Source organism: Arvicanthis niloticus, chromosome 5 (genome assembly GCF_011762505.2).
Source record: "Arvicanthis niloticus isolate mArvNil1 chromosome 5, mArvNil1.pat.X, whole genome shotgun sequence".
In the NCBI taxonomy this organism is placed as follows: domain Eukaryota; kingdom Metazoa; phylum Chordata; class Mammalia; order Rodentia; family Muridae; genus Arvicanthis; species Arvicanthis niloticus.
Genome location: NC_047662.1, coordinates 4,127,070 through 4,263,467, shown reverse-complemented (window position 1 = coordinate 4,263,467; position 136,398 = coordinate 4,127,070). Strand labels below are relative to the sequence as shown.

General features: G+C 52.0%; 7 protein-coding genes and 1 long non-coding RNA gene across 27 annotated transcripts in view; 3 read left to right on the top strand and 5 right to left on the bottom strand.

Annotated features, from left to right (window-relative positions):
* The window catches only part of Zbtb48 (zinc finger and BTB domain containing 48), an 8,215-nt gene extending 1,643 nt beyond the window's left edge, over nt 1-6,572 (bottom strand). Inside the window, exons 1-6 of one of the 3 annotated variants that reach the window (XM_076933676.1) lie at nt 6,438-6,572; nt 5,298-5,969; nt 4,686-4,927; nt 1,162-1,273; nt 496-588; nt 1-98 (exon numbers count right to left, since the gene is read on the bottom strand). The exon at nt 1-98 is cut by the window's left edge and continues 239 nt beyond it. In XM_076933676.1, the coding sequence (XP_076789791.1) occupies nt 1-98; nt 496-588; nt 1,162-1,273; nt 4,686-4,927; nt 5,298-5,966 (1,214 nt within the window). In that variant the 5' untranslated portion in view covers nt 5,967-5,969; nt 6,438-6,572. The remainder of the gene's footprint in view (nt 99-495; nt 589-1,161; nt 1,274-4,685; nt 4,928-5,297; nt 5,970-6,437) is intronic. The other 2 variants (XM_034503970.2, XM_076933677.1) reach the window with 2 other exon arrangements.
* Nucleotides 6,573-6,717: 145 nt separating this feature from the next.
* Nucleotides 6,718-18,460, bottom strand: Tas1r1 (taste 1 receptor member 1). Its single transcript, XM_034503035.2, has 6 exons — nt 17,362-18,460; nt 13,454-13,760; nt 10,817-11,578; nt 10,218-10,430; nt 9,670-9,790; nt 6,718-7,889 (listed from the first exon to the last, which is right to left on the bottom strand). The coding sequence occupies exons 1-6, from the start codon at nt 17,646-17,648 to the stop codon at nt 6,958-6,960; spliced, it is 2,622 nt and encodes an 873-aa protein (XP_034358926.2). The 5' UTR covers nt 17,649-18,460; the 3' UTR covers nt 6,718-6,957.
* Nucleotides 18,461-18,534: 74 nt separating this feature from the next.
* Nucleotides 18,535-45,673, top strand: Nol9 (nucleolar protein 9). Of its 2 annotated transcripts, none has more exons than XM_034502765.2 (12): nt 18,535-19,026; nt 19,930-20,149; nt 20,444-20,571; nt 32,821-32,956; nt 33,071-33,161; nt 33,696-33,793; nt 35,860-36,021; nt 37,137-37,437; nt 39,682-39,793; nt 42,594-42,771; nt 43,641-43,774; nt 44,161-45,673. In XM_034502765.2, the coding sequence occupies exons 1-12, from the start codon at nt 18,574-18,576 to the stop codon at nt 44,293-44,295; spliced, it is 2,148 nt and encodes a 715-aa protein (XP_034358656.2). In that variant the 5' UTR covers nt 18,535-18,573; the 3' UTR covers nt 44,296-45,673. The 2 variants fall into 2 exon arrangements, with proteins under 2 accessions (XP_034358656.2, XP_034358657.2); XM_034502766.2 differs by having other exon boundaries at nt 18,537-19,026; nt 33,074-33,161.
* A 9,497-nt stretch (nt 45,674-55,170) lies between these two features.
* Nucleotides 55,171-98,086, top strand: Plekhg5 (pleckstrin homology and RhoGEF domain containing G5). 8 transcript variants are annotated; one of them, XM_076933661.1, is made up of 22 exons: nt 55,171-55,397; nt 69,494-69,570; nt 84,779-84,908; nt 85,740-85,842; nt 86,161-86,221; nt 86,547-86,638; nt 87,010-87,146; nt 87,434-87,582; nt 88,911-89,129; nt 89,220-89,411; nt 89,649-89,744; nt 90,365-90,415; nt 90,596-90,745; nt 91,009-91,119; nt 91,217-91,366; nt 91,440-91,577; nt 91,699-91,818; nt 95,164-95,296; nt 95,380-95,495; nt 95,578-95,759; nt 96,515-97,282; nt 97,535-98,086. In XM_076933661.1, the coding sequence occupies exons 2-22, from the start codon at nt 69,547-69,549 to the stop codon at nt 97,542-97,544; spliced, it is 3,132 nt and encodes a 1,043-aa protein (XP_076789776.1). In that variant the 5' UTR covers nt 55,171-55,397; nt 69,494-69,546; the 3' UTR covers nt 97,545-98,086. The 8 variants fall into 8 exon arrangements, with proteins under 8 accessions (XP_076789776.1, XP_076789778.1, XP_076789772.1 ...); XM_076933663.1 differs by lacking the exons at nt 55,171-55,397; nt 97,535-98,086 and adding an exon at nt 59,094-59,361 and having other exon boundaries at nt 96,515-96,990; nt 97,209-97,277; XM_076933656.1 differs by lacking the exon at nt 55,171-55,397 and adding an exon at nt 59,095-59,361.
* Nucleotides 64,626-68,565, bottom strand: LOC143442267 (uncharacterized). Its single transcript, XR_013110296.1, has 3 exons — nt 65,842-68,565; nt 64,949-65,117; nt 64,626-64,811 (listed from the first exon to the last, which is right to left on the bottom strand). It is a non-coding gene; the product is annotated as an uncharacterized LOC143442267 (long non-coding RNA).
* Nucleotides 98,087-98,235: 149 nt separating the features above from the next.
* Nucleotides 98,236-102,579, top strand: Tnfrsf25 (TNF receptor superfamily member 25). Of its 6 annotated transcripts, none has more exons than XM_034501711.2 (9): nt 98,236-99,379; nt 99,586-99,720; nt 100,015-100,170; nt 100,264-100,318; nt 100,920-100,975; nt 101,067-101,165; nt 101,354-101,394; nt 101,636-101,819; nt 101,987-102,579. In XM_034501711.2, the coding sequence occupies exons 1-9, from the start codon at nt 99,172-99,174 to the stop codon at nt 102,310-102,312; spliced, it is 1,260 nt and encodes a 419-aa protein (XP_034357602.1). In that variant the 5' UTR covers nt 98,236-99,171; the 3' UTR covers nt 102,313-102,579. The 6 variants fall into 6 exon arrangements, with proteins under 6 accessions (XP_034357602.1, XP_076789787.1, XP_076789789.1 ...); XM_076933672.1 differs by having other exon boundaries at nt 100,015-100,318; nt 101,987-102,318; nt 102,430-102,579; XM_076933674.1 differs by lacking the exon at nt 100,264-100,318 and having other exon boundaries at nt 100,920-100,979.
* A 227-nt stretch (nt 102,580-102,806) lies between these two features.
* Espn (espin) lies at nt 102,807-135,766 on the bottom strand. Of its 5 annotated transcripts, XM_076933666.1 has the most exons (15): nt 135,292-135,766; nt 132,245-132,438; nt 120,959-121,145; nt 120,678-120,860; nt 120,371-120,502; nt 117,444-117,645; nt 116,371-116,699; nt 115,181-115,228; nt 113,301-113,552; nt 113,015-113,210; nt 110,747-110,892; nt 110,408-110,671; nt 105,995-106,074; nt 105,897-105,908; nt 102,807-103,750 (listed from the first exon to the last, which is right to left on the bottom strand). In XM_076933666.1, exons 1-15 carry the CDS (start codon nt 135,583-135,585, stop codon nt 103,606-103,608), a joined length of 2,664 nt encoding a protein of 887 aa, XP_076789781.1. In that variant the 5' UTR covers nt 135,586-135,766; the 3' UTR covers nt 102,807-103,605. The 5 variants fall into 5 exon arrangements, with proteins under 5 accessions (XP_076789781.1, XP_076789782.1, XP_076789779.1 ...); XM_076933667.1 differs by lacking the exon at nt 115,181-115,228; XM_076933664.1 differs by having other exon boundaries at nt 110,408-110,892; nt 135,292-135,753.
* LOC143442266 (espin-like protein) lies at nt 105,995-109,417 on the bottom strand. Its single transcript, XM_076933670.1, has one exon. It carries the CDS (start codon nt 108,755-108,757, stop codon nt 106,943-106,945), a length of 1,815 nt encoding a protein of 604 aa, XP_076789785.1. The 5' UTR covers nt 108,758-109,417; the 3' UTR covers nt 105,995-106,942.
* Nucleotides 135,767-136,398: the final 632 nt, after the last annotated feature.

Here is a 136,398-nt window from a genome sequence, read left to right as displayed (position 1 = left end):
CTGGCACTTACTGCGTGGGGTTTAGGGGCTCCGTGCAGCTTGATCATGTGGCTCTGCAAGTCCTTCTTCTGCATGAACTGCTGGGAGCAGGAGGAACACTGAAAAAACAGGCCCAGTCAGGTCCGGTGCAGCCGGCACCACCAGTGCCCTGCTCTCAGGATGTGAGGAAGGGCCAGTCCATACACAGGGGCTGTCCCTGATGGCTGAGGATTAGCTCCCAAAAGGGGGCAATATTCAGCCATCCAAACCATCCCCAGAAAAATGCTGAGCAAGTAAGGCTACAGATAGTGGCCCTATCTACAGAAGTAGTGTCACTGGAAGGGCAAGGAAGGCAGGCTTCAAGGGAGAGGTGCCAGGTACCACCTCAGACAAAGAGCTGCGACCCCCGCCGCCCAGCCTATGGCCCCAGAATAAGTGCCAGGTACTATCCCAGGCAGGGAGCTACATACCCCTGTGCCCCCAAAAGCCCATGGCCCTGGGACAAGTGGGCCTGACCTTGTAGGGCATCTCCCCTGTGTGAGACACCATGTGCACTCGCAGCTCCATCCTCCGGCGGAAGGTCTCCTGGCAGACGGAGCATGTGAAGACCTGGCAGTGTGAAGGGCAAGCAGGGCCAGCATCAGGGAGGGCCTCTGCCTGCGACTGCAGCCTCTGCAGGGGCTTCCAAACGCTGCTGGGAAGTGTCTGCCTGGGGTAGGGGATGCTGGGATAGGAGAGGGCAACATGTAACCTGCCTGCCTTGACCATCAGTACTGCACACTACCACATGCCAGACCCTTCTCAGCTCCAGACAGGCTAGAGACAGAGCCAGCTGCTACTGACCAGTCTCTGGGAAGAGAAGGATGGGGTTTAGCCAAACACTACCCACTTGGGGCAGGGGGGCTGACAAGGTGGACCTCCTCAGCAGCCATCTCCCACAAACACTTTCCTTGCTCCAAAGCATAAGGTGGACCTGGACCATAAGCAGGCAGACTCAAGCTGTCCCTTGTGCCCTCTGAACTCATGTGTCCCACATGGTCTAGGATGTGGGCGTGATGACATCAAGCCCTGCACTTCTTATTCTATAATCCCGGGGGGGTGGGGGGGGATCCTTCCCAGATGGCATGAAGACACAGGCCACTGTGCTGCTGCCCACAAATACTTGGACCAATTCCCAAGTACCTGTTCCGAGCGGTTCATGCAATTCCTGGCTTCATGCTCCAAGAGGTTCTCCTTGCGAAAGTAACACTTCCCACATTTGGGACACTCGAAGGGTTTCTCCCCAGTGTGCTTCCTGCCAGGAAGAGAGGCCACAGAGGTGTGGGGGCTAAGAGGGTTTCCTAGCTCTCTGGTCCTCAGGACCCCTCCAGCTCCTGCTCCAGACGCGCTGTGCCGCCCTGGAGGAAGAGGTGTCCTGAGGCTAGCCGGAGTTAACCATGGAGGTTTAGTGACACCTAGGTTGGTCATAAAAGGGAAGGCTAGAAATCCCCTCCAGTTTAGAGATCTCAGGAAGAAGAGAAACAGTAGCCATGCGGGCTGGAGAGACGGCTCAGTGGTTAGAGCACTGACTGCTCTGCCAGAGGTCCTGAGTTCAATTCCCAGCAACCACGTGGTAGCTCACAACCATCTGTAATGGGATCCGATGCCCTCTTCTGGGGTGTCTAAAGACAGCTACAGTGTACTCACGTAAATAAAAAAATAAATAAATCTTAAAAAACAAACAGTAGCCATAGGTCCGAATGGCCCCGTGCTGGAAGGACAGCCCGGAAACAGGAGGGGCCATCCCTACATCTGCCAGCCTCTGTAAATGGCTACCTCAAAACTTTCCTGGCACAAGCTAGTTGCCATCTTTCCCTCTGTGGGCCCCACCTCCAACATCATGGCAGAGGATAGGTGATATGGCTCACTGGACAGAACACTTGCTGCCAAGCCAGAGGACCCGAGTTCAATCCCTAATCCTGGTAGAAGAAAACAGCTCCCACAAGCTGTACTCTGATGTCTACACAAGAGTCGTCCCCGTCCCCCCCCCCAATAAAGGAATAGGTAAATGTGAATCTCCACGACCAGATCCCGCCCCACCTCATTCACTGGTACCAGCAAGCGTGGCTGTAGCAGGTCATGGGGGCTGAGGGTCCCCACTGATTCCTGGCTCCCTACCTATCTCTCCAGGAGGCTCCAGTAAGTCCAGAAGTCTTTGCAGACTTTGCAGGTAAAGAGCCCTCTTTATCTCTTGGCTCACAACCCCTCAGCGCTTCCTATTTCATACCGAGAGAGCCCAGGGGGCAGAGGGCATGGGTAACCAATGAACTAGCCTGCCCCTCACTGACCTTGCCCCATGCCCAACTCCAGGTCAGGCCTAACCACTCACAACGGCCAGGCTATTACTCCTAGCCCAGGAGTATTACTGCTAACTCTGTTCCCAACCAGAAGGCTCCATACCTCCTCCAAGTCTCATCTAGCCTAGATAGATGGCGGAGGCCTGTGATGTAATCTCAGGTCCTTGGTCTGGATCTTTTTTTTCTCCTGGCACTCCAGGGTCCCACATGTTAAGCAAGTAGATTAAGACTGAGCTACATTCCCAGCAGCTCCAAGCTGAGGCAGAGAGTCACAAGCTCCAAGTCAGCCTGGGTAATTTAGTAAGGCCTGCCTCACGTGAAAAAAGGGCTGGGGATGTAGCTCAGTGGCAGAGACGCTGGGCTTCAGTCCCGAGCACTGAAAGTCACAGGGCAGGGGGAAGTTCCCCTCCTTCTTAATAAATAAATATCATGCCCCAGGCCATAGTTATTGGGTACTAACCCTATCTCCACAGTAGACTCCAATCCCCAATTCCTGGGACTGTTCCCCTACTCCTCCCCAAACGGGTGCACACACTGTAGACCCAACTGTCCTGGAACCCCTAAAAAGAGCAAAAGTGCAGGCTCAGGTTGTCTGTGTCATTCTAAATCACTGCTTCCTTTCCTGAAAGACAGAGGCTTTCCGTATCTGTGTGGCACCCGAGCGTCATAAAGACTTTTACCTCCAAGGGCTACATCATCTTGTTGCAAATCTAGTAGCTTGTTGAATAAACTAAACAAACCTTGATCTCAGCACCATGGGTAGCACTGAGTCTCCTGTGTGTCCAGAAGCCAAACTTGCCCTCATCCTCTTCATTACAAGTGCCCTTGTCCCCGTAGTTCCTGCCACTGCAGGGACCGCATTTTCTATTTTCCTTTAGAGACACGGTCTCCCTATGTAGTCCTGACTGACCTGAAACTCACTACACAGACTCAAACTTGCAGCAATTCTCCTGCCTCTGCTTTCCAATTGCTATGATTACAGACAAGTGTGGTCACATCTAGATACAAAAATCTCTTGAAGCCATTTCTTCTCAGTTCTCAGGGACATCAGCAAACCACAGACCAAGGGAAGAATGAACAGAGCATGGAGAAACCTGTATAGCCTCATCCACCCCAAGGCCAAACCCCAGGGATGACAAACAGGTCGCACTCCTACACCAGGTGAGCACTAGTGGCTTGCCAGAGTGACACACTGACAACACAGTGTGGCTCAGTACAAAAGCAACTGCAGCAGACTAGCAGAGCTGCGTGTCTACTGAGCAGCTGAGATGGGACTTGTGTCTGCAGCGCTCACTTTTATTATTGTTTCTGGTGTGTTGGGACGGCATTGGTTTTTCGAGACAAGACTTCTCTGTGTATCCCTGGCTGTCCTGGAACTAAGCTGTAGACGAGGCTGGCCTCAAAACCCAGAGATCTGCCTATCTCTTCCTCCTAAGTGCTGAGATAAACAGTGTGTGTACACCACCACGCCTGGCATGTGGCACTGGATCTCAAGTAATTTGAACTCAAAACAAGCCAGGTATGATCGGACATGGCTTTTATCTTGGCACTTGGGAGACAGATGAAGGTGGATCTCTGAATTGGAGGCCAGCCTGGTATACAGAGTGAGAGTTTTAGGACACCCAGGACTAGAGAGACCCTGGGGGGGAGGGGGCTTTGTTGTTTTAAAGCAGTCCTAAGTCTGGTGGTGCACGTCTTTAATATCAACGCTCAGGAGGCAGAGACAGGTATATCTCTTAAGTTCTAGGACACCTTGGTCTACATAAGTTCCAAGTCAGCTTGGAAAAAAAGGAGGGGGCCAAATGGTAGTGGTACACACCTTTGACCTCAGCTCTGGAAGCAGAGGCAGGCTGATCTCACTCATTTTGAGGCCAGCCTGGTCTATAGAGTGAGTTCCAGGACAGCCAGGGTTACACAGAAAAATCCTGTCTCAAAAAACAAACAAGCAAACAAACAAAGAGCCCCATAAAGCTAACAAGAGGAAAACCCTCCAAGTCATATGGGGTCCCTGTTAGACAAATGGTCCCTTATACATCACTGACTTGCAAAGCTAACATCCCCAGAAACACAGGCAGCCTCTGTCCTTAAGATTAGCCTCTTGTCACATCCTACACTGCCTGTCAGACCTCAGCTCCAGCTCAGGAAGGGGCCAGAAGCCTGCCCACAGTCAAACTCCACAGTGGGTAAAATCTACTGCCCAGGTGTCCACAGACCCACAATCCACAGGAAGAGGATGCATGCTGACTAGGCACTCTCTGGGCCTGACCTAGAATCACCAGCCGCACAGAGCCCAGAGAGGGGAGCACAGGACCCCTCCCGCAACATGGAGGGGCAGAGAGGAAAGAGAAAGAGAAAAACCAGAGCATTTACCTGTTGTGGACTTTTAGGTAGTATTTGCTGAGGAACTTTTTATGACATGTGGGACATTCGACCGGAACTGCTGCACCCTTTCTGCTCTCGGAGGGCTCGGCTGGGAGGGAGCCTGCACCCAGGGCTGGCTCTGCCGAACAGGGCTTTCTAATCACTTTTGACTTCCTCCTGGTCAGCACAGTCTCGGGCTCAGATACGTAATCACCGTCCCTGTCGTCCTCAACTTGAACCACCACTTCCCACTAGAGCAGAGGAGGCAGCAGGAGGGAGGGGGTTGGGTCACCCAGGTATCAGCAGGGACCCACCTTTAGTTCATAAGCCCCAAACCCCAGAGTCCCTTCACCAGAGACAGCTCCCTGCAGGGCCCAGAGAAGACTGCAATCTTGGACTCGGAGCAGAGTGGTTACGTTAGCAGGGAGCTGGCCCGGTTCACTAACCTAAAGAAATACCTGTAACCCTGCTGCTCACTCCACCCCAAGGAAGCTGGCAACCATGGCACAAGTGTAGCTTGAAGAAGGTCAGCTGAGACCACTGGCTTCCTACAGTTGCTCCGGAAGGGTCGCTTTTACCCTTACGCTTGCCTCCCCAGTTCAGCACCCTGGAAACAGGTACCTCATTGCTCTTGCCCTGCAGCGGGGCACCTTCAGCCTCGAAGGGCCTTGGGGGCTCTTTGCAGTCCTCGGACTCTTTGTCCTCTGAGGGAGAAGGCTTCAAAGCCTGCTTGAGTTTCCCACAGAGGAAGGCCGGGCTGCTCTGAGCAGGTGTGTTGACCTGGGGCTGCTCGCTGTCTCTGGGCTCCTGATCCACAGAGGCCAGGCTCAGAGTCCTGAAAACTTCCTCCTCATCCAAGTCTGTCGGCTCCTTGAGGTGGCTTTTCACATCCTGGGACGCAGGCTGGCCCAGTCCACTCTGTGCCTGCCCCACTGAAGTTTGGGGCTGGAAGCTCTGACATAGCTCCACAGCCTCAGGCACCCGCAACTCTTTGGCTGCCAAGAGCACCTGATCCCTGTTCCCTGTAGTGAGGGCGAGGTGGCCAGTGTAGAAAAAGTCCAGCAGGAGGCCAAAGATTTCAGCAAAACCTGCAGGGAGGACAACGCTGCCCCCTGAGCCATCCCCGTAGATTCTCTGGAAGAAATGGCTGCAACAAGCCAGGACACTCCAGTGCGCCTTGAACACCAGGCCCCCCACGTCCAGCGTGGCGTCGCAATACTGGCCTTTCTCGCGCTGCTTGTTGAGTTCCTGCAGAACCCTCACGCTGTGCTGTACGAAGGAACCATCCATAATCTGGAAGGGAAGGCAAACATGACACTCTGGACAGCCCCAATCGGGAAAGCCCTTTTGGACCGAGAGTGAGATGGACACTTTAACATCCACCCATCGGGATGAAGGCTTGGGTCAAGGTTAGAAGGTGCACGCGGAGCACACAGCCAGAGTGGAGTGACAGCCTCTTGGGGGCGGGGAGCGGCATGGGTTGATCAGAGGGGAGAGATCGGGAGAGGAAGTGCATGGTGCGATCAGGACAGGGTCGGTCGGGATAGGGTGCCGGGGGAAAAAATGAAAACGAGAGTTTGGGGATAGACAAGCGAGGACCCCAACTGATCTGTAGCGCACCCAACGCACAGCCAGTAGGGCAGGGCGGCGGCTGCGCACAGGTGACCCAAGCCCACGCCGCGCCTGCAAGTCCGAAGGCGGCGGCCACACTCTCTTCACAGCCCTAGGCGGCACACTGCCTCCCTCCCGCTCCCTCCTCACCCTGCCGGTTCTCCCGGCTCGCACCGGCCTCACTGCTCCAGGCCAGACCACTTCCACCGCCCACAAGACTAACTACTGCACGGAGACGCCGCCGTCGCTGCGCCGGATATGACGTATAGGCGCGCTGGCCAGAACCGAAGGCCTCGGCGGCGCAAAGTCCTTAGGTCCCGCCTCCAAGGCGGATCCTCAGAGAGAGACCAATGGGCAGCATGGGGGGCGGGGCCAAGCGTAAATCCAATTGCGCCGAGCCGGGAGTCGCCTAGTAACCCCAAGCTGGGCGCTAGGGCTCAGACTTCAGCTAGGTGGTGTGCCGGCCCAAGCTTTCCCCAGACCGGAAGAGCAGCCAAGAAGCCACACACACTTCACGTCTTTATTGCACTGGATTCTTCTGTGTGCTTATACATCGCAAGTCCAGGCTGAGCTCTCCTAAACACCTCAAGCTCTCCGCCCCACTAGAACCGCCACCTCCAGCACAAGAAGAGAGGCTTCCCGTCTGCCCCTTCCCAAGAGTCCCTGCGGATCAGGTAGTGCCGTAGCGCCTCGTGTAGTCCTGGATGGAAGCCTGAAAGTGTTCTTTATTGTTGAGTTCTGGACGGCAGAGAATCACATAGCACTTGGGGAGGAAATAACCGCTGAAGCCGCCACTCAGAGTGGTCAGCCCTGCCAGCACATTGACTGCATGCAGGTAGCTGCCCTGGTAAATGCTGGACATGGTGAAGAAGGCGATCCAGGATACGAAGTTAAGGAGCAGGCTGAAGGTGACACATTTGGCTTCGTTATAGTTCTCTGGCAGTTCCTTACCCAAGTAGCTGCAGATAAAGGTACTGATGGAGAGGAGGGTATTGTGTGTGAAAGCCACGAGGAAGCCCACAGAGTTGATCTCTGTGCACTCAAGAATCACCAGATGGGGGAAGCGCTGGTATTCCCGGGTGGGCCGTGGGGTCCACATTGCAAGCCACGTGAGGCAGATGAGCAAATGGATCGTGGAGCTGACAATGACGAATAGTCCAGCACCATGGTTTTGGACCCAAGTGCGGTAGAATGTGGGCACCTTGGTCGAAAACTTGAAGATGACGACCAGTTGGAAGGAGCGTATTGTCAGGCAGGAGAAGAAGATGGAAACCCCGATAGAAAAGAGGGGTTGACGCAGCAAGCACTTGGGCACCGTGGGCTCCCCGAAGAAGCTATAGTGGCTGCAACTCCCGGCAACCAGGGAACCCAACATGAGGAAGCACAGCCTACCCCCAGCTGACCTCACAACAGGCGTGTGAAAATGCCAGGCAAACAGGCCAGCAGTCCCAAGCAGCAGCAGCAGCAATAGCGTGTTAGCCGCCAATAGCACCAAAGAGATGGGTTCCTGCCAAGCCAAGAACTCCAAGGTGCGTGAGAAGCAAGTTGCGCTCCCCTCGGGTGCCCATTCTTCTGTTCCACAAGGCTGGCAGGTGTGAAGCTCTGAAAGGAAAGACAAGGTTTCTGAGATCCAGGTGAGTAGAAGGAAGGGAGGTCCAGGTCTTTCGGGCCTGGAAGTTTCTGGGAGAGTCGCATCTTGGCCAGCAGGTTTTGGAGCCATAGTGAGAGGTGAACTTAGAACAGCCACAGGCTAAGTGTATCCTCAAAAGGGCTGTGCTTTGTATGGCTCAGGATCCCAAAGGGTGTTTGTAAACACAGAGAGCCTTATGTTAGTAGCTCTGCCTGCAGGCCAGTGACACTGTGAGTTCCTAAGAGTGACCAGCTTTTTTTGTTTTTGTTTTTAGAGGATTCATTTATCTATTATGTATATAGCATTCTGCCTACATGTACACCTGCATGCCAGAAAAGGGCATCAGATCCCATTACAGATGGTTGTGAGCCACCATGTGGTTGTTGGGAATTGAACTCAGGACATCCAGAGGAGCAGACAGTGCTCTTAACCCCTGAGCCATCTCTCCAGCCCCCATGAGTGACCAGCTTTAAAGATAAGACATTTTTGTCTCTCTCTGCAAGATTTCCACTAACCAGATCCACTTTCTGAGCTTGTCCTCCAAGACATCCGAGTCCTGACTCACTGGTGATGGACGACAGACACTCCCATCACTACAGAGATATTAAAAGGAAGGAATGTGTCCCCCTGCCATAAGCTCCAATCTGAGGTCATAGCCCCTACTGTGCTCTCTGCCCTCCACTTTGAGTCGATGAATGGGGCACACTGGCTTCTTTCTGTTAGATGTGCTAGCACGTGTGTTTAACTGAAACCATTCGAGTGCTTGACTCCTTGGCACAGGGAAGGGGCTTCATATAAACAGCACAGCACAGCAGAGCTGTGTCTGTCTGAATAAAGAGGCTGCATTTAGGACCAGACCTGTGGGAGCTGGTGGGTGAGCAAGCAGTGCTCTGACAGAGGACACACCAAGGTCTGAGACTTCCACACGCTTATTTCTGCCCAATCAGAGTTCAGCCTACTGGCAAGTGTCCCCTGACCTGTACCCAGCTGGCAGTTTGAATATGGGAAGGGGCAGTATTAGGAGGTGTGGCCCTGTTGGAGGAAGTGTGTCACTGTGTAGGCAGGCTTTGAGGTCTCCTCGTGCTCTTGTGTGGAAGAGAGACCCTCCTCTTGGCTGCCTTCCGATAAAGATGTAGACATCTCAGCTCCTTGTCCAGCACCGTGTCTGCCTGCAGGCTGCCATGCTTCCCGCCACACTGGACTGAACCTTAAGCTCCAGTGAAATGTTTGCCTTTGTAAGAGTTGCCTTAGCTCTCTCCTTCCTCTCTTCTCTCCCTCTCTCTTCGGGCTAGCTCTTTCTCTCTTTCTCTCTCACCTCTCTCTCCCTTCCCATGGCAACTTCCCTGGCCTCAGTCCTTGGGGCCAGTGAACTCACCCAAGAGCAGCTTCCTAATAAACCTGCATTTAATTGAAGAAAAAAAAAAGGAGTTGTCTTGATTTTTGGTGTCTCTTCACAGCAATGGAATTTTTGTTTTGTTTTGTTTTTGAGACAGGGTTTCTCTGTATAGCCCCGGCTGTCCTGGAACTCACTCTGTAGACCAGGCTGGCCTCGAACTCAGAAACCCGCCTGCCTCTGCCTCCCAAGTGCTGGGATTAAAGGCGTGCGCCACCTGCCCAGCTAATGGAAATCTTAATAAGGACACTAGCTGACAAGCCAGTGAGTTGGAGTCCTTGGTTCCTGGAGGACTCAGCTTGGTTGCTGGAGCACTTACTTTGGGTGCTAGAGCACCCACCCTCTTGCTGTTCACTCACCACTCTTGTTGAGAAAGGTCCCAGCTTCACAGGGCATGCACTCAAAGCAGCAGTGGTGGGAGCCCACAACCACCCTGTGGTGCCCTGCAAGACAGTCCCTGGTACACACTGACACAGGCACCTGAAAGAAGCCACAGTGATTTGTAATCACACAGAGGAGCCCACGTCAACAACTCACGGGAGGAACAGAGAAGAGGTATCCATGCCACTGTCCTCCAGGTTCACTCTCTTTTTTTTTTCTTTTTTTTCTTTTTTTTTTTTTGGTTTTTCGAGACAGCGTTTCTCTGTGTAGCCCTGGCTGTCCTGGAATTCACTCTGTAGACCAGGCTGGCCTCGAACCAGGTTCACTCTCAAAGCCCAGTCTGGGGTCAGATGTGCCTAGATCCCGCTGGGCATCTATTTGATGACACGTATGACTGGCATCCCTGGCAGGACTGCAGAGCTGAGGTAGCCTGACGTGTGGGCCCCTGTCCTGCTCTGGGTAGGCATCACTCCCCAGGTCCTGGTAACATAAAGCAGTCACCTGGTGAGCAACCATGCCCCATTACCTGATTGTTCTTCCCGTGCCACTGGATTTTTGTCTTATTTATATCTAGATGAACTGGAGACAGTGAGGCAGAGCCAATGACCTCAAAGGACCATTCAGGTCCATTCCAGTCCCAGGCAATGATGTCATAGTAACCTAGAGGGTCCCCGTTGTTGTCGAATGCCACAGTCGTCTTATGTAGAAGAAAATTCACCTTGTAGAGCTGCTGAAGAAGCTAGGACAGACAGATGTCATGAAGCCACCAAAGACCACACAGACCCAGGCACCCCAGGAAGCAAGCAGGGTTCTCCAGTGCTGGGTGGTTCCAACCCACCTATAAGGCCTGGTTCCTTCCTCAGCAAACTATTCTCACTCCTAGAGATTCCCTGAACCCGTGACCAGCCTCCTGAGAGGAGACCTCCAACAAAGGAGTCTTGTAAACATTCTTAGCCTTTGACCTCTCTGGGGCATGGTGCATGGGAGAAGACAAAGCTCAAAGAAGGGAAAGGTTTATATGAGAGCTGACCAGCCCGCTACACATTTTCTCCTTAGACACTCAGTGTACCCATACTGCCAGGTTTGGGTGTTCTGGATGCAGACACCCTGGCTGGAATTGCTTACCTGCCAGGGATAGACTGGGACTCTGGAACAGGACTCAGAGGTACATCCCAGCAGCTGGTGGAGGCCGTGGGCCACAGCATAGACGGCCATGTACACGCTGTAGGCAGCACTCATGGAGAAGGCTCCAAGCATGGGCATGTTTTGTGTCGTGAAAGCGTGACACTCCCGGCACAGCTGGTTATTGTTGCACCAGGACCCCTCTGAGCAAGCGCTGGGAGCACCCGTTATCGCCCTGACATAAGACACTTCAAACTCCTTCAGGCCAGGGACACGTCTCTGCTGAATGGCCACTCCCAGTACTGTCCCAATGCCTTGGATCCCAGGCACCTGGGTGATGTAAGTGGAGATGGCCCAGTCTTCTGAGGCGATCCACACTTTGCCAGTGAGGTTGGCCAGCACCACAGACCTGAAGAACACTCTAGCCAGGTGCCGGTTAGAGAAGACCACAACCACCGTGGTCCTGGCTTGAGCCAAGTACTGCATCATGTGCTGCATCCTTTGGTCACCTACCTGGGCAGAGAAAGGCACGATGTCCTTGAAGGCAACGCAGATGCCCCGTGATGTGGCCAGCTCCTCCAGCGCCTGTATGCCCAGCTGCCCGTAATAACCATAGCTGCCGATGAGCGAGATCCAGACCCACCCAAAACTCTGCAGCAACTGCACCAGGACTTCCACCTGGTGCTTATCGCTGGGGATGGTGCGGAGGAAAGATGGGAACTTCCGCTTTGTACCGAGTATCACGCTGCTTGCATCATAGCTGATCTGTTGGGAGGGGTTCCATCCAGTGGGGTCAGCAGCAGCAACCTTAACTGGTCTGCCCCTTCCCCACAGTGCCCACCCAGTATAGGGAGAATACAAAGAGGGCAGGCCTCTCTAGGGAGTTCCAGGGGGTGTGAGGATCTGCCTGATAGACAAGCAAAAGGGTCATGTGTTTAAACACGGAACAAGCCATGCTCTCTTGGCCATAGGTCCTCAGAATGAATGGGGTGGGGCTGAGGACTTTAACTCTCAAGCTGAGGGACTCACTTCCATTCTGCACACTGTGGGGAGCTAAGGTTCCCTCTCAGAAATGGCACATTCAGATCAAATTGGAGGAGTATATCTCTAATTCAAGTGAAGAATGCTCTCCAGAGGCTCACTGGAGCCAGGGGCCGATGAGATCACCTGTATCAGGTGTTTCCACACATTACTCTAAAAGGTGAAAGGTTTAACCAGGTGAGGCCAGAACATACGAGGGGGAGGGAAGGAGGAACCGGAGTTCAGAGCTGCTCTGGCCTGTGATGTGGGTATAGGGCCAATCTGGGCTACATAAGACCCTGTCTCAAAAAGTCAAAGGAGAAAAGATGAAAGATGGGCTCTTGGGGGGAAACCAGACTTTGATGGTGATGGAAAAGCTGGCAGTGAAGACCTAGGGGGGCCACATACGCCATGACAAGGCTGCAGAGGGGAGTGAGCTCAGCACAGAGCCATGGGTGGGGAGAGAGGGCGAGGAATACGTGCTCCCAAGTCAGAATGCCAGGTCTCCAGGGACTGCAGGAAAGAGGAGACCAGGGAAATACCAGATGCCTCAGGGGCAAAAGGCCGCTCCCTGGAGACTGATAGAGCAGCTGGACATAAAAATGAGTGAAGAGGCCATGAAGCCAAAGACAGCACCATGCAAGGAGTGGTTGGCTGGCGGGCACATCACAAAGAAACCACGTAAGATAAAGGACTGACAAGTGCCCATTGGGTTTGGAGCTCTGCACAGTACTCCTGCTACAGCTGGATCAAGTGAGGACAGAATCCAAGGCTGAGGCACAAATGGAAGAGCCAAGAAGCTACACTAGCCGCGCGGTGGTGGCGCACGCCTTTAATCCCAGCACTTGGGAGGCAGAGGCAGGCGGATTTCTGAGTTCGAGGCCAGCCTGGTCTACAGAGTGAGTTCCAGGACAGCCAGGGCTACACAGAGAAACCCTGTCTCGAAAAACAAAAACAAACAAACAAACAAAAAAACCCAAAAACAAAAACAAAAAAAACAAAAAAAAAGAAGAAGAAGAAGCTACACTAGCGTATTCTAGGAAGTCCAATGGCACGGGGCAGGGAGAGTCAGGCACATAAGCACAGGGGACCCAGAAGAGGGGCCCCTGTCTGCTTAGACTGCTGAGAACAGCAGGTCCTAGGTTTAGGACAGTACAGAACCACCAGCAGGTGATACAGTGTCTGATGTGGGAAGTAAAGGCTGTTTGGATAACAGGCTAAGGAGCCTTTGGATGGAGGGAAGGCACAGAGGGAGCAACTGGCTAGCAAAACTTCCAAAGGGAAGCCTGGGGGTCAAGTGTAGTGGTGTGTGCCTTTAATTCCAGCACTTGGGAGGCAGAAGCAGGGGATCTCTGTGAGTTTGAGGCCAGCCTGGTCTACATAGTGAGTTCCAGGACAGCCAGAGCTACATAGTAAGGCCCCGTCTCAAAACAAAACAAAAATTTAAAGGACAGGCTTTCCCCTTGATGGCTGAGGCAAAAGTCTGGAAGCAGCTCGGAGAGAGGCAGGCGGGAAGATTGGGCAGTGGCAATGGCGGGCAGGATGCCTGCAACGCTTTCTAGAGAGCGGGGACTGCCTGGAGATGAAGGAGCTGCCGAGCCTCAGAGAGTCTCAGCTTACCAGGGGCACCAGGAAAGGACTCAGCAGGGCAGCAGTAGTGATGGCGTGGTCAGTGTTGTCAGGCCCGATGAGTGCCACCACCTTGGAGGAGTGGTTGCGAAGATCTCTCTGCAGCTCTATGTGGCTGGTCCCCTGCTGGGCGAGCACCCTCAGGGCGGCGTAGACATTGGAGGACTCTGAGCACACGTCATACAGCTCGTACCCGAGGGTGACGTCGGGAAGCAGGACTGTGGAGTTGTTTATCTCCTCGATGGCGAACCTCATGGCTTGGAAGAGGTGGTAGCCATGGCCATTGAAGCTGTCGGGTCTGTAGGGAGAACCCAGGGAGAACTGAGAAGGTTAAAGCCCACCCCTCCCCCAGGCCCTCTGCCTCCTGCCTCCCAGGCTTTGGGAGCAGAAAAGAAAGCTGAGGTTTCTGTCCAAGCTAGCACCAGCCTGAAACACCTCAACTCAGGCTGTCAGAACTGAGACCAGCACACATTAACAGAGTGCAGGGTTTTTGTTGAATGAACAGAGTTTTCCCGCTCTCACAGGAACATGAAAAGAAAGAACTTTCCTTCAGGGCTGCTGCCGTTCTAGAGCACGTGAGCCTCAGATCAGTTTGTCTTCAGATTGGCTTGTACAGGAATGCTAGATTACCTAAATGTCTGTCCGAGCTGTTGGCCTACGTTTCTAACACATTGTGCAATGATTTTTGGCACGGCGTTGCTACAGAATTTCCAATAATTTCTGAAATAGCCCTAAACATACTTTTACGGTTTATACTACATATTTGAAGTAGTGTTCTCAGAAATCAACATACTAATTAACTCTAAAAAAAAATTCTGTGTCCAGAGGTGCCAAATATTCAGCTGAGATTTATGTAAAAATAAACAAATATATTCATACATTCATCTTGTTAGCATGCAGTATTCTTTCTTTTTTTCTTTTTGAGACACAATGTCACTGTATAGCCCTGGATGGATGGATGGATGGCCTGGGACTATGTAGATCGGGCTGGCCTAGAATTCACAGAGATCCATCTGTCTCTGCCTCCTGATTCTGGTATTAAAGGTATGTATGACCATGCCCAAATATCTACCTATTTTGTATACCTAAAGTCATGTTAAAAATTCTCAGGGGGGGGGGGGGGGCTGGAGAGATGGCTCAGCAGGTAAGAGCACTGACTTCTTTTCCAGACATCCTGAGTTCAATTCCCAGCAACCACATGGTGGCTCACAACCATCTGTAATGAGATCTGATGCCCTCTTCTGGTGTGTCTGAAGTCAGCAACAGTGGACTCATATAAATAAAATAAAGTAAATGATATTAAAAAAAAAAATCTCAGGGGGCTGGGGCTAGAGAGATGGTTCAGTAGTTAAGAGCACTGAATGCTCTTTCAGAGGTCCTGAGTTCAATTCCCAGAAACCACATGGTGGCTCACAACCATCTGTAATGGGGTCTGATGCCCTCTTCTGGTGTGTCTGAAGATAGCTACAGTGTACTCATATACATAAACTAAATAAATAAATCTTAAAAAAATAAAAATAAAAATAAAAAAAACCCTCAGGGGGTGCTGGAAAGGTATATCAGTGGTCAAGAACACTGGCTGCTCTGCCAGAGGTTCAGGGTTCAATTTTGAGCACCCACACGGTGGCTTGCACCATCTGTAACTCTAGCCCCAGAAGATGTGATGCCCTCTTTTGTCCTCTGTACAAGGCAGAGTACAAGGTATTCACATGACACTCGGATATATTTATAGGCAAAATACCCACACATACAAAAAAAAAAAAAAAAAAAAAAAAAAAAAAAACAACTTTAAAAACCTTCTCCAGATAAAAATTCCCATGAATGCAAAAATTTAAGAAGCCCTAAGGAAACAGGGTTAACACATACAGTCTCACCGGAAGGTGGTGGCACACACCTTTAATCCCAGCACTTGGAAGGCAGAGGCAGGCAGATTTCTGAGTTTGAGGCCACCCTGTTCTACAGAGTGAGTATCAGGACAGCCAGGGCTATACAGAGAAACCCTGTCTCGAAAAACGGAAAAAAAAAAAACCCAACCAAACAAAAACAAACAAACAAACAAACAAAAAACCCACATACAGTCTCCCCACTGTTAGTATTCTGTCTAAACTCCACCTCCACAGTTACCTGGCAACAGCCAGGTATGCTCCTCCCCACAGTTACCTGGCAACTGCCAGGTAGGCCTGGTCCACTATAAAAGGGGCTGCTTGCCCCCTCCTCTCTCTCTTAATCTCTTAGTCTCTTTCTCTTGTCTCTCTGTCCCCTCCCCCCTTCTCTTCCTCTCTCTCCACGTGGTCATGGCCTGCCCCTACTTCTCTCTCTCTCTCTCTCTCTCTCTCTCTCTCTCTCTCTCTGCCTCTACCACCCTCCTGGCTCCCCTCCCCATGCCCTCAATAAACTCTATTCTATACTATACCGGTGTGTAACAGGTCCCTCACTGGAAGAGATGCCTCTACATGGGCCCACTGAGACATCCCCTTCCCCATACCTCTCCACACACCCACAGAACATATTCTCTTTATCTCTTTATCTTTTTATAAACACTTCACCCACCCCCACCTCAAGCACATAGAAACATGCACACAGGAGGAGGATTACTTTACAGAGCTAGTTCACATGAAAGTAATGTTCAAAGATTGTAGGGCTGGACGGTCTGCTGAAGCTGAGGATGGAGGGATACTCTGATCCTTCCCAGGGCCTCAGTCTTGTCTCTGAAGGCCTTAAATGGGTTGTGTGAGGCCCATTTACTGCCCGTGGGAGAGCTCTTTCACGCAGCCTATCAATTCAAATGTTAACCACATCAAAAACACACTTTGACCGTAACATCTAAACTGACATTTGAGCAACTCTAGGCGCCATCTCTTGGTCAAACGGTGTAAAATTAACCATCACACCCACCTCACATGGCTCTGCCTAGGCTGAGTTTTGGTAACTGTTGTCACCAGGGACAGGACGCTGAGGATCTGACATTAAGAGCATGTCAATCTGCCCTGCTCCCCAGATCTCTGCCTTTTAAAAGCCACCCTCTTGCTTCTGTCACCTGTGTCCCCAGAGTAGACTGAGAGGCTCAGTACCTCTTCATAAGTCCTTCAGTTACCTGAAGCCAGTTTTCTTGTGTCCGTCTGGAAACCTGTCTCCCACGGCCAAGCCTTCTCCTCCAGACTCCCATCTGCCTCTTAGGTCTAGTCCTCATGAACCAGGGGTTCCAGAACCATCTGTCCTAGCCAACAGCCAGGTAAAGCCCAAATGTGAGGTTTGCATAGACTGCAAGCAGCCATCTTGAAAAGGAAACCCCTGGGGAACTCCACTTGCCCGCTAGAGAAAAGCCAGGAGACTTGGATGGAGTTACAACCCACTCAGACAGCAAAAACAAAAGAATAAATTGCAATTAAACAATAACACACAGGAGGCTGGAGAGACGGCTCAGTGGTTAAGAGCACTGACTGCTCTTCCAGAGATCCTGAGTTCAATTCCCAGCAACCACATGGTGGCTCACAACCATCTGTAATGGGATGTGATGCCTTCTTCTGGTGTGTCAGGGGCAGTGTACTTATAAATAACTAAATAGCACCACAACAAAAGAACCGATGGACTGACTCACTCAGCTCTCTGCTTCAGTCACTATAGACCCCTGGGGTGTGGCAAGCAGAGGAGCCCTTCCTTGTGTTCCCTTAAGGGAGAGTCTCTCTGACAGGATTTCCAGCCTCAGCCAGTTGTGAACTCGATATGTAGCAGAGTATGACCTTGAACTTGTGATTTTCCTGCCCCCATCTCCCTGTACAGAGATTATATGGATTGCATGCCTTAGCCGCCACATCCAGCTGATTCCGTGATGGAGCCTAAACCCAGAGCCTCACATAACCCTAATCCACTAAGTGACAGCTCTGCCGGTCCCTACTTACCTGTCACAACTTGTCACCACAGGTCTGTGTGTCACCTGCAGACAGTCAGCATGGAGGGAGAACAGGCCTGCAAGGAGGAAGTCCCCAGGGAGGCTGAAGCCTGGAGAGGACTCTGTCCTTTGGCAGCTGAAAGCCCAAGAGTAAGCAGCCGCGAGCTGCAGACTGAGCAGCAGGTGAGCTGCCCAGGAAGACATGCTGGCCAGATGTCCCTCTGTCCAGCATGGCTGAGCACACCCCTGACAAGGGCGACTTAAATACAGGGAATGGCAGCTGCCCAGACGCTTCATAACTTCATGCCCCTGAAAGGGGTGGGGACTGGAGCCCAGTTGTAGAAAGGCTGTTGGCCTTCCGGGCTGTGGTCTCTCTCAGGAACTGGGCATGGGCAGGGCCAGGACATGGATGGAAACCAGGTGGATCCCTGAGACCCCCTCCTCTGGACGGTTGTGGTTTCTGTCTTTGCTCTGCCTCACCTGTCTCAGGAAGGGAGCCCTGCTGGTTTTCAGGGAGGAGAGGGAGGGCTGGGGGAGGGGGGCATTGAAGGTCGTGGTTACTATCAGGGAGCTTGACTGTTCGTTCTGTTTTGTTTTCGTTTGTTTTTGAAGTGTTCTTTCGTTCCGTTGTCCCGGCTGGCTTTGAACTCCAGGGCTCAAGCGATCCTCCTACCTCATTCAGAGGGGTAACTGATAGGACTGCGGGCTCATGTCAGCAAGAGTTACGGACCATAGTAAACCTGAAACCAGGCTTTGCAGTGCTGACCCCAGTATTGGGACATTCAAAGTGTGAGCTAATCATCATGGTTTAACCTTGTCCAGGATCGTTCCCATCAGCCAGAAGACAAATGTATGCAAACACAGCATATCCAAATGGACCGGATTTGTTTAAAATGCCCATCCTGGAGGGTTTTTTTTTTTTTTTTTTTCTGCAGGAAGAAAAAAAAATCCCAGGTGGATTTCCTGAGAGGTGGCCTGGTGGTTAAATCCACGGGGGTGGCTTCCCAATCTCCAACCGGCCAGGGTGGGTTTTTGCATAATGTAAATGTGCCCCTGGGTGGGACCTCCAAGCCTCCTCGGCAGCTGAGGATTGAAGTCCCTGATGATGTGCTGCAGAAACCGGCCGGGAGGGGGCGCGAGCAGCCCCGCACCTCTTCCGCTGGGGGGGGCGGGGCGACGCGGTCTCGCGAGATCGTCCTGCCGGAGGGGTTCCGGGCCAAGCATGGCGGAGTCGGAGGTGATGCTCCGGCGGGTTCCGAGCCGCTCCTCCTGGCAGCGGGTCCGCAAAGCCCGGCCCCACCTCCTCCTCAGCCGTCGGGGCCGTCGCCGGTTTGGGGTTCTGACCCGGGGCGAGCTGCGACGCCTGCGACGGCGGCTGCTGCGGGCACACGCGTTGGGCGGGGAATGGAAGCAGGGTGTCCCCGCGGGCGCGCACGTGGCGGTAAAGTGCAAAATCCGGGCCCGCAGCCGACCGGCGCCCCGCAGCCAGCCCACGCCGAGCGGCCCGCCCGCGCCCTCCACCCAGCTCGGGACCTGCAGCCTGCTCAATCCCCGCAACCACTCCACGCCCCTGAACGAGTCCGAGATCTCTTTCCAAAGGGTGTCGCCGAACGTCACCCAGCCCGTACGGGACCTAGGCTCGGGCCGCGTGTTGCTGATGCTGCCGCCCGGAGAGGTGAGTCGCCCGCGGGACTCGGGATGCAGGTCCATCCTCATCCTCCTGCTCCGGAGCCTGGAGGCCTGCCAGCTACTAGCAAAGTAATGGGTCGGATTGACTGGCACTTAAGCCGCCAGCGTTCCAGGCGTTCGAAACCATTTAACACCCCCGTCTCTCACGGGAGTGACAGTTGCCATTTGTTTCCTGTGTTTATGGGCCGAAAGACAAAGTAACTAACTTGCAGGAGGTTAGACAGTAGCAAGGCAGGGCCAGGAGTCAAACGGAGGCAGTCCGACGTGGACTCTGGTCTGGGACATTGCCCCTCTCGTGTCCAGAAGTGAAGCCTCAGGAATTGGGCATGCTGTGAGCCTTTGTAAGCATCGGGTGTGAGCTGCAATGGAGGTATTGTGTTTAGGGTAAGGTTAAAAACCTGACAGATGTTTGTTACTTAGTACAGTGTAGTTGGTTTTGTTTTGTGTTGAATGTGCTCTGCCTCCGTTTCTGCACACAGCGCATGTGCAGTGCTTGAGGAGGCTATTACACACCACGGGAGCCTCTGAAACCGAAGTTGTAGAAGGTTGTGAGTTACCATATGGGTGTTGGGAAGCAAGGCCGGGTTCTCTGGTAGAGCAGCCGCTGCTTGTATCCAGTGAGCAGCCTTTGCCGGCCCCAGTGCTGGGTGGTTCCATACTTAGAAACAGAGTGGCCACACACACTCTGAATGCAGGGATGGTTGGATTTTAATGATTTGAAGAACAGCCTGTTCTACATTGTCAGTTCTAGGACAGTCAGGGCCTTGAGACCCTGACTCAAGAAAGAAAAGTCATTTTGATAGGTAACTAGCAAGTTAAGGTGTTAGAATTGTTCAGCTTTTAGTGTCAGTATCCATAATTTTTTTTTTTTTTTTTCTTTTCCTACTAGGGTTTTACTTTTAGTGGGATCTGCCGTGTGACTTGCATCTACGGCCAGTTGGAAATATATGGCTATATCATCAAACAAGGCCAGCCTCCCCAAGATGTCTTTTCTGTCTACACCCACTCTTACCTGACCATCAATGGGGTTCCGTACTCACAACCTCAGAAAAGTGAAAGGGGGATCAGAAGGGAGATCCGGGCCCTGCTCAAGCCTTACACGAAACTTGGTAATTGGTTTCATCTTCCTATATCTCGGCTAATGATCGATCGTAAGAGCTTAGTATGTTCTGGACGTTGTGCTCTTAGTCCTCACGGGTGTGTGTGTGTGTGTGTGTGTGTGTCTTAAGTGTTAAAGTTGACGCTAGTAGGTGGCACACTTGGATGGTGTGTCTCCTCCCAGATGTGGGGACATCCGCTTTACCTGTGAAGCTCCCGACAGCCTGAGCTTAGCAGTTCGGACGAAACCATGCAGGATCTAGAATTGTTGCTGCTGCTGAGGTGTCTTGCTCTTCTCTTTGCAGATGACAGAAACTGGGTAGTACGGTATTTCCCTTCTCTGGGCTCCATTCTGATTCTGGAACGGGTGCAGACTCGTTTTGTGGACTTCCTGAAGACCTATAAATGCTCCTCGTACGTGCTCCTGCAGGAGGTAAAGCCAGTGCTCCTTGATCCTTGGCATCAGAGCAGTCAGCCGAATGGCTGTGTAGGGACCTCTTTCAGAATGACCATCCCCTCTGTTCTGTGAGTGGGGTAGGTGTTCTGGAGAATCACATGTGTTAGCATGAGATAGTGGGGGGGGGGTCGGAGGGAGGGAGAGAGGGGTATTATGGGTAAGGCACTTGCTGAACAACCTGACTTACGTGGGTTCTGTCCTGGATACTCATGGCAGAAGGAGAGGAACATTCCTGGGTGTCATCCTCTGACCTCACATAATGTAGCGTGGCGGGCGCTTACAGGCACTTACAGAACGGTCATCCTGACCGTGTTCCCTGTTTCCTTGGTTTCATTGCCCAGTATAACTCACCTCTTTGTGAAGAAGGAAAGAGACGTCCAGTTGCACATGTCGAGTAGGCAGAGTGTGGCATGTGCTGTTAGGAGAAAGGGGGGGTGCTGTGCGTTTGGGGGGTGCAGCAGAGAGGGTGTCAAAGAAGACAAATGAGCCGAGAGAGGGAGGGAGAGAGAGCGAGCAACATATATGCACACTGGTGTAGCTCGAGAGGAGAGGATATAAGGTCGGGGCAGTGTCACTTCAGAGGAAGTTAGGTACAGAAGTCACAGAGGAGCCTGAAGAATGACCAGGGTTGGGGACATTGCCAGTCTAAGGTAGTCTGAGAAAGGATGAAGATCTGGACCAGACAGGTTTCAGTAGATTGCTGAGGGATGCCCTCATGATGAGGTCAGGAGGTAGGAAGAGAGAGGTAGACACTGAAGGGCTCAGAAGGAAAAGACTTATTCTGAAAGGATAAGAAGGAAGTGAAGCAGAGGCTGAGGGCGAAGCATGGTGGAGCCAGAGCTGGGCAGCACCTTTGTGAGGGAATTCCTGAACACAGCAGTGGGATGACAGGAGAGAAGAAGAGAGGGAGGGAGAGGTGAAAGTGTTGGGAGGAAGTCCCCCTGGACCGGCCCCTGAGACCCTGATGCCTTGGGAGGAACAGACAGTTCTGTATATGTGCTTGTATGTGTGTATGTTCAGGGGTGTGTGTGTTCATATGTGTGTAGTAGACAGAGGACACCTTACCATTTTGTTACTCAGGAGTTGTCTGTCTGTTGAGACAGAGTCTCTGGCTGGCCTGAAGCTTGCCAAGTAGGCTAGGCTGGATGGGCGACATTCACAGCCTGTTTCTATGCCTCCCAGGTCACGGGTTACCAGGCATTTGTTTTGTTTAAATGGTATTTTTGCCAGGCGGTGATGGCGTACGCCTTTAATCCCAGCACTTGGGAGGCGGAGGCAGGCGAATTTCTGAGTTCGAGGCCAGCCTGGTCTACAGAGTGAGCTCCAGGACAGCCAGGGCTACACAGAGAAACCCTGTCTCGAAAAAAAAAAAATGGTATTTTTATTCTTTTTTTTTCCCACTTTATTTATCAGTATTTGTATATACATATACACTTATACATGCATACATATATGAACAATAATTAAATAATAAGATGTATTTTAAAAGCATGGGGGTCGGGGAGAGTGGGAGGAAGGAGAGAAAGGGAAAATCATGCAAATACAGTGCTCATATATAAAACTCCCAAAAAGGAATCCAGTTCTCCAAAACGTTCAGCGGATTAACCGGCATCCCACAATACGAAAATAAACATAACCTATAATTACATTGAAGGACATTTTAACTCATTACAAACTTTGAAGTTTAAAATGAAATCAATAAAAATTATTTGACCTAGCATATTAACAAAAACCACAATAGCGTTTTATAATTCAAAGTATTTCTGAGAACAAGAAAATGGATTGTCAGGAGCTAAGTCGGCAGAGCCAGGGGGACACCCTGCGCCATTTCCTTTTTCTTTTTCTTTTTCTTTTCTTTCTTTCTTTCTTTCTTTTTTTTTTTTTTTCCCATCACATCACAATTTCCACCCTTTAACACAGGGACCATAAACACGAAAATGCAGGGTATGGGGAAGGGGATGACACAGGAGCATAGGCATTCAGGGGGGAGTACAGATATCTTTCAGAACAGGATATCAGCTGGATGAAGGTTCAGGGGTCAGGTCACTATGACTGTCTATGATTCACTTGTCCTTATCTAAGTTGATACTATCCCCGAAGGCTGCCTATTTACAAGACCTATACCTACTCAGGCTGGTAGATTTCCACAAAAGCTGCCTGTTTACAATAGCTTATAGCCATCTGTTTCAGTGTTTTTCCATAGAGACCCAAGACTTTGTGTTAGCAGGCATGAATGTCAGGCCTATTGCTGATTTTAGGCTTATGGTTGATTTTAGGCCTTCAGTGTATAAGCAGGGCTGCCCCTGACATCTCCTTCTTTCTCCAAGTATAGAAGGGCTGTGGCGATTTTAATCTTGCCAAGGCAGGGATAGAGGCCTGACCTCCAGTAATTAAAGGGGACCTTGTAATGGCTCCAGTCCTCCCGTCGTTGTTCAGTGAGGCATGAGGGCCATACCCGTCTTGATGTCTTTTTTCTGGAGAGGGGATACTTTTGACATCAACCCCTATGCAGTCAGGCTTGTCCCTCAGGGAACCCAGAAACATATTTTTAATTTTTATTTATATTCCCTTGCAATGCTTAGCCTCGCAGCCTAAGCAAGAATTCAGATCGCCAGACAGAGGGGGTTCTGGTGGCCCCTCTCTGCTTGGTCTAGGGGCGGAAGTCCCCTCTTTTAGGTTGGGTGGAGATGGGACTTGGGAGCACCCTGGATAGAGTAACATCCTCATCTAGAGTCTTATGGTCCTCCATAGCTAACTTATGATAATGTATCTGAATAGATTTTGCTATCAGATTATCTATCTGTTGTTTCACAAATTTAGTCAGCCTATCTAAGGCCTAGGGACCAAAGGAAATAAGCAAAAATAACCTAATTAATGGTCCCAAGATGGAAGGAAGTAGGGTTAACAATCATGGAGAGGTTGAAGACCAATTCTTATACAAGCTCTCATTTTTCTTTCTCTTTCTCTGTCTTTTCTCAAGACCTTCTCTGGCCTATTTCATGCTCTCTTTAATCATCCCTGTTTTGTGTATGTAAAAGCAGCATTCTTCTTTGAGGGCTGTACACAGTCTAGAGCTGTACACAATCTTTTCTATTGTAAAAGAGAATTCAATTCCAATAAAGTCCTTTGCAATTTGGGGGGATTGCATCAGACAGCAAAATGAGGGATTTCTTCAGATTAGTGATGTCAGTCTATAGCTGTTTGATGTCCTTGTCAAAGGCCCATTGGAGGTCTGAGTAGTATAAGTCCAGAAGCCAGCATCAGGATTAGAACTCCTAACAGCAGACATCACCAGTGATTAATTTTTTATCTGGGAAGGAAAAAAGAAGGGAATTCTCAGGGAAAATTTCTCTTCCCTGGATGTCAATTGTTATTCATCTTATTTATAATTGGGCCTGGTTTTGTGGGGTATCTATTTAATTCATCAATCTTTTTGGCGGCCATTTAGCTGTGCCTTCTGTGATATCAAACAGTCATATCAATCCTCGGCCCCATATATCCTGGCCCATTCAAGGGTAAGAGGGTCCTTCCACATAGTTGAGGCATAGTTTTTATTGGTCTCAGCGATGCCAGAGGCAGTCAGCGGCAGATTTGCCATGAGCTTTCAGTTTTAGAAAGTTAAGAGTAAACAAAGCATGCTCCTTCCACCCTCAGAGAGTCATGGAGACACTATTTAAAGAAATATAATTCTTTATTAATGATCTCTTTTATCAAATGACTATTATAAAACAGCCAACAATTATTCAATCTATATAATATATCAATTAATGAGAGCTTCTACTTTTTGTAAAATTGCTCCTCTTTTGTCAATTAATTGTTGAGGGAAATTAGGATTTACATCTCTCTTGAGAATATTAAACAGAGACATAAATTTTTTTTTTGTTTTTTTTTGTTTTTTGGTTTTCAAGGCAGGGTTTCTTTGTGTGGTCCTGGCTGTTCTGGAACTCACTCTGTAGACCAGGCTGGCCTCGAACTCAGAAATCCGCCTGCCTCTGCCTCCCAAGTGCTGGGATTAAAGGTGTGCACCACCACCGCCCGGCCATAAATTCTTTTGTGAAGAGCTTAAAATAAGATCTTAGCCAATAAGCATCTCCTGGAAACTTTTGAAAATTGTTTGAAATAAGTAAACTAATTTTTTTTTTGCCAGACCCATTATCTGTTTTGTTTTTTGGGGGGGGAGGGGGATATATTTTACATATTTACCTTTCACTGTTATCTCCTCTTCCTTTCTCCCCCAAAACCCCTTATCCCATACTCTCTCTTCCAATTTTATGAGGGTGAGCTCCCACCATTCTCCCAATCCCACCTCCCTGCTCTCACATTCCCCAACACTGGGGATCCAAACTTTTGTGGACCATGGTCCTCCACTTCCACTGTTGCCTAAGGAGGCCACCCTCAGTTACCTATACAAGTGGAGCCATGAGTCCCTTTCTGTTCTCAGACTAGAGGTTTAAACCCTGAGAGCTCTGGTTGAGTATTATACTACTCCTTTAAAAGAAAAAACAAAAAACAAAAAAACCCAAAGCACCCACACTTTGGTCTTCCTTCTTCCTCTTGAATTTCATGTGGTTTATGCATTGTGTCTTAGGTGTTGTGACTAATCAGTGTCACTAATCAGTGACTGTATGTCATATATGTTCTTTTGTAATTGGGTTACCTCACTCAGGATGATATCCTCAAGCTCCATCCATTTGCCTAAAAATTTCATGAACTCATTGTTTTTAATAGCTGAGTAGTGTTCGAGGCCAGCCTGGTCTACAGAGTTCCAGGACAGCCAGGGCTACACAGAGAAACCCTGTCTTGGGGGGGAAAAAAAATAGCTGAGTAGTACTCCATTGTGTAAATATACCACATTTTCTGTATCCATTCCTCTGTTGAAGGACATCTGGGTTCTTTCCAACTTCTGGCTATTATAAATAAGGCTGCTATGAACATAGTGGAGCATGTGTCCCTGCTGTATGTTGAAACATCTTTTGGGTATATGCCCAGGAGTGATATAGCTGGGTCCTCAGGTAATAAATACTATGTTCAATTTTCTGAGGAACCGCCAGACTGATTTCCAGAGTGGTTGTACCAGTTTACAATCCCACCAACAATGGAGGAGTGTTCCTCTTTCTCCACATCCTCACCAGCATCTGCTGTCACCTGTGTTTTCAATCTTAGCCATTCTGACTGGTGTGAGGTGGAATCTCTGTTGTTTTCATTTGCATTTCCCTGATGACTAGGGATGTAGAACACTTCTTTAGGTGCTTCTCAACCATTCGAGATTCCTCAGAATTCTTTGTTCAGCTCTGTACCCCATTTTTTAATAGGGTTATTTGATAGTCTAGAGTCTAATTTCTTGAGTTCTTTGTATACCTTGGATATTAGTCCTCTATCGGATGTAGGATTGGTAAAGATCTTTTCCCAAATCGTTAGTTGCTGCTTTATCCTATTGACGGTGTCCTTTGCTTTTCAGTAGCTTTGCAGTTTTATGAGGTCCCATTTGTCAATTCTTGATCTTAGAGCGTAAGCCATTGGTGTTCTGTTCAGGAACTTTTCCCCTGGGCCCAAGTGTTCGAGGCTTTTCCCCATTTTCTCTTCTATTAGTTTCAGTGTATCTGGTTTTATGTGGAGGTCCTTGATCCACTTGGAGTTGAGCTTTGTACAAGGAGGTAAGTATGGATCAATTTGCATTCTTCTACATGCTGACCTCCAGTTGGACCAGCACCATTTGTTGAAAATGTTGTCTTCTTTCCACTGGATGGTTTTAGCTCCTTTGTCAAAGATCAAGTGACCATAGGTGTGTGGGTTCATTTCTGGGTCTTCAATTCTATTCCATTGATCTTCCTGCCTGTCTCTGTTCCAATACCATGCAGGTTTTTGTTTTTTTTGTTTTTTTGTTTTGTTTTTCGAGACAGGGTTTCTCTGTGTAGCCCTGGCTGTCCTGGAACTCACTCTGTAGACCAGGCTGGCCTCAAACTCAGAAATCCACCTGCCTCTGCCTCCCAAGTGCTGGGATTAAAGGCGTGCGCCACCACTGCCCGGCTACCATGCAGTTTTTAACACTATTGCTTTGTAGTATAGCTTGAAATCAGGGATGGTGATTCCCCTAGAAGTTCTTTTATTGTTGAGAGTAGTTTTTGCTATCCTGGGTTTTTTGTTATTACAAATGAATTTTAAGATTGCTCTTTCTATCTCTGTGAAGAATTGAGTAGGAATTTTGATGGGGATTACATTAAATCTGTAGATTGCTTTCAGCAAGATGGCCATTTTTACTATATTAATCCTGCCAATCCATGAGCATGGGAGATCTTTCCATTTTCTGAGATCTTCGATTTCTTTCTTCAGAGGCTTGAAGTTTTTGTCATACAGGTCTTTTACTTGCTTGGTTAGATTCACACCAAGGTATTTTATATTATTTGAGACTATAGTGAAGGGCATCACTTCCATAATTTCTTTCTCAGCCAGTTTATCTTTTGAGTAGAGGAAGGCTACTGATTTGTTTGAATTAATTTTATATCCAGCCACTTTACTAAAGTTGTTTATCAGGTTTAGGAATTCTCTGGTGGAAGTTTTGGGGTCACTTAAGTATACTATCATATCATCTGCAAATAGTGAATTTTTTTTTTTTTTTTTTTTTTTTTTTTTTGAGGCAGGGTTTCTCTGTGTAGCCTTGGCTGTCCTGGAACTCACCCTGTAGACCAGGCTGGCCTTGAACTCAGAAATCCGCCTGCCTCTGCTTCCCAAGTGCTGGGATTAAAGGCGTGCGCCACCACCGCCCGGCGAAATAGTGAAATTTTGACTTCTTCCTTTCCAATTTGTATCCCTTTGACCTCCTTTTGTTACCTAATTGCTCTAGCTAGGACTTCCAGTACTATATTGAATAGGTAAGCTGAGAGTGGGCAGCCTTGTCTAGTCCCTGAATTTAGTGGAATTGCTTCAAGTTTCTCTCCATTTAGTTTGATGTTGGCTACTGGTTTTCTGTATATTGCTTTCACAATATTTAGATATGGACCTTGAATTCCTGATCTTTCCAAAACTTTTATCATGAAGGGGTGCTGAATTTTTTGTCAAATGCTTTCTCAGCATCTAGTGAGATGATCATGTGGTTTTTTTCTTTGAGTTTGTTTATATAGTGGATTACATTGATGGGCTTCCATATATTGAACCAACCCTGCATTCCTGGGATAAAGCCTACTTGATCATGATGGATGATTACTTTGATGTGTTCTTGGATTCTATTCACGAGAATTTTATTGAGTATTTTTGCATCAATATTCATTAGAGAGATTGGTCTGAAGTTCTCTTTCTTTGTTGGGTCTTTGTGTGGTTTAGGTATGAGCATGATTGTGGCTTCATAGAATGAATTGGGAAGTGTTCCTTCTGTTTCTACTTGGTGGAATAGTTTGAAAAGAATTGGTATTAGGTCTTCATTGAAGGTCTGGTAGAATTCTGCACTGAAACCATCTGGTCCCGGACTTTTTTTGGTGGGTAGACTTTTAATGACTGCTGCTATTTCTTTAGGAGTTACAGGACTGTTTAGATGGTTTATCTGCTCCTGATTTAACATTGATAACTGGTATTTGTCTAGAAAATTGTCCATTTCATCCAGATTTTCCAATTTTGTTGAATATAGGCTTTTGTAGTAGGATCTGATGATTTTTTTGGATTTTCTCGGGTTCTGTTGTTATGTCCCCCTTTTCAGTTCTGATTTTATTAATTTGGATACTGTCTCTCTGCCCTCTGATTAGTCTGGCCAAGGGTTTATCTATCTTGTTTAGTTTCTCAAAGAACCAGCCCCTGGTTTTATTGATTCTTTGTATAGTCCTTTTTGTTTCTATTTGGTTGATTTCAGCCCTAAGTTTAATTATTTCCTCCTGTCTACTCTTGGGTGTATTTGCTTCTTTTTGTTCTAGAGCTTTCAGGTGTGTTGTCAAACTGCTAGTGTATGCCCTCTCCAGTTTCTTTTTGTAAGCACTTAGAGCTATGAGTTTTCCTCTTAGCACCACTCTCATTGTGTCCCATAGGTTTTGGTATGATGTGTCTTCATTTTCATTAAATTCTAAAAAGTCTTTAGTTTCTTTCCTTATTTCTTCCCTGACCACATTATCATTGAGTAGAGTATTGTTCAATTTCCATGTGAGTGTGGGCTTTCCCTTGTCTTTGTCATTATTGAAAACCAGCCTTAGACCATGGTGATCTGATAGGATGCAGGGGATTATTTTGATTTTTTTTTTATATCTGTTAAGGCCTGTTTTGCGACCAGTTATATGATCTGTTTTGGAGAAGGTACCATGAGGTGCTGAAAAAAGGTATATTCTTTTGTTTTAGGGTGAAATGTTCTATAAATGTCTGTTAAGTCCATTTGGTTCATAACTTCTGTTAGTTTCACTGTATCTCTGTTTAGTTTCTGTTCCCTTGATCTGTCCATTGCTGAGAGTGGGGTGTTGAAGTCTCCCACTGTTATTGAGTGAAGGGCAATGTGTGCTTTGAGCTTTAGTAAGGTTTCTTTTATGAATGTGGGTGCTCTTGCATTTGCTGCATAGATGTTCAGTATTGAGAGTTCATGTTGGTTGACTTTTCCTTTGATGAGTATGAAATGTCCTTCCTTATCTTTTTTGATAGCTTTAAGTTGAAAGTTGATTTTATTCGATATTAGAATGGCTACTCCAATTTGTTTCTTAGGACCATTTGCTTGAAAAATTGTTTTCTAGCCTTTTACTCTAAGGTAGTGTCTGTCTTTGTTTCTGAGGTGGGTTTCCTGTATGCAGCAAAATGCTGGGTCCTGTTTGCATATCCAGTCTGTTAGCCTATGTCTTTTTACTGGGCAGTTGAGTCCATTGATATTAAGATGTGCACACCGCCCACCCCCCCACCCCCTAGATCAGCAAGGAAGACGCAACAAACCGGATCCTTCTCAACACAGCCTTTATTGGAAGTGCTCTTTTAGATTTCTGGGAGAGACTGCGAACGGGCTGCTTATATACCCCCAGCCCTGGGCGTGGCAAAGTGCATGGAGGTGTCCGATTGGTCCATTTGCAATGCCTCATTAGCATACTCCTTGGCATGCCCCGCCCGGGAGGGGGTGATTGGCCAGGTTCGTGGTACCCTAGTGGTACCTCATTTGCATGCCCCATTCGGGAGGGTCTGGAGTCAAATTCCTAAGTGCATGCGCAGTGCACTGGTAGTTCTACCTGAGCCTAAGCAGCCGCCATCTTGGATTGTGCCTCAGAGCAGCTGATGCGCAGCGCTGTCAGCAGCTTTGAGGGGGTGGGGTGGGGGGGCTGCTTCCTTCAGCTGGCAGCTGTTTTTCAAAGCAGGCAGCCGCTTTTAGTCAGCGTCACCGCTTTACCAAGCCGACAGACCTGCGGTGCCTTAGCCAGCCGTCAGGTCAACTGCTTACATCAAGAGATATTAAGGAGAGGAGATTGTTGCTTCCTGTTATTTTTGTTAACAGTGGAGGCATTGTTTGTGTTGTTATCTTCTTTTGGGTTTGTTGGAAGATGCTTACTTTCTTGCTCATGCTGGGGTATAATTGCCCTCCTTATATTGGTGTTTTCCTGCTATTATTCTTTGTAGTGCTGGGTTTGTGGAAAGATATTGTGTAAATTTGGTTTTGTTATGGAACATCTTGGTTTCTCCATCTATGGTAATTGAGAGTTTTGTTGGGTATAGTATTCTGAGCTGGCATTTATGTTCTCTTAGGGTCTGTATGACATTTGTCCAGGATCTTCTAGTTTTTATAGTCTCTGGTGAGAAGTCTGGTGTAATTCTGATAGGTCTGCCTTTATATGTTACTTGGCCTTTTTCCCTTACTGCTTTTAAAATTCTTTCTTTGTTTTGTGCATTTTGTGTTTTGATTATTATGTGACAGGAGGTATTTCTTTTCTGGTCTAGTCTATTTGGCGTTCTGTAGGCTTCTTGTATGGTTATGGGCATCTCATTCTTTAAATTTTGTCTATCTTATCTATCTATCTATCTATCTATCTCATTATCTATTTAGTTAGTTATTTTGAGACAAGGTTTCTCTGGGTAGCCCTGGCAATCCTAGAACTAGCTCTGTAGACCCGGCTGGCCTTGAACTCACAGAGACCCTCCTGCTTCTGTCTCCCAAATCCTGGGATTAAACATGTGCTCTACCACCAACTGGTTTTAAATGATTTTTAAAAATGTATTATTCTGTGTATATGTGAGTATTTATTATTCTGTGTATATGTGAGTATTTTGCCTGTATGTGTGCATGTGTGCCTGGTGTGAGCCTCCATGTGGTGCTAAGAGTCACCCAGTCCTTGAAAGAACAGCAGGCGCTCTCTTTTTCTCTTTTCCCTTTTTTCCTTCCCTCCCTCCCTCCCTCCCTCCCTCCCTCCCTTCCTTCCTTCCTTCCCTCCTTCCCTTCCTTCCTTCCTTCCTTCCTTCCTTCCTTCCTTCCTTTAATTTTTTTATTTGTTTTGTTTTTGTTTGAGACAGGATTTTCTCTGTGTAGCTTTGACTGTCCTGGAACTTCACTCTGTAGACCAGGCTAGCCTGGTCTGTCTCTGCCACCTGAGTGTTGGGATTAAATGCCTCCCAGGGTGGCCTTGTAGGAAGCTTCTCTTCCCTTTGTTTGTTTGTTTGTTGTTTGAGACAGGTTCTTCTCCAGGGACCCTTGTAGTCCCCAACCTTTTAAATGCTGATGTGAAGCATGGTGTGGTGGCACACACTTTTAATCCCAGTACTCAGGAGGCAGCGGTGGGAGGATCTGTTGTGAGTTCAAGGCCAGCCTGGTCTACTTGGGACAGCCAAGACTACAGAGAGACCTTGTCTCAAAAAACCAATCAATCAGTAGATGTATGTCTGCAAAGATTACAGCTGTGCAGCAACCTTCCCCCAGGCAGAGGACAGGAGGAGAGAGACAGGCCTACACTAGAATCCTCTCATGGTCCCCGAGCACTAAAGCATTGGTGGTGTGGAGCCGAGAGCAGCGGGCCAAGAGTTGCTGTGAGAGGGGAGTGAAGTGATTAGTGGAGGATGTGCTTCTGGAATTGTGGGCTTAGTATTTAATTACATGAGTGTGTGCAGATGAGTGCAGATCCTCTGTGGAGGACGGGGGTGGGATGGATCCCTCTGGAGCTAAAGTTACAGAAAGTTACAGGCCACTCAGCATGGATGCTGGGAACAGAGCTTCAGTGTTCCCGAAGCGCTAAAAGTCCCCCTAACCTCTGGACCGCCTCTACACACACACACACACACACACACACTTCTGTTGTTGTCTTGGAGACAGAGTGTTACTGTGTACCAGAGGCCTCATGTTGTATTCCTCTTGTCTCCTGGAGTTCTGGGATTATAGACATAGATTCTACTACAGTGGCTCATGTGGTTGAATTTTTACTTCTTTATTTGTGTGTGGGGTTGGATGTTTGTGTGAGGTGTGTGTGCATGAATGCGCGTGTGGAGGCCCGAACGTGATGTGGCGTGTGGTCCTCAGGCCATCCCCCACTTACTCGTGTACAAGGTCTGTTGCTGAACCTGGGACCCTCCAGTTACAGCTCTGATAGCTGACAGGCTTTTCCCATGGTTCCCATCTCTGCTTCCCAAGTGCTGGAGTTACAGGCAACCTCCACATCTCCTTAGGTCTTCATGGGCACTGGGGATTTGAACTCTGGTCCTAATGACTGTGCCATCTCCCTACCCCTTTGTGTGATTGTATTCTGAAGAGTTTTTTGTTTTCATTTTTATGTCTGTGAATGCCACATATTTCCAGGAGGCCCAGAAGATGGCATCAGATTCTCTGGAGTAGAGCACAGTTGATTGGGAACTGTCTGACAAGGGTGCTGGGGACCAAACTGTGGTCTTCTGCAAGATCAGTAATCACTCTTAGCCACGAAGCCATCTCTTCAACTCATGGTTACATTTTTATTCTCAGAAGAAGCAGCTCTAGTAGTGGGAGGCACCCAGAACAGGAACGCCCTCTTTGATTGCACTGTGCTGCAATCTGATTGCATGAGGTGTATTTGTGGGAGGTTCCTTCTTCTCATCTGCTTGGTGGAGATCTTTCACCCGCTCGTCCTTGTCAGCAAGCACGTGCCCTTTATAGTTTCTGTCTGCTCCCAGCAGGCCTCAGTGAAATACACACGGCCTTTACTCTCCAGCTGCAGTTGCTTCTGCCCTGGGTTCTGTTTTCTCTCTGGGAAGCTTTTAACTTAGAAGCAAACAAATGTATGTTCATTAAAAACTTTCCTTACAGTTTCAGTTGTTATATTTCAGAACATTCCTGCTCGGGTTAATGCTGAGTTTGTAGCTTTGAAGAAAATTGGCATCAGAAGACAGAAGAGGAAGCAAGGCATCTGCTTGAGTGAGAGCGGACTGTGTGCCCTGGAGGAGTTGATCAGCGTGTCCTTTGGTGAGTGCTGCCTCTTGTAAATGCCCGAGTCCCTGTGGTCTCAGTCACTGCTCAGACCTAGAGTCCTAAGGACTGGCTCACACCAGGGTTCACTGTTTGTTTTACCTGCAAAAGTAGATGGCTGCCCTGTCATCCTGTTGTGTGGCGCTTGTGACATTGGAAAATCAACGTTCAATAGAATACTGATTAACCAGTTATTGAATAGGTAAGCTTGCTTGTGTTTTCATTGGTCATCTGGGCATGAAGTGAGATTCAAATGGAGAAACTTGGTTTTGTTTGATCTTCTAAGGTGTGGCCTCACTCTCTAGACCAATCTGGCCTTGGCCATTCTCCTGCCTCAGCCTCCCTAGGGCTGTGATTACAGGCATAAGCCACTATGCCCAGCTTGATGGACAGACTTGAGTTGGGGATGTGTTTAGCTCTCTGTGCTGTCAGCTGGGCTATGCGCTCTGCAGTGCGGTAGCCTTCCCCCTCACTCCTGACTCTGATCTGCAGCAGAGGGATGCTTGGTCTCTGTCTGTGCTGGTCCAGGTGTTACCCCCAAGCTCAGGACTGAGCCCTGTGTTAGTTTGTGGAATCCCCGCGTGTCGTGAATGGCACGGGGCCGTGCCTACTGCAGCCCTCGCCTCGTTGAGTAGAAAGGCTACAAGGCCACACGGGATGATGATGCTTGGGTGTCACACATCCTCCCGGAGGAAGGCTGCCTCAGATATCACTCTCTCTCTCACACAATTTTCAGCATTCCCGCAGTTGACTATCTGGAATGTGACCTGGGGCAGACGGAGTTCACTCCTCCTGGCTGTATTTCTTTACTTAACATCACAGAACCACTTCTGGGTATGTATTAACATGCTACTCACAAAATTCTGTATAAAATGAAAAATGTGCAGAGTGACTCACTTTGCCTCTGGCCTCCGTGGCCTGGGCGTGTGTGCTTGAAGAGAGAGAAGCATTTTATGTAAAAGTAACTTGTGTGCATACCGTTTCACTTGCATGGAAGTGGGGGGGGGTGTTGGATCCCTTGGAACTGGAGTTGCACACAGATAAAACTGGGACAAAGAGCTGCTTCATGCTCTTCTGTGAGCCGACACGTAAATTACAAACACATGTCAACCTAATAGCATCCGAGGTGACCTGTGGTGACCTGTGTGTCTGCAATAAGAAACAAGCCCTGACCCAGTACCAGTCTACAGATGCTTTCTTCTGGATTCACCAGTTATCCTGTAATGTTCTTTCCTGTTTCAGAATGCAAGTAGAATTTCTATGTTTTTTTTTAGAATGTTAAAATATGCAGAGTAGAGAAACCCTGTCTCGAAAAACCAAAAAAAAAAAAAAAAAAAATGCAGAGTGAATGTAATAGCTTTAGCCTCTCCCAGGTGTATAGTTCAGGGCTGTTAAATTTCCAGATATCCATATGGCTAGCTGCCTGCCTGGCTGTCTCTCTAATTTATTATTTTTTAAAAATTTTCTGTACATTGGTATTTTTCCTGTATGTATGTCTTTAGGAGAGTGTTGGATCCTCTGTAACAGGAGTTAGAGACAGTTGTGAGCTGCCATGTGGGAATTGAACCCAGAACCTCTGGAGCAGCAACCAGTGCTCTCAACTGCTAAGCCATCTCCCCATCTCCCCTCCCCTTAGTTCCTGCTTAGACTAGTTCTGTCCCCAGGAATGTACCTATTTAGTCTTATACGTGAATCCCTCCATCTGGCTGTTTACTTGGGTCTAGGTTAGAGAATGTGTCAGACTCCATCCCCAGGGGGACAGCTTGATGGGTAAAAACAATCTTAGGTTCCTCCACATGGCTGAGTGTCCTTCTGTCACTCAGCACGTGTGGGCAGCCCGTGGTTTTGTCCATCCAGCTATTGGATGCTTGGGGATGAACCCGTGTACATGTTCCATGGTGCGTGTGTGGTGTGTACACGCACCATGGTGTGTGCATTTGGTGTAAGTGGTGCCCATGTGGTGTGTACACGCTCTGTGGTGTGCGTGTTTGATGTAAGTGGTGTGTGTGTGGTATGTGTATACTCCATGGTGCATCCATTTGATGTATGTGGTGTGTACACACTCCATGGTGTGTGCATGTGGTGTAAGTGGTATGTGGGTGGTGTGTGTACGCTCCGCTCCGTGGTGCATGTGTGGAGTTAGAGCCTTGAAGAGTTTTTACTTCCAGCTGAGGTGGCCAGTCTCCTGGTTTTCTGCTACTAGACCACTATCCTGGACTAGCTGGACTGCAAGGTTTTAGGCAGTGGTCAGCTCCCCATCCCCTTCTCCTGTAGTGCTGGGGTGCAGTTCATGGGCAGTGCCTTCCCCCGCTGACTCTGAAGCCACCATGGAAGGGCTTTCCTTTGGCTGCTGTCAACATCACTGCCTGCCTTAAGCACAGTGGACAAGCACACAGTGGAGACCCAGCTTTCATGGCCTAGAGTTGTGGTTGCTAGGTAACATGAGAATAACTAACTCTTGGTTCTTGCCAGTGGTGGTTATTTTGATTACAGACCCCACCCCACCCCAGGCAGGTGTGAAGCAGGGTTAGGGGTTTTGCTCTGTGTTCCCATGACTGTTAATACTGAGTGCTTCCCTCTTGAGTACTCATACGGACAGTGCCTATTGGCCACTTGCGTGTACTTGAACTCTGTTGACCAGTCTGGCCTTGAATTTAGAGATCTGCCTGAGTGCCTCCCGAGTGTTGGGATTAAAGGCCTGTGCCAACACAGCCTGGCTAAGTCCCTGGATTCTTTTATTCTTTTATGTTTTAACTGTTTTGAGGCAAGGTTTCTCTATGTGTGTACCTCTTGGCAGTCCTGGACCTCACAGAGACTCAGCTGCCTCCTGAGTGCCCTAGAGTATTAATAAGTCTTAGGCAAGTGCTTGGTTACTAACTGCCCTGTTCTCATTTTCCTAGGACCACCTTATACACACCCGAGGAAGCCACAGAAGATGGTGTATTTTGGGAAGATGAACTGTCACAATGACTATGAGAATTACATTGAGATAGTAAAATACGTGTTCAGAGATTACAAGAGAGAATTCCCACTTGTCATCAACACGATGGGTTGGGTGTCAGGTAAGCCGTGTACATGTTTGGTCATGCAGCCAGCGGCCATGAACACTGCACAGACTCACGATGACAGGGTGTGCCGTGTATTTCAGTACACATGGACCGTAGTGTTCGGATGAGAGTGAGCGTGGGCACCTTGTAGCTGAGAACATCCCTGAATGTCTAATCCTACTGCGAGCTCCCAGGGCAGAGGATGTAGGCATCTGTCATGGTTGCCCGTCTTATGTGATGCTGAGGATCAAACCCAGGACCTCCCGGCATGCAGAGCCACAGCTCCAACTGTGGGGCTTTTGAATTGTGGCTTATTCTGTAGAGAGTATCTCTTATAGATAAAAAAGCCAATGGCCAATGAGCTGAGGCAGGAAATAGGTGAGACACTGGCAGGAAGAGAGGGGATTCTGGGAAATAGTGAAAATTGCAAGAGATTCGTGGGAGATGCTGAGGAAGACACTAAGGAAGAAGCAGGCTGGGACTGAGAAGAAGTAAGAAAGAATAGTGTGAATGCATTAAGTAAGTTAGGAGCTAGTCGTTGAACGAGCCAAAGCTGTGGCCAAGGCGTTTGTTGATATGTAGTCTCAGAGCCGTTATTCCAGGAGCAGGGACTAGAAGGAAAAACCAATCGATAGTTTTACATATTTCACTTTGTTTGTTTGTTTGTTTGTTTGTTTGTTTTTGGTTTTTCAAGGCAGGCTTTCTCTGTGTAGTGCTGGATATCCCAGCACTTGCTCTGTAGACCAGGCTGGCCTCAAACTCAGATCCATCCTGCTTCTGGCATGAACTGTCACTGCTTGGCTCTTGGTTGTTGTTTGTTTGTTTTTTGAGACAGGGTTTCTCTGTATAGCCCTGGCTGTCCTGGAACTCACTCTGTAGACCAGGCTGGCCTCTAACTCAGAAATCCACCTGCCTCTGCCTCCCAAGTGCTGGGATTAAAGGCTTGAGCCACCACCGCCTGCTTGGCTCTTGGTTGTTTTTGAATTGATTTTTCTAGTCTGTCAAACACTGCATGCAGTGCTCGTGGAAGCCAGAAGAGGGCAGCAGATGGTGTCAGATGTGCACTTGCTGCCTGGCCATGGCTTCTCTATATTGTTTTAACTATGCCCGTGGCATCTCTTTCCTCACAGATGACGGGATGCTGCTGCTTGTTGACCTGATCCGAGTGCTGTCTCCCAACTATGTCGTTCAGTTGTCTTCTGGTCGGGATAAATTAATGCCGGTTCTCACCTCCGAGTTCGTAGACCTCACAGATGGCCTGTATACAAAAAGCAAGATCAGAAGATACCGAGGTTTTGAAATTCCAGAATTTGGAGACAATTTGGAGTTTACTGAAGAAGAGAAAGAGTCTAGTCCAGTTCCAGTCTTCACTGGACATACAGTGCTGTCTGTTTACTCTGAATTCTTAAGTAGTAAAAATGAAAAAAACAGGTGAGTACAGAGTCACTTGGAAGGAAGGCTCCCCTGCAGCGGCCAGCCGCTGTGCTCAGGTGTGAGCTCCGAGCTGGTCATGGTGGCTCTTGCAGATCATCCCAGCACTGGGGAGGCAGAGACGGGCATCATGGGTTCAAGGCCAACCTATAGTACACTGTGAAGCCCTATAAACAAAAAGGGAATAATCTTAACAGGGTTATCATTAATAGTAATAATAATAATAATTTATGTTAAATAATATAATATAATTTTATAAATAATATAATCTTCAGGTCTATTATTGCTATACCTTTAAAGGAGAGTGGTTCCTAGTGAGAGCATGGGGCGGGGCTTCTGGATCTGCTGCCCAGTGAGAGCATGGGGCGGGGCTTCTGGGGCTGCTGCCCAGTGAGAGCATGGGGCGGGGCTTCTGGGGCTGCTGCCCAGTGAGAGCATGGGGCGGGGCTTCTGGGGCTGCTGCCCAGTGAGAGCATGGAGGCCAGGCTTGTGGCCTACTGGCTAGTGCTAGGGGTCTTTAGGATTCCTTGTGGTCAGAGGACTGTGTCAAGGCAGGCTTTCCGATTGTGTGTGTGTGTGTGTGTGTGTGTGTGTGTGTGTGTGTGTGTGTGTGTGTAAGTAATATAGGCCATTTAACCAGGGTCTTGGCTATGTTGGCAGGCCCTCCAAACTAAACCATATCTCCAACCCTAGGGTTTGAGAATATCTTGAAAGAGGAAAATCTAGTGTTACCTGATGTGTGCTGTCACTGTGACACTGTTGGTGTGCAGTGCTGTCACTGTGCTGCTGTTGTGGGTGTGGTCGCTGTCACTGTGCTGCTGTTGTGGGTTGCTGTGCTGTCACTGTGCTGCTGTTGTGGGTGTGGTCGCTGTCACTGTGCTGCTGTTGTGGGTGTGGTCGCTGTCACTGAGCTGTTGTGGGTTGCTGTGCTGTCACTGAGCTGCTGTTGTGGGTGTGGTCGCTGTCACTGAGCTGCTGTTGTGGGTGTGGTCGCTGTCACTGAGCTGTTGTGGGTTGCTGTGCTGTCACTGAGCTGCTGTTGTGGGTGTGGTCGCTGTCACTGTGCTGCTGTTGTGGGTGTGGTCGCTGTCACTGTGCTGCTGTTGTGGATGTGGTCGCTGTCACTGTGCTGCTGTTGTGGGTGTGGTCGCTGTCACTGTGCTGCTGTTGTGGGTTGCTGTGCTGTCACTGAGCTGCTGTTGTGGGTGTGGTCACTGTCACTGAGCTGCTGTTGTGGGTGTGGTCACTGTCACTGAGCTGCTGTTGTGGGTGTGGTCGCTGTCACTGAGCTGCTGTTGTGGGTGTGGTCACTGTCACTGAGCTGCTGTTGTGGGTGTGGTCGCTGTCACTGAGCTGTTGTTGTGGGTGTGGTCACTGTCACTGAGCTGCTGTTGTGGGTGTGGTCACTGTCACTGAGCTGCTGTTGTGGGTGTGGTCACTGTCACTGAGCTGCTGTTGTGGGTGTGGTCACTGTCACTGAGCTGCTGTTGTGGGTGTGGTCGCTGTCACTGTGCTGCTGTTGTGGGTGTGGTCACTGTCACTGAGCTGCTGTTGTGGGTGTGGTCGCTGTCACTGAGCTGCTGTTGTGGGTGTGGTCACTGTCACTGAGCTGCTGTTGTGGGTGTGGTCACTGTCACTGAGCTGCTGTTGTGGGTGTGGTCACTGTCACTGAGCTGCTGTTGTGGGTGTGGTCACTGTCACTGAGCTGCTGTTGTGGGTGTGGTCGCTGTCACTGAGCTGCTGTTGTGGGTGTGGTCACTCACTGAGCTGCTGTTGTGGGTGTGGTCACTGTCACTGAGCTGCTGTTGTGGGTGTGGTCACTGTCACTGAGCTGCTGTTGTGGGTGTGGTCACTGTCACTGTGCTGCTGTTGTGGGTGTGGTCACTGTCACTGAGCTGCTGTTGTGGGTGTGGTCACTGTCACTGAGCTGTTGTTGTGGGTTGCTGTGCTGTCACTGAGCTGTTGTTGTGGGTGTGGTCACTGTCACTGTGCTGCTGTTGTGGGTGTGGTCGCTGTCACTGAGCTGTTGTTGTGGGTTGCTGTGCTGTCACTGAGCTGCTGTTGTGGGTGTGGTCACTGTCACTGAGCTGCTGTTGTGGGTGTGGTCACTGTCACTGTGCTGCTGTTGTGGGTGTGGTCACTGTCACTGAGCTGCTGTTGTGGGTGTGGTCACTGTCACTGAGCTGCTGTTGTGGATGTGGTCGCTGTGATTCTTTATTCACCATCCTCTGCTCTGCTTTTCAGGGCCAAATACAACAGGATTTTTCGAGATCTGGCAGTGTTGGGCTACCTGAGCCAGCTAATGCTTCCAGTGCCAGAGCCACTTAGGCCTTTGCACAGCCTGACACCCTATCAGGTAATTGGAGCTGGAGGGGATATCATCTGATACTGATAAGATGCTTGAGGCTTCCGAGTCCCGGTGTGTGCTTGTCGGCTCCTGTATAACTCTTTGCTTGCCTAATTCTCAAAACAGCCCTGTGGTGTGGCTTCTGATACTGTCCCCATTTTTCAGATGGGGAGACTAAGGAACAGTGAGGCTGGGTCGTCTAGAAGAAGATGCAGAGCTGGCATTTGGTCCTTGGCAGGCAAGCCTCAGTGTCTGTCATGTGCTGTAGTTTCATGACAGCTATAAGTTATCTGATCTTGTGGCTGCCCCACATTGGCACTTTCTAACTGCATGAGGGTAGTACATGATGCCTTGGGATGTCTCAGGTGCTGCCCTGCCACTTCCGGTACCTAGAGCAACTCCTGTGGACCTACTTATAGTCCTGTCAGGTTCCAGCAGCCAAGCATCTACAGTGCAGAATCCAGGCTGCTAGGAATTGGTTCGGGGGAAACGGCTATTGTGTTAGGATCTAGGGTGATGGAGATAGCCTCAGATAGCAGAAGTATGTGTTTGGTGATTGAACCCAGAGCCTTCCCCGATGTGGGGTGACACTCAGCCTAAGCTTCACATGCATGTGTGCACACTCACGTACACACACACACATAGTCTCAGGTTACTTTGTCGTTGCTGTGTTAGAACACTGTGGCCAAGGCGGCGTATACGAGGTTAACTGCTCCGGCTCACTGTTCAGAGGCTGACGACAGAGTAAGGTGCTCCCTGTTCACAGGCTGAGTCTGACAGGGGAGGGGGAGAAGCACTGAGACCTCACATCTGCATTTACATTCGCTGGGAAGTGTGCCAGTCTTGATGCCTCTGCCCATTGCGCAGGGACACACCTCATAATCCTTCTGAAACAGTTCCACCGTCTGGGGACCAAGCATTCACACTTAGGAGCTTGTGAGGCCATTCTCATCCAAACCATCAGACCCACACACGCGGCGGCGGCATTTTGTTTTTTAAACCAAGAAGCATTGCTTTGAAGACAAAGCAAGTAGTGTCCCCACACATCTCTACTGTAGAATAGTCCTGTAGAGTTCCCTGTGCTTCATACAAGGGAAGACTTGGGACATGATTACCAGGATATGTCAAAAAAGAAGTCACTTTGTGTTACGTCTATAGGAAGGGCGGAGGTGCCTGGTGACTGAGCCCTAGGCAGAGCCTGCCCTGCTCTCCTTCTGCTCTGGTCCTTCTGAGGGGCGGAGTGGCCTGCAGCTCCGCCTGGCTACTTTGTAGGGTCTCCCTTTCCTGCCGGTTTTACCTCCTATCATTAAATAGGAGAGAAAGAAGGATAAGGGCAGAGAGAGGGGGGGGGAGAGGGAGATCCTTGAATTTAAGTTTAATTTCTTGTTTCTTTGAGCAAGGCTACTAACATACCACAATTCCCCCTTCCCCCCAGGACCCTAGCATTCATACACCCTCTGAAAAGTTCCCAGAATTCCTAGAGTCACACAATCGCACTCACACAAACTGTCTGCAGCTGGCAAAACCACCCTTTGCAGGGCACGAGTCAAATCCTAGCCAGGCACGATATGGATAGTCCCAAGCCACCCCATGTCCCCACACCTGGGATTAAAACAAAAAACATACTCTTAAACTATTTCTGTAGTGTTTTGTTTTTGTTTTTTAAGACAGCAAAATTCCAGAATTGTCACTGACTCGTGGCACGTGTTCTAGATGATGAAGCATGACGGTGATGGGAGGTCGGCCTCTAAAACAAGGGAACAAGAAAGCAGGTTCATACTCGGGAACGCATAGCTAGTAAATGCTGCCCACATGCAGAAGAAAAGCTGAGCTGAGGCTGGCTGCCAAGAGCTGCTAGGACGTCCCTTTAGCCATAGCCTCCAGGCCCTGTGACCTCTTGACCTTTCTGACTCCCTTTTCCCGTCCTTGGATCTCCTTGATCTCCTTAGCTGTTCCTAAACAGCACAGCTTTCCCTAATCACCTACAGAGAGATGTCCTGCGAGCCTCCAGCTGACGCTCAGTGCTACCCATCTTACCCGTGGTTTGGGTTTGTTTGTAAGTTGGGAAGAGAAAGGAATGAAGCTCACACGGACAGAAGTGCAGGAAGAACGGAAGTGTAGCCCAGGCTGCCTTGAGCTACAGGTCGTCCTGCCTCTGTCTACCACGTGCCATGAGAATCATCATGTGCCACCACACCCAGGGCTTCCTGCATTGTCAGAGGCCAGGACTCCATCCACCGAGCCATTCCCTAATTGGTGCTTTCAAAACCCTAGGTTTTGTCTGGGTGTCCTGGCACGGGCCTACAACCTCAGCACAGGGGAAGATAGACACAAGATTGCTGAGGCTTGCTGGCCAGGGCTGGCCAGGCGGTCTAGCCAAATCAGCAAGCCTTAGGTTCAACGAGAGACTCTTTTTCTCAGAAGAAAATAAGGGGGAACCTGGTGTGGTGCTCTGTTGGATTTCTGTTTTGAGGCAGGCTTGTCTACATGTTGTTCCAGGCAAGCCTGGGCTACATTGTAAGACTCTGTCTGCAAAAGAACCCTGCGAATTCAGCCAACATGGAGAGTGGTGGAAGTGGTGATAACCTACACTAACTTCTGACTACACATGTATATACTCCAAGTATACACATGAGAGCACAAAATACGCCCACCATCATTAGAGTCTCTTAAGTCGGCCGTTGTAGTCCACGCCTCTTAACTCAGTGCAGGAGCCTAAGGCAGTGAACTGTCGGTCTGAGGCCTCGGGAAGACATGTCTCAAAGTAGAAGCTGAAGAGCAAGGTGCACACTGCCGGTTTCTTCTCCAGGTGCCCTTCAGTGCAGTCGCTGTCCGGGTCACACACGCGGATGTTGCTCCCACCCACATCCTGTACGCTGTGAATGCCAGCTGGGTTGGCCTGTGCAGGATCGTGGATGATATGAAAGGCTACACTCGGGGCCCCATCCTGCTTGCCCAGAACCCCATATGTGACTGTTTGGGCTTTGGTGAGTGAACAGTGAACGATGCTTCCTACCCTGTCCTCTTCACTGGAGACAACAGACCTTCTGCCTGTGCACTGTACTATTTGGTACCAGACATAGAAAATCACCTTTCGCTGGAGAAGTCAATGTCTCTCTGTGCTCCCAGGTGGCAGCGTTTTACCTACATCACATATTGTTACCTGTTTCAGCCCCTCATGGCTGACCATGGGACGGATGACCAGATTCTTTGAATGGCACTTTCTTAAAATTTATGTTTAGCTTGGCATCATGGTTCGCTTCAGGAGGCACAGGCAAGTGGGTCTCCTGTTTGAGGACAATCTTGTCAAGTTAGCAAGTTCTTGGACAACAAGGGCTATGTAGACCCTGTCTCAAAAAAAAATTTTTTTTTAATTATGTGGGTATGTTCATGTGAGTTCAGAAGCCTATAGAGAGCAGAGGTGTTGGGTGTTGGGTTCCTAGAACTGGCTTTACAGTTGGTTATGAGCTGCCTGGAGTTGGTGCTGGGAGCCGAGCTTGGGTCTCATGGAAGAATAGGAAGTGCCCTTCCTCTGTCGGGCCAGCCCGTCACTGCGGCTGCACTGTATCCTGAAAGCAAGACATGGAGGTGAAAACTCCTTCATTTATTCCTCATGTCTGTCTGCATCACATGCCTGGTGCCCAGAGGCCATAGATGGGCATCAGACCCTACGGGAGTCACCATATGGGTTCTATGTTCGTATGGAACCAGGGTCCTTTGGAGGAGCAACAAATGCTTTTAACTGCTGGGCCATATATTCACCCCCAAAATTCAAAATTAAAACTCTATGGTCAATTTTACCTTTACTTGAAAAGTGCAGCTTTGCAGATGGCTGACCCCACTCTGTATCCTACAGGTATCTGCAGAGGCATTGACATGGACAGGCGGGTCTACCACATCCTCACCCCTCTGCCTCCAGAGGAGCTAAAAACTGTGAACTGTCTGCTGGTTGGTTCCATTTCCATTCCACATTGTGTTTTCAAGAACCAGGTGAGTCCACATGGAACAGGCCTCCAGGAAACCCAGGCAGGCGAGACCAAGCTGACCTCGTCAGCGGTCAAGGCAATGGATGGGTCCAGGAGACATACACTTTTTTTTTTTTTTTCATTTTTCATTTCCATCTTATGTGCATTGGTGTTTTGCCTGCACATGTGTCTGTGTGAGGGTGTCATATTTTGGAGTTACAGACAGATAGTTGTGAGCTTCCATGTGCATGCTGGGAATTGAACCCTGGCCTCTGGAAGAGCAGTCAGTGCTCTTAACCACTGAGCCATCTCTCCAGCCCTCTGGAGACATACACTTACTTATGTGATTGGAATGACACACAGTTACTTGTGGACAGGTCTCCATGTTGCTTCTTTGTATTTTCATTTCAGCCTGGGCCCGAAGGGACAATTCCTTATGTCACCACCGATTATAATTTAAGTCTTCCTGGAGCATCTGAGAAAATTGGAGAGAGAGAGTATGGAAATGCAGTCCCTAGACACAAATTACGGCAAAGAAGGAAATAAAGCCTGGGCATGGAGAGAGACTTCTGCCTGGATACCTTGTCCCGGAGACTGAGTGGGCCATCGCTGTTGACCTGCTCGTGCCCAGTGTTCATGGACCTGGAGAATGTGCTGTAGTAAGAGGCATTCAAGCCTCCGGTTTCTTCCCTCTAAGACAGGGAGGGCCTCCTATAGCTCAGACTGGCCTCAAACTCTGGGCCCTCCTGTCTCCAGTGTCCAAGGGCTGCCTTTCAGGTCTGTGTTGTGGCACCAGCTCTCAGGCTTTTAAGCTGTTTGATCTCAAACTTGGCCCCAGACCTCTTGACAGCTGGTTGTCCTGGGTGTGGGGTGTTTCCTGAAGAGCTTGTGAAGGAAGCCATGGTGTTCTCAGAACAGGAAGAGGATGGCCTTTCAGTTCTCCAAGAAAGGGCCACAAAAGTATGTCTAGAAACCAGGCATCAGCCTGACCCACGGGTTCTCTGGTACAGCACACGGACTGCCTGGGCCCTGAGCAGGCTCAGTGGACTTGAGTGAGAGGCTGACCTGAACTATGTGGACCTTAGCAACCAGGTGTGGCGGACAACTCACTGCCCTGCTCCTTCGATGCCATCGGACCTCCCAGCACTGGAATCAAGTGTTAGATGATTGCATATCATCTGTTAATTTCTGCGTCTTTTTAATCATGAAGCTTTATGTTGAAAAACTTGCTCCGACATCCAGAAAGCCTCCAGGTTAAGTAAAAAAATCCATGATTCCTTAAATCTGGGTATGGTCTGGCTGACTCTGACTTTGAGGCTGTAGATGCTGCCATGGGACCCACCGGCCTTGAATGGACACGTGTGCCAAGCTTGGGCAAACCTTTGCTATCAGCGAATGATTTCTTGTAAGGACCCAGAGATCACTGCAGGTGGACATTGTCATCAGGGCGACTAGGTCGGGTCATTGTTGTGGTTGCAAAGCAGGACACTGAGGAGCTTCTCACTGGCATGATGGATCTGTCAAGACTCCACTTTGCAGCAGCAGGACCCTGAAAGACCAAGGCTGTGGAAGGCTTCCACCATTGATTAGCTCCATCTTGATTGTAACCATGGCAATGTGCCCAGTCTCAGTCTCCTTTGCTGGACACCGGTAGAGCACTGGCCTCACGAACTAGTCGTGCCTTCCCGCACCCCCCATCTGTGTCTCACTTGCTTGTGGTGAGCCTCTCTGGAGGGGAGGGGGCTCTTACCCTGCTGCCCAGGCAGGTCTCTGGGCCCCCTAGAATCTCCTGCCTCTGCTTCATGAGTGCCCAGATCACAGGCATGCGCCATCTTGGGCTTGCAGAGAGTTTTAAGACAGTCTTTACCATTGTCCCATTCCCCAGATCTTCCTGTCGTCACAGTAATAAAGATCCTGGATACAGCTCTTCTGTCTGCATTTCCTTAAAAGGGTGAAGTTTAGCTTTTAAAAGCTGATTTTAGCCGGGTGGTGGTGGCACACACCTTTAATCCCAGCACTTGGGAGGCAGAGGCAGGCGGATGTCCTAGTTCAAAGCCAGCCTGGTCTACAGAGTGAGTTCCAGGACAGCCAGGGCTACACAGAGAAACTCTGTCTCGAAAAATAACCAAAAAAAAAAAAAAAAAAGAGGTGTGATTCCCAGCACCCATATTCATTGGTGTTTTGTCTGCATGTCTGAGTTACGGGTGTGAGCTGCCATGTGAGTGCTGGGAATTGAACCCAGGTCACAGTGACAGTGAAACTCGTGTTTGCAAGAGATCCCTCAGAACACAGCCCAGGGCGGCTCTGGTTTTCCCTGACTTGGTGCATCCTAGCAAAGAGAACCAGGCTTTGCTGACGAGCCTAGGCTCCACAACAGCTAAAATAAATCAGGGGGCCATCTGTGCTGAGAGAGGAAAGGCATGTGACCTGTGGGGCCTCTTTGGAAAGGCCTCGAACAGTTAAATGCCCCCGAGGCTTTGCCAGGAAAGACCAGCTGGAGGGCGGGCCAGGGCACAAGCTGAAAGGAGATTCACCCAGGCACAGGGTGTCTGAATCGCACATGCCAGGGCTGAGTAAGCAAAGCCTTGGGGATCAGCAAACAGCTGAGCTGGACAGACCAGGGTCTACTCTGGGAAGTCAAGTTGCCATGGTTTCCAGCGCACTGTCATTAGGACAGCCAGCAGTCACTGGCTAGTTTTTCTAATGCTTTTGAACTTGCTTAGATTCTGGGGTGTGACCAGCTCTGCCAAGTAGAGAAGAGGCTAGTAACTCCCAGAGTTCTCACCAGGCAGCCCAGCAAGGTGTCTGCTGCTGGCCGTGGGGATCAGAGAGAAAAGGCTCTCCCTACTCTTGCTTTCTAGGAAAGGAGTGGGTGGCACCAAGGAAGCTGCTGGCCCACGAGTCTACGTAAAATTCTTAAAGTACACTGTGCTCAGGAGACCAGTGTTGGAAGGTACCATGTTGGCAGGTCCGAGAGTGCTGGTGTTTTTCTGTGCAGGCGGGTTTCTTCTGGAGAAGTTAAGGTTGGTGTTTGAGATAGAAGCCCTTCAGTGTTGAGATCACAGCTAGGCAGTAATGCCAAGTGGTTAGAGGACCCAGTAGGGCGTTAACTCAATCCCAGCAAAGTCTGGATTTTTACCTTGTAGCTGACTCTTGCCTTTATTCAGAAACTGGTGAGTCTGTTTCTTTGTCTAGAGAGAAGACTTGAGGGAGTGGAGTGAGGAGAAGCAGGTCCCAGAGGAGCCACTAAGATTCCCTGGTTGCCAAGTTCTAGACCTTGTCACATCCTGCAGAGGGCTGGAAAATTTTTGTAGTCAGTGGTGACTCAGTAAATCAAGAGCTTAGAAGTCAGCCGGATGTGGTGGCGCGCACACGCACGCACGACTTTAATCCCAAGACAGGTGGTTATCTGAGTTCCAGGCCAGCCTTGTCTGTAGATGGAGTTCTGGGGCAGCCAGAGCTCAGGACTACACATAGGGACAGACAGACCCTGTCTTTAAAAAATATATTTAAAAAGATAATAAAAATAATTTAAAAAAAAAGCTTGGAAACCAAAGGCTGCCAAACCTCTCATTAACAGTTGAAAAGAAAAATGTCCAATGGGCTGGCTAGATGGTTTAGGGTGTAAATAAGCTTACTATGCAAGCCTAGTGATCCGAGTTCAAGCCCCAGCAGCCCACCTAAAAATGGAAAGCTAGAATCAACCCCAGAAAGGCCTCCACATATGTCTTGGACATACACAAATACGATAATGTTTAAGACATTTTTAATGGCATCCAGCACCTCCATACAGACTGTCGAATCATGCATGTCAGAGTTGGGTCTCCGTTGCTGGGACAGTCTGAAACAGTCCCCACCCCTGCTTTTGTTCAGAAGGGCCACCAAACTCCTATACCCGGCAATTGTTTTTCTCCATTGTTTGGTGGTATGATTGAAGCCAGAGCCGCACACACCAGGCAAGCATCCTGCCACAAGCTATACCACCCTGCCAACCATTTTTTAGCTTCATGGCATTTATACTGTTGCTTTGATGTTCCTTTCATTTACAATGTAGATATGGATGCACACGTGCACGTGGAGGCCAGAGTCGATTTTCCGGAGTCCATTCTCCCTCCATCAAGGGTCCCGGTGAACCATGTCATCTCTCTCAAGGCTAATGCTTTTACCCACTGAGGCATCTCCAACCCCTTCACCTTGAAACCTGTCTTCCAAGATGGACATCTGGGTCACTCTTGTGAATGATGCCTTTGTGCATGCTCTGTGCCCGTATGTCTGCGCCTGTGAGAGAGTAACCACAGGGGGCGTGGCTACTCGCTGCTGCTCACTCCACCCCTGGCCACTTTCTAGGTTTGGTCACATAGGTGTGTTCCCAGTGTGTGAGGTAGGAGGCTGGGCAGGCCTTTCCTCATGTGTCCCCGGCCAATGTCTCTTCATCCACTCTCCTTACTCACATGCTGTGGCTCTTAGCAGAGATGTGTAGACCCTCAGGTAGAAGGACAGACCATGCATAGCCCTTTTTGGTTTTCCCGTGTTCAAAGACGCTTTACACAGGAAGTTTGTAAGACAGAGCCTTAAGGTAGCCCAGGCAGTCCTGGAACTCACTATGTAGCCCAGGTTGGCCTCCAACTTGCTGCAGTTTTGGAATTCTGCCTGATGTGATTAACAGGCCTGACCCAGCACTCTCAGTTATGGAGGAGGCTTGTAACAGCTTGGATAAGGTAGGCCAAGTACCTGTGTAAAGGAATGTCCCCATTTATCAGCTCTGGAGTATCAGCAGGTGACTCTGGGTATCTGAGCACCGTCACCCAGAATCTAGTTTCTGTCTGAGAATTTTAGAGACCCAAGGGGTTTGTTTGTTTGGTTGGTTGGTTTTGGTTTTTCGAGACAGGGTTTTTCTTGGAACTCACTTTGTAGACCAGGCTGGCCTTGAACTCACACAGATCTGCCAGTCTCTGCCTCCCAAGTGCTGGGTTTAAAGTGTACCTCCACTGCCTGCCTTTAATTTGTTGTTGTTGTTGTTTTGTGTTTGAAACAGGGTCTCATGTAGCCCAGGCTGGCTTTGAACTCACTATAAGTTAAGGCTGGTCTTGAATGCCTGATCCTCCAGCTTCCCCTTTCAAGTTGTGAACCCCCTAATGTGAGTGCTGGACACAGAACTTAGGGTCCCTGTCTTCAGCAGATGCTCCTCCATTGCTGAGCCTCCTCTCCAATCTCCCAGCTCCTGTCCTATTTAAGTGTTTATTAATGCGTATCTGCACGTACACCTGCATGCCAGAAGAGGGCACCAGACTCCAGTATAGGAGGTCGTTGTGAGCCACCATGTGGTTGCTGGGAATTGAACTCAGGACCTCTGGAAGAGCAGTGTTCTTAACCACTGAACCATCTATTCAGCCTCCCATACACACCCCTTTTCTTTGAGACAGAATTTCACTATAGAGTCCTGGTCAGCCTAGGACAACTCCAGATGTAGACTGGACTCCCTTCAATCTCCTACCCATCTGCCTCCCGTGTGCTAGTAGTAAAGGCTGGACCACCACACTCAGCTCAATATTACTATATTTTAACAATGATCTGCAGGGGCTGGCTTTCTGGGTGAGCAGGTAAGAGGGACGGACACCAAGCCTGATAGCCCAGAGTTCCATCTCTGGGACCCACATGGCAAGAGATAACTAACTTTTGAAAGTTGTCTTCTAGCTGGGAAGTAGTGGCACATGCCTTTGATCAATCCCAGCACTTGGGAGGCAGAGGCAGGCGGATTTCTGAGTTTGAGGCCAGCCTGGTCTACCGAGTGAGTTCCAGGACAGCCAAGGCTACACAGAGAAACCCTTTCTCAAAAAAAAAAAAAAAAAAAAAAAAAAAAAAAAAAAAGTTGTCTTCTAGCCTGATACATAAATATGCTGCTACATACGTGTACAGACACACACACACACACAAAGCAAAAAATATATATATTATAAGAAGAAGTCATTTTCAGGGCCAGGCATGGTAGCACACACCTTTAACCCCAACACATGAAGACAGAGGCAGATGGCTTCCTTGAGTTTAAGGCCAACCTGATCTACATAGTACTAGGTCAGCCAGGGCTACATAGTAAGACTTTGTCTCAAAAAAAAATTGTTTTAACTATTTGCAAGATGACTGTAGTCCATTTGCAAGGCTTGTGGTTCCGTAGAGCGTGTTCACCAATCCTGTGAGCCCAGCAGGAACGCCCCGCAGACTGTGGTGCACATCTGTAGGTCAACACTTGGAGACAGGCAGAAGGACCACAAGCTTAGAACCTACTTGCGTTATGCATTGTGACCCCAGCAAAATAAATGAAATAGCTGGTTATAGCGGCAGCACAGGACTTGGGGTTGGATGTGAGGGAAAAAGCAGGCAGAACTCTGAGTTCCAGGCCAGCCAGGGCTACACAGGGACACTCTGTCTCAAATAAGTCAGGAAACTAGGCAGCGGGCTAAGGATATAGCGTTAACAGTAGGCCATTCGTTTAGCACATACAAGGTCCTGGGTGGCTTTTCTGACACTAAATAAGCGAACAGTGTTTAAAATCTAAGGCTGATCAGGAACTAAGAAAAAATAGTAAATAATAATAAAACCTATGTCTGCATGTATCCCTCTTCTGGTCTCCATGGGGACATGACCACTGTTTCAGTTGGGATTTCCATTGCTGTGAAGACACCATGACCAAGGCAAGTCTTATAAAGGACATTTGATTGGGGCTGGCTTACAGGTTCAGAGAGTCAGTCCATTATCATCAAGGTGGGAGCATGGCAGCATCCAGGCAGGCATGGGGCTGGAGGAGCTGAGAGTTCTACATCTTCATCCACTAGGCAAAGACTGACTTCCAGCCAGTTAGGAGGAGGGTCTCAAAGCCTAGCTCACACAGTGTCACACAGTGACACAGTGTCATACAATGTTACCCAGTGATACACTGTTACAGTGTCACACAGTGACACATAGTGTCACATAGTGACAACTAGGCCACACACACTCTAACAAGGCCACTTCTCTTAGAAGTGCTACTCCCTGGGCCAAGCATATACAAACCACCACAACCACTCAGAACAAGAGTAAGGGTGACAATCCTTGGAGGCCTCAGGGGCAACGGGCCCTTCTCTGGCTTTACTGTTTCCTAGCCCCCTGCTTCAGGCCATGCATTCCCTTGAGGTTCCTACTGCAGTGACCAATGAATCCACTTAGGATTTGAAAGCCCTGTGTGTGAGACTGAGTTGGGGGGGGGGGCTGGAATGGCGGCCATTTTAGCTCAGCCACAGGACACATTACTGCCCCAGGGCCTTTGTGCTGGCTGTTTTCAGCCCAGGTGCATGGCCAGACCAGTCTCTCAGCATCCCAGGCTCTGCTTCAAATCTCTTCCTAGGAGGATGAATCTGGAATAATGCTCTATCCTTCCTCTTTCTCAAAGGGTGAGTGAGCATGGGAGAATCCTGAATGGGAGGCTCCCCTGGATAGACACTTACTGCAGCACCAAGGCAGTAACCTCTGTAGGTTCCACCTGTGGCCTGGGTTTGGGCAAAGAACAGGCTATGGCCTCTGTGACTAACAGAAAGACAGTCTGGGTCAGAGACAGCCTGGCCCGTGCTGGGCATGCCCACCAGACAGTGATGGTAATTTCCAACCACCAGGGCCAGTCTTCCAACAATGGAGTAGATGTTTTGAAATTCCAGCTGTCCTGGGAGTCCGACCTCTCTTTGTGGTCAGAGACTGGCCTAGAAGCCTTTGTTCCCTGGACAGACACAGCCTCCAGAGGGCTCAGCCTTTTAGTCTGTCTGGCCAGGTTTGAAAAGTCTGTGTGGCCAGCAGCCGGAATTCACTGGAATGTGGCCATTCTTTTGCTGCATAGGCCTCTGGAAACCTAGGCTTCTCCCCACCCTAGCTGAGAAGCTTCAGGCAACCAGCTGGCTGGACAACTGGAGCATAGGGTAGCTGCTGGCATTTAGCTTCCCCAGGAGTTGTCAGCTCTGTCCAACTGAGTGTCCAAGGTCCTGTGTTCCTTTGGAACTAGGAGAGTCTTGTCACCTCTGTCACCTCTACTCACAGAGGTGAGGAGGCAGTGCCCACTGGACCAGGCTTGGAGAGTGGGCTTTGGAAGAGTCAGTCCCTCCCTGACTAAGGACGTTAACTGTGAGTTGAGTAAAGTTCTGGTCAATGAAAACATCCCTGGCTCCTGCAGCTTTAGACCATTCTGGGCATGGATGGAGACTGGGGGTGGGGGTGGGGCTCCATGTCCAGAATGAACAAGCGTGTAAGGCCCATCATCTGAAGTAGGAACAACCCTCCACAGAGCAACTAGTGACTGGAAGAAGGAACCTGAAGGTCAGTCAGGTCCTGGAGTCTGGACACCTGTGGGTATGTGACCATGTCCCCAGGTAGTACAGAACAGGCTTTTAGTCAGAGAAGGGACAGGCTCAGGTCCTATCTGTGCAGTGTCTGTTGGTTGTTATTTATAAATCCTGCATAGTTAGGCTGGAGAGATGGCTCAGTGGTTAAGTGCACTCGAGTGCTCTCCTAGAGGTCCTGAGTTCAATTCCCAACAACCACATGGTGGCTCACAAGCATCTGTGATGGGATCTGATGCCCTCTTCTGGTGTGTCTGAGGACAGAGCACTCATGTACATAAAATGCATGAATAAATAAATCTTTTGTTTGCTTGTTTGTTTGTTTGTTTGTTTTTTCAAGACAGAGTTTCTCTGTGTAGTCCTGGCTATCCTGGAACTCACTCTGTAGACCAGGCTAGCCTCGAACTCAGAAATCCACCTGCCTCTGCCTCCCAAGTGCTGGGATTAAAGGCGTGCGCCACCACTGCCTGGCAATTAATCTTAAAAAAAAAAAAAAAAAAAAAAAAAAAAAAAAAAAAAAAAAAAAAAAAGAAAAGAAAAGAAAAGAAAAGAAAAAGAAAAAAGCCCTCCCTCCGTCATGTCACCCAGACACTAAGGTCAGTATTGTGAATTAACTCAATCCCAGAGCCCCGGAGGGCAATAATGCCCATATTACCAGCAAGGGTGAGACTGGAGTCTGTGACCCCCAACAGATGTGGCTTGAGCCTGAGCCAGGCTGTGACAGGGACTGAACACTGACAAATGCAAAGCGGAGAATGGTGTGGGCACCTGGTGTGGGGCCAGCCAGCCCCATCTGCACTTGTCCCGGGCTGTGGTGGGTGGATGGGTAAATGACAACAGTCAAGCCAGTGGTGGGACAATGACTGGACCTCCCATAGGAATAGGAAGCTGTGGGAGGCCCTGGGGAGCCCTGTCATCTGCACTGTCCCCATACTATTGAGGGTCCAGGGAAGACCCCATTTTTGAAGCCCATTACTAAGTGGCTAGAAAGGTCAGGGAGGGTTTCTGATGCCAGAAGTGTTCTCAGAGTGCAGGGCAAGATGCATATCCTGGAGAGAGAGCCTGCCTAAGCCCCTTGGCCTCTGGGCTCAGAGACTGAGGAGAGGAGCAGGGTGGGGACTGGCTAAGCCCAGAGTGGATGCCTGAAGGTGCATGTGGGGGTGTGGGTGTAAATCTACAGCACCCATTACAGGATCCCAGCCTCCTAGCTGTCCTAGGCAAATCTCTGTGCTCCCCAGCCCTTGGTTTTCCCTTCCATAAAATGGAGCCAACAGTAATAATAAGCAGCCCTCAGGCAAAGTGAAAGAAATTCCAAGCTCTCTGTCTGAGGCCTGACTCATAGAGGGGCCCAGGAAATGTTAGTGTCTGGCGTGTGTCATAGGGAGTCAGGGAAGGGACATGTAGGACGAAAGAGGGGACCAGTGAGGGGGGCCTTGCAGAAATGCATGGAGAAGCACTCTTGAGGACTATGGTCAGGCATCCTGCCGTGCCCTCTCCCAGGGTCAGGAGCAGCCTCTACACAGATCTTTCAGCTAGGCCGTGCACTCCATGTTTTGATCCCACTGGCCAGAAGCTCTAGTTTCCGTAGTCCCAGGATTAAGGAAAGAGCCATGTGGATAGCACAGGATGGGGGCAGGGCTCGCTCTACCCCTCCTGGAGTCCTCAGGCCTGGTCCTTCATCACAGACAGTTAAATCTCATTTGTCTGATCTAGACTTCTCTGGATGGGAGAAGAGAAACTGAGGCTTGAGGAGCCAGTGACATCACTTGCTTCCTCGGGGCCTGCTGAAGGGGGCAGGGCTGGGGTTGGGGCTGGAGCCGGGCTGCGGCTGCAGAGAAGAGCTGGCTAGGGGCCTGGTGGTTACTCACAGATAGGCTGAAGCCTCAGCCACACATCTGGCCTTCAGAATTAATACTGAGGGGAAGGGTCTATACCGCCTACACTGGGCTCTGCCATTCACCTCTCCTGCAGGAACCAGTACAGGGCACTCTGCCTCCTGTCAGGGGAATGGCATCCATCCCACCCAGGCCTTTGCCAAGGTCACTAGAGAACACTGGTCTCTTGACACGTGCCTGCAGAAGGTAGGATGATTCTTCTGTGCATCTGGAGCAGAAGTCTGGTTGGAAATTGTGGGGGCAACGCAGGAGAGAGCCAGAAGGCTGGGAAGCAGCTCATACCCATTTTCACCAGGTTATAAAACAGTACCTCCACCCCCCACATCTGCAGGCTCTGTGGCAGACCTGAGAGGGGCCACTTTGCATACAAGCTGGGCAGCTGGTACTCAGATGGTTCTACTCAGCTTTCCTGGCATGCAGATGGGCCTCAGACAAGGGGAGGCGAAGAAAGAAAACATTGGTCATCTGCCCCTGGGCATCTCAAGGAACCACAAGGCCTCATCTTGAGCCTTACCTGGTGAGTGGGAGGGATGGAGCCCCTTTGTGGGAGGTAAAAAAACCCACCCCTGGTGCTGGAGAGGCGGCTTAAAGGTTAACAGCACTTCTTGCAGAGAGGACCAGTGTTCTATTCCCAGCACCTACATGGCGGTTCATAGCTGTTCCAGTTCTAGGGGATCTGACACCCTCAGACATACATGTAGGTAAAACGCCAGTGTACAGAAAACTAACTTCTTTTTTTAGACAGGTTTTCTCTGTGTAGTGCTGGATGTCTTGGAACTCTGTAAACCAGGCCGGCCCCAAACTTATAGAAAGCCTCCTGTGAGTGTGTGGAGTGTGTGTGTGTGTGTGTGTGTGTGTGTGTGTGTGTGTGTGTGTGTGTGTGTGAGTGTGTGTGAGTGTGTGTGTTTGAGTGAATGACTGAAAGGAGAAGGCGTGCCCCGCTGCCTAGGACCATCAGGGTCACATGCAGGAAAGGCAGTCCAGAACCAAAGTCAGTGACAGCCACCACTTCCGTGGGGGCATTAGCCAGCTTTGGCCATCTGCTCGTCTTCCTCTTCTGACCCCTTACTCAGCAAGACCTTGCAGGGGTCCGGTCCCCTGGCCAGGCCCTCAGAAGACGCTCTCTGCCTGTCAGGAAACAGCTGTGGTTGGCAGAGGATTCTGCCTCTCCCCTGTCCAAGGCCATCGTTAGGCAATGGAACCTCCAGCTCCCTGTACTTCTGTCTGTCCTGTCCCTGGCTCCTAACCCAGCAGTTTCTCACTGGAACTCAGAAGGATCAAGAAGTCTAGACAAGACTCTGGAGTTCAAGGCTTTCAGCTCCAGGAGGCCCAAGGGGGGAGTGCTTGCGAGCCCGAGCCGAGCCGAGCTCCACCCCACAGGGAAACTGAAACCGAGGTAAGCCTGCGGTTGACAAATGAGTTTCCACTGGAGGGCCGCTCACCTGCCTTGCTCTGGCCCCTAGAGCTGTGATGACCAAGAGTGCTCTTGTGGGTGGGTAGGGTGGGCAACGAGAGCTGCCTCTGTGCCTCAGTGTGGCCCAACTGTGAGAACGTGGTGCTGGGGCTCTGCCAGTGTTCTCCTGGCACTGTGTGGCCTTTGGGTAGGTTACCCACTAGAGACTACAGCTTCTCCGTCCCTATCCTGGATGGAGGTGAAGAGCTCAGCATGATACCAGCCCCTCACCCCCACCTCACCCCCACCTCATCCCCACCCCACCCCACCCCCGTCCTACCCTCAGTGTAGCTGTCATTGCTCTTGCTCCAGCTGTCCACAGCAATGAAGACCCTCAGAAAAGGCACAAGTGTCCCTGGCAGCTCCTGACTGCAGCTCTTCCACAATCAGGCTGGCTGAGGCTATGGGGGTGGGGGTGGGGACTGCTTCTCTAGTCCCGATTTGATCCACTGATCCACTGAGGCTGCTTCCTGCTCTCCTGCATGGAGAGGTGAGGCAGGGGAGTGCATAGAGCCCGTGGAGCCTACAGCACCGGTGACAACTCCCAGTTCTACAGCTCTGGCCTCTACTGGAATGGACACTAGTGGCATTAGACAATCTCACTCCCGAATACTCAGCCCCTCCTTGTACCAAACATGAGCCAGGACACCCCTGGCATCCCAGAGCCTCATATTCAGTCCATGTGGATGCCTGTGATCAAGGCTCAGGGCGCCTGTGCATGTCCACTACAGTTCTGTGAGGCTAGAGGCAGGGAGAGCAAGCAGGCATGTGGTTCAAATTACTCCAGCTGCCTTTTGGCACCTTACCCCTCCGCTGGGGGTGTGTAGGCCGTCCAGATGGCCATCCCCACCACTCCCAGGCGCCCTGCAGCCTGCGGTGACCCTTCTGCCACCCCCTACAAAAGCAGCTAGTCCCACTTTGCCAATGCCCCTCAGCTGCAGGCATCTGATCTGGTTGGGGCTGGCTCTGCCACACCCAGGCCAGCTCCCGCAGACCTGGCAGGCCTAGGAGGCACAGGCAGGGTCATACAGAGAAGGCTGGGAGCACAGTGCCAGTGTCCTTTACTATACTGAAGTCTGAATTTCTTTCATTTTTTTTAAAAAGAATTATTCATTTATTAAATTATTTTAAAAATTATTCATTTATTTTATGTATATGAGAGTACACTGTAGCCATCTTCAGACATACAAGAAGAGGGCATCGGATCCTATTACAGGTGGTTGTGAGCCACCATGTGGTTGCTGGGATTTGAACTCAGGACCTCTGGGAAAGCAGTCAGTGCTCTAACCACTGAGCCATCTCTCCAGCACAATTTCTTTCATTTTTTTTACTCACTTTTGTGGCGCTAAGGACTAAACCCAAGGCCTCATGCATAGTAGTACATTACCTCTGGGCTATAACCTCAGCCTTTTGGGGGCCGGGGGTGGGGAGTGGGGTCTGGAATAGCCTTGAACTTGCTGTGTAACTGAAGGTGACATTAAACTTCTATTCCTCACACATGTACGTCCCAGGGCTGAGCCACCACGCCCAATTGGTACCATAATAAAGATCAGGGTTTTACACACACTGAGCAAAAGCTCGCTCCACCAACTGAACTGTATATATCTAACATTTGCATTTATTATTTTGTATTTATTATTTTGAAACTGGGACTCTCTACTACGTTGCCCAGGTTGGCCTGAATTTGGGGTCTTCCTCCTCAGTTTCCTCAAATAATTAGTGTTCCAGGCCTGGGCCTCCAGGCCACCTTGCTGCCCTGTCCCCTAGACTCCAGTTGGGGACAGGACCCTCTCTCTGGGGAAAGCTGCCGTGGGGCTGCTTTGACCTCTTGGTTGGGTTTTTGTCTTGTTTGTCTGCTTAACACTTTCTAGCGTAATTTTAAAAATTCATACGTATGGGTGTTTTGCTTACAGGTACTGTGCCCTCAACCTTTCACTTTGTATGTACCAATAGCAGCATGCTGCCTTCTTCTGGTAGACAATCTAGTGTGACCCATTCAGGAAAGGTGCTGTAGGTGTGGCTCAGCAGTTACCAGCACTGGCTGCTCTTCCAGAGAGGACTCAGGTTTGATTCCCAGCAACTAACTACCTGGCAGCTTACAACCCACTGTAACTTCAGTTCCAAGACTTCAGCGCCCTATTCTGGCCTCTGTGGGCACCAGGCGCATAAGTGGGGCCCAGGCACTCATGCAGACTAAACCTCCATACACGTAAGACAAAACAAGAGAGGTGTTTTAGCACACCTTAATGTGTCCTTTGAGGACTGATGGAGAGACATTGTTGTCGAATTTTCTGCCTGCATTTTGGGATACAACCTTGGTGGTTTGAGGAGCCATGACTGCAGAGAGAGATCCTGGGTCTAATTCTGGGGGGTGACCCAGAGAACCTGCTGGTAATCCATCTTGCTCTCAGCCCTCTAGGGAGGAAAGGTCTGCTTTGGCTTGTGCTGTTGTTTTGAGATTTATTTTTATTATGTGTGTCTGCGTGCCGATATCTGTAGATGCGTGCAGGTTCATGCAGAGGCCAGAGGCATGGGGTCCCCTGGAGCTGGAGCTATAGACACTTGCAACCTGCCTGGCATGGGGGTTGGAATCAAACTCAGGAGCTCTGGACGAGCAGCCAGAGCTCTTAACTGCTGAGCCATCTCTCCAGCTCCAGAATATATATATATAGCCAGGGTCTTGCCATATATATGCCCCAGTTGGCAAGGAGCCCTCCTGGCCCAGCCTCCACACTTCCAGGTCTCAGGCTTCAGTCACTTTGACCAGCTTTGTTGTTGCTGAGACAAGATCTGGCCTGGAACTTTCTATGTTCCAACCTATGCTGTTGGTCCTCCTTGGTTCTTGTCACCCGTGCCCCGGGTAGAGATGGAAGCCAGGGCGCACACGTGCCTGCCAGCTCCTCCTCCTGTGGCTGCTCCCCTTTTCCTTGGCTGCTCTGTATCCAGAACCCTCTTGTCCCTTCAGCCTTTCTCCTCAGGACTTGCCCTGGAGCCTGTGCTGCAGGGGACACTGTGGCTCCCCAATGATGCTGGAGGTCCTTGGCCCAGGCTCACCCACCCAGAACACAGCTGTTGCTGTGGGTTGCCGACTGAGGAAGGAGCTGGTCATTGGGCAGCCCAGTGAAGGGTGGAGAGAAAACGCTCAGAAAGAGTCCGGCCAGCAGAGCTGGGGCCTCATACGTAGGTGAAGGCCTGAGCCCAACAGAGGTGGGAGATACACCCGAGCTTCTGGAATTGCTCTCAGAGTACCCGCTGGCATTCCCACAGGTGCCTTCATCCCTCATTGAGAACCTGTGAGCTAGCTGGGGCTGTTCCGGGTCGTAGGTCGTAAGTCATGGTGGGGACCCGGGACTGCTCCTGGGGCAGCACATTTTTCTCCTCTGAAAACTTATCTTAGCAAAGAGACCAGGAAACAATTGCACTTTTTTTCCCGGGGCCTCTGCATCCCCAGACGGACAGCCCATCTCCTCGGTGGGGGCTCTGAGGGGGCTGGGAAGGCAAAATGTGTAAAATGTCTGTGGGAGGGGAAGAAAGGCGCTTTGTGTGGGGCAGGGGCCCTGGCCATTGGTCAGATGTAAGGCCCCTGGCCGCTCCCAGAATGCTCCTCTCCCTTCCTGAGAAGGGCCATGACTGCCGGCCCAAAGCCTGCCCCAGTGGTCTCTGCTGCTCATTTGCACCCGTGTACCACTGTGACCAGGCCTTGGAGACTGAGGTCCCTGGAGTCACCCAGCTTCTGAGGGTGCAGGCCAAGCAGGGGACACCCCAAGTCTCAACATGTTTCTCTACTGGAGGAAGAGGGGCACCTATGAGCTGGAGGCATTGCCTGGTGACCTGGGCCAGCTGGAGCTGGGGGCTGTAGAGCGCTTCTCCTGGAGCTCCACTCTGGACGTCATCGACGATTTGGGGGGTAGGTGTAGCCATTTCCCCAGAGGACTTTCGTGAGGCCTGGGCACCTGGTCTGACTGGCCACTCCTGCTGCCCAAAGCCTGCGGCCTGCTTGCTGTGCACATGATGCTAAGGTCACTTACTTGTGGTGGTGGTGTGGTCTTCCTGGCCCCTCTGGAGAGCCTCTGTAGGAGGGACAGGGGCCCTATCATGATGGTCAGGGGGTAATGTGCACCTCCAGGTAGTCTCATCCCTCCCCATGGCCAGTGGGCATGCCTGCCTGCCCCTCATCAGTCTTGGAACTGAAGGCCAATGACAATTGTGACCATCTCTCCTATTCCAGCCAAGATCTGGTTCTGCCCTATCCCTTCCTCCAAGATGAGGCAGGGGACTAAGCCTTTCCAGAGTGTTTCTCATCTCATCCTCCATTTTCTAAATGTGCAAACAGAACCATGACAAGATTGTGGCCCTCAAAGGGCAGACTATTGGGGTGTTCAGCTCTGAGGCCTGTGGCATAGTTGAGGACAACCTCTGGTGTTCTCATGAACACTGGTGACCCAGTGGGACACCTCCCACAGTGGCAGGCCGACAGGGTTCGGTTTGGGGAGGCTGTGACTGTTCTTGCTTGCTGGTCTTGGTTCAGCCGAGTCGATCGGCTCTGGACAGGCGCTCTGGGCCTGACCGGTGCTCTGCTCTGGTGAATGGCTGGAAAACAACCCTGATCCACAGAATCCAAGCCAAGTGCTGGTGACCAGTTTGCAGAATGGCCGGCTCTCAGCTCTCATTTGCCGGTTCCCAGCCTCACGCTCTGGGCTCTCCAGGCCCCCAGCAAAGAGAGTGGGAGTCTCACCAAGGACAGAAATTCCCCAGCCTGGCTTGAGTCCTCTCATGAGCCTGTCCTGTGGCCAGAAAGGCTAGAGAGGGCTGGTTAGGCCTGGGGTCTGCCATGAGAAGTTGGGGAAGCCCTTGGACCACATTGGGGGATAAGAAGAAAGAACAGGTGCTTTGGAAGCTTCAGGTATTGGCCGGCCCCCAATACTTAAATACTTAATACTTTAAGTATTGGCATCTCCAGCTGTGGTGCTCTTGAGACCCAGGTAGCTGCTAGGAGGAGGTGACCTGATAGCCTACTGTGTGTCCCCAGAGCTCTGGACCCCGTTAGAAGTGTGTATGTGCGTCTTGAGGAGGAACAGCCCTGCTGCCTGAGACATGGATCCGTGAGGGGCATGGAGAAATGGGAGAAGAGGAAGGAATCTGGCCCAGGGTAAAATGGCCCCTTCCCTCAGCCGGAGAACATCTGCCATCAGAGGGTGGGATGGAGTGGGCTGCAGGAGGCCTGTTTGTTGACTCCACTTGTGAGGTTCCTGTCAGCCCGAGGCTGTTACCCATGTTACACGCTATCCAGCTACAAGCCAGGAGGACTCAGCAGGAGAGGACTGAGCTCCATGGGCACAGGGGTGACAACTGCCATGTGCAGAGCCTCAACCCTCTCCAGGGTTTTCCTGTCTCTTTACCTGGGATGTTCTCTTGCCTCTGGGATTCCATAATGGCTGCAGCTTTGGGGTGCTGTGGTCTCACGCATGGGTTTTAAGTCTTAGACCTGAGTCTTCATGCCAACCCTCTAGACAGGGCTGGGTTTTGTGGCCTTTATTCTGGTGCGGCTCTGAGGTCATAAGTGGCAGCACTCAGACACCCACTTGCACCCAGGCCCCTCTCTCCTCAGGGTGGGCAGAAGTCCTGGTGAGGTACTTAGTAGCTGGGTAACAGCACTTGATCTCAGGAGGAGCTGAGGCGGCTGGGTGAGCCAGGGCACACAGCTGCCTGTGTGGGCTCAGTCCTTTGCTGCCAGCCAGCCCCTGGCCTGGACCCATGTGGGTGGGTGTTGGGCCCCAGAACCAGCCCAGCCTGGTGGGGGGTGGGGCCCCTGTATGGAACATGACTGTCCAGAATCGGAATCTCACACACCCTTTCCGTAGCCGCTACTTCTGTTCTTTTCTCGGTTCCTTCACGGAGCCTCCAGGAGGAAGGCCGCAGCCAGCAGATGGACAGATGAGCAGAAACCCAGGGGAGCCTCAGGCAGAGGAAGTGGCCAACTGGCCACAAGCTTATGTGCTGGAACAGTGTGGACAGTTTCTCTGGCCCCAGGAAGGAATTCTAGATGTGTCTTCCCACCCTCTGTGACTGAGCCTGAGGGGTGTGGAGGGTGGCAGGGTGTTGGTTAGAGTCCACACCAGGGATGATGCCGGCAATAAATCTGGGCTGTAGGCAGGAGCTGCACTAAGGGGCCGTGTGGCCAATGCTAATTCTTCCATGAGGTGCCTACTTAACTAACCCATATCCAAGATTCCCATAGCACGTTAGGAAGGGGGGCCTCAAGTCTTTTCTTGCTCTCTTCTTTTCTGACAGGGTTTCACATAGTGGCATTGGGCTCTGTCTTAGTGTTTCTACTGCTATGAGGAAACACCGTGGTCAAAAGCACCTTGGAAAAAAGGGTTTATTTGACTTTTGCAGCCTGCAGTCAGAGGAAGCCAAGGCAGGAGTCTGGAGGCGGACCTGAAGCGGAGGCCATGGGGGAGTGCTTCTACTGGTTTGCTCTCCATAGCTTGCTCAGTTAACTTTCTTACATAATCTAGGACCAATTACCCAGTGGTGGCCCCGCCCACTATGGGCCTCAGACCTATTGTTTTTAAAGATTTATCTATTTATTTATTTAATGTACATGAGTGCTCTATCTGCATATACGCCTACATGCCAGACGAAGGCATCAGATCACACTATAGATGGCTGTGAGCCACCATGTGGTTGCCGGGGGATTGAACTCAGGACCTCTGGAAGAACAGACAACACTCTTTAACTGCGAGCCATCTCTCCAGCCCCACACCTACTGTTAATGAATGAAACCCTGCACAGACTCTACAGTCTAATGCTCTACAGGCCAATCCGATGGAGGCGGCTCCTCAATTTAGATTCTGTCTATCCAGATACATCTAAGTTTCTGTTGTCAACAAAAACAACCAGCAGAGCCCCAAACTGCACGCCATCATGGCTGAGGATGTCTTTGTCTTCCTTCCTCCGCCTTAGAGTTCCAGGACAGGCCTGCAGTGCCACACCCCTTGTGCACTGCTGGGGATCAAACCCAGGACTTCTTGCAGGTCACATCCCTGACCCTGTGCCATTTCTTCCTCAGGTTTTCTAGAATGCTGTGGCCAGGGTCTACTGCCGGGAGTGGCAGATATGTCAGGACCAACAGTCTGTTGCCCAGGGCACAGCCCTCTGGCTTCAGGCCCCTTTTGAGCCAAATTTTGCCTTCTCCAGTCATCTCAGCATATGTGTGTGTCTGTGTGTGTGTGTGCGCACTCACACACACACACACACACACACACACACACGCACGCACGCACGCACGCACGCACGCACGCACGCACGCATGGGAGGGGGTGCTGCATCCCAACAAGGACTGGCACAGTTGCTCAAGCATGGACAGGCTCCCAGGAGGGCTGGGCTAGCGTGGGAGGGGGTATTCAAGGCCACAGCTGTTTCCTGGGAGGGACAGGCTTTTGGTGGCCTGGCCTGGCGCCGAGAGGTGGTGGGCAGAAGGCTTATCTGTATACCGGCCCCTCAACAGAGGGCTCTGGTGGAGAATCTGAGAACAGGTGCGTTTGTGTTAGCCTGAGGCCCACAGGGAGAGAAGGAAGTTGCAATGCTGGGAGGATCATTTATTTTTGCTTAACACCTGATTGTGCCAGGCATTATGGTGGCCGGGTAGGCTGATGGTTAGGGACATAGGCTTGGAGTTCTATAGACATGGACTCTGGTTCCAATGTCATCGCTGCCTGCCTTTGTAACCTTAGGGAACTTTGTTTGGAGTGATTCAGTTTTCTCATGTGAAAACAGAGGCAACGGTTATACTTCTTCTCTCAAGTTTATCTACTGGATAAAATTGTTGTCGACCAGGCTGGGCTGGAAATGGCCTGCCTCCATCTCCACAGCACCGGGACTAACGGTGTGTGCATCACCTCTGCCTGACTTCCTTTATTATTTTTATGTTTTGAATTGGTCATTACTGTTTGTTTTATTTTTTTCTTTTCAACTTAATTTCCTTTTTTTAAAAAAAGATTACACACACACACACACACACACACACACACTAGCTGTCTTCAGACACACCAGAAGAGGGCATCAGATCCCATTACAGATGGTTGTGAGCCACCATGTGGTTGCTGGGAACTGAACTCAGGACCTCTGGAAGAGCAGTCAGTGCTCTTAACTGCTGAGCCATCTCTCCTGCCCTCAGCTTAATTTCTTAAGTTATCTTTTAATTTTGTGTATCTGTGTGTTTGCCTCCATGTATGTTTGTGTGCTACTTGTGAGCTTGGTGTCCTTAGAACTGGATCATAGAGACTGTTTTGAGCCATTTGGTGCTCGGAATGAACCCAGGTCCCCAGGAATGCCCCACCCCCGTGTCCCCATCTCCTTCCTTAACTTCTTTTGTGTGTGGTATATGTACATGACTATGCATATATATGCATGTGGATGTTAGAAGTTGATGTACAGCATCTATTATTATTATTATTATTATTGTTATTATTAACTGTAATCAGAGACAGGATCTCTCTATTACATAGCCCTGACTCTCCTGGAACTGACTATTGTAGATCAGGCTGGCTTCGAACTTCCAAAGTCCTCGTGCCTCTGACTTCTGAGTGCTGGGATTAAAGCTCTGTGCCACCATGCCTGGTCCGTATTACTTTTTGAGACAGGGTGTCTCATTGAACTTGGGGTGATGCTAGACTGTCTGGCCAGCAAGCTGGCTGCAGGAAGGGGTCCAGTGGCCTCCACCTCCCCAGTATAGGAGTTACAGATATGGGCTGGATTTTTACATCAGTACTGGGGATCTGAACTCAGGTCCTCATACCTGAACCATCTCCCCAGTTCCTTAACTTTTTTTTTTTTTTTTTTTTAAAGAAAGACATTGTTTAGCCAGGCATAATGGAATTCCAGGACAGATGGAGCTAGACCATTGAGAGACCCTGTCTAAAAAAACAAAAAAAAACCCAAAAACAAACAAAAAAACAAAAGAAAACAAACAAACAGCCGGGCGGTGGTGGCACACGCCTTTAATCCCAGCACTTGGGAGGCAGAGGCGAGCAGATTTCTGAGTTCAAGGCCAGCCTGGTCTACAGAGTGAGTTCCAGCACAGCCAAGGCTATACAGAGAAACCCTGTCTCGAAAAACCAAACCAAAACAAAAACAAACAAACAAACAAACAGAAAACAAAGCCAAACCAAACCAACCAAAGAAAGGTCACTGAGATATCTTACCTCCTTCTCCACACAAGATCTGCAAGATTGAGGTTGAGGGACTGGAGAGGTGTGTCCATGGTAACAAGCATTCGCTCTTGCAGAGGATTTGAATTCAGTTCCCAGCACTCAAGCAGGGAGGGTCAGACCCTCTTCTGGCCTTCATAGATATCTACAGATATATGCATAAACATACACAAACATTTACATACATACATACATACATACATACGTATGTACATACGTACATACGAAATAAATAAACTATTACCTAAGAGGTCTGGTTTGGGTTTCATATACACAGCACACCTGAATATTGACTGCCTTCCCTTGAAGGTTCCATCTCTGAAGGGGCTGGTGGCTTCCCATCTGGGACCAGCAGATGCCACATAGGTTTTGACTGGGGAAATGAAACCTTCAACGGAGCAAACAGAATTCCCTACAGGTGCTCAGCATGTGAGGCTGCTCTGGAAGCCATCTGGAGAGGGTTTGGAGAAAATAATAGGTTACTTCAAAGGCGCAGCCCAGGACGGGGAGAGTCAAGCAGGAAGAACCACCTGGAATCTAGATGTGTTGTAACAGGGAAGAAAGCATCATCCCTGGGGCAAGAAGAGGAAGCCGTTGGTGGCCAGTGCTAGAGCAGGCATAAAGGAAGGGAACCCTGGAAAGGGCCTGAAGAGTCCAGGGAGGGGCTGGTGTGAGCCACAGGGTGTAACACCAGTTTGAACCAGTCTAAGATTGACTTAACTTGAGAACTGGAACATTCTGGAATATGGGTCTAGAGCTGCCAGGCTCCTCTGGTTTGTCAAGAGGAGCCAACAATCTGGATTTTTATGTAAAATCTACTGACTTTTCAAAGTTGGCAACCAACTGAGATTCTTTTGAAACACGTTGCTCAGCCAAACAAAACACGTCTGCCGCCTGGCTTTTGCCTAGTTCTGGTAGAGATCGTGCCGGGGGAGAAGCCAAAGCTGGGTGTCCTGTGACTAATGAGGGGGGTGAGGTGCTGACTAGCAAGTGGGCTTGCTTCCCAGGTGAGGGACCCTGCTTAGCAGGAGGCTGGCTAGCAGAAGCCAGAGGAGCAGGAGACCAGCTGGGCCATTTCAGACTTAGGGAGACAATCCTGTCCCCCCAACCAAGCCCACTCTTTCTGTCTGGGTTGCAAGGACAACAGATTGCCTGGAAAGGAGGCTCATACTTACCTTGGGCAGGGTTGAGGGGATTGTCTGTCTCTTTGCTTGCTCCCTCAGTCCAGGGACTGCTCCGGGCCCTGAGACATGCCGAGATCCTTCTCCCATGGGACTTCATGCTTTGAACATGAGCCCAGGGGTCAAAGGCCAGATCATTGCACTCAGAAGCATTGGAGGAAACACTACTCCAGAGATAACACATCTAGATGTATATCCTCAGGCTGTGGCCACCACAGGCCATCTGGGCTCGTGGTGGCTGTGTCCTGGAACAGGTGTACAGAACCTGAAGTGGTCTCCAGCGGCAGCGGCAGAGGAATAACCTGGAGTTGGCCGAGTAAGAAGCCAGATGAACAGGATGTCGGGGTGCACACCTGTGATCCCAGTGTTGAGGATGTAGGGGCAGAACAATCGGAAAGTCGAGGTGGCCTTCAGTCATTTCCTGAGTTCAAGACTGGGCTACATGAAACGCTGGGGGAGGGAGGAAATGAGAGAGAGAGAGAGACAGAGAGAGACAGAGACAGAGAAAAAGAGAGAGACACAGAGAGAGACAGAGGGAGACAGAGAGAGAACAATGAGTAAGTACTCTGAGATCTTGGGACCAAAGGGTGCTAGCTGTTGACTGGTATCTTGAGGCCTGGAATCTTCTGGGAGCAAGAGGAAACCCCTTGGGTGGGGTACATGGGAAACCCCCCAGGGTGAGAGTACGGATACCCATTCACTCTTGAGTCATCTACCTCCTGGAAGGCAAGACTGCTGGGGCCAGCAGGACTGGTGACCCCGACCCTGGTAGCCTGGTCAGGGCCTTCTAAGGGTAAGCTCCCACCCATGCGCCAGGACAGGCAGCCAGCCTATGGGACAGGGGAAGAGGCAGAGATTCTGAGAAGGTCATTGCTGTGGCGAGTGTGGCCGGACCACAGAACGCGAGCCACAGGAAGCCCCAAGCACAGCAATGGTCTCAGCGGCTCCCTAGAGAACAGCTGCCCAACACAGTAGGCTAGGGGATGCTGCAACCGTTTTCCAGACGCCCCAGGAAGCTGTCTGTGCTCCAAGTTCAGATACACTGTATCACATCCCCTTTCCTAGAGCCCTCTCCTTAGTACACTGAAGTGTAGCTGCTCCCCCAAAGCGCCCTCTGCCAGACCTACTGTGAGTTCCCCAAGGCTTATCAGGGTCATTTCAAGGTCTCTCATACCCAGCCCAGGGCTTGATGCTTGATTCATACTTCCTGATGGGACTCAGCACAAAACTCAAGACCCTTCCACTCTACTTACAGGGACTGGGGTCTCATAGACAGGGTCCAGTCCGGCATCGTTCTTCAGATGAGAGGCCTCCAGAGAAGGGGTCAGCGAACCTACTCTCTGACTTTGAAGGATTCTTCTCCAAACAAGCTCATTCTTCTATACCTAGGTCTTGGTATCCGAGAGCCTGGAGGCACCAGTGGACAAACAGGGGCTAGGGGCTAGAGGTTGACTCCGGAGCACCAAGTCCCTTGGTGGAGTCTGGTTCACCTCCTCTCTGTGTTTGTTTGTTTGTTTTGCTTTCAATTTTTATTTTTGTGTGTTTGCCTGTATATAGGTACACCACGTGTATGCCTGATGCTCTAAGAGGTCACTGTATCCCCTGGAACTGGAGTTATGGTTTTGAGTCACCATATGGGTGCTAGGAACTGAACTAGGGTCCTCTCTAAGAATAGCCAGTGCTCTTCACCACTGAACTGTCTCTCCAGCCCCCAATATTAATTTTATTGTGTGTGTGTGTGTGTGTAGGATGTTCATGAAGATATGTCAAAACATGCCTGTCAGAGGACAGTTGGACTTCTTCCATTTTGGGTTTGGCTTCAGAATGTCAGACTTGGGCAGCAAAAGCCTTTATCCCCAGACATCTTTATGTACCTCTTGCAAAAGAGTTGAAACCGATGTCCAGTGGGGGTGTAGGGGTGCATGCCTTTAAATCACATTACTTCTGAGGTGGAGGCAGGCGGATGGATCTCTGTGAGTTCAAGGTTAGTCAGGGCTACGCAGTGAGGCTCTGACTCAAAACCAACAAAAAAACCAAATCATCAGCACTGATAAAAAAGCTGTCTCCCTAGGGCTGGAGAAACAGCTCAGCGGCTAAGAGAGAGCAAGGACTGGGCTCAATTCCCAGCACCCGCACCTCAGCTTGCAACTGTAACTCCAGTTCCCGCAGGTGAAATGACACCCTCACTGGATATAAGCAGGCAGAACACTAATATCCTTTTTAAAAAGAAGAAGAAAAAAGCTGTCTCTCTATTGATAATCCCATTTCCATAAACGATTAGGGGAAATTCCTCAAAGCGTATTAACCTTGGTGCTCCTGAGGAAACCCAGTGGAGTCTCCAGGGCTGGGGGAGTCTCTGGGTGCTGGGCTGGTAATTTTGCGAAAGTTAAGTTTCTTGCGTGTGCTGAGCTGGGAACACTAAAACCCACAGCAGCAGCCGTTCAACGAGGCCACCCACCCTTGGTCCGCCCACCTCCGCCGCGTCCTCAACCAAGGATCCGCGGGTGGCAGCCATTCTGATCGAGTGGGGGCGCGGCCCGGAGCGGAGGGGTGCGTGTGCCGCCGACCCGCGTGTCTGGGTGCGGGAGGCGCCTGCTCCTTGGAGGCACTTCCGGCCGGGGCTGCAGCCGCGGCGGCGCGGTCACCGTGCAGGAGACCGCCCGGAACCGGGGCGCAGCAGGCGCGCGTGGCCATCCCCGGAGGGGCCTCGGGGGCCGGGGGCGGGGAGCGGGGCAGTGTGGGACCCACCTGGGACACGCCCCGTCTCCCGGGGAGGCGCCGTCGGGGACCGCCGGTTCCCCGCCCCCCGCGGCCGCCCGCGCTCCGCCCCCCGCCCACCTGCCCCGCCCCGCCTCGCGCGCCTGGCGGCTGCGGCGCTCGGTTCCTCCAGCTCCCGCGCTCGGTTCTCGGCTCCCGCGCTCGGTTCCCCGGCGGCTCGGCGCCATGGGTGAGTGCGGCCCCACGGACGGTCTGCTTCCCCCTCGCAGGCCGCCTGGCTGCCCCGGTAGCTCGGAGGGTGTCGCGCGCGGTGGGGGCCGGGCCTGCCCCGGGGAGGGCCTTGCTGGAGCCCGGTGGACGCCGGCCTCTGCACCCGGGACGAGCTGCAGCTGCCCGGTCCTCGCCCCCTGCCCCCTCGCTGCAGCGCTTAAGCCTCCGAGAAGAAAGGGCATCAGCTTGGAGGGGGCCAAACTCACGGTCAGAGACAGACAGAAGGGAACAGAGGTCGCTCCAGGCCTCGGGAAGGGAATGTCTGGCATCAGAGGGTCTGAGTTGGAGAACAGGGTTCGGGAGGGCATCTTGGACCCTTGGAGTCCTCCTCCTTCTCCTGGCCCGGATTGCTTAGAAAGTCTGGGAGGTTACTGAGCCGCAACTCCCGCTAGTGGGACTGAGGGAGAGAGTAGCTGATTTGCAAAGACTCCCCCCTGGAATCTGGACAATTTCCCTGGGGAACTGCACAGAAAAGGGCTCTGCAAACAGATCCCCCTGCAGATAAGTTGGCGTTTAAAAGAGAAAAGGACACTGACTTCCTTTGAAGGCAGGACTGAGGAGCCCGCCCCACCAGTCCCCTGGCCTGGAGGCCACAAGGGCCCAGGGGAGTGTGGGTACTCCCTCCATCCCTAAACTGATGCCCTCTGCTTCTCCACAGAAGACCAGAGCCCTGCAGAGGAGAAGGGACTGCGCTGCCAGAATCCAGCCTGCATGGACAAGGGCCGTGCTGCCAAGGTAGGGGACTGGATAGCTTGGGGCATGGGGGCAATAGGGGCTAAGTTCTCACTACCCAGGATGTCATGGAGCCCTTACCCAGACACAGTAATGCTCTCTTGATTCAGGGTGGCTGGTTTAGGTGGTGGCAAGCGTGTTCGTGGTTCAGTGGAGTGGGGAGACATACCAAAACAAGGAACAGCCCCATGGGGTCCTTGCCACTGCCTGAGGACATGGGAGCCACAGCTCCCTGTCACGGATGAGGAAGCAGAGGGTTGGGAAGGGAAGTGGTCTCATGGTTTGGTACCTGGCCACTCCGGTCCTGAGCATAGTTCTGTGACACCATGGCTCTTGAGCACCACTGTGACTGTAGAGATGACCAAGGGAGGGAAAAGGGGGCAACCAACATTAGGGTCTGAGGAATCAGAATAAATCGAAGAGACTGGAGCTGGGGAAAGCTGTACCAGCAAAAATATCACTTGGGCACTGCTGCCTATGACGCACTGGGCTCTGTGCCACAAGCTTTCTGTGCCTTACCCACGGCTGTGGCAGCTCAGCAGGGAAGGTATTGTCACCCTGCTTTCCAGATGAAGATACCAAAGTTCAGAGAGGTCCTGTGACTTGGATAAGGCCCCACAGTTCATAAGAGGCAGCTCCCTCCTGCACGCATTTGTGTGACAATGGCCATCCAATGCTGTCTCAGCTTTCTCCTCCCCTTCTGGGAGAGGTCCCAGGCTCTTTTGCCACTTACAGGTGAGGCTCAGAGAGATGAAGTGTTTGGACCTACTGGCTCATGGTTGGCAAGTGGTGGACTGAGGACCTAGGATTCAGATCTGTAAAGCCAGATCCCATGTTCCTAATTTCCACGCAGCTTGGCCCTGCCGGCTGCGGGAGATTTAAAATGCTGCCTCCCCACTATTCATCCGGCACAGGAGGCCCATGGTCAGAAGGAACATGAGGACTGTTCTGGGGGTGGGAAGAGGAGGGGGCGGCCTCCAGTTGCCGTGGTCACCAGGCAAGGGGGCGGCTGTGATGTCAGATACAATCTGCTTGGCTCGGATGGTGCCTGGCGTTGGGCTCTGGTGTTGGCTGTCTGCCTCTCCCCCAGATTGGCAAGCAGGCTGGCCCCAGCTCCCTCAACACATCTGCTGGGAGACTGAAGGATCTGTCTGACCTAAAGGGGTGACGAAGGACCGAGACATTGTCCCATCCCTCCCAGGGCCCCGAGGCTGGGACAAGTCTTGTGGGCCATGAGAAGAGGTCTGGTCTCTGAGCAGCGGCTGGCCCTCTGTGGCCTTCAGACCTGCCCTGGTCTGCATGGGACTCAGCTCAGCTCCACTGTAGTCATGGGAGTGTGAAGGCCAAGAGAAGAGGGACAGTGAAGGTTTGGTGAGGAGGAGTGACAGAAGTCCATCTGAGGTCCATCCTGTAGTGATGCATGAGGTGCTGTGGACAAGGAAACTCGCATAAATCACAGAGCCTGCCCCAGGGCGAGAGTCTCGGTTGGAGATGAAGGCATGTTCTTAATCCAGAGATGTTAGCAGCAAAGGCCGTCTGCACACGGGGCTGCACCTGATTCTGTGGGAGCTCCCTTGAGCGCCAGGACTTGTGAGATCTGCCTCACCCCATGTTCTGTCTCTGGACTTCACGAAGGCTGGGTTGCCATGATGGACTTTGTGAAGGAGGCAGCTGTGGTCCTGGGAATAGGAGATGAGGTGGAGAGTGGAGTGAGCAGCTGAGGGAGGATGTGGTGTGTGAGGTGGGAGGGGTCAGCAGAGGACAGACATTGTAGAGCAGGGAGGTTGAACTTGATCTTCATCTACCCTTCGAAGTCAGGACGGGATGCCGAAGTCAGGACGGGATGCCGGGGAGAGCTCATAATGGTTGAGTTCCAGGGTGGCGCCAACTTCTTTGCAGTTGTGTGGCCCTGAGCGGCCGCTGCACCCTTCTCCGTTGCCCTGAGGTTTAAAAGAAGCCATCTGTGTAGAATATTTAGCGCTGTCGTCCCCCCCCCCCCCCAGTGATCAGAGATACTAGCTGTGAATTCATTTGTGGAGCGTGGGAATGATCAAGCCGTCTCCTGGGCTCTGGATGGGCTGGCTCTGTGTGACCCCCTGAGAGTGAGACTTCGCAGGTGTCCACACCAGACTCTGCCCCACAAATGCAGTGCGTATGGTTCACTGGGAAGGAGGTCATGGGTGTCCTCTGCACTCCTACGGATTAGCCCTAGGGCAGTGGCTGACCACAGCTCCTAGCTGGGCCTCCTTGTATCAAGCATGCTGGTCAAAGTCTGCTCAGTACCTTGGGTCATGAGGGGACGTGGTGGGGAGTTGGTACTGAACCACAGGCTTCTATACCGGAGCATTTGGAAATCCTCAAACCAAGGAGCCAGTCCTAGCAGTTTGCTGAGAATACTGTGTGGGCCCTACTATGTGTCTCGAGCCGGCAGCCCACCCTAATTGGCAGAGCCAGCTCTGACCCAGTGGAATGACTGACACACTGAGCAGATGACTTGCTAAGACAGGACTTCCTGTTCTCAGGGCCCCCATTCCCAAGCCGGCCCCAGGAAGAAAGGGAGGTGATGCCTTCCGATTGGCTCTCAAGGGCCTGGATAGGGAGGCACGTTTTAATTCCATATAGAGACATTTTCGACATCGGAGCTAACCCTCCACCCTTCAGTCGTGAGCCCCTCATCCTTGGGCATATTCAAGTAGAAAGGGATCTCCAGGAGTGATTGGGTGGGTGGAGATTAGATATGCTAACCCCAGAGTTCTCCCAGTGTTGTGGAGGAGGGAGAGGAGGAGTCTGTGGTTGTGTCAGGATGAAGGCCAGCGGACTCAGGGACCCGAACTCTATTGTCCTTGAGCCAGGACCGGTAGGATGCCTGAGCACAGCGTCAAAACTGGCCCACGTTCTGGGGTGATGCTTTGGGAATAAGAGACAGGAAACCAGAGAACCTTTGGGAATGAGCGGCTTTGGGGGTCTTTGGAGGTGACTGGTCCCATCAGAGACTAGTCAGCTATAAACAGGTGTGTGTGGGGGCCTGCCTCCTGCTGAAGGGAGGGACCAGAGGAGCAGTGAGTGTGGATCACTGTGCTAAATAGTTTGGGGGAAAAATTGAAAACTTGGTGTACCTACCCCAAGATCAGAGGAGAGGAGCTGCCTAGTGGGGCCCAGCTCCACGGAGCCAGTGCTAGGAGTTGGAACCCTACCTCTACCCTTCTGGAGCAGGGAAAAGGGGTGGGATTGTTTGATTTGCTGTGGTCCCCATCCCCCTGGTCCTGAGTGCAGTTATGGGCTGCAGGGAGAGGAGAGTTACAAACTACCAAAAGGTGGCAGGCATGGTAGTACATGCCTGTAATTATAGTCCTCAAGAGGCTGAGGCAGGAGGATTATTGTGAGTTTGAGACTGCCCTAGGATGGATACATAGCAAGACAAAACAACAACAAAAAAAAAACCAGAAGAGGCAGAGAGGAAGGGGCAGTTGGAGAGATGGCTCAGGGGTTTACAGCGCTGGCTGCTCTTGAGCAGGACTGGAGGTTAGTTTCAATACTTAACATGGTGCCTTAAAATCACCTGTAAGCTCAATTCCAGGGGTCTAACACCCCCAAACTGACCTTCTCCAGCACTGGGCAAATGTGCGTGTGCACGCGCGCTGATAAAACATCCGTACACATTAAAAAAGAAAGGAAGGAAAGGCGGAAAGAAAAGAAATACCAGGCTTGGTGGCACATGCCTTTAATCCTAGCATTCAGGATATAAGGGAGAACTCTTGAGTTCAAAGCCACCCTAGTGTACACAGAGAGTTCCAGGTTAGCTGGGGTTACATAATGAACCCCCTTTAGAAAACAGGGAAGACTGGAGACTGGAGAGATGGGTTCAGCGGTTTGAGAGCACTGGCTGCTCTGGCAGAGGACCTGGATTCGGTTCCCAGCAACCACATGGTGCTCACAACTTCTGTAACTCCAGTTCTAAGGGAGCTGACCTGACACCTCGTCTGACCTCTGTGGGCACCGAGCACACCTGTGGTGCACATACACACACGCAAGTAAAAGCCTGATACACGTAAATACATCTTTATTTTCTAAGAGACCCAGAGAAAGGCAGGCAGCTTCAGAAGAGCAGACAGCCTGGTTTAGGGCTCAGGCTGCAGGCACCCCCTAGCTCTTCCCCTGGCTGCTCTACCAGTTTCCTGTCACCTCCCCTCCTTTGGACCTATCCTCTAACCCAGGTGAATGACCAGTGACTTTGAACACTCTGGATTGGTCGAATGCCAGCCAGCCCTTCCTATACAGTGAAGCCTACTGTGCACTCCCGAAAGCCACTGCTTGGCCTCACAGGCAGGACTTTTCCTGTGACACATTATGCTTCAGCCCAGTGGGTGGTGACACCTGGGACAGCCCCCATATCTGTTGTTCCCCCTTGCTCTGTGTACCTCTGGGGTCTGACATGTCGCTCACTCTGGGCTGTAAGGAGGAGACTTATGTCCCTAGGTAAGGTTGGGGACTGAGAGAATGGAATCCCTGAGTTAAAGGTCAGAATTCTTAGTTAGGGAGCCTTATAAGAAGGCCTACAGTCCCTTACTGGGGGTCACCGTTTATTTAGTGATGGCATTTACTTAAACACTACTGGGAGGCCATGAGGAGTCTGTGGTTGTGGTGTGGGGCCTTTGACTAGTGAGGGTGGGGACTCGGGGGAGGGGCCTAAGCCTATGGGGTACTTGGAGGCTGCTGTTCCAACCCTGCCATATCTAGAAATTCCAAAAAGGTCTCTGGGGGCCAGCAGAGGGCACAGGAAGCTGTGCCTCAGGCTGCCTGGGGAGAGGAGGGCCTCACGAGAGGCCCTGGCTGGTTTTGGTGGGAGACAGGGAGATAGAGCCAAAGGGCTCTTAGGCCCTACAAATGTCTGGTGACTTTCCTTGGGTGACCTTGCTCTTGGGTATTTGCTGTTCCTGGGTCCCACATCAAGGTCCATTGCCCACTAGGATACAGCAGCTGTCCTCAGATGGCACACTTTAGGAATGCCCAGGGCTTCCTTCACACAGGTGAGAAGATTTCCGCCATGGGGGAAGGGGTGGGGGCTTGGAGGGTGGAGAGCTTCCTCCCCATGAGTCTTCTGGGTACCCCTAGGGAAACAGGCACCTAGAGTCCAGGAGCCACCTTCAGGGGGCAAGATTTACACTGCAGCTCCTTCCTCCTGCCTAGCTTTGCATCCCAGCTGGGACCCTTGAGGGAAAGGGGCCTGTAGCCAGGCTTCTGGTCCTGTGCCATCTGTCCTAGGTCAGGTCTGGAGACCCACGGGACAAAAGGGTGAGGCCCAGGCCAAGGGAAAGGAGGAGGCCCGTGATCTGCCGGCAGCTCTGAGAGCCGCCTGGCAGAGCCACCCCACCCTGGCTGGCCTGCCCACGCATGCAGGCTCCACCCTTGGATATCTGAGGTGACGGGTAGAGCCCTGGGCCATCTCTCAGGGGAGCCCAGCCCTGCTAGAGAAGTCTAGGGCAAGTGTGCCTTTCAGACAAGAAGCCCCAGCTGCTACCTCAGGGCTGTCCATCGGCTGTGGGCCGGGCACTGAGCTGGCTCTGGATCTGGCCCCAGGTTTGTAGCTCCTACTGGACCCAGAGTTACTCTCAGTCCAGGTTGGCCCTGTGTGGACCTTGGGTGTCCACAGAATCCTCTAACTTTCCAGAGTTGGGAAAAAAGTCTAGGGGGGTCGGAAAGAGCCTGACTTGGCGGGGGAGTACCTGGAGACCCCGTTGTTCATCAGCTTCAGCGTCTAGTTTCTGGGTATCAGTTTCAACAAAGTAGCCCTGACTCACCCTGGATTGAGGCTAGGCTGGAGAGGACCCCCTCTTCAGAAGTGAGAGGCTAGGCCCTCAGGTCTGCTTCTTAGCTCCCTGCTGTTAGGTGGGAGCCTGTCCCCTCTGACAGGACTAGGCCTCCTTTCCTCACCTCTATTCTGTCACTTCCTTTACCTACATCCATGTCTGGGGCCACAGGGCCTTGGTCCTCTAAGTAGCGGCCTCTACCCCTGTTAGAATAGCCAATACATTGCCCAACCAGAGCCCAATCTCTCAGAAGTCCTTTTTAGGTAAACGCCCTGGCCCCGGTGATCTTGGCTTGCTGGGACTTAGTTACTCCATACCAGTAGGATTCCCTCCAAGCCGCCTTTGAGCTCCACTCTCTCCTCAAGGTGGTCTTCAAGACCCTGTTGTCTGCCACTTAGCATGTGCAAAGTCCCAGTGCTACCCCATCCATGCCTGAGCAATGGGCAGAGGTTCCAGCCAGATGTGTGTGTTTGCCTACCATGTACTGGTAACCTTGGGGCAACCTGCAGCCTCTTTAGGCCTTAGCTTCTTCCTGTTAAGTTGGTGGCAATCATGGTCGCCTCCTCTGCCTCTCTAAGGAGAATGGAGCCTGTTGCTCAAACTCCTGGGACAGGAAGTTGGGAGGACTCAGTTGGGAGGATTCAGTGGATAGTCATAGCTATCTTCTGAGTGTGGGACCTGGGCAGAGGCAGAGGTCCAGGGCAGGACCACATGAATCTGAATGGGCACTCACCTGCCTGGTCACACCCAGGTTCCAGGAAGAGGGGAAGGCTGTGCTGGCCCTTGGCTGCAGGTGAGATACCCTCCTGAAGAACTTCTCCTTCCCGAGTTCTTCCATGACTGAAGCCCCTTCCTTTGCCTTCCTTGCAAGTATCGATTGCTTCTGCACGTGGCTGTGTGCCAGGGCCATCCTGTATGCTGAGGACACAGAGTGAGCCAGACAGCAAGGCCACTGGCCTCTGGCAGGGAGGGATGATGAAGAGCAAGGAAGTCACGTGATTAGAAAGCTGAGAAGGAATTAATTCAACATTAGGGACTCTGGAGAATGAGGCTGAGGAGTTATTTTGAGAGCCCTTTGGGGAGGTAGGATTGGGGCCCAGTGCCAACCATTTGAAGGTTGAGCACATACAGTTCTGGATAGAGAATGAGGGGGTGAGGGCTCTGAGCTTGGGGAGCCACAGGGATATCAGCCAGAAGGCCAGAGGATGAACAATCACATGAGACCAGCCAGGAGATGAAGAGGGAACCAGGCTATGGTGGATATATATTTTTTAAAGATTTATTTATTTTATTTATATGAGTACACTGTCGCTGTCTTCAGACACACCAGAAAAGGGCATCGGATTCCATTACAGATGGTTGTGAGCCACCATGTAGTTTCTGGGAATTGAACTCAGGATCCCTGGAGGAGCAGTCAGTATTCTTAACCACTGAGCCATCTCTCCAGGCCGATATATATATAGATAAGAAATTTTAGTTTTCAAGGGAGTTACTTGTATTGTCAGTGGTGAGCGACCTGGGGTAGAGGTAGCCCTTGAAATCCTAGTTTAATTATTGCCCTAAGAGCCTTCTCAGAAGTCCCTGCTTTCTCCCTTCCCCCATGACATCAGATATGGGTGTCATCTCAGGGGTAGGTGACAGTGACAGTGTATGCCCCTTACAGTGTACCGGGGAATGTCCATGGAGGCTGTTCCCACAACCTGAGTCAGAGGCCATATTGAGGCCAGGCACTCACTCCTGTCATCCTAACACTTAGGAGGTTGAGGTAGGAGAATGGCCTAAAATTCAGGGCCAGCCTTGGCTATAGGCGTGGTCCCCTATCTCCAAAACAATATTACATTAACAAACAAGGCTTGGCTCTAGGCCCAAGAACCATGCAGAGCAGCAGTGGGGTGTTAGGGTTCTCTGGAGTAGAGTACAGTTTCTAGAACGAATTCCATTTTCTGTATATATAGAAAGGGGATTTATTGGGATGTTTTAAGAGCTGTTGTCCGGCAAATCCAACAATGGCTGCCTATAAACAGGAAGTCCAAGAATCCAGAAGTTGCTCAGTCCACAAGGCTGATATCTCTGATCTCCAGTAGACACTGGAATCCCAAAGAAGTAGACTCCACACCAGTGAAGGAAAGGACTTGCTAGAAAGCTGAGGGAGGGCAAGCAGGCAGAGAGCAGACACTTCCTTCTTCCATGTCTTTAGGCTGAAACAGAAGGTGTGGCCCAGGCAAAGGTGTGTCTTTTCCCTTTAAGATATGAATTAAATACCTGTGTCTTCCCACCCCAAGGTCTAGATCAAAGACCTGTGTCTTCTTACTGCGTCTTCCTGCCGAAAGGGTCTGGACTAGAAGTGGATTCAACCCCTTCAAACCAAGCCCCCCTCCCCCCCCCAAAAAAAAAAAAAAGAAAAAGAAAAGAAATCTCTCACAGGTGTGCCCTCCATTTCTGGATTGTAGCTCACTCCACATGTAGTCTGGTTGACAACCAAGAATAGCCATTACTGTGGTAATCACAGTTTAGTGGAGATACAGGCAGATCAGAAGTTTAAGGTCTTGAGACTGTCACAAAGCAGTCTGGGTTTAACCAGCATGGTTGTGCACTTGTCTCTGTGTGTCTGCATTAACTGTAGGAGATGGAAGGGGATAAGGTGCCTGCCCCACTTCCTTGGGGGTGAGTGTAGAAGCCCTTTGATAACCACACTGGAGACAGCCCCACCCAATCCGGACAGGGTGGCTTGTCTGGTAGTGCTGAGCGCCCTCTGGTGGCAGGGACCCAGCCTAGTGACCTGCAAAGGCCTGCCTGACTTAGGGGTTTGACTGGCCCAACTCCCAGGGGGTAGCCGGGGAATGCCCAAGTCCTCTACTTTTTCCCACCAACCTTCCCCCACCTCCCGAGTCTTTCCCAGGTCACGTGTTCTATTGGAGTCCCTACCTCTGCCTTTGGAACAGATCCCAGGGCTCTTACGTGGGGTATGGGGGGTGGTGTTTGTAGGGCTTTGCATGGGGCCCACGTGGGCCTTAACAACAGGATGCTGGAGAGCCAGTAAAGAGAGCTGTCCACGGGTGCTGGCAAGCAGCGTCCCAGGATCCCAAGGGAGTTGGCCCTTAAACCAACTGCACCCCTCCTGTGTGGCCTCTGAAGCCCCTGGGGTGGAGAAGCACGGGGTTGAGGCCCCAAAGCTGGGCTTCCAGTCTGTACTCTGGCCTGAGTAGGCCAGTTTGGGAGTGGCTGAGGTTCTGCGGGGTGTCACCAGCCCAGCCCCCCCCAGGCAGGACTGCACAATGGCAGGAAGCGGGGCTCCGTGCTTTGTCCCTAGCTCAGCAGACCGTAGCTTCCTCCAGCCACCATGGGGACAGGACCGGGCGTCTCTGGGCGCCGAGCGGCAGCCAGGCCCAGCTCCGAGCTGCCTTCCCCAGATTCCCAATCCCTTTGGGTCGGGGTTCATGTCCACAGCAGCGAGAACCAGGTAGGGGGACGTGGGTGGGTAAAGCCTTGCGGGTGGTGTGCATAACTTGATCCTCTCTGTCCCCCTCCACAGGGGCGCAGACTGGCTGAACCCCTGTCTAGACTGCAGCACACAGCTGCTAGAGTCGGGGTGAGACTTGAGGGGGGTCCCCACCTTGGGGCTAAGAAGCTGGGCGGCAGAGATGCCCCTCAACCTCTGGGCCTTTTGTGTGTATTGACTCCGGACACACCTGTAGGGCCCAAGCCACCCCTCCCCCTTTCCTTCCTCTGTCCCACACCCTCCTCAGCCACTCAGCCCTTGCTTCTCCGGCCTTTTAGTCTTAGCCTTGTGTGAGGGGAGAGCCTGTCTTTCAGCGCTCTGTTCCTTAGCCCCTGGGTAGGACAGAGGGGGATGGCTGTGTCCAAGTGTCCTCTGTATTAGTGAGGAACTTCCACTTTGACCTGTTGGGCTTCTTCCACAGAGTGGAGCCTCACTGCCTATAGAGGTGGGTTTGGTGGACGGTAAGGGAGTCGGGGGAGGGTTCACAAGTCTAAGAAGAAAGGCTCAGAGTAGCTATGTGAGTGAACGAGCCTGCTTCAGTGTTGGGGAGACCCTGGTGCTCGGCAGGGGAAGACATCCATCAGGCCTTTCCCAACCTCAGTTCAGCTTGCGGATTTTCTCTCTGGGGATTGCAGAATGTCATCCTTACTTCATGTGGGAACTCTGGTTCAGTTCCCGAGACTGACCCTTGTGGTCCCCTGAGCCTAAAAGTCAGAGGCAGGAAGGAGTCACAGCTGGTGCCACAGTAGGAGGGCTGGTAGTTGCCTCAAGACTGGAAAGGGAATCCCTTGAGGAGGCTAGTCTAATATCGAATGGGCGAGATGGAATGGAATGACCCCCCCAGCACACGTGCGTGCCCGTGTGTGTGTGCGCGCGCGCGCATACACACACACACACACACACACACACACACTCTATGTGGCTCTGGTTGTCCTGGAACTCACTGTATAGATCAGGCTGGCCTTGAACTCACAGAGATCTTCCTGTCTCTGCCCCTGTGGTGCTAGGATTAAAGGTGCTCGAGGTACTGGCTTTATGTTGACTAAATTAAAAAAGAAAATTGTGGCCCTTAATTACGAGCCCTTCTCCAGAACCTACCAGCGTCATACTGAGACCAGAACCTTGTGGCTGGAATGTAGCCACACCTGGCATTGATGCCTGAAGCTATCCTAGTCAGGGGGAGGGGGAGGGGGAGGGGACAGGGTGGGGCTCTGAAGCTGGGAGCCCTGGTCAGGTTGGTGGAGTAGGGTAAGGAGTGGCTGGAAAAAGGGATGAAGGGGAGCAGGTGCCTCCCTAGATCATTGTCAGAAGGAGGCCCCCCAGAATCAGCAAAGGCAGGTCATTCTCTACGTGCCCTGGGATTCTTGGCTGTAGGTAGGTAAATGTTTTCCTGTCTTTATCTGCAGTAGATTAAAACAGAACTGGAAGTATTTTCAAGTCTTGACCACCCGCTGTTAGGAATCTGGGTCTTAGCGTCTCCTCTGCCCTTGGCTCTCTCGGGACATGTGGGCCACCTGCTGACTGCTGTTTGTCCGGATCCTGCTCTCTCACTAGAGCCCAAACTGCAAGATTAGTTTCTTCCTGGAACGCGCCCCCCCCCCCAGGGTGACAGGGGTCTGCATTCCTTTGCACCTTTCCATTGTCTGATTAGGGGTAGCGGTGTGGACGTGAGTGGGTAGGGCTTTAGGCCCTGGCTCTACTGGGCGGGTAACCTTTGGCGGTTTACTTTTCTGAGCTTCACACACCTCTTATGGAAAATGAGGTTGAAGGGAGATGACACAGAAGTGACCTCAGTGTAGCCCCTGGCAGAGGAGGACCACTCTCAGTGTAGCTCAGACTTGCTGCTGCCTCTTCCTCCTTGCCCATCCCTCAGTCACAACTCTGCTGTCTAAACCTCTTGTCATCCTGGACATCTCTTTCCAGACTCTCTCAGCCGTTCTCCAGTGTCTCTCTACTTGCCTACTTAATAAATTCTGCAAATATTGAGCTGGCAATATGGCTCAGTGGGTAAAGGCACATGCCTCTAAAGCTGGCAGCCTGAATTTGTCCAGACTTGAAGACAGGGCTTTGAATCAGGTAGATTAAATTATTGGTCTTAGGCTGGAGAGATGGCTCAGCCATTAAGAGCACTGGCTGCTCTTCCAGAGGTCCTGAGTTCAATTCCCAGCAACCACATGGTGGCTCACAATCATCTGTAGTGGGGTCTGATGCCGTCTTCTGGTGTGTCTGAAGACAGCTACAGTGTACTCATATACATTAGATCTAAGGAAAGAAAGAAAGAAAGAGAGAGAGAAAGAAAGAAAGATAGATTGATTGGTCCAGCATGGAATATTCAGCAAAGGAAGGGAGCCAACTGAAAGGCTGGAGATGAGTTAAGAGGAGACTGTGGAGAAAAGACCTTCAGGGGTGTTAGCATTGCAGGCCAGTTACCAGCAAGTGTCCAGGCTCAGAGGTAGGGACCCTCCATTTTTACAGAGTGAGGTAGACTTGCTGGAGGCTCTGAGTGGGTAAAGTGTAAGTCCTCCTGCAACAGGGTTCCCTCTGACCGCTCTCAGATAGCTGACCAGATAGGGGCTGGGGAGACCAGTTAGTGGGGTACTGATGTCCCTTGTCTGGACAGCAGTGAGTGTTGAAGCTGCAGGCACTGGCTCAGCTGTTAGGAGCTGCGGCGGTTGCTCTTCCAAAGGACACAGGTTTCATTCCCAGGACTCATGTAGCAGCTTACAACCACCTGGAACTCCGTTTGCAAAGGAACATTACTTCTGGCCTCTGTACACTGCATGCTTGTGGTACACATGCATACATATATACATGCATACATACATACATACATGCATACATACATACATGCATGCAGGCAGAACAGGCATGTGTATGATAGTAAACGTGAAGTGAAGCAGAGACATAGTTCAAGACCATCCTCACCTCCCTTGTGAGTTGGAGGCCAGCGGGGGCTACACAAGGCCATCTTAAAACTCCCTTTCCTGCCCAGAAAGAAAAGAAAAAGGAAATCCATACACCCACTCCCAGTCATGGGCCTAATGAGTGATTGACTCAGGCACAAGAAGTCATTGTTTGTGGAAGCCCTCGAGGTGGATGGAGATGATGACAAATCAAGGCTTAGCCACTGAGTCTTCCTTAACTACTGGGAGGGGCTAGAGGGCTGATAGCTCACTGGGAGAGCGTTGACTGCTCGCAGTTTCCAGTACCCACACTGGGTGGCTTGAAACCGCCAACCTGAAACTCTTTTCTGGCCTCCGTTTGTGTCCACCCACCCGCGGACAGGCAGGCAGGCAGGCAGGCAGGCAGGCAGGCAAACAGAGACACACACACACACACACACACACACACACACACACACACACACACCACAGTGGGGTGGGGGTGTGCAGGTATAGCAGGTAAAAGTGCTTACAGAAACCGGCTGATGACCTGTTCCTGAAACTCACAGTAGGGATAGATAATTTATCCCTAAAGGTTGTTTGTTCTCTGATCTATACACACTCTTACACAGAGTAATTTAAAAAATAAAACTAGACCAGAGGGTCTAAGAGATGGCTCAGCAGTTAAGAGCACTGACTGCTCTTCCAGAGTTCCTGAGTTCAATTCCCAGCAACCACATGGTGGCTCGTAACCATCTGTAATGGGACCTGATGCCCTCTTCTGGTGTGTCTGAAGACAGCTACAGTGAGAGAGGGAAGAGAGAAGACAACGGGGAAGCAGGAGGTAGAAGGACAAACGCAGGGTCTGGAAAACCCTCAAGTTATAAGTGTTTCATAGCTGGGGAACAGAGTAGTGAATCTGCCCAATCTAGGCTTGCAGAATATATTCATAATTACTGAGTTGTGTTTTCTTTGACCAGTCTTATGTGGGTTGGAGATTTACCGCAACATACATATGTAAAATAAATAAATCTTTAAAAACACACACACACACACACACACACACACACACACACACACACACACGCGACCAGAAAGATGGCTCAGTGGTTAAAAGCACTCACTAGCTGTTCTTGTAGGGGCCCCAGGTTCAGTTCCCAGCATCCACGTGGTGGCTCCCAACCTGGAACTGGACGTTCCAGGGGCTACAAAGATGTTCTCTGGCCTCCTCAGGATGTACCCCTGGATGTGATATACATACATGCAGGCAGATAGGCATACACAAAATAAAATTTAAAATATTTTTGGGGGTGGGGGTTTTGAGACAGGATCTTTCTGTGTAGCCCTTGGCTGTCCTGGAACTCCCTGTACACCAGGCTGGCCTCTAACTCAGAGATCCACCTGCCTCTGAAGTGCTGGGATCCAACATGTGTGCCACCACTGCCCAGCAAACTTTATAAATCTAAAACAAACAAAATCTGGGCAGTGACAATACATGCCTTGAATCCCAGCACACGGGAGAAGGGGGGGTCGCAGGGGCAGGTGGATCTCTTTAAGTTCAAGGCCAGCTTGGTGGACAGATCGAGGGAATTTTAGGAGGTATGGCCCTGTAATCCTAGCTACTCTAGAGCCAGAGATAGGAGTATCACAAATTCAAGGCAAGTTAGTGAGCTTCTGACTGAGGCAAGGGGGAGGGATTGGTGGCTGCGTGCCTACTGAGCGCTGGTTGACTCAGGCTGTGTGGGATTTCTGCACCAGAGCAGAGACTCTGAGAGGAGGCAGATGTGAGGTGGCTTAGTCTCCGAATCCGGAAGGTTGCAGTATGTCAGCATGCTGTTCTTACACCTCTCTGAAGTATTTAAAGATGAAAACTGGGGGAAGGCAGGCATGGTGGCTCATGCCTGTGATACCAGCACTAGAGAGGCTGAAGCAGGAGAATTGCTTTAAGTTTGACGTCTGCCTGAATTATATAGTGTGAGATCCTGCCTGGCACCACCACCTCAAAACAGGAAATCTCTTGTAACCCCAGCTTGTAGAAGGCAGGGAGTGTGGAGAATTGTCTGGAAGCCTTGTGGAGGCTTTTCCCTGGGAGGGGAGGAGGGGAGCAGATGCCAAGGGCTGAGTGAGCCCAGGACTCTGTTATAAGGTGGAGGGGTTGCATGCCTCCTGCTCACTGAGGGAAACTTGACCCTACAGGAACTGGGAGAGTCAGGGGTGAGAGTGTGTGGGCAGATCTGGGAGGAAGAACTGGCTGCAGATTGGGTCAGGGCCAATCATGAGAAGCCCCAGCTGCCCTGGGTGTGTGGCGGACGGACGTGGAGGTGGGAGCCTATGGGCTTCTTGCTGGTTCTGGAATTTTTTTTTTTTTTTTTTTTTTAATGGAAAGAGCAGGAAGTGAAGTAGGTGCACTGGGGCCAGGCCGTTGTCAGCAAGGCAACTAGATGCCAAGAAGCTGACAGCCCTCTAGGAACGGGGAGGAACAGTTTCATTTAGATAAGTATGGTAAACACATGCACGAGTCGCCAGGCAGGAGTGGCCTGTGTGTCAGGGACAGACAGCCTGCTTTAGACTCCTCCTTAGCTCCATGCTGGGTCTAGCAATCCAGGTAGGGTCTACTAGTCTAGGCTCAGGCAGGCCGTAGACCTGAGAGCAGAGGGCCCAGGCGGCCAGCCTAGAATGCTTATCACAGTTCAGGGTGCTCCACTGCTGACTGAGAATCAGAATCAGGGCCTTTGGGGTGGGGGGATCTCTTCCTGTCAGAAAATCCCTGGTAGCCCTGATCTACTCTTGATTGAAGTCTCAGGACCAGGGTTTGTTTTTCTCTGTATTCCTTGGAAGCAGGTAGTGGGTACTTGGAGAAGGTTGTCCAAATAAATTGACTAAAGCAAGCAGAAGGTGAGAGAATTCAGTGGATGATGGATAGTAGCGGGTTGAGTGTGTGTGTGTGTGTGTGTGTGTGTCTGTCTGTCTGTCTGTCTGTCTGTCGCCCATCCTGACCCCATGTCTCCACCCTTCACCCACAGGTATGCCATCATGCCGACTGCCAGCAGCTGCACCACCGGGGGCCTCTCAACCTATGTGAGGCTTGTGACAGCAAGTTCCACAACACCATGCATTATGACGGGCATGTCCGATTTGACCTGCCCCCGCAGGGTAAGTCTGAGGGCCCAGCCCGGCCCTGGAACTCTCTAGGCAGCTCAGAACTCTACATCTGGGTGGTAGCAGTATTGAGGCGGTTATTGGAACCTTGGTGGGGTCACATGAGAAGCAGGAGAATGAAACAGAAATCTACAGGTATACATCCTCGCCCCCCACAGCTGTCCCTGCCTCTGGCCAGGGTCAGTGCAGAACCCCCTTTCTTCCCAATTCTGCCTATCCTTGGGGCCACTAGTAATTTCTGGGCCAACTCTGTTGGCCTAGGAGAACAGATATGGTAGCCACTGTGTTGTGTTTGTGGAGGGAGCTTGGAGGAGGGATTTAGAAGCCTTCCTACTGAATAGGGGCTAGCTCTAGCTATGAAAGACACCCGGACCTATTATTGTCTTTCTCTTCTGGTAAGAGAGACAGAGGGACTCTGCACTCCCCCAGGACTCCTGGGACTTTTAGGTGTGGCCAATGCAGGGGTGGGGTGGGGGAGGCCTTAAAGGAAGAGCAGTGGACTTGATCCCTGTCTTGGGACAACCCCTGAGGCATGGCCTTCTTACCCTCACACTATAGAAAGGTAACTGAGGTTACAGGTCTGTATTTGCGGTGGGGCATCACCTGTCTGTCCTCACAGAGCCTGTGGTCCTTTTGGGTCTGGGGGCCGGGGAGTGGGTCATAGATAATAATGATAGATCCTATTCTTGCCAGAACAGAAGGGCTTGAACCACTGGGGAGAGAGGAGACCCCGGCACTGTGCCTCTGCAGGAGGCACGTAATTAAGGGCTATGGATGGACCCTACAGGATAGCAGGGACATAACCCCAGCCCCCTTTCTCCAAAGGCTCTATCCTGGCCCGGAATGTTTCCACCCGGTCCTGTCCTCCACGCACCAGCCCTGCTGCAGACCTGGAGGAAGAGGAGGAAGGCTGTACTGACGGAAAAGGGTACATGGGCAGAGCCACCATCCTAGGAGTGAGCCCGGGGATGACGTATTTCAGTGTCCTCCTTCAGAGGACTGATGGTTAACCCTCTACACCCCCGAAACTATCCCAGCTTAGGCTAACAAGCCTGGTTGGCTCCTGTCTGAATTAGTTAACCACTGTGTGCGACTCCAGTCTTGGCCACCAGGGGGCGGACAGTCCCACACAGGCAGCAAGCAGAGTAGATTCCAATTGATAAGGGGTGGGGAGCCTAGCAGGACTCCCACTTCTATCCCACACTGGTGAGGACCCGCCAGCACCTCAGCATCTGCTTCCCTACAGGGACAGGAAGAGCGCGGGCCTAAGAATCTCTAAGAAGAAAGCAAGGAGGAGGTACACAGATGTAAGGAACCAGGAGGGTTAGCAGCCTTGGCTCCCCAAAGCCCCCAGCTCTCCCAGGCCTTTTCCTCTCCTGAGACTAGTCTCTCTGCTCTGAACTCTAGGGATGGGGTCTGGAGTGAGCATGCCCCTCCCTTACCTCCCTACCCTTCAGCTCAGAGCTGCCAACCTGGCCCAAGTCTGGAGGTGGGCAGGAACTTCCCAGGCAGGTAGAACACCAGAAGCCTCGTTAGGAGAATGGCTGGGGAGATCCCTGGCCTTCCCTTCCCAGTTGGGATTTTCACCTGGATGGTAACAGTGGAGAAGCTAATAGTCCAGTGTCCTCTCAGGACCCAAGCAAGGAGTGCTTCACCTTGAAATTTGACCTGAATGTGGACATCGAAACAGAAATTGTGCCAGCCATGAAGAAGAAGTCACTGGGGTAGGTCAAGCTTGAGGAGGAAGTGGGAAGGACAGATTCGGCTCTTCTGTCAGGGTTCCCAGTCTCTGTGGAGGTGTGTCTGTCTGTCTGTCCGTGTGTGTGTGTGTATGTCCACCCCCATGTATCTGTGCACCATTCCTAAGGGCAGGCCTTCGTGGATGTAACACCTTTACAAAGGTTCACCCGTGTTCTCTAATCCTGACTGTTAGAGCTATGCCCAAGAGGGACTTAGAAAGCTCTAGGTGTCTCTGTGTGTGTGTGTGTGTTATTGTACATGCTGTTTTTCTTAATAATCTGGGGGGGGGGGGCTGTGTCTGGATGGGCTGGGGAGCCACATGATTATCCTCCTAAAATTCCTTCCTGGGGTGCAGGGAGGTGTTGCTACCTGTTTTTGAGAGGAAGGGCATCGCACTGAGCAAAGTGGATATCTACCTGGATCAATCCAACACACCCCTGTCCCTCACCTTTGAGGCCTACAGGTTTGGAGGACACTACCTGCGGGTCAAAGGTGAGCAGAGCCACAGGCCCCATGGGCAGCTGTCTGGGTGGGATGTCTGGGGCCTCCTGCATAAGGAGGCCTTCCTGGGCTCAGGTTCTCATTGGCCTTGCTCCTGGGCAGGCTCATTAACATACAGGTGTCTCTCCTGGGCACTGGTGGTTGGTGTTGGCAGGGTGGGGCTCTTAGGGAGGGTAACTGGGCCTAGACTTGAATCCTCAGGAGAGAGAGGACGAGGGCCCTATGTCTCCCATACTTGGGCACTGAGGACTTCTTGTCCCCCCAACATGCCACCCTAGCCAAGCCAGGGGACGAGGGCAAGGTGGAGCAGGGACTAAAGGATTCCAAGTCCCTCAGTCTGCCAGTACTAAGGCCCAGTGGGGCTGGGCCCCCCGTGTCGGAGCGTGTGGACCCTCAGAGTCGCCGAGAGAGCAGTCTAGACATCTTGGTGAGCAGGGGTCCTGTTGGGCTGTGGGTAGGGCAGGGTCCCTCCTCAAGGAAAACTCATCCTGGATTCTTCCTCACATTGCTTCTGCAAGCTTGTAGTTGTCTGAGGCCCTCAGTCTCTCCGTGTGTAACTCTAAGCTGATAGGAGTTGGTCTCCTGTCATCTTGGGATTGGGGCTGGTCTAGTGCCCAGGGAATCGGCACATAGGGTATGTTTATCTGTGGGACAGGAAATTAACACATTTGTGTTGGGAAGTGAGAATGTGTCACCTGTAGGAGGGAGTGTTTCATGGATCTTGTCTCTTCTTTTCTGTTTTTGTTTTGTTTCTGAGACAACTCGTTATATAGAGGAGGCCGGTCTCAAAGCCCTGGTTCTGCTTCCCAAGAGCTGAGATTAAAGGCATGCCCCTCCACACCTGGGTTTGGGTTTTTGTTTGTTTGTTTTGTTTTTGTTTCGAAAGGTATGGTTGAGACAGAATGTTTTTTGTTTGTTTGTTTGTTTTGTTTTGTTTTTTTGGGATAGCCTTGGCTGTCCTGGAACTTCCTCTGTAGACCAGGCTGTTCTTGAATTCAGGTGTGTGCCTGGTGCCTGGTTCTTCTTTCTTTTTCTTTCTCTTCTTTTGTTTTTGGGCATTTAAATTCGCTTTTAAAAAATTTAATGTGGCCGGGCATGGTGGCGCACGCCTTTAATCCCAACACTTGGGAGGCAGAGGCAGGCGGATTTCTGAGTTCGAGGCCAGCCTGGTCTACAGAGTGAGTTCCAGGACGGCCAGGACTACACAGAGAAACCCTGTCTTGAAAAACAAAAAAAAACAAAAAAACAAAACAAAAAAAAAAATTTAATGTGTACGAGTGCTTTGCGTGCATGTATATATGTGTACCTTGTACATGCAGTGCCCTTGGGGGCTCTAACAGAACATCAGATCTGCAGCAGTTGGGTTATTACAGACAGTTGTGAGGTCCCATGGAGGTGATAGGAACCAAACCCTGGTCCTCTGCAAGAGCAGCCAGTGCTTTGTTCTCTTAACAGCTGAGCCATCTCTCCAGCCCCAGTGGGACCTTTTGAAGCTCTGTGTGTAGGTGCCACAGAGTGGGGTGTGTGTGTGTCTGTGTGTCTGTGTGTCTAAGTTTCTTCCAATTCCTGCTTTTGTAGCCAGGCGGTCTGGGGCAGTAGTGAACCTGTGTGACCATCTCAGGGGAGGTGGTACCCTAGGCCAAGGATGCAGAGATTCCCTTGCCTGCTTACCCAAGGTTATCTGAGGTTCTTGAAACCCTGGTATGGACCTGTGGGGCTTGTGGAAGCTTCACTTGGCCATTCCTCCCTGGTCAGGCCCCCGGCCGCCGTAGAAAGAACATGTCTGAGTTCCTGGGGGAGGCAAGCATCCCTGGGCAGGAGCCCCCTGCACCTTCCAGCTGTTCTCTGCCCGTTGGCAGCAGTGGGGGCACCAGCGGTGCCAGCAGTAGCAGCAACGAGAGCTGGAAGAACCGGGCGGCCAGTCGCTTCAGCGGCTTCTTCAGTTCTAGCCCTAGTACCGCAGCCTTTGGCCGGGTATGTAGCCCCGTGGGTTCGGTCGGGGCAGAGCAGCAAGCTAGCCCTGACCCTGACCCTGACCCTTGCCGTTCCCTGGGTCTCCTTCAGGAGGTAGACAAGATGGAACAGCTGGAGAGCAAGCTACATGCCTATAGCCTTTTCGGGCTACCCCGGATGCCCAGGAGGCTGCGCTTTGACCATGACTCCTGGGAGGAGGGAGAGGAAGATGATGAGGAAGATGAAGACAGTTCAGGCCTGAGGCTGGAGGACAGCTGGAGGGAGCTCATTGATGGGCATGAGGTCGGTGTAGCTAGGAGAACACACCACTTGGCTGGTTTAGTCGTAAAGGAGACCTACTCTGGTGGTGTTATCTTGGATATCTTGACAGTTACAATCCACGTGATCTGATTGGGAGGGTGGCCTTCACCTGTAGATCTCTGTGTTCCTCTCAAGAAGTTGCATGCGGGGCTGTGCACACTTCCTGACTGTCTCCACACACCCTCTGCTACCAGCTAACCCTTACTGCCCTCCCTCTAGAAGCTGACCCGGCGGCAGTGCCACCAACAGGAGGCTGTGTGGGAACTCCTACACACAGAAGTCTCCTATATCCGGAAATTACGTGTGATCACCAACGTGAGTGTGGGACCCTGGGGCCATGTTGCTCCTCACATGTGCACAGGCCAACTGCCTGAGCCCTTCAGCTAAGCCGGGCCTTCACTTGGCTGGCTGGGTTTGAAAGTAGGAAAGTTAGACAGGGTCGAGGAGGGGATTCCTTCAAGTGCCTGGGAGGGAGCTTTAGTTTGTTGGCCGGGTGAAGCTGGTTTAACCCAGCTGAGGCTGCTTCTGAACACCTGCTGTATATCAGGTTCCCAGGAGCGGCCACTGTGGGGCGACAGAATGGATAGCACTTAGGGGATTTCAGCTGGGGAGGGTAGTAGCACCTGGCCTTTGTTTCCTGGAAAGAACTTCCTGGACAGAGGCTGAACCAGGGCAGAGGGGACCCAGAGCATCCCAGGTGTGCTGGGGAGACATTTTCTCCAGCTCTCCTCCTGATGGGACAAGTCAGGGTGACCCCTCCCTCAGTCTGGCTATGGGGTGGGGGTTGGAGTTTCCGGGTGTAGAGGTTCAAACGCCCCCTATCTCTGGGTGCTTATGGGTCTTCCCGGGAAGGGGTGGCTAAGAGTCTGGGTAGGACTTCAGGGCTGGGACACCACCCCTACACGACCCTGCTGCAGTGTCCCCTCCCCCCACAGCTGTTCCTGTGTTGTCTTCTTAATCTGCAAGAGTCGGGGCTCCTGTGTGAGGTGCGACCTGGCCTGGGGCGGCGGCGGGGGAGGTACTAGGAAAGAGGCGGGGCCTAGCTGGGGGAGGGGGAGGGCGGGGTACTAGGTTGGGGGGGCCGGAAGGGGGTAGGTACGGGGCGGGGCTCACTGGGAGGAGTGGGTGGGGCGGGGTGGGGCCAACCCACACTTCTCTTGGCCCAGGTGGAGGCTGAACGCTTGTTCAGCAACATCCCTGAGATCGCAAGGCTGCACCGCGGGCTGTGGGGCAGCGTGATGGTGCCGGTGCTGGAGAAGGCGCGGCGGACGCGGGCGCTGCTGCAGCCCGGCGACTTTCTCAAAGGTTTCAAGATGGTATGGGCCAGGACGCCGGGAAAACTCCCAGGGCTGGATCCTGCCTGCCGGTCTAGTTCCCACTGACCTTAACCCCTCTGTGGTCAAGAGAAAGTAGAAGGTGTTGGTGGCCTGGGTTTGAGCCCTTGCCACCTGGCTATGGGGGTGTGTACTCTCTCTGAGGCTTAGAATCCTCCCCTGGAAAGGCTTCCTCGCTGGGTGGTATGGGAATCTCCTGGGACCCCTGGGATCCGGAGGTAACTGGTGCTGTTTGCCTCGGCCAGTTCGGCTCACTCTTCAAGCCATACATCCGATACTGTATGGAGGAGGAGGGCTGCATGGAGTACATGCGCGGCCTGCTGCGTGACAACGATCTGTTCCGCGCGTATGTCACGGTGAGGAGTTCCGGGGTGCAGGACCTTGGGCAGCACAACAGGGTAGGCGGGTCCTGAGTGGGCGAGGTTAGAACTGAGCTCCACCCCCTTCCCATAGTGGGCGGAGAAGCATCAGCAGTGCCAGCGGCTGAAGCTGAGCGACATGCTGGCCAAGCCCCACCAGCGGCTCACTAAGTACCCACTGCTGCTCAAGTCGGTGCTGAGGAAGACGGATGAGCCCCGGGCCAAGGAAGCCATCATCACCATGGTAACCTGAATGGGAACAGAATGTCCTAGGCGCCATCTCTCCCAGATTCCTAAACCTCATCACCTATCCTCAGATCAGCTCTGCGGAAAGTTTCATACACCACGTGAACGCGTGCATGCGGCAGCGGCAGGAGCGGCAGCGCCTGGCGGGGGTGGTGAGCCGGATTGATGCCTACGAGGTTGTGGAGGGCAGCAACGACGAGGTGGATAAGGTGAGCGAGCACAGAGTTGCTGGTGCCCTGAAGTACCGGGTTGTCGGGGGGGGAGTCGGGGGGGGGATGCTGCAGATTGCCTGGTTTTGTCCCTGACCTCTCTGATGCCTCCCGTTTAAAGCTCCTAAAGGAATTTCTACATCTGGACCTGACAGCACCCATGCCTGGCACCTCCCCTGAAGAGACGCGACAACTGCTGCTGGAAGGGAGCCTGAGGATGAAGGAGGGGAGAGATAGCAAGGTGACCCCAGGACACCCACCCTACAGCCTTGTTCCATTGCTCTTTGTAGGTTTTCTGTCCTCCCTGGGTTTCTCCTGGGCCTCTGTCAGTACTTCCTAAACTGCCTGCCTAATTATATGGTAACTGCTCTAGTTTGCTTCCCATCGATATGATAAAATCACCATGATCAAAGCCTTTTTGGGTAGGAAAGAATTTCTTTGGCTTAACATTTCATGCCACAGGCCATCCTTGAGGAGAGCCAGGGCAGGATCCGAGAGGCAGGAACTGAAGCAGAGGCCATAGTGAAAAGCTTCTTACTGGTTTGCTCCGCCTGCTTTCTTGCACAGTCCAGGGCCAGCTACCCAGACATGGCACTGCCCGTGGTGGGCTGGGCCCTCCCACATCAACCACTAATCACGCAAATGGCCCAAAGACTGGTCTACAGGCTAGTTTGACAGAAGTGTTTGTCTCAGTTGTGGGTGTCTGTTCCTAAATGACTCTAGCTTGTGTCAGATTGACAAACATGGTGACCTTAAGAACCCATGACTGAGGCCATAGGGAGGATGGGTGAATGCCCACTTAAAGTTTACAAAGTACAGTAGCAGGGTCACAGCTCTGGAAGGTGCAGAGAGCAGAATGTTCTGAAAAGCTGAGAGCCCAGAACCTTGCTGTTGAGAATCTTGCTACTATCTGGTAGGTAAATGCTCGGAAAATCGTGGTTTTAACATCATCTCCCTTTTTATTTATTTATCTTTTTAAAGATTTATTTATTTTATGTACGAGTACACTGTCACTATCTTCAGACACACCAGAAGAGGGCATCAGATCCCATTACAGATGGTTGTGAGCCACCATGTGGCTGCTGGGAATTGAACTCAGGACCTCTGGAAGAGCAGTCAGTGCTCGTAACTGCTGAGCCATCTCTCCAGCCCTATTTTTTCTCTTTTTTAAAAAAGGTTTATTTATGTATGTTTTATGTATATGAGTGTTCTCATTGCATGTGTACCTGAGGGCCAGAAGAGGGCATCGGGTTCCATTAAGGATGGTTGTGAGCTACCACGAGGTTGCTGGGAATTGAACTCAGGACCTCAGGATGAGCCAGTGCTCAGCTGAGCCATCTCTCCAGCCCTTGTCCTCTGTTTATGGTGGATTGAATCCAGATCCTCAGGAGTGCTAAACAAACCCTTTAGTGTGGTGGCATGCTCTTAGCAGGTTTTTTTTTTTCTTTTTCATTAAATAATAATTTAATATCTAATAATTTATCATATGTGATTATATATAGCCATAATATTTAATATTTAGTAAAAATTTTTTGTACTAGGGTCTCATATGACACTCAGAATCACTGTGTAGTTGAGGCTGGCCTTGAATTCATTTTGTTGATTTGAGGCAAGGTTTCACTGTGTAACTTTGGCTGGCATAGAACTCCCTGTGTATTCCAGGCTGATCTCAAACTCATAGAGATCTGCCTTCCTCTGCTTTCCATGTGCTGGGATTTGCTGTGTGAACCACCACATGGCTCCTGTCTCTGCCTCGCAAGTGCTTAGACTGCAGGTACAGGACACCATGCCTAACCACTTACTGTTTTGTTTTTTTCTGAGACAGAGTTTCTATGTGTAGCCCTGGCTATTTGGGAATTTTCCCTGTAGAGCAGGCTAGCTTTGAACTCAGAGACAGGCCTGCCTCTGCCTCCCATGTGCTGGGATTAAAGGTGTGCATTACCACTGACCACATCACTTACTGGTTTTTAAAATACATTATTGAGATAAATCGTAAATATGTATATCCTTGGCTCATTCATCTCTTTCTTTCTTTCCTTCCTTTTCTTTCTCAGACAAGGTCTCACCTTGAACTCACAGGCATCCGCCTGCCTCTGCCACTACGCTTAGCTCATAAATATAAATGTATGTCTCCGATAAAAAAAAAATCATCTTTTAATTTTGAGGCTCAAAGCTGGAGAGATGATGGCTCAGTGGGTAAGAGCACCACTGCTCTTCCAAAGCCCCTGAGTTCAGTTCCCAGGCCCCCATTATAGTGGTGAATTAAACCACTTTGGTTCCAGGTGGGTCAAGCTTCCAGCCACCTGCCAAAGCCCTCTGGGTTCACAAATGAAAGGCAGGCGCACGTGCATACGTGCACACACACACACACACACACACACACACACACACACACACACCCTGCTTAATTTCGATATGCCTTGACTAGCTCAGTGGTTGGGCACTTTTTAAATTCCCTGCAGCCAGCAAACACTCCCCTCTGGCATTACTGACTTAACACCTCCTAAATCTGTATTTTATCTTTGCTGCCCAGGCTCCTTCTGGGCAGCCCCCTATCTTTGCTGCCCAGGCTTCTGAGCAGCCCTTCCAGGGGCCACTTTCCTTCTTGTACCTACATTTTTGGCCATTACTCCCTCCTGTTCCTTCCCTGCATGGTCCTTTCTATCCCTCCTCATGGTGGACCCTCCCTCCTTTCTCCCCCCCCCCAATCTAAAAGTCCTGCCTCTTTTATCCTGTCCAGCCATTGGTTGTTGGTTTTTTATTGATCAATCAAAAACCAACTGGGGATGGGACCCTCAGCATTTGGACATGCAGATTCCCAATTTTGGGGTCCAGATTAAGACAAAGCATTAGGGCCAATTCCCAATACCCCATGGCACCTCACAACTGTGTAATGCTGTCTTCTGGTGTGCACATGTACATACAGACAAAGTACCCATATACATAAATAAGTAAATGAAATATACTTTTTAAAAAGACAGGTTTCACAAAAATCCTTTCGTGATAGGAAAGGGACGTGTTTGGCAAAACCTGAGCTCTCAGGGGCCATTGGGCTCGGTGGCACATGCTACCAAGTCTGTCAGTCTGAGTTTGGTCCCTGTACACATACTGCCAGCTGACATGCAAGGACTAGAGAGATTGCTCAGAGGTTACAAGCACTCCCTGGGGTCAGTTCCACATCCACATGGTAACTCTGGTTTTGTGGCACCAGAGGCGCACATGAAACACATATATGCAGGCAAACACCACGCATATAAAAATGAAGGCTAAGCTGGGCAGTGGTGGCACATGCCTTTAATCCCAGCACTTGGGAGGCAGAGGCAGGTGGATTTCTGAGTTTGAGGCCAGCCTGGTCTACAGAGTGAGTTCCAGGACAGCCAGAGCTACACAGAGAAACCCTGTCTCGAAAAAAAAAAAAAAAAATATATATATATATATATATATATATATATATATAGGCTAAAAACCGTTTTTAAGCAAATAAGTAAAATGCAAGTAACTCTTGATCAACAAAACAGCAAAGGCTTGCACCTAGCCCCAGGATCCTCCTGTTGGTGACTCTGTGACTCTGGCTTCCCCACCACAGATGGACGTGTACTGTTTCCTGTTCACTGACCTACTCTTGGTGACCAAGGCCGTGAAGAAGGCAGAGAGAACTAAGGTCATCAGGCCACCACTCCTGGTGGACAAGATCGTGTGCCGGGAGCTTCGGGACCCTGGTAAGGAATTCTGGCCCCCTGCTCCTGGTCACGGGGTCCGCCATGGGCAGGGGCCAATGCTAACTCGGCCTTTCCGTGCCCAGGTTCCTTCCTCCTCATCTACCTGAATGAATTCCACAGTGCCGTGGGGGCCTACACATTCCAGGCCAGCAGCCAGGCCTTGTGCCGGAGCTGGGTGGACACTATTTACAATGCACAGGTGAGAGGGCAGGGTGTCACACCGTCTAGGGGCAGATGGGTCTTTTGCTCACCGCTCCTGTGTGTGCTCCCTCAACCTGCAGAACCAACTGCAGCAGCTGCGTGCTCAGCTCTGTGCACAGGAGCATCCAGGCAGCCAGCACCTACAGAGCCTGGAAGAGGAGGAGGATGAGCAAGAGGAGGAGGGTGAAGAGAGTGGTACCTCAGCTGCCAGCTCTCCCACCATCCTTAGAAAGAGCAGCAACAGCCTCAGCTCTGAACACCGGTATGTTTGCCCAAGACGGCTTGGTAAGCTTAGTCCTGGGGCCTATAACCCCAGGACTTCAGAGTTGAGGCAGGAAGATTACCTCAAATTTATGCCAGCATGGGCAACAAAATAACAACTTGTTTCAACAAAGGAAAAAAAAAAAAAAAAAGAATGAAGGGAGGGACTTGTGGTGGGGGTGGGCCAGGAGGGGGGACAGTGATTGGGATGTAAAGTGAATAAATAAATTAGGTAGACAAATGGGGGGAGGCGGAGAGGAAGAAGAAAGACAAACAAGCAGACATATAACCTACCCAGCAAGGTATGTGGCTGTAATCTCATTCCAGAATTTGAGAGGCAGAGGCAGAAGGATTGCCAAATGTTTGAAGCCTGACTGGTCTCTGTAGTGAGCTCCATGACTACATACCCAGACCAGGCCACACACAGAAAATAAAAACATTCAGCAGAGCCCATCAGGACAAGTCCCATAGACCAGGGCATCCGGCTCAGGACACAGATAGGGATTGCTCTCTGAATGGTGGAATGGTGTGAACCCAGTGGGAGTGTCGGGATAGCTCTGTCTCCTGCTAGGGTCCTGTCATGGAGGGCTCCATTCCACTTGGCTGTCTGCAGACCGTGCACAGGTGTCACAGGTCAGGAAAGGGTACTGATGTCTGGCTACAGGGACTGGCAGGTCTGAGCTCTGAGCTGCTGGGGCTCCAGGCTGCTTTAGGCTTTTAGATCTGGTTTTCTGACTCTCCTTCTGTCCCCCACAGTGCCTCAGATGGCTCCACTGAGACGCTGGCCATGGTTGTGGTAGAGCCTGGGGAGACACTGTCTTCCCCCGAGTTTGACCGAGGTCCTTTCAGCTCCCAGTCAGACGAGACCTCTCTTAGCAACACGACTTCATCCATCACCCCCACCAGCGAGCTGCTGCCCCTGGGCCCTGTGGATGGCCGCTCTTGCTCCATGGACTCCGCCTATGGGACCCTGTCCCCCACTTCCCTTCAAGACTTTGTGGCTCCACACCCTGTGGTCGAGCCTGTGCCTGTGCCTCAGACCCCTTCACTCCCACCCTCACCCCGCCTCCGCCGCCGTACTCCAGTCCAGCTGCTCCCTCGCCTGCCCCACCTGCTCAAGTCCAAATCTGAGGCTAGCCTCCTGCAGTTACTGTCAGGAACTGCCACCTGTGTTGTGCCCCCGGCTCCTAGTCGCAGCCTGTCAGAACTGTGCCTGATCACTATGGCTCCTGGGGTTAGGACTCAGAGCTCCCTTCAGGAAGGTGGGCCTGGCTGGAATGGCTCAGGTGGGTGTGGCCCCTGCCATGGCCCACAGTTGTCAGAGTCTGAGAACAGACCCAGCCCCATGACTGGGGGACTTGTAGATTCTGCCAGAAGTAGGTGCAGAGAGATGCCTTCTGGGACTGTGCCCAGGGTGCAGCCTGAGCCTCCCTCAGGGATCTCCGCCCAACACAGGAAGCTGACCCTGGCCCAGCTCTACCGGATCAGGACCACCCTGCTGCTTAATTCCACGCTCACTGCCTCGTGAGTGGCCTGCCTGGGGGAGGGACAAATGACTCTGATGGCTTGGGTAGCAACAGCCATGTCTGCCAAGTATCATTCTTTGGAGGTTGGACTGGGAAAAAGAGCTTTAGACCCACTCTAGTGGTGGTGGTGGGGTATCTCTAGCACATCAAAGTGAAGGGGAGAGAGGACCATGGTGGAGGGGAGAGTTTAGCTAGAACCATCTTGCGACTGCCACCAGCCAAGGATGGACTTTCTCCCCACCCCTTGCAGGGAGGTGTGAGCAGGAGACCCCTAAGGGTGCCACTGATTAAGGGACAGCAGAGAGCCCTGCCTTCTGGGGATACAGGACCTGCTTCACTGCTGCCTCCTGTATGTGGGGACCAAGGAGACCCCCAAGGGTACCACGGCCTGAGGACAGCAGAGAGACTGCCTCCCCTCCCGGAGATCACAGCACCTGCTCTGCTGCCGCTTGTCCCTATGCGGGTATGCCAGGCAGGATGGTTACCAATCACCTCAAGGCCAATTTGCACTATGCTAGACTGGATGGAATGGAGAAGGGCCCCGGAGAGTTCCAGGCTTTGGCTGTAAATGCTCTGCCCCCTTGCTGAGGTGGCCACCTTTGTCCTCTGCTCTTGACATTGCCAGCCCTGATCCTCTGGGCTGGGCTCACAGACTCTCACTGCCACCCTCGTTTGGACTCATGAAATGAGTCCCTATCCCTCCTGGTCATGCTGGCCTCCGAGGCGCGGGCTGGGCTCTGTCAAGCTGCGTATTTATTGAGTTTGGCTCCTCTATAAAGACTTGTATATACTCTGGAAAGAGTCCTGTGCTTCTGGAACCCCCTCTGTTCCCGCGGGCTGGGCTGGGGGATGCGAGTCTTGCCAGCTGTAATGGGGCCCCTGGAAGATAAAGGCCGACATCTCAAGACCAGGCTTGCTTCCTGCCACAGACGGGAGGCTATTAATTGGAACCTCCAGGAAATAACTTCCTTGGCCGTGCCCTTGCTGAATCTAATAGACTCTTAGGATCTAGAGGGTATTCTTTAGAACTCAAAGCTCGTCCATCCTGGCACCGGTACCCAGCTATTCTGGAAGATGTGGGTCTCCTACCTAGATTGCCTTACCCTATCCCAAATACTTGAGGCCCAGAGAAAAGTCACTTGCTCTGGACTCTAAGCAGTGGTTCTCCGGGCTGGAGCTAGACCCAGGGTGGGATCAGGATGCAGCTTTGCAGGCTTCCAGTATGCAGTGTGCGCCACACCGACGACGAGGGTCTCCTAGTAGAAGGGCATATTCCCTCTGCTTCGGCACAGTGGCAGACCCAACCCTGGCCATCCCCTGAGAGGAGCTGTTCTGGATGGCGCGGGCGGGCGGACGGGCGGGCGGGCAGGCTCTAGGAACATAGGGGCTGGGCTAGTGGGGAAGCCCCGCGCTACACGACCAGAGCGGGAATCCCAGGGCCGAGGCGGTACAGACCGCAATGGAGCCACGGCCGCGGGGCTGTGTGGTGGAGGTGAGTGGGGTCGCGGGAGGCCAAGAAACAGTCCAGAACCTGACCTGTAGTCCTGGAGCCAAGCCTCGTGGGGAGGGTCTGGGGGAGCCTCCCTGCGGGCTGGGTTGCTTTCACCGGCGACCTAGTTAGAGGCTCGGGCGCGCCCTTCCGCTGAGAGGAAGCACAGGCTCCTGGGGTCTGGGGGCCTCACTTCTCAGAAGGCATGGCTGGGGGCAGGGTGGCCGAGTCTCACTAGGTGGAGGGGAAATGGGCAAAAGACTGGCAAGGGGCCTCCCCTGCTGTTCATAAGCTGGTTTTGAAGACAGGGAGAGGGAAGCTGGTCCCACTCCCCTAACCCTGTTCTGCCCAAGAGCCTGAGAAGTGGGTTTACTTGGGCAAATGCTAGGGCTTCAGGAATGGAGGAGGTGCCTAGGAGGGAGAGGTCACCTCCTGGGGCAGCCACACCAGAGTCAGCTGCACATGTTCTCCAGCCTCTGCTCCTACTGCTGCTGGTGCTGCTGCTGCTTGGTGGCCAGGGCCAGGGCGGCACATCTGGCAGGTGTGACTGTGTCAGTGAGTCACAGAAGAGGTATGGCCCGTTCTGTTGCAGGGGCTGCCCAAAGGGTAAGTGGCTGGAAGGGTAAAAGGGGGTGAGGCACGGAAAAGGAGGGTAGGCTGAGTGAGGGTCAGAGAGGGTGAGACAGGCTGGGGATGGGGGTCCAGGGAGGCTGGGTGAGAAGGAAGGGCCAGAGATAGGAATGGAGGAAAAGCAAAGTGCAGGCAGGAAGGTCCCAGAGTAGTTGACTCTAACCCTTACCTGTGTTCCATAGGACACTACATGAAGGCCCCCTGCACAGAACCCTGTGGGGACTCCACCTGCCTTCCCTGTCCCCCGGGCACCTTCTTGACCAGAGATGGCCACTTTAGGACTGACTGTACCCGCTGCCAAGTCTGTGATGAAGAGGGTAAGGGGATGGCTGCCCAGAGCTCAGGGGACAGGCTCTTGAAGACAGGCCATGGCCATGGCGTTTCAGGTTGTCTTGGATGGGCGGCCTCTGTGTTCAGTCCATCACATATTGAGCCCTCCTTTCCCCTGTGGCCTTCCTGTCTCCACGTGCCTTGGCCTCTGGTCACCCATGTGCAGCTTAAATAACCCATGGGGCTAGCCAGTGCTGCTCTCTCAGGGAGGTTGCCTCCTCCTTTGTGGCAGTCAGTAGCTCTGACACGTCCATGGTCCATGTTCCCACATTCCTGCACAGCCCTTCAAGTGACCCTTGGGAATTGCTCGGCAGAGTCAGACACCCACTGTGGCTGCCAGTCAGGCTGGTGTGTTGACTGCTCCACTGAGCCGTGTGGGAAAAGCTCACCTTTCTCTTGTGTCCAATGCCCAGACTATGAGGCTACAACGTCGCCCCGTGAGTACTCTATGCTGGGCTGTCTGCCTCTGAGGCTTTCTCTTTCAGCTCCTTTCTCTGCTGTCCTGACACAAACTGCCTTTTGGTCTGCAGGGCCCTGCCCGCCTGGCTTCTATATACATGGCAATGGCTGCACGTCCTGTCCCACGTAACTTACTGGCTTGTGCTGGACCGGAGGGAGGGGAGGCTGGGAGCAGGGTGGAGACTTGGGGAATGGGCGCCACAGGTTTAGAGGCAGGAAAGATGTGAGTGGGGCAGCTTGGCTCTGCCATGGAAAGGGCAGGGTGTTTCAGGCAAGCAGAATGGTAACGGGTTATTTGGATACGTAATGGGCCATATATTTTCTTACCCCTTCCACTCCCATATTTAGCGTAGGTTCTTTTATTTGCTTACGCTGATAGGGCTTTGAAACTTCGGCTAAGACTGAATTTGCTGCTAGCCCTTGGCAAGCTGAGAGATTTCAGGTTTACCCTCTGAATATGGGGGTGTTAGGATGTTCTTCCCAGGGCTTCAAGAAGGGGAAGGGATACCCCCAAGCCCTTGAGTACCTGCTGCTTCCCAGACACTGACTCTAGGTGCAAGGATGACTACCCAGGACCTAAAGACAGAATGGTGATGGTTATTAGTGACCCAAGTGACTTTTCAGCGATACTTAGGGAATGTTCTGGGGCAGGATAGAAGTCCACCCCTTACAAGATGGAGAAGGTATCAGGCAGAGGAGCCTTCAGCCTGGCCTTCCTCCTTTGCAGGAGCTTCAGCAGCCTTTGCCCTGAGGCCTGCACTGCTGTCTGTGGCTGGAAGCAGAGTAGGTGATGACACTGGGGGATAAGGCTGGGGTGAGCCAGTGTGGGGCGGGGTGGCCGCTAGCCTGCTCTCACCAGGTATTGTTTTGTCAGTGTTTTGGGTCCAGGTGCTTCTAGGGGCCTTGTTTCTTCTTGGGGCTATCTTGATCTGTGCATATTGTCGATGGCAGCCTTGTAAGCCTGTGGTCACTGGTAAGTCCATACATGTACTACATGTATGCATTACAAAGAGGCCTGGGGTAAGGATGGGTGCTCTAGAGCCCCCGTAACTTGATGCAGAAGGGGGAACTGAGGGAAGCAGCGTGAGGGGTAAAAGAAGTCAAGAGGTGCTGGACTAGCACTTGCCTGGGTGCTGACTGACCCCTCTCTGTCCCCATTAGCAGACACGGCTGGGACGGAGACCCTGGCTTCCTCGCCACAGGTAATTATCTCAGTCCTGGGAAGAATTCTGGCTCTCAGAAACGAGGAGAGTTACAATCTCCTGTGCTCAGCGTGATTGCTAGCACAGACAGGGTGTGTGTGTGTGTGCGCGTGCCTGTGGGAGATAATTCTGCTGCCTGAGCCAGGGAATGTTCAGCCAGGGAATGTCCACCCCTAGCCAAAGACCAGCAAAGGGGCCTTTCTAGACACACGTGACTGACTTGGTGCCTCCCATCTTCCAGATTAGCCATCTCTCAGCTTCTGACAGTGCCCACACCCTTCTGACACCCCTGAACAGTACTGGGAAAGTCTGCACCACCGTCCAGTTGGTAGGCAACAACTGGACCCCTGGTTTATCCCAGACTCAGGAGGTAGTCTGCCAGCAGGCCTCACAACCTTGGGATCAGCTGCCAAACAGAACTCTTGGTAAGGGAGCATAATGGTTTAGACTTGACCCTGTCTTTCCAAGTCTAAGGTGGGACACTGTTGTTTCACGGTCGACTTCTATCCTCATGGGTGGTAACTGTCCTGCCCAAAGAGATCCATTAGGTCCTCTGTTGGAAAGTATCCTCACATCTCTAACCCCACCTCAGGCCCTCTGGCATCTCCGCTCCCGCCAGCGCCCCCTGCAGGCTCTCCGGCTGCTGTGCTCCAGCCTGGCCCGCAGCTCTACGACGTGATGGATGCGGTCCCAGCACGACGGTGGAAGGAGTTCGTGCGCACGCTGGGGCTGCGGGAGGCAGAAATCGAGGCCGTGGAGGTGGAGATCTGCCGCTTCCGAGACCAGCAGTATGAGATGCTCAAGCGCTGGCGTCAGCAGCAGCCTGCAGGCCTGGGTGCCATCTATGCGGCCCTGGAGCGCATGGGGCTGGAAGGCTGTGCGGAGGACCTGCGCAGCCGCCTGCAGCGCGGCCCGTGATGTGAGGTCCGTCAGCCACTTTGACACTCTAGTGACCCTTGAAGGAACCTTAAGTATTGTTACTTATGCATGTAGACATTTTATGTCACTTACTAACCCTGTGGTCCTGCGTAGCAGGGCTGGCTGTCTCACCCTTGCTCACCTGCAGCACGGAACTCCAACTAAGGGAAGTGTCATGGAGAAATACCAGAAGGGGCCAAGTGATTGGTTGCTCAGCTGTAAAGTAGCCCAAGTTTGGACTTGGTATTAAATTTCGTAAGAAAAGCAGCTGTTTGGTGTTTCAGTTGGGGTTGGGGGTGTTAAGTGGCACACTGGTTCTCTTTGTTTCCCCAGGCTTTGAGTGGGTTGGGGGGTCCTGACGCCTCGGGAACTGAGGCACCACAGTGGAACTCGGTGTCCTCCTGGGCTCCCACACCAGCCCTTTCCGTGCCCGCCACTACACAGTGGCTTCAGGAGAAAGTCACTAGGACGGCGAGAGTGAATGAGAGCCACAGTTGGCGGATAGAGGTTTAATGGGGGAAGGAAGGGGGTGGGGGATAGGGTGAGGAGCGGGTACAGTTGCAGGCTCCCTGGCCCTCCACTTACACCACTGGGGCAGTGAAAGGGTCAGGGGAGCTAAGGTCCTGGCTGGGGACTCGGAAGGCTTAATTGGGGAAGGGGTGGGATGTAAAGGTGGGGCCCCTCAGGAGCGACAGCTCCGCCCCAACAGGCAAGTTTCATCCTTTCTGGTAAACAAATGACTGAGAGGAAACCCTCGCTGGGGATGAGAAACGCAGCGACTTTGGCCAGCACAGATCTGGGTCGTGGAGGGAGGAAAACCCCTTCCCCGAGCTCGGGGTCTGCCTCCACCCAGGATGCGCCGGCAATGTGGGTTCCGGGCTGCGGGGGAGGGGGCTGCAGCAGGGCATGCGCCCTGCAGGAAAAGTCACCACCCACGAGGCTGGGGCAGCTCAGGCTGGGTCAGTGAACATGCAAATATATGTAAGTGAGTATGCAAATGAGCAGCATATTTCTTTCTTTCTTTCTTTTTTTTTTTTTTTTTTTTTTCTTTTTGCGTCAGCAGCTTGGGCACTTTTTCCAGGCGACAGCAGGGGTTCGCGAGAGCACTCCAGCAGCAGGGTTGGGGATGTGGGGCCAGGGAGGGGAATAGGGAGGGTTCCGGCAGGCACCGAAGGGAAGGGCTGCAAGGCTCCCAGCCCTTCCGCACCAACCTGACAGGATGGGGCAGGGGCTGGGGGCCGCTCCCCATCTCTCAGAACTTAAAAGGCTACACACAAGAGGCCGAGACTCCTATTACTTAGGGATCTCCCCCTTCTTCAAGATGACCTGTCGCTGCCAGGGCGCGAGCTTGGCCTCGTCGTAGCCTAGTGTCCGCAGCTTCTCCGACTGTTCTTTCGCCTTCTGTATTTCCTCCAGCTTTTGCCGCTCCTCCTCTTTTCTGTTTATGGGCGGCAAAACTCAGAGATGCCTGGGCCAGATACTGGGGCAGCCCAGACCCCGGGATGGCAATGGGAAGGATGGAGGGCGGGAGCTAATGAGGATAGGGCCTACACTGTCTAGGACCCAGGGCTCCCATGTCATCATATTGGAGTTAGAGGGATACTCAGAGGAGGCTGAAATTGGATTATTTTCTACAAGAATGTTACTGGAAAGAGGTGCTGGTCATTAGGTGGCCCCGTGCGAGGATTGAATGTTACAGAGTTCACGGGATCCATGACAGGAGCCCTGTCATTGGAGACAGGACCTGAATTGTTAGGAAGCTGTCAATCTAAATGTCCAGGGAATAGGGTTGAGGTGCTGGGGGGGATCTCATTACTAGGGGACAGGCCATCGAGTAGCTAGGGACAGGTGCTCTGGACATAAGGCTAGGGACTGGGGGTGTAGCTCTGTGGCAGAGTGCTTGCCTACAATACTCAAGATTTGAGTCCCAGCTCTGAAAAAGCATAAGGGCAGATAGATAGATATGCTCCGTGCACGGGGTTGTCACTAATCCTATCTGGTTATGGAACAATCAAAATGTGCAAATTGGTGTGCACATGATATTCTGAAAACTAAATTTTTTTAAGGAAAGAAACACACACACCCTATATATATATATGAAGGGGTCTTGCTGTATTGCAGGCTAGCTTCAAGCTTGCCGTGTTGACAGGGCCAACTTTGAACTGATCCTCCTATGTGCTGGAATTACACACTGGGGCCACGACTGCAGGGGTTTGGTTTTGGTTCCTTTGTCTTCAATTTCATTTAGTTGAATGTGTGTGGGTGTCTTGCCTGCATGCACGTCTATACACCACATATGTGCCTGGTGCCTAAGGAGGCCAAGGAGGCTATTGAATCCTTGAGAGCTGGAGTTACAGATGGATGGGAGCCGCCTGTGGCTCCTGGGAGTTGAACCTTAGTCCTCTGGAAGAGCAGTGTGTGTTTAACCACAAAGCCAACTTTCTAGTCCCAGGACTCCACATTTTTGCAACAATGGAGACTGAACCCAGGGCTCCCAGCATGCCGGGTGAGCATCCTACAGACTGAGCTATATCCTTAGCGCTCATCAGTAACATTCACACTGCAATGCTGAAATAATAGTTTTCTTTTCCTTTCTTTTTTTGGTTTTTCGAGACAGGGTTTCTCTGTGTAGCCCTGGCTGTCCTGGAACTCACTCTGTAGACCAGGCTGGCCTCGAACTCAGAAATCCACCTGCCTCTGCCTCCCAAGTGCTGGGATTAAAGGCCTGCACCACCACCGCCCGGCGAAATAATAGTTTTCATACACAGGGTTAAAGGTATTAAGATTAAATTTACCTATATCTTTTCAAATTTTTTTCAGTGTGGCTATTACAAAATTTAAAATTACATATGTGGGCATGCTATATTTCTACCTATGACAGCACTAGGCTAGACTCATGTGTACAGAAATTAAGTTGAAAGGGACACATGGATGATGGAGCTTATTGGTCCTGAACTGTCCTTGGGGCTAGAGAGATGACTCGGCTGTGAAGATTGTGTATTACTCCTCCAGAAGACACAAGTTCGATTCCCAGCACCCACATTGGGTAGCTCATAACCATTTATAACTCAGCTCCAGGATCTGATACCTCTGACCTCCTCAGGCACCTACACTCATATGCTGCTGTACACACACACACACACACACACACACACACACACACACACAATTTAAAAAGGAAAAAAATTCCAGTACCGTAGGATAGAAAGGATAAGGGTTGTTTGTTTGTTTTGAGATGAGTTCACATGTAGGTCAGGTTAACTGTGAGGTGACTGTGAGCCAAGGATGATTTTGAACTCCTAATCCTCCTGCCTGTACCTACCAAGGGGACTTCTAAGGATGTGCTAACCAACTCGGTGAAATGCTAGGCTACGAGGACATGGGGTCTAGGTAACTTAAGAATGTAATCAGAGCATTACAGCTATGAAGGACGGGTGCTAAATAATTAAGGGTCTTGTGTCATTGGGAGCTGAAAGGTTATGGTACCAGGTCTGAAGTAATGGGCTGCTTGAAGAAGCAAGGGGACAAGCCTCTGGGGCTGGGTGTAGGAAGAGGTGGCAGGTTTGAACCAGGACCATACTTACCGCTTCTGTTCCCTGCAAAGAGAAAGACACAGTGTTAGATGGCCTCACACCCTCCGGAGAATGTCAAGACATGATGCCAAGCCTTCTCCACCACTCACTTCTCCTCCTCCAGCTTCTTCCGAAGAATGTCTCGTCTCCAGGCAGGCAGGCTGGCCAGCCGGGCCTCCTCCTCTTCCTCCTAAAATACAACCACAGCTTCAGGACCAGCTTGGCCAGAGATTCCCAGGTTGGAGGCAGGCAAATCCAACCCAGGGGATGTGGAGAATTCAGGGACAGACTATAGATGCATTTGCAAGAAAAGACCCTTTTTCATGGCCTCCTATGGTGCAATCTGATAATGGTGCTTGGTGAGGGCCTGTGTAGACAGGGCCTCCTGCTCCCCAGTGACCCCAACCAGTTTGTACAGGTGGAGCCACATAGATCAGAAGAGGTAAAAAGGAAGACAGAAAAGTAGCTGGATCCTGATTTCCCACAAGGCAGGTGCCTAGCTGGCCCCAGATCTGTCTCCCTGCATTTCTAGGCAGACTTGTGCCACATACTTGGGCAGCTCAGGAAGGCCCAGGCTGCCTCTGGCTCCCCTGTAGAGGACCTGCTGGCCCACACTTGCTCCTTTCTTAGTGGCACAGAGAGGTTTCACAACTATGGGTGCTATAATGACATGGGGAGAGGGGTACCAACACAGCCTATAACAGTGTTTTTATTCCTTCCACATTACAGAAGAGGAGGGGGGCTCTGTGCATATCCCACACCACACAGAACACTGCACAGGTGGCCACGGAAGTAGCAAAACCCAGAGATGGAGAGATAGAACCCCACTTCTTCAGGGAACCCAGCGTCCCTTAGCTCAGAATGCTTCTGCTGTCTGGCTTCACAGAGAGAAAGACCTAACTTGCCCCCTCCAGACTTACAAACGCCTTCCTCCCTCCTAAGGACCTCAAAGGTTCCAAAGAAGCAAACTTCTTGAAACCCTACTTCGTTCTGTCTGATTCTGGCCTCTAGATGCCAGACAGGCATCCTAGGCACAAAACTAAACTTTAAATTTGCTATCAGATGTCAAAGAGTTCTGCCTCCTTCTCCTTCCAAAAGGAGAAGCTTCGGTCAATATAACGGCAAATGGCCTCATTACTGAATTCGCCCATCTCAGACACCAGCTCCAGGGGCTCTTCAGTTGGGGGTTCTGAACTAGGCAGGTCTGAGGTTGGGGGAGGGGTAGCGGGAGGCAGTGGCGGCGGCGCAGGGGTTGGGTCCTCTGATTGGTCCTCCGGCGGGTCCTGTGATGGAGCGGATTCTTCGGTGGGCTCCTTCTCTGTTTCCTCTCTCTCCTCTTTTTCTTCTTCCTCCCCTTTCTTCTCCCTGTCTTTCTCTTCCTCTCTCTTCTCCTCTTCTTCCTCCAGTTTTTCCTTCTCTTCCTTCTCCTCTTCCTCCTCCTCTCCCTCCTGGTTTTGTTGCTTCGCCTCCTCTTCCTCCTCCTCTTGTGTCTCTTCTGGAGCCGGCTCAGACTCCGGGCTGTCTCCGAAGAATTGGCGCCTGAGGTCTTCAAAGCCATCGTCCCAGCTACGCGTGCCGGCCTCCACCTCCTCAAGCACTGCACGGTGGAACTGGCGGATAAGCTCCCACGGGTGGCTGCCCAGACGGTCGAACATCTCGTAGCACAGCAGGTGACGGAATTTCCGTTCCTCTCGGCTCAGACCCATCTCCAGCAGTTGGAAGTAGCCTAACATGAAAAGATCCAGGGTGAGACTGTCGTAACTCCGCGGAGCGCCACCTTCGAGTGGTGGCAGGAAGTGCTCGGGCCAGTACAGACCATGTGTAAGCTCTGCGCCCGGTGCCTGGCGCGCCGGCACCTGCCTTAGCAGGCTCCTCCAGTGGCCCAGCAGTTTGCCCACCACCTGTCGCTGCTTTAGCAGCTGTAGCAGCCGCTCTTCGGGGCCACTGTCCGAATCCTCATCTGTTGGTTGCTGCTGGAGAATGTCTTCTGCTTCTGGGAGGGGACCGGCGCCGGAGGCCACAACCCGGGGCAGCAGTCTGCGCAGGCGCGCTTGGGCATGACGCCCGGGTCCTTGGAAGGTCCACTTGCGCCAGTGCTCCAGGAAGAGGTAGACGATGCGCTCCTTGCGCATGTCGATGTAATCCTGGACGCCAGGCAGCTCTGTGGAGAGCGGCGGCCTGCTAGCTAATTGCTCAGGCTCCGGAAGAGCTTCCTCCTGGTGCCATGGCTCCGATGAGTCCCAAGTGTCCAGGGGCTCCTCTGTAGCCCAGAGGCCATTGGCGATAGCGGCTCTCGGCTCACTAGAACCGATTGTCACGTAGTCCTCCTCGAGAATAGGCTCCCGGTCCGGGGTGCTGGTGGGCTGAGGGAGATTGCGGCGCAGGCTCTGTGTGGGCGCTGAGCCCTGGGCGCGCCGTTCGTACGCGGCGCGGAGGTCCTGTACCGAGACGCCACATTCGAGGATCTCCCGTGCCACCGCTTCCCGGCACCAGCTGAGCGAATGAGAACGCCCCAAACAGAGTGGTCCAGGCCTTGAGGGTGCGTCTGGCAGCGGCGCCAGCGGTTGGCCAGTGTCTGCAGCTAGCAGCTCCGCCAGATGCGCGGGCCGGCCGCCCAGCGCGGCCAGCAGCGTGGCCATGCTCTTGAGCAGCGTGGAGATCTTGCTGCACCAGGCAGGCAGGTTGGGCGCGTGGCCGTGCATGCGGCGTGGGTCGACGGTGAAGCGCGGAGCCGACAAGGCGGCCGAAATCGGTAGCAGCTGCTCCAACTCCAGTTCTAGCTGTTCCAGGCGAGCCTCCAGTTTCTTTGCCTTGTGCAGCACCTGCAAGTTCTCAATTTGCTGTTCGATGCGGAGGATATCGGCCTCAGTCATGAGTTCGCCAAAAGGCCCCAGGATGGCGTTGTGTTCGCGGGAGTACCTCCAGCCCTCCGGGGGGTAGCAACAGGAGCTGGCAGCGGTTAGCTAATGCGGGGAAGACAAAAGAGGGGAGGGGGCGCGTCTCCCTCTGGCCCAGCTCCCGCAGCAGAGCCGGCGACCTTTTGCTAGTCCTGGGTGGTGTAATGGCTCCGTTGGGCGGCGTTAACAAGGATTGGCCGCCTGGCTGGCGGAGAGATTGTACTGCAGTAAGGCTTCGGCTCCCGACTTTGAGCAGTGGTCACTTTGGTTGCTGGTAGAGGGCACTGGATGGGGCTTCGGTGCTGCCTGAGGCAGGGAAAGCAGGCCTGCAGACCGGGTCTCCACGCCCCGCTTGGTCGCTCATTACACCACCCAAAGAACATGCGAAAGGCGTTGAAGCTGAGAGAGGCACAGATGCCTTCCCCTAACTGACCCACGGCCTGCTATTTCCAAGCTAGACCCCAGTGCTCCTCTCCTGTCACCAGATCACAGAGCCTTTTTCAGGCTTTCTGTGGTCCAGGTCCGCCCTAGTCCAGTGGTCAGTGTTTCACATGCCCAGATGAAAGTCCTCCCTTCCTCCCTCTTCCCCATCCCTCTCTTTCCTCCTCCTCCTCCTCCTCCTCCTCCTCCTCCTCCTCCTCCTCCTCCTCCTCTCGTAGAGACTGAAGTTACAGTTGACCACACTTTCCCAATGAACTACACCCAGCATGCTTAGGGGCCTAATCCCTTCCAGGCAGCTAGCCCAAACATGTATCCACTAGCCACCACGCTCTCCAGTGTCACCCCGAGACACATCCACTGTGACTTCCCGACTAACCCATCCTTCCCGCTGCAGCCGCCTCTCTCCTCACCCCACACTCTTCCTAATCCACTCCTGTGTGTCTCCCATTCCCATCTCACCCTGGGCTGCCACATCACCCCCCCCCCCCAACCCATAACTCAACTGGTTGGTTAATTGGTGCCTCAGTCTGCTGTGTTCCTGACTCACCCAGTGTCTTCTAAAGCTCAATTTTCTGTTTCCCCAAGTTGTCAGTGTCACATCGTAGGGACACTTACGTGTTCACACACACACACACACACACACACACACACACACCCTCCACAGCAACCTTGAGAGCAGGCTTTGGTACATGCATTGTGAACCCTCAGAGGAAACAACCTCAGTACACAGTACTTGGCAGTCGGGGAACATCCCTTGAATGACCAAATCATCTTACAGATGGAAATTAAGGCTGAGCAAGTCTCAGCAGCAGGACCAGACGGAGCTCAAGGAAGTCTGGATGCAAAGAAGGCTTCTTCTGGCCACTCGGTGTGGATCCACCCAGGAACTTATTAGAAACGTAGAGTCTCAACCTTTGACCCCGAAGCACAATATGCTCTTTAATAAGGCCCCTAGTGACCTGAAGGCACATTCGAGCTTGATAAACACTGACAGCTCACTCCAAGGGAACCACTAAAGGACTGAGACCAGTATAGGTAGGGTGGCCTATATTCCTGCTTTTCTCCAAGGTTAGTGGACTTTGCTAGAAGTCAAAGGGTCAACAGAGGCTGAGAGGTGACATGGGAAACAGGCTGCAGGCTCTAAGTGCAGACCCCAGGGCTGTCTAGGAAGCCCTGCCCACCCACCTTCCTCCGTTGCTCCTCCTCCTCCTGCATCTTCTGCTGCAGCTTTCGGACCATCACCTGGCGCTTCCACTCAGGGATGGGCCGGCCCTGCTCATCAAGTGTGGGGATGAGGGCCTCCACATCCAGATGTACTCCTGGTGCGGGGGTGGCAGGCGGTGCCGGCACTACGCTGCCATTGAGCAGTGGCTGAGGCCCAGAGGCTGGTGGGGTGGGGCTCCGAGCCCGAGATGGCGCAGGTGACACCGGAGGCTGCGGTGACTCAGGCTGCCGGGAGAAGCGGTAGTGCTGAGCACTGGGCAGGCACTGGGAGCCCGGGCGGGGCACCCGGCCAGTGCCTACCTGGGAGGCTGGCTGCCCACTGCCGGAGAACACTGTGGTCAGCCCCTTGCTCTGCGGTGTCGGCTTCAGGCTCTTGCCTGCCTTTATCTCAGCCAGCAGCTCTGAGTTATCACCCGTCGGGGACATCATGTTGAAAGATTTGGTGCCTGTCCACAGAAGAAGGTGTCCTCAGTTGCGGGAAGGGCACCATTCACGTTTCCCTCCTGCCCCCAAGGTCCCCTCTCCAAACCAGATGGGTGGGGCCCACCTTTGGGCCCAGAGGAAGCTCTCCAGATCCAGGGATACTGAAGGTAGCTTTCAGGGCACCCAAAGGTGGGCCATCAGCTCCCAGTCCATGGTGACCCCACCAAGTCTTACTCACTGGGCGTACGGCCTCCACTTAGAGGCCCCTGGGAGTTCATGGTGGCTCTTGGGCCAGCCCTGGGGACTCCAGCAGATGTCTGCCCACCATCAACTGTCCAGCTCCAAAGCACGGACCAGCTAGCCACCCAACCTTTGTCCCAGGTTTTCTGGCTCAGCCCCACTAGGGCGGAGTCTCTCTATGGCCCTCTCCCTTCATCAGCAAAGCCAGTGACCCTTGGACTGAGCCAGCTGGAGCCTCCAAGGCCATAAGACTCAGGACCCTGGCGTGCCACCCAGCTGGACCCTCCCTAGTCCCACACCCACAGACAGACAGCAGACATACTGACTGCAAGCGGAGTGTGCATTTATGGCAAAGCAACTGTGTGGCCCTGGGGGACCTTGGAAGGAGGAGCTTACTGAGGACATGGGAGGGAGCACAGGAAGAAGGGCCAGGCGAGGCATGCAAATACCTGGGCAGAGTTTGCATTTTTCAGCAGGGCTGGTGGAGGTGAATGGATGTCGGAGGAGCTCTTGGGGAGGACCATGGTGCCCCAGATCCGGGCAGGAATAAAGTTAGACTAAAGGCCCTTAGATACCAGGGCTGGTGATCCATAGCACATCCCAAAGAGGACAGTGTGCAGCGGCTCGTTAACTTAAGCAAAACTGGAAACCAGGCACTGGATGCTGTGATGCGTGGGTGGGTGCTCACGGTATTAGGTCCTCTCATCTGCTTGCCCCTAGCAAGCCCTTTCCTCAGTCCCAGGCCCATTCTGCCTCCTTTTCTGGGCAAGCCACCTCCCCCACCCCTCGCCTCAGCCTCAGCCGTGAGCCCGCAAGCCAGGGCAGCTACTCACTCTTCCTGTGTCTCAGGACTCTCACTTCTAGGAATGGAGAGGAGAGAATTGACAGAGAAGTTAGAGGAAGGGGGGGTTGGGGGTGAATCAGGGACAGCAAGAGGGCCAGGGAGGGCGGGAGGGGGAGAAGAGGGGTGGAGCTCTCCTGCCCTTGTGACCCTGGCTCAGGCCACTCTGGGGCCCCACAAGGGTGGTCCATCCAGAACTCTAAGGGAGGCCATTTTGACCCTGGGGTTGGCTGGAGCAGCCGGAATCTATTTTCCTTTTGTCCCTAGTATGGTCTGCAGAGGAAGGAGAATTCTGTCAAGCTGGGGTTGGACTGAGAAGAGCTTTCTAGAGGCTCAGCCAGGGTGGGCACGCTACCACAGGCTCCATAGGAGCTGCTCTTGGTCTGGTCAGAGAAACGAAGCTTAGGCTGGAACCTCGAGTTTGGATGGGAGAATCAGAACCTTCCAGGATCCCTGGCAGAAAGCACAGTGTCCAACACTCCAGCTCTCCAGTTTAACTTGTAAGCAAGGATGCGAAGCCCAGTAGTGGAGAGTGGGCCTAGCATGCTCGAGGGGCGCACCCACGCGCACACACTAAGAAAAGGAAGGTGTGATGAGTTGCTGGGACTTGGTCTTACTCTGCCAAGCACAGCTGACCAGTAAGAGTCCTGTCAAGGCTGAGAAAAGCTCAGGGGGTGTGCTTAGCTCGAAGGAAAAGGACTTGGAGGTTAGAAAAAGACTGAAGATACAGGGCACAGGAAAAAAGGAGCACTCAGTCCCTCCCGCAAGTTGCTCAGAAATACCAGCCACCAGAGGCGGGAGGCTCGCCCTAGTTAAAAAAAGAGAAGGCCCAGAGAGGACAGGTGCCTCGCCAAAAGCCACACTCAGACCAGTCCTGCCGTGGGACTGAAGCAACTCAAAACTTTCTTCCCCTTATCATCAACAGGGTATAGTCTGGAAAAAAAAAATAGCCCGGAAGAAGGAAGAAGGACCAGGGGCGTCGCAGCTGGGGAGGGGGCGGTCTCTAGTTTCCCTCCCCCTTTACAGCTGGCGCCGCCCCCACCCCGCATCCCGCCCCTACTCACTGCCAGTAGAAGACGAGGAACGACGCTGCCCGCAGGCTGCGCCCGCGCCCTCGCTGGGCAGGGGTGGGGCGGGTGGCGGCGAACTCAGGGCCTCGGGCAGCGGCGGCGGCGGCGGCGGTGGCGGCGGCAGCTCCCTGGATGCTTTGGAGTCCGCTGAGCAGCCGTTGTGCACGTGGTTCCCGGGGAGCAGCGCCGCCTGCGGGGGAGCAGAGGGGCCGGAGAGTGAGGAGCGTGAAACAGGGCTCGATCCCGAGCAGCCCGCTGGTGCGGGCTGGTGGACACGCACCTCCTCGCTGTGGGCCATGCCCGGGCGTCCGGCCAGCGGCTCCCCCGGGCTGCGGCCCAGCTGGCGGTAGTAGTCCCCCGTGCTGGGCTGTTTACTGAACGAGCGCTGTTTGCGGTCGGAGTCCTGCCTGCGCAGTCCCGTGTTGTGCCTGCGCAGCTCCGCGTCCTGCTTGAACAGCAGCTCCGAATCCTGCCTGTGTAGCCCCGAGTCCTCCTGCCTGTGTAACCCCGAGTGGCGGTCGCCGGAGCTCGGCTGAGGGAAGACAGTGGTGGATGATGCTCTGGGCCCGGGAGCCCCTTGCGCTTCCCTCCCTGCTCTTTGCCTGGGGGGCTCGCGGCCAGCGGTCGTCGGGGGGCCGCAGCTGGCCGCGTCCCTGGGGCCCTCAGTTCTCCGTGCAAGATGGGGCAGGGGGCGAGGGGGACCTTGGCGAAAGGGGCCGGCTCACAGGGAGGGGTCTGGGTTAGGGCCAAGGGCACCGGGGGCCCTACTGAGGCCAGAAGGGGCGGACCCAAGGGCGGGGTGGCCCAGCCTGGACGCCAGGGGGAGCCTGCGCTGGAACAGCTCCCACTTAGCCCGCCTCGAGGGCTCGGCTGCACCCTACTAGCTGCTCCCCAAGCGGCGTGTGAGCGCACGAGGCGTCTAGAAGCCTTTCTGGCGGGGGTCGTGGCCTGGAGGGGTCCCTGTCTAGAGCTGGTACCCAGGGACGCTTCTGTTTGCTCATGGGGCCCACAGCCTGGGGCAGCTCCTACCTGCGGCTGTTCCGGTGGCCCCCGCTGTGCACCTGGCGGCGGGGGCGGCACGGACCCGACACCTGCGTTACCTGATCCTTCCTCTCAGGTTACAGCCCGGCCCGCACGCTGCCCGCCTATGAGCTCAGTCGGCCTGACATCACCCAGGGTCCGCCAATCCCAGGCTTAACCCCCAAGCAGGCAGGGATGTCACGGAGCCCCACCGCTCTGCCACCGGCCAGGGGCGGCTCCGCCCCCTGCACTTCTTTTCCCACTCGTCCTGAGTACCCTACCTTCATCCTCCCCGCCCTCACTCCTTTGCCCAGACCGCAAGAGGGCCTGACCTCGGACAGTGAAACTGTTCATTTTTGTCCACCCACCCCTCCATCCAGGTCGCGCCCTGGCCTTTCCCTCCCGCATCTGGAACCCATCGCTAACCATGTAAACGACACCACACCCGGGCCCAGGCCTCAAGTTTCAAGTGTGGCCGGGTGGGCTCGGGTGACAAAACCACTTCTCGCTCCGTTGCTCCCCGCTAAGGCCTGCACTGGGCGAGGGAGAAGAGGGGTTGTGGCCAAAGACCAAATGACAGGTGGGGGCTGTCCCCTCACCCAGACCTACGCTCGTGCGTCTCTACTGTGGCCTCAGACCCTCTGTCCCCACTGGACAAGGTTCACGTGACAGGAAACATGACACGCCGGATTTGTTTTCTGGGTCAGCCAGCCCCCTCGGCACCCACTAGAGCAACAGAGGTGTACACCCCTCAACCCAGTTCTAACCGACAGTTTAGTCACCCACGCCTGAGGGGGGAAAGGGAAGGGACGAAACTGCACACAAAGGACCCTTTGTGGAGCCTATTAGTGCCTGTACTTCTGCATGAACACACCACAGAGGGGCATGGGGAAGTCCTGGCACTTGGGCCTAGTGGTGGGGAGTGGGCAGGACTTGGGCAAACCCCATAAGCCTCGAAAGCAGGGATGGTCTCTACCACTCCTACAATTTCGATCTGGCTTGCTTTCTCTCCTCCAGATTGGGGGAAAAAAATCTGGCAGAGCTTGATGCACGAAAGGGCAGTAAAAGGGTGGTGCAGAGTCCCGTGAAGGCTGTCCCTCCCATACCGCCTCCGCCTCGTGGCCTTGTGACCTGGCTCACCTGTGCAAACTGATCGCTCAGCTCCACCTTGGGGTGGCATTCCTTGGGCTGGGGAGAGAATTGCAAGGTCTGGCCTTTGGCAAGACTTTATGGGTTTGCCACCCTACACCTGTCCACCTGTGGTCCTGGGTTGTCCCCCCACACCTCTCCCTCTGAAGAGCCTTGCTTGGGTCTCCCTGCTATCACATCTGACCCTCCTCTGTTCCCCAGCTTTAGCCCAAAGTCCAAAGGCCTCAGATGTTCTAGTCCCTCACATTGGTCCACCCCTTCCAAAGGGTTTCCTCCTTCTTAGATGCAAGCTCCTTCCCCCCCCCCCCCCCCCCCCCCCCCCGGTTATGGAGAGAGAGGGGAGTTAGCATTGGAGAAAACCTTTTTTATATCCCAGGGAAAGGCGGGCCAGCCTCAGCCTCTCCCCCCCTAACTAGGGGGCCGACAGAGAGCAGCAACTCAATGTCTTCACTGCTGTCCGGTCCTCACATCAAGTCAAACTCCCAGAAAGCTTCACCTGAGGAAGACACCTCAGGTACCACTTTCCTTTCCTTTTGTTACTTGGTTTTGGAGAGGGTCTCTCCTCTGTGTAGCCCTGGCTGTCCTGGAACTCACTCTGTAGAGCAAGCTGGTTTTGCCTCTACCTCCCCAGATTAAGGGTGTGGGCCACCATGACCTGGCTCAAGCATCCTTCGTAGGGTGCTTTTCTCTACCCGAGTCCTGCACTGTAAGTATATCTGCATGCCTTTTCTGCTAACTCCACGATAGCCCTGACACTGCAGGATGTGCCACAGCTCCTCAGAAGCCTATCTGAGTCTGGGTTCCTTCAACCTCAACTCCTTAGAGCTGACTATAATGGTGACCTTGTCCCTACACCATCTCCAGTGGTCAGCGGACCTTGCTAGGGCCTTCAGTTCTCTATTTATTTTTTGAGACAGGGTTTCTCTGTGTAGCCCTGGCTGTCCTGGAACTCACTCTGTAGACCAGGCTGGCCTCGAACTCAGAAATCTGCCTGCCTCTGCCTCCCAAGTGCTGGGATTAAAGTCATGTGCCACCACTGCCTGGGACCTTCAGTTCTCAAACTTACCCTGGGCCCAGGAAGCCCCATTTATGACCACAAGTCAACCAGGCCAGTTCCTCATCAGCCCGGTCCCCAGTCAGCCCAGCCCACTGTTAGCCAACAGGGCGAGCTTTCTACCTACCTCCTTCTTGAATGAATCCACCTCCACGTGGCGAAGCTTGTTCTTGGTCTGCATGTAAATGTTATCCAAATGCAGCCCCACAGGGGGATTGGGAGCTGGGTAGCCTGGTGGAGGTGGGGGCTGCTGCGTGCTTGGGGGTGGTGGTGGCGGCGGCGGAGGAAAGCTTGGTGGTGGTGGTGGTGGCGGCGGCGGTGGCGGTGGAGGCTTCCCTAACTTGCCCCGAGGCAAGCTTGGCTCTGGGTTCAGCATGTCCATGTAACTCTGTAAGTCTGCAGCTCTTGCACCTGGAACACCTGGAACACCTGGAACCCCTGGAACCCCTGCGGGGGCTGGGGGTGGGGAGGCAGAAGAACAAACAGAATATTTAAGTTTGCTGACTGTACCCTAGATCCAAGCTGTCTCAACTGCTTATCCAGCAGGAAGGCAAACTGGGGCTACTGCTTGGTATGTCTTGCTGTGGCTTCCCCAGTAGACAGGAGGATGACACTCTCAGGTTTCAAGGGGACACTTTATGAAGTTTTGGTTTCCAGGGTCCTGGGGAGCAGGACCACCTGGCAGGGGCCAGGCAGGGCCGCAGTCTGGATGGCTACACTCAGGCAGCTCTGCACGCCCCCTGGTGGTGGGAAACAGACACTGCAGGTGGTTGGACTTGTGTTCAGGGTGTGGTCAGTGTGTGCACACATGCCTGGCTCTGTGTGCCGGCTTTTGTTATGTGTGTCTTTAACTCTGTCTGTGTTGGGTTGGGTGACTTTGGGTGTGGGTGTCCATGTTTGTAACAGGGGAATGAAGGGCTTCTGTTTGTGCAATATAGGTGTACGCATGCATACTACCTGCCTAAGTGTGTACGTGTGCTTGTGTATACTCTGTACACCTGTCCAGATGTGTGCACATCTTTGAGTTGGATAGCTTAGAACCGAGATCCCTGAATCATGTGCTGGGTATATGCGGGCTTTGTGGCAGGGAGCTTATTGGATTGGACAAGACATTGGTACAGACAGGCAGGCAGACAGACAGGCAGGCCCCGGCTCTGACTTGTCTCCCTTCTCTTCCTCCTCTTCCTACTGTCCACTCACCTCGAGTTAAGCGCTGACCCTTGCTGCTGGAATGGCTGGAGGAGCAGGAGTCATAGTTGGAGAGGGTGCTGGTAGGTGAGCCAAGGTCAAAATTCAGTGGCTGGACTGACATGGTGGTGTTGGGTGAGGACATGCCCGAGTCAGGTTGCTTTGTCTCCAGGTCCATGGATGGATCCCGGGACAGGACTCTGTGCTCCAAGCTCTGAGGGAAAAGGAAATACGTTTGGGCTCCAGGGTCCTGTGGGGTTAACCTCCAGACCGGGGTTCCTCCCTGAGCCACCTGCTGAGCCAGCCACTTCCTGATTTCTGCATCATTCCTGCTTCTTTTTAGAACAGGAGTCAAGAGCAGATCCTCCCAGTTACACTTCAGGCCTCAGAGAAATGCCCACCTGGTTCTCCCCATGCTCAGGAAAGTAGACACTTGGGAAGGAGGGTCTGGCCTGTACCCCAAATGGATTCAGTTCTGCACCTGCCTCTCCCTTCTAATCAGAGGGCATAAGGCCTTGTCTCCCATGCATCTGTGGGCAAAGGACCCCAGGGGCTGCTCCTGCAGGAAGAGGAAGGGTATACTCAACTTCCAATGCCTGGCTGCAACCTAACTTGCTTGTCCTGCCAGCTGCCTACCCAAGACCAGTGCACCTCATGATGGTGCTGGAGGGAAAGACTGGGCCCTAGATAGGATGTGGCAGCTGCCAAGCCCTGCATCCTCCCCCCACCAGCTGGGGCTCTGTGTGCAGGCCTGCCCCTTCTGCTGGGAGCAGGTCAGGGTGAGGGGCCAGACTTACATTGCCCATGCTGTCCCGGCTATCGGCAAGCCTGCTGCTCCTCCTCCTCCTCCGTAGCCTCCTGCCCACAGCTACTCCTCTCTGCCCCTTGCCCCTCCCTGCCTGAGAAGTGTCACAGGCCCCCTGGGAGAGGGAAGCAGGCTGGTACCAGGTAACGGGCTCAGCAGCCATGCTTATTGGCTCTGTAATTAGTGTTTGCCTTTTCTGGGCCAGCTACCTCGGTGGTTGGATCTGTCATTGCCACTGCTGGGCCTGCCTGGGTGAGGGGCCAGATCCTGCTGCCTACTCCACTCACTTCAAGGGGTTCAGGCTCTGTTGTCTACCCTGTGAAGGAAAGGGGAGCCCCAGAAGATAACTTGAGGTGGCAGGGAGAGACAACCTGCAGGCGCTCTTTTCTTGACTGGCACTAGGGGCCAGCATTGGGACCCAGCCCTGACTTCTGTAGACTATGGAAGCTGGAAGGAGAGGCACAGGCTTTGGAGCCTGGACTAATACCTTTAATTTCCCGTCCTCCACTATGCTGTGGGATTATGAGCATATTACGTACCAGTGTTTTCTGTGTCTGAGAGGCTTCATCTGTAAGTGGGAATAGCAGTGTTTGCAAAGGTGTTGCAAGTTGGTGACAGACCACTGCATGTCACCTAGTACATGACTTAATCATGAAGTGCCAATCATAGGCAAAGATGAACTAGTCACACCCGTGGAGCACAGGCCAGAGAGCCTAATAGTGTCAGAATTCAACAGTGGCTTATGGCTGAATCAGCATCAGGAACTGGAGATGGACAGACTCTCAGGAGGAACTTGAGGGCCCTGGGGCTACACACTTGCAGCCTGAGAACAGAAACACTCTTCTGGAAGGACCACACTCCTGGTCCAGATAGACACCTCTCAGCATCTGCTCCTGCTGTATGCCCTGTGATGGGATACCCATGACCTTACTCTGGGGGACCTTCTCTGGAAGTTCATCTCCTTACCTTTCAGTCTGATTGTCCTGAGGCTCTGCTGTACTGTTTAGATCCCCCACACGCTAGCAAACAGAGCAGGCCCATTGGCCTTCTTCCCTCCAGGCTTCCCCTGGAAGCCTTTCTCATGCTGGGCTAGACCCTGGAGATAGCATCCCTCTGAGGGGGGCTGTGAGACCTTTGTCTACTGCCCCAAAGTGAGTACTGGATTATCTGGAACAGGGCCCTGGACTTGGGGACACCCATACCTGAGCCTGAGTCTTACTGGGCCATCTCATGGCTTTGTAAAACATATAATAAAATAATTTGCAAGCATATATTGGGTTTGGTTATGAGTTAACTACAAAGTGAGCAGATGTGTACCAGTCAAGACAGGTAGCTCCTGTCAGGTGCTACAGTGGATGGCTGTAATCCTAACTACTTACAGGAGAAGAGATACAAGTTCGAGGCCAGTCTGGGCAACTTAGCAAGATCTTATCTCAAAGTCAATTTAAAAGGCAGATGGGGAGAAACCTGGAAGTGTAGCTTAATGGTACATCACTTGCCTAGCACTCTCAAGGCCCTAGGTTCAACCCTCAGAAAGAAAGAGAGAGAAAGAAAGAGAAAGAAAAAAGAAGGAAAGAGAGAAAGAGAAAGAAAGAAGGAAAAAAGAAAGAGAAAGAAAAGGAGAAAGAGAGAAGGAAAGAGAAAGGAGAGAGAAGAGAAAGAGGGAAAGAGAAAGAGAAGGAAAAAAGAAAGAGAAAGAAAAGGAGAAAGAAAAGGAAAGAGAAAGGAGAGAGAAGAGAAAGAGGGAAAGAGAAAGAGAAGGAAAAAAGAAAGAGAAAGAAAAGGAGAAAGAGAAGGAAAGAGAAAGGAGAGAGAAAGACAGAGAAAGAGAGAGGAGATTCAGATTATACCCATCTGTGAAATAGAACCACAACCATACCCTACAAGAGAGGTTCTGTTTAGATTTAAGTCAGATAATACATGTGGGTGGGTGAAAGATCAACGTGGCTAGCTCCATTGGTCTGTGTCTCCTGGCCTCTGGCTGTCCTCACCCGCCAAGGCAATTTTGAATCGCCTCAGGCAAGAGGCGTCATATCCCTGAACTTCAGTTTTCTTGATAAAAGGGCAACACACTTATTCTTAGGGTTAAATGGTGAGAAGGGATGACTCCACACCAGCTACTTCTGGGTCATACCAGGCTTTGCACCGTACGTAGGTAGCGGGAGCAGTGGGTGTGGCCATTGAACTCAGCCAGGTCGGCAGCGGTGTACCCATCGTGGTCGCGGACGTCCAGCCCCGCGCCGTTCACCGCGAGGATCTGGCAGCACTGTAGGGGGCGGAGCATGAGAAGGAGAGCTGGCTCCCTCCAGCTCCCTCCGGCACTAGAGAAGCTGCGAGGACAGCGCGCGGCCGCCAGAGGGCGACCGTGTTCCAGCCTCGGTCCCGCCCCAACCACGCCCTCTATCCACTTTCCAGCCCCGCCCCTCTCGGGCCGCCCAGACCTCCAGTTCCCCGTTCTCAGCAGCGTCATGCAGTGGGGTCCCGCCCCACAGGTCCTGCGAGATCTCTGCGCCGTGCAGCAGAAGCCAGCTGAGCACTTTGGTGTGGCCGCGACTGGCTGCAAAGTGCATGGCCGTGGCGCCGTCGTGGTCCTGCTCCGAAAAGCTAACGTCTGCAAAGCTCACCTGTAGGGAGGGGCGTGACAGAGGGCGGGGCTTGCGCTGGGCCCCCTCCTGGCCCCGCCCACTCCCAGCGCTGTCCCACCCTGTGGTCCTCAGCTCACCAACCACACCAATACTGGGTTGTGGCCCATCTGCGCCGCGGCATGCAGGGGTGTCATGCCATCTTGGGCGCGCAGGTGCGGATCTGCACTGCACTCCTGCACAAGGTACTTCGTCACTTCCAGATGGCCCTCCTGGCACGCCAGGTACAGGGGCGTGGCACCGTTGTTGGTTTGGGCATTCACCCCCCTGCAAATAGGCAACACCCAGTGTGGGCTCTAGATGCCCACTGCACTCTTGTCAAAAGCCTACTTCCCACCCTAGCCTGGCTCTCTGGAGTGCTGAAAGTGGGCAGGTGACAAAGAGGCTTTGTCATAGGTTGTCCCTGAGTTCTTTGGCTCAGTCCTACACTGCTGTCCTCAGACTGTTTTTCCACTCTCTGTCCCTTATTTATTTATTTATTTGTTTATTTAAATTTTTAGACAAGGTCTCTTTAGTGAAGGCTGTCCTTCACTATGTAGGCTGGCCTCGAACTCACAAAGATCTGCTTGCTTCTGACTCTTGAGTGTTGGTATTAAAGGCAGGCATCATCATACTCAGCAAAAATTTATTTTACATTACATTTACTTACCTTTGTATTGATTTTATTTCTTCCTTTTATTGAAAATGGACTCTTTTACCGTGTGTGTGTGTGTGTGTGTGTGTGTGTGTGTGTGTGTGTAGCATGGCACAAGGTAGTCAGAGGACAGCTTTGGGGAGTCAGTTGTTCTGTCCTTCAACCATGTTGTTCCTGGGGATGGAACTTAGGACACCACGATTAGCCACAAACAGAGCAAACACAGTTGTTACCCTTTGTACTATCTCACAAGCCTTAGACCCACCTTTTAGTTGGTGTCTATAAGGACATGATTACCTGGGTTCTTCTACCTTCTCAGCCACAGCAGCTATCACTGTGTTACCCCCACACTTGCTGTTTGAACTCAGTGTCTCCCCATTCGAAATGCCCGCTCCTTCCTCTTTAAGACTCCGACACACCCCTCCTCCCTGAAACCTCCCTGCCCTTTCTCCTCATACCCTCGGGAGGCTCCTCCCACCTTGGGCCAGTTCCTTTGGTAGCCTGGTATGCTTGGTTAGCTATAACTGCTACTGGCCTGGGCCTCCCCCAGGAAACTGATTTCCTAGAAGGCAGAGCTGGAGGTTTCCAGCTAAAATGCAGCATGCCCAGTTAAATCTGAACTTCAGATGACATTACGTGATATTCTAGCTTTTGCGAAGCACTGCATCCTGGGCAACCTGGGTTTCACAGTGGATGATGTTTTAATTGTGTGTATGTATCTGTGTGGGTCTGTGGATGTGAACATAGGTAGCTGCAGAAGCCAGAGGTGTAAGATTCCCATAGGGTGGAATCGCAGGTGATTTTGAAACTCAAACTTGGGTCCTCTGCAACAGCAGAAAACACTGTTAGCCACTGAGCTGTCTCTCCAACACCGAGTTTCGGTGTTAATCTGTCAGCCTCAGATTCACTCACTGTATATTGGACACTTAACTCGGAGTATGGTACTAGCAGGTATATCTCTCTTTCATTTTAATTAATTAATTAATTAATTCTTAGTTTTTTTTGTTTTTTGTTTTTTTGTTTTGTTTTGTTTTGTTTTTTGAAGCAAGGTTTCTCTTTGTAGCCCTGGCTGTCCTGGAACCTGTTTGTGGATGAGGCTGGCCTCAGACCCAGATATCCACATGCCTCTCTGCCTTCTGAGTGCTGGGGTTAAAGGCGTGTTCCGTCATGGCTCTTTTTTAATGTTTTAAAAGATTTATTTATTTTATTTTATTCGTATGAATGTTATGCCCATGTGTATGTGTGTGCACCACAGAGCTCAAAAGAGGGCATCCTATTTTCTGAAACTGGTCGTTACAGATCATTGCAAGCCTCTGGGTGCTTGGGAATCAAACTTGTGTCCTTCACAAGAGCATCCAGTTATCTTAACCACTGAGCCACCTCTCCAGCCTGGACAAGTCCAGGCTTCGGAGAATGGTAAGTGCATTAGGAACACACACGTATCTGTGGGATGCGTGCCTGTGATAGTGATGTGGAGGTGAGCAGGTGGGACTTGGGCTCAGTGGTCCCCATTATGGTCTACCTTTAGATTATTACCTTATCCTTGTTTCCCCAGCCCAGCCCTGGTACTCCAAGTGGGTACCAGGGATCCAGCCCCACAGTGGGAATGCAATTAGAGTCCTGAATCTGCCCTGGCTAGGAGGCTGGACTGTCCAGGGTGCAGTTACCAAAAAGGAACACTGGGTGGAGCCATAAGCGACTCCAGACCCATCACCTGCCCATTCAGGTCTATATACTCAAGCTGGGGGTCCATCCTGATATTCTGCGATCAGACCTCACATCACAGGGCTCTCCAGTCTTTCAGATTCTCACCCAAAATTATTCTCCCTAGCTAAAAATCCAGAGTGTCAATCGGGCCTGTTAAGCCCCTCCCTCATTTGTCCAATGGCCTGCATGTCCCTCCTCCTCTATCTGGCTATGCACTATCCCCTTGACACTGCAACATGATTTAGGTCCCCACTCCTACCAAGACAAGCATGCCTTCCTCTCCTTACCCGTCATCCTCTCAGAGGCCCTGCTCCTCTACCTACATCCCTGACCCCATGCCTCTCTCCCAGGTTGTATACCCCTCCCCCATCCCCTTGGTTCCCACTTGTTGTCTCTCCTGACTCCTTGGTGTGAGCATCGTTCCCTGACCCTGACACAAGGCTGTCACTTGCTGATCTCATGTTGAATCTGGCTCTTTAGATGTCTGGGGCAATTAGATACCACAGCAGGCTGTCCTTTAGCATGACACGCATGCCAAGAGCAAAGTGAGGTCTGGGGAAGTTCACTCAGCATTACAGTGCCTTCCCAGCATGCAAAATGTTCCAGACTCGGCAACATGCACATGCACGCTCACACACGCATGCACTCACACGCGTGTGCACACATGCACACACCGAGCATCCTGGCACACTTCTATCACCCCAGCACTTGGAGGATCACTGAGAATCTGGACTACATACTAAAACTCCATATCCAAAACCTTAAACTAAAATGAAGTGGAAAATAAAAACCAGGTCCTGCCTGGATGATACAGGGCAGGCAAAAGACCCAGCCATTAGCCACACACCCTTTTCAAGAACCCTGCTGGCTCATGGCTCCATCCTATAATCCCAGCGCCATCCTCGCCCCCACACACTGACTGGTGTGTCAGGAACAGCCTGCTGAATATTTCATGACCGACACTCAGCAGCCTGAATTATTCACCCCCCACCCCCTTGTAACCAAGGCACGATCAGTGCTGGGGTCCTGGAGATTAGAGGCTAAACAGGGTGACCCCCTAGGGCTTGCCGAGTTTTTAGGGTGGGAGAGGCAGTTGACACAAGAAAGAAAGCTGGACTCCCTGTGAGCCTTGCCCTTTCAGCACCTTCTAGTTGGCAGGTAGCCACCATCTAGAAGTATCCAGCTACCTAGAAGGAACTGGGTAGCACAAGGCATTGGTACCCACATCCTCCCGCAAGCTGCTGGCTGCCACTCCCAGCAGAGCCCTGGCAGAGAATAAAGGCCCCCATTATCACCAGCATGTCAACTTCTGCCCTCAAGACTCCTATTGAGGAGTGGGAGGCCCAGGGCATGGGGCAACTCTGCTGATGGGCCTGAGAAAGGGGCAGCCAGTTCTTGACTTGCTTTGTATAGAGGTAAGTAAACTGCAGGCTCCCTCAGACTCACTGAAGAAAAATCACAAAGCTATGGATAGACGTAAGGACAGAGCTTAGCCTGGTCTACATAGTGAACTCCGGGTCAGCCAAAGTTACATAGGGAGACCCCATCTTAATTTTTAAAAATGATTACTGGCTGATAACAGCTATTTTTAATTGAATAGTTACTCCCCAAGCCCAGCAATGACCAGTTTCACACCCTCTCTCATCAGATCTTTTTTTTGTTTCTGTTTTTGTTTTTTTTTTTGTTTTTTGTTTTTGTTTTGTTTTGTTTTGTTTTTTTTTGTTTTGTTTTTTTGAGACAGGGTTTCTCTGTGTAGTCCTGGCTGTCCTGGAACTCACTCTGTAGACCAGGCTGGCCTCGAACTCAGAAATCCGCCTGCCTCTGCCTCCCAAGTGCTGGGATTAAAGGCGTGAGCTACCACTGCCCGGCTCATCAGATCCTTTTTATGGTCTTGAGGGTGGATTTTAACACTGTTCCCCTTTCTCACAAAGGCAGGGAGAGCTAAGATCATTTGATACAAAATAGACAAAGCTATGATGTGAGCCTGAGTCAGAGAGAGAGAGAGAGAGAGAGAGAGAGAGAGAGAGAGAGCCTGAGTCAGAGAGAGAGAGAGAGAGAGAACAGTTGCAGCTGTGCTGTGTCCACACCTTTCTTGTTTTTGGTTTTTGTTTGTTTGTTTGTTTTTTGTTTTTTCGAGACAGGGTTTCTTTGTGTAAGCCCTGGCTATCCTGGAACTCACTCTGTAGACCAGGCTGGCCTCAAACTCAGAAATCTGCCTGCCTCTGCCTCCCAAGTGCTAGGATTAAAGGCATGTGCCACCACTGCTTGGCTGTCCACATCTTTCTTTGTCTGTCTGTCTGTCTGTCTGCCTGCCTGCCTGTCTGTCTCTGCACACAGTCCTCTATCCTCCTCTCAGGAACCCCTTTACTAGTAAGCTCAGGTATGCATGACAAGGCCTGAGGAGAGCCAGGTGCAAGTCCCACCTCCCTCAAGCTGGGTCACAGTGTCCCTTTCTGGATTCTCAAATCTATAGTTAAAATGCCTTTTCTTTGTCTGACAGGATGAGCCAGAACCTGTGGTCCTGCCAGACACATGGCAGGCTATTCTCTCTCTCTCTCTCTCTCTCTCTCTCTCTCTCTCTCTCTCTCTCTCTCTCTGTGTGTGTGTGTGTGTGTGTGTGTGTGTGTGCCAGGCACCCTGACCCCCTGACCAAAGAAGACAAAAAGGATTTCAGAGACCTTTGACCTCCAGACTCTTGCCTGGCTCTCCTTAGCTCCTAGACTCCACTTATTACGTCTCCCCCGTCACTGTGTAAGATCCCAGCACAGAGCCCTTTGCCCTCTCCAGCCTCAGTTTCCTCCTAGGTAAGCGGCTATCACTCCTCAACCTCTCATAAGCTTCTGTGCTCAACCTTAAAGCAGCTTGTGAAGCTGAAAGTGTCTTGGGGGTGTGTGTGTGTGTCAATCGTGGGTCCTCCTGACAGCCGCCCTCTCCTTGGCCTCACATCCCTGGTGCAGTCACTGTCTTAGAGCCATTGTTCAGTTACTACCTCACCTCACTAGCTGAACCCCACTCACCGGGGACCCCTTCCCAGCACCTGTTCCCTTGCTGACCACCTGTTCACTTGTGCACAGAACAGCTTCTGAAACTCTAAATGTTTCCATCCTGCCTCCATGTCAGCCACCTTGGGAAAGGACAAGCTCTTTCCTGTCTCTCCTGAGACAAGGTTTCATGCACTCCAGGTTAACCTAGAACTCAAAATGTAGTCAAGGATAGCCCTTGAACTTTTGATCCTGGGGTCACAAGCCTGTGTACCCTTCCCCCCACCATGAGCAGGCCTGAGAGACCTTGTTTACCACAAGACCAAGTGATAGATAGGATCTAGGTGGAGTTACCCACCTTGGCTGCCCAGAACACAGAAGCAGAACTGCCCCTGGACTTGCCTTAAGACATCTCCGGCCATGACCTGGAATGGACTATGGATTATCCCACCCATCTGAAACCAGGAGGGGTTGTGGGTTGGGTCTTCCCCTTTAAATTGAGAGCTGAACATTAAAGCTTGGGGCCTTGATCAGAGAACTTTGTCTTGGCCTCATCTCTTCTCGACCTCCTTCCCCCTTCAATTCCCAGCCCCCCTTTCAGGTGAACCCAGTTGACTTGTGGCCACAGGCGGCTACAAGCCTGGACCACCACTCCATTTATACGGTACTGGGGATGCAACCCAGGGCTTCATGCATTCAACCACTTCAACCACTGAGCCACACTAAGAAGATTCATATTCATATTCTCTCTCTCTCTCTCTCTCTCTCTCTCTCTCTCTCTCTCTCTGTCTCTCTCTCTCTCTGTGTATGTGTGTGTGTTTCTCTTTCTCTCTCAATGTTTATTTATTTATATGGGTACACTGTGGCTGTCTTCAGACACACCAGAAGAGGGCATCAGATCCCATTACAAATGGTTGTGAGCCACCATGTGGTTGCTGGGAATTGAACTCAGGACCTCTGGAACTTAAGTGCGGAGCCATCTCTCCAGCCCCTCCTTTTTCTATTTTTATGTTATGTGTATATATGCATATTATTTTTACTTTAAGGTTTCTTATTTTTATTTTATGCATATACGTGAGGGCCCAAATGTTTGTATGTGCACCACATGCATGCAGGTACTCACAGAGGGCAGGAGAGGGCACCAGATACACTGGAACTTGAATTATAGGTGGCTGTGAGCCACCATGTGGTTGCTGGGAACTGAACTCATGTCCTGCAAGAGCAGCCAGTGCTCTTAACCACTGAGCCATCTCTCCAGCTCCACTACCCTCCTTCTGGACCCTAACCTCTGGAGTTTGAAAACTCTGCTCCAAGATATCCTGCTGCTATGAGGTGCCCTAGCAATGATCTTAGCTCATAAGTAGTTTGTAGTTTTCCTCCTGGGGAATAAGAGATTTGAACAAAGAGACTATGAAAGCCGCTCTGTCAGCAAAAGGAATGTAATCTGTTTCTGAAGGCTTCTTAGAAATCTGTTCAAACTTATGCCAGCATACAGCTAGCACTGCCACAAAAAAACAAAACAAAACAAAAAACAAGGAGGGATCAGTCAGGCTGGTCAAGGGTAAAATTTCTTACTCTTCTGCTGCCAGGAACATCTGCCCTGAGAGAGGCCTCACACACAAGGCGTTTGTCCATCACAACTCCTATTGATGCTAAGAGCTTAGCCCAGGAAGGAAAAACCACAGCCTTGTTTTAAGGAAGGTACTAGACCAGTTAGCTCACTGGCATCCTGGTCCTGGTCCACCAGCAAGTCTGGCTCGCCTTCATTGTCAGGTTGACTGCATTTAGAATCACGTAGGAGACCCCTCCGGCAGACATAAGGATGGTTACAGAGAGGTTTAACTGAGGTGGGAAGTGACCCCATGGTTTGGGGTCCTGGGCTGTTGGAAATTGGAAGAAAGTGGGGAGCCGGCTTGAGTACCACATTCAACTCTCTGCTTCCTGACTGGACATGTCACCTCACGTTCCTACTGACTTGCCTGCCCCTCCCCTCCCCAGTAAGCGACTCTCGGTCAAATGGTTCTGCTAGTGGCTTTTGTTAGGTTGTCTGTCACAGGAACGGAAACAATGTATACACACCTCTGACATTTCCAGCACTTGTTCGTTCGCATCTCTCCCAACCTCCACCTGACTCTCAATGAAGCAGCCATGGCCACGCCCCAACAGCGTAGCTCTGCCGTGGCCACGCCCCCACCACAGAACTCTGCCATGGCCTGCCATGGCCACTGAGAAGCCTTTCCTGTCTCTCTCAACTTAAAGCACACCCCATGGCTTCCTACCAAACATTCCAGTTTTACTGCATAACACATATCTCCCTTGTATTCTTCTTTTGCTCATTTTAGTTCGTTCCAACACATATGCTTATGACAGACCTGCAAACCAATACGCCTGTGAATCGAAGGGTTTCTCCCAAGCTGGAAGAACTATATCCCCAGTGCTGGTGGGCTGGGCCTATTTGTGAGTGAGTGTATACGTGGAAAGAAGCAGACAGGCCAGGAGCTCTGTGCCCACCGTGGCCTTGGCCTCTCAGGTAGAGTGCGTGCACTTGCCAAATGGGTAGAGGGAGATGAAGAGAAGTTGCATCTAAAGTCACAGGCAGTAACCTGTCACCAGGCATAGACCCAGGATTCCAGACTCCCCATCAATCACCAAACAAAGGCGGAACTGCGTGGGAGGCACTGGGCACACATGGAGCGGAGATAAAGCCGGTAGCTTCATTAATCACAGGATCCAACAGCAAGAAAACACACACAGACATGTAGGACACTGTCCAAAGATGATAAGGGCCCAGGAGCCTGAGAGAAAGACCCCAGATCCTTCCCCTCTCTCCAGTCTCAAAGCTCAAAGTCAGGGTGAAACTCAGGCTCTGCTTCAGCAGCCCAAAGCAGACATGGCAAAGGCATGGGGGATGGGGTGGGGGTGGGGCACTTGGACTCAAGAACCCTGTTAGAAGCAAAGATGTCTGCCAGTCCCTTGAGCCTTTTCAGTTGCCCCAGGTGAGGCTGCAGACACTATATGTACCGTGAATTACTTGTGTCTCTGTCCAGGACTGTCAGCCCACCCGTCTCCCTCACTCCTAGGCAATAGCCCCCAGGACTCCCAGATTAGGGGTCTCCTTTCGGCAGGGTACTCAGAGGAAAAGCCCCTAGGGCTGGAGGGAGGTGTCCTATGGTAACTTCTGTTTCTGGAAAGATTCAGTCCAATGAACTGGGGTAGACTAGAGAAAAGAGTACAGTGTGTTCCTGCAACCTCAAGCTCTCTGCAGCGCCCCAGGCATATACCCGTGTTCACAAGGCCCTTCCCAAAGCTGCCCAGCCCTCCAGATTCTCTGTGACCTGTCAGCACCATGGCCCATGGTTACCCACAGTCTCCCCGGGCAGGATCGAGTTTCCCACGGGTAGGGATGGCACCCTTCCTCCCTTGCAGAGGCACCAGAGAGAGCTGAGCCCTTGTGAATAATTTACAATCCTCACAACAGGCCTGGAAGCCCAAGGAGAACAGGGAACCACCGCTTCAGGGCTGGGCTGTGGGGTCCTCTTATTGGACTCTGTGGCCCTGGAGAACCCCACTCCCAAGGACAGAGGTTACACGGGCACACCAGCCCCTGACCCCAATTCCTAGTATTCCATCTTGCCTGAGCTCAGCCTGGCAGCCATACAAAGGTCCCTTCTTATCAACCTGGTCACAAACCACGGCAGGATGGGAGCCCAGGTCCTCTGTCTAATTCCCCGAGATTCATGGTGACTCCTGGACAGTCTGGCAGTCCCTCAAAGAGGTCATTTGGCACAGAGTCAGCACCAGGGCCCAATCTTACTCAGCACCTGGCATGGCTTGGGAGGGGTCAGGGTATCCAAGAGCTTTAACTCACAGGGGTCACGGCGGTGCTGGCATCTTGCACGTGGGAATCTCAGCCCATGAAGGATTCTAGGCTTGTCACTAGTGGGCTTTTCACTAAGGTGGGGCCAAGGGGCTAGTGGTTTTCATTAGAACCCAAAGAGTAGGCTTGGTGCCCAGGACACTGCCACCAACCTGTACCTCTAGCTACACTGTGTTTGAAGGAGAGTGTCTACAGTACATGACCTGTCTGTCATCTTAGGAACTCAGTGTCCTGTGCTTCAAGTGAGGGAGTGTGACGGGCACATCAGAACCACAGCCTTGGGGCCAAGGACTTGTCACATGTATGGCTGGGCTCTAATCTGAAGTGTCTAACAGGAGCCTGGGCCAAAGCTTTCTAGGGTCGCCGCTGGATGGTGGCAGGTCAGAGCCCACACTCAAAGGTCTCTGGGGCCACTGACTTTCACATGCTCTTCAGCCCCGCCTTCCTGAATACAAAGCCTTCACCTCAGTGGCCACCAAATGGCTAGGCAGAAAAGCCACATCAGCAGAGTTCCTGTCGGCTCACCCACCCAATGTCAGTCAGGGAAACTCTTGCCAGAAGCCAAACAGGCTCGACCTGCCTGTCCAGAGCTAAGGAGACCACTGGTGCCTGCCCTTCTAGGTCAATGTCAACACCAGTCTGTCCTATGTCACATGGCCACACTGGCCTCCAGCATGCTCCCTCATGGACAGTGGGCCTGAGGCCACTTCAGAAGTGGATCGGTGATGGTTCTAACCCTCTCATCTTGCAGCTGTTTCCCTCCAGACGCTGATCCACCTACTTCTTGGCAGACACAGTCAGAGCCCTAACCCCCAGGTCCTGGTAGTAGCCGCTGGCAACCTAAACCTTTAGGAAAAATCCATGTTCTTTCCCTGTGACCCCTGTCCCCACGGCACACCTAAAACCTGGCTGTCTCCTTCCTCAGGCTGTCAAGGGTCACTCTGCTCTGCGGTGACTCTGTCTCCCACATGACATCCCCTCCAGCCCCGCATCCTTCCCCCCCCCCTTCCATCCCAGGAGCTCCCAGCCATTTTGACTGGGGTCCTAAGAAGGCTTAGAAGCTTCCCCATCAGTGGCAGGAATGGGTTGAGAGGCCACAGAACTGGACGATTCTCTAGAGGTGGCCTGCCCAGGGCTCTGGGGCTAGAGAGCAGCTTTCTCTCTCTCTTTACGTTCTTCTACCTCCCAAACTCAGGTCTAGGAGGCACTCCTGACTCCTCTCTCCACGTGCAGTAGTCTTAGAAATGAGCTCAGCTCGGAGCTGGGGATGGGCACCTGCTGCAGCCAAGCGAGTGACTTTGGCCTGCATGCCCGGGTACTAAACGCAACTATGAGCTGCCAAGGGAGCTGGTGTGAGGAGCAGAGGCCATGGTCCCAACGGACTGGGTGAAGGGAGGTGTTTGACTTTAGCTGGATCTGTCTTAGGCCTAGAGCTCTGAACCCCTGGCAGTCCCTGAAACAGGCACTGCTAGAGACTGCAGCGGCCTCCAGGTAGGCCTCAGAGTCTTGGCCTCAGTACCCAAGTTCTGTGGCCTCTTTTTTAGGAGAAAAGTCCTAAAGTCACATGTGGTGGCACAAGCCTGTAATGTCTGCCCTCGGGAAGCAGTAGGCAGACTACCACCCTGAGGCATGGTAGTCACTCAGGAGGCAGAGGCAGGCAGAGCTCTATGAGTTTGAGGCCACCCTGGTCTACACGGTAGGTTTCAGGCCAACCAAGGACGTGTCTCACCAGAACAAAAGAAACAAACAAACAAAAAAATAAAATAAAAGGAAGAAAAAATATATATAAAAGGAAGAAAAAGAAAAATATACAGATCAGGAATTCAAGGCCCAAATCCTTTACTCATTAACACGTTTGAGGCAGCCTGGGCTAGTTTTGTTTTTTTTTTTTCTCGAGACAGGGTTTCTCTGTGTAGCCCTGGCTGTCCTGGAACTCACTCTGTAGACCAGGCTGGCCTCGAACTCAGAAATCCGCCTGCCTCTGCCGCCCAGGTGCTGGGATTAAAGGCGTGCGCCACCACCGCCCGGCTGCAGCCTGAGCTAGTAAGATCCTGTTTAAAAATCCTGTCCTGGAAGTGAAGCTCCCACGGACTTTCTTGCATGGGCAAGGTCCCGGGTTTAATCCCCAGCACCGAAACAAAGCAATAATGTGAAAGAAAGCCCTTACTCAGGGTAATGCCCGACGAGAAGCTTCGTGGAGGGAAGATCTCCTTTGGCGGCAGCATAGTGGATAGGCAGGGCACCCGTGTCTGTGGTGATGGCAGAGTTTGCGCCACCCTGGTACAGCAACCAGTTTACCACGTCCGGGTGGCCAAAGCGGGCAGCCAGATGCAGGACTGTGGCACCAGAATTATCTTTTTCCTGTGGAAGAGAGCTAGTTAGAACCCTACAGTCCAAACCTGTTCTTGCCAGGCGCTCAGCCGACTGCCAGCCTCTTTCAGGCAGGCGGCTAGTCCATGTGCTTGAGCTAAGCCTAGCTTAGCAAGCTTTTGGGGTGAACTAGACCACAGGCCTGTGAATCCTGCCTCTGTCCTTACACAACTTCTGGTTGGCTTTGAACTCAGGGTATAGGCAGCAACACCATGCAGGTCTCTTGGAGGCTTTCAGGGCATGATGGAGAGTTGCCAGGACACAAGAGGCTCCCAAAACAGGAGTACCATAGCAGGAGTCTGGACACAGGCCTGGCACCCAGGAAACACCTGAGTGAATGGGAACACTGCAGGGCTGAGCAAGGCCAGGAGGGATGACTAGCCTAGGCTCTGTCAGGCTGGCAGTAGGACCTCCCTGCTCCCAACCCTTGTTCTTTCTCTTCCTCATCCCCAAGTGTCCCTTGGAAGGGACAAAGGCTTCCATCTCCGTACACCTCCATGACCCAACCCCCACACAAGAAGCTGCCCTCCAGGAGACTCCCATGCACATGGCTTCAGGAACAAGCTGTTTCCTTGTGCAGTGGAGGAGGAGGCTACTGGGCACTGGTGGGCAGGGCCTGGGGCAGCCAGCCAATGGTGTAGGTGTGCACTAGCAGCAGGCTCCTTGAGAGGCTAGGTGAACCCCCTACAGACACCCTCTGGGTTCAGACGTGTTTTTCATATATGCCTACTGTGTCTCTCTTTGGGGAAGGGGCTGTTCATGGGCAGGGAGAGAAGCTCCCAGCGCCCTAGATCTCTGGACTTGGGCTGCTGCATTTGAGATTGGCACTATTCCAGGATCTGACAATGTGTCTCTCAGCATCGAGCCCACAGACATCACAGACGGTCAGGATTAGAAGAAAGTCTGGAGCATCTGTGAGAGGTGACTAGGAAGTAAGGTCTCTCCTCCTCTCCCTGCAGGAAGAGGATACTCAGAGACACATGTGGCCAAGGCACAGAGACGGAAGAGAATCTCAGCAGGAAGACCCTAGAGCCTTCTGATAGGAGAAAAGGATGCAGGGGGCGGGCATGTCATCCATGAGGCTCTGGAGGCAGAGAGGATCATGGGACAGAAAGCAAATGGCAAGAAGGGGCTAAGGAAGAGGCCAGAGTTCCCTGCTGTGTGTGGCAGGTGCAGGCGTGTGTAGGCAGGCTTACTCAGTCAGTCTGTTCCCCAGAGCTCAGGCATGGGCAGCTAGAGGTGGCCTAAGCAAGAGCACAGTGATGAAGGGCTGGTACCTTAGTTCTTGAGAAAGACCTCTCTCCACTGGCCTTAGGGATATGAGCCTGAGGCCCTAGGGCATCTCTATTGCTCGAGGCTTCTGCATAATGATGGCAATATGAAGCCAGTGGCCTGAGATGAAGGTACTATCAGCTGGGTAGGCCTTGGGAGCCTTGTGTGCTGGGGCCCACCTCCTAAACTGTTTATCTCTGGGCCGGATAGAACCAGAGATTGAGGTCAACTCCCCAACCCGGTTCTGCCCCCCGGCTTCCTGGGAGTAGAGGACAGGACACTTGATAAACTGGGCACAAGGTTACTGGTTCCTTCCACCTCCTCCGTGATGATAAGGGTGGCTTCCGACCAGTGCTGGGCTAGGAATCGGGAGGCAGGCACCTCCCAAGAGAGACCATGTGGACCATGAGGAGGAGTGGTCCATGTGGCTGCGGGCCACATGGCCAGGAACTCCTGATAACAAGGCCAGGAGATAAGGGAAGGAGAGAATCTTTCAGAAAGATGGGGAGGTGGAGCTTGCCCCCCAAGGACAGCAGGTGGGAGCTGTGTTGGATTTTGCTAGGCCCCTGCTGACTAGATTGAAACTGGACCTCAGGCCTTCCAGGTGCAGTTAACCCCAGGGGTCTGTTTTTGGTTGGTTGGTTGATTTTGTCTTTTTAAAGACAGGTTCTCACTCTGTACCCCAAACTGACTTCAAACTAACAGCAACCCTTCTACCTCAGTCTCCCAAGTGCTGTGATTACAGATTGAGCCATTCAGTGGTCACTGTCAGCTGGAAATCAGATATGTGCTTCTTCTCTCAGCTGGTTGCTCAGGCGACAGGATCATCCCAATTCCTTACTTCAGCCCAGGAGACCCTCTAGCCTGGCCTGGTGGCCTTCCATCCCCACCCCCTCCATCACCCTGGTCTCCCCAGCCTTCTCCCCAGCACAACAATGTGCACACCACAGGGCACTTTCCTTCCTTTCTCTGTGCTGAGGGCTCTGATCCGCTCACCAGCCAGGACTCCCCCTGGCAGGTCACACTGCTCATCGTCACTAGGTGGTTATTCTAGGCACAAAGATGCCAGGTTGGGCTGAGAAGTGACTTAGAGCTGGAAGGGCCCAAAGTTGCTCATCTCCTTGGGTCCACTTATGCCCTGAGGAGAGCCCTCCCACTTCATGCCCTTTGTCCCTCCATCTTGGCCTGGGGTGATTTGTGAGACCCTGTTTATTCTCACTCTAGACCTGAGCCTGGTGCCCACGGGCTTCTAATTTGGCAGCCAAGGCCCATCATTGCCCTGCTTTCTCCCACTCTGGGCCACTCCCTCCAGGGAGTGCTTTGCCAGCCCTAGGAGATACCAGCCTAACAGAATTCAGGTCCCGCCCCCCCCCACCCAGGGTTCTCCTAATATCAAGCATCAGGAATCTACCCAAGTCCTCAATCTCAAAGGCCCACCTTATCTAAAGGCTTTTTGAAAGAGAAGAGCGCGGGGCTCAGTCTAACCACGATCACGTCTATTCCAACCATCTTTGAGCCGCGGGAGGGCTGGAGTCCTCTTTGGGACCAAATGGTCTCTTACTGTGGACTCACCTGCACCCTGCAGCCACCCTGTGTGAGCAGCCACTGCAGGCAAGAGAGGTAGCCTGTGGCGGCGGCGTCATGGGCTGGTGTGGCGCCGTTGCGCGCGCGGGACACGGCTGGGAGGGCAACCTCCTCCACCAGGTAGCGCAGACAGTGTAGCTTGCCCGAGCGGGCCGCATGGTGCACCAGCAGGGCATCTAGCGGATCGCGCAGAGAAGGCCCCAGCAGGCCGGCGGCGTGCAGGGACCTCAGCACGTCCAGGTCGCCCCGCCGTGCCGCCTGCAGCGCCTGCTCCAGGGCCATGGTGTCGCCCTCGGCGCCGCGCCCGGCACTCAGTGGGTTCCCCGGGGCGTCATGCGGGTGGCCCCGGGCTCGAGGAGCAGCCCCGCGGTGCAGCCGTCGGAGGAATGCGGACCCGGGAGGCAGAGCTGCTGCCAGCGGGCTCCAGCTCTGCGATCCTGGGGACTCAACTCCAGCTCTGCAGCGCTCTGGGGCGGGGACCCCAGAGTGCCCACTTAAGCCTGGGTCCCGCCCCCGCCACGCCTCCTCTCTACCCCGCCTCCCCTGCCCTGAGCCCTCCCCTATCCCCGGCGGGCAACAAGGGTTGGTGCGCACTTTATTAATTGGCTGCGCACAAAAACTGAATAGGATTCTAGTACCCTCCAGACACAGACCCGCTCATTCAGCTGCCCACTGACCACTATGTGTTGTTTCAGGTGCTGCTGGGGACACAAGCCAGCAAGTGACGGCAATTACAAATGTCACTAGAACCTGGCAAATGAGAGCTAGAAAATGTTTTGTCACAGGCATCAAGAAGGTGCCTGGTGCTTGGTCGGGTTGGTAAGAAGGGACGTTCCAAGTCAGAGAACTAGACGTCACTGCCCAGAAGCTTTTTTTAATATCTTTATTTATTTATTTATTTATTTATTTTATTTGTTTATTTTTTATTTTTATTTTTTTTGGTTTTTCCAAGACAGGGTTTCTCTGTGTAGCCCTGGCTGTCCTGGAACTCACTCTGTAGACCAGGCTGGCCTCAAACTCAGAAATAGACCTGCCTCTGTCTCCCAAGTGCTGGGATTAAAGGCGTGCGCCACCACCGCCCGGCTACTGCCCAGA

Bases quoted from the DNA above. Each gene is read 5' to 3' on its own strand.
- Tas1r1 (XM_034503035.2), bottom strand. From the start codon at position 17,648: ATGAAGCGTCTGGGCAGCTGCCATTCCCTGTATTTAAGTCGCCCTTGT. The intron at 11,579-13,453 runs GTAAGCTGAGAC...CCCTCCCAACAG, and splicing joins GTCCTTTCCTGGTGCCCCTG to ATCAGCTATGATGCAAGCAG. The intron at 9,791-10,217 runs GTAATGGGGCAT...GGCTTCTTTCAG, and splicing joins GGCACGGGAAGAACAATCAG to GTGCCTGTGTCAGTGTGTAC.
- Nol9 (XM_034502765.2), top strand. From the start codon at position 18,574: ATGGCGGAGTCGGAGGTGATGCTCCGGCGGGTTCCGAGCCGCTCCTCC. The intron at 32,957-33,070 runs GTGAGTGCTGCC...TACCTGCAAAAG, and splicing joins GTTGATCAGCGTGTCCTTTG to TAGATGGCTGCCCTGTCATC. The intron at 43,775-44,160 runs GTGAGTCCACAT...TTTTCATTTCAG, and splicing joins ATTGTGTTTTCAAGAACCAG to CCTGGGCCCGAAGGGACAAT.
- Plekhg5 (XM_076933656.1), top strand. From the start codon at position 59,229: ATGTTTCTCTACTGGAGGAAGAGGGGCACCTATGAGCTGGAGGCATTG. The intron at 85,843-86,160 runs GTACATGGGCAG...GCTTCCCTACAG, and splicing joins GGCTGTACTGACGGAAAAGG to GGACAGGAAGAGCGCGGGCC. The intron at 90,746-91,008 runs GTATGGGCCAGG...TGCCTCGGCCAG, and splicing joins TTCTCAAAGGTTTCAAGATG to TTCGGCTCACTCTTCAAGCC.
- Tnfrsf25 (XM_076933672.1), top strand. From the start codon at position 99,172: ATGGAGGAGGTGCCTAGGAGGGAGAGGTCACCTCCTGGGGCAGCCACA. The intron at 100,319-100,919 runs GTAACTTACTGG...CCTCCTTTGCAG, and splicing joins GGCTGCACGTCCTGTCCCAC to GAGCTTCAGCAGCCTTTGCC. The intron at 101,820-101,986 runs GTAAGGGAGCAT...ACCCCACCTCAG, and splicing joins GCTGCCAAACAGAACTCTTG to GCCCTCTGGCATCTCCGCTC.
- LOC143442266 (XM_076933670.1), bottom strand. From the start codon at position 108,757: ATGACTGAGGCCGATATCCTCCGCATCGAACAGCAAATTGAGAACTTG.
- Espn (XM_076933664.1), bottom strand. From the start codon at position 135,585: ATGGCCCTGGAGCAGGCGCTGCAGGCGGCACGGCGGGGCGACCTGGAC. The intron at 113,553-115,180 runs GTGAGCCAGGTC...GTCTTCCCTCAG, and splicing joins TGAGCGATCAGTTTGCACAG to CCGAGCTCCGGCGACCGCCA. The intron at 106,075-110,407 runs GTGGGTGGGCAG...GTTGTATTTTAG, and splicing joins AGGAGGAGCAACGGAGGAAG to GAGGAAGAGGAGGAGGCCCG.